At 42.5% G+C, this 123339-nt stretch overlaps 3 protein-coding genes across 11 annotated transcripts; 2 read left to right on the top strand and 1 right to left on the bottom strand.

Annotated features, from left to right (window-relative positions):
* The first annotated feature begins 3301 nt into the window (after positions 1–3301).
* Positions 3302–14422, top strand: wdr45 (WD repeat domain 45). Of its 2 annotated transcripts, XM_016996482.2 has the most exons (11): positions 3302–3482; positions 5781–5905; positions 8084–8158; positions 8260–8364; positions 8545–8650; positions 10687–10781; positions 10908–10987; positions 11738–11946; positions 13333–13434; positions 13515–13660; positions 13941–14422. In XM_016996482.2, exons 2-11 carry the CDS (start codon positions 5857–5859, stop codon positions 14048–14050), a joined length of 1077 nt encoding a protein of 358 aa, XP_016851971.1. In that variant the 5' UTR covers positions 3302–3482; positions 5781–5856; the 3' UTR covers positions 14051–14422. The 2 variants fall into 2 exon arrangements, with proteins under 2 accessions (XP_016851971.1, XP_016851972.1); XM_016996483.2 differs by lacking the exon at positions 5781–5905.
* Positions 14423–16402: 1980 nt separating this feature from the next.
* On the top strand, positions 16403–33060 carry praf2 (PRA1 domain family member 2). Its single transcript, XM_003225799.4, has 3 exons — positions 16403–16625; positions 25194–25411; positions 26656–33060. The coding sequence occupies exons 1-3, from the start codon at positions 16447–16449 to the stop codon at positions 26793–26795; spliced, it is 537 nt and encodes a 178-aa protein (XP_003225847.3). The 5' UTR covers positions 16403–16446; the 3' UTR covers positions 26796–33060.
* Positions 33061–36389: 3329 nt separating this feature from the next.
* Positions 36390–108681, bottom strand: ccdc120 (coiled-coil domain containing 120). Of its 8 annotated transcripts, XM_062971282.1 has the most exons (11): positions 107972–108447; positions 80285–80354; positions 52233–52376; positions 51096–51229; positions 49995–50108; positions 47230–47452; positions 46290–46346; positions 42596–42839; positions 41261–41365; positions 38337–39050; positions 36390–37847 (listed from the first exon to the last, which is right to left on the bottom strand). In XM_062971282.1, exons 3-11 carry the CDS (start codon positions 52279–52281, stop codon positions 37757–37759), a joined length of 1731 nt encoding a protein of 576 aa, XP_062827352.1. In that variant the 5' UTR covers positions 52282–52376; positions 80285–80354; positions 107972–108447; the 3' UTR covers positions 36390–37756. The 8 variants fall into 8 exon arrangements, with proteins under 8 accessions (XP_062827352.1, XP_062827351.1, XP_008116580.1 ...); XM_062971281.1 differs by lacking the exons at positions 80285–80354; positions 107972–108447 and adding an exon at positions 108550–108681; XM_008118373.3 differs by lacking the exon at positions 80285–80354 and having other exon boundaries at positions 107972–108446.
* Between the last annotated feature and the right edge of the window lie 14658 nt (positions 108682–123339).

Here is a 123339-nt window from a genome sequence, read left to right as displayed (position 1 = left end):
TGTTATGTTGAAATATGATGTGTGCTCTTTTTGGTTTCCAGGGAGAGTGAGGCCTTGATTCCTTTATTAACACAATGATATCCTGGCCCTCCATATCCATGGATTCAACCATTCATGGCTTGAAGATATTTTTAACTGATTATTTATCATGTCAGAAGTGAATTGCGGGTACAAGTTGCAATGTATCTGAAAACACAAAGTTAAAACAACTTGGCATTATACTAAATGTCCTTTGACCAGTAGCTGGCCACATGGAGTGCCTCTGGTGTTACTGTAAGAAGGTCCTCCATTGTGCATGTGGCAGGGCTCAGACTGCATTGTAATAGGTGGTTTGTGGTTTGCTCTTCACATTTGCATGTCATGGACTCCACTTTGTGGTCCCATTTCCTAAGGTTGGCTCTGCATCTCGTGGTGCCAGAGCTCAATCTATTCTGCGCCTTCCAAGTCTCCCAGTCTTCTGTGTGCCCAGGAGGGAGTCTCTCATCTGGCGTCAGCCACTGATTGAGCTTCCAGGTTTTAGCCTGCCACTTTTGGACTCTTGCTTGCTCCTGTAAGTATCTCGGTAGATCTTAGAAAGCTATTTCTTGATTTAAGGTGTTGATGTGCTAGCTGATACCACAACAGGGGATGGGCCGGAGATGTCACTGCCTTGGTCCTTTCATTGCTAGCTGCTACTTCCCGGCAGATGTCAGGCGGTGCAATACTGGCTAACACTCCAGTGGTGTGGGGTGTCGACATCCTGTGATGATGCGGCATTAAAAGCCACATCCACTCTTTTAACATGATGAGATGTATTCCACACTGGGCATGGATATTCGGCAGCAGAGTAGCAAAGCGCAAGGGCAGATGTCTTCCCTGTTTCTGGTTGTGATCCCCAGGTTGTGCCAATCAGCTTTCGTACAGTTTCTAACGCCCCCTTTTTGCTTGATAGTCAAGCAGTGCTTCTACATGAAACTGTTGGGAGAGGTCATCCAGAGTTTTGGAGTTCGGTGACATATCTACGCGGATGACACGCAACTCTACTACTCCTTTCCACCTACATCCAAGGAAACCCCTCGGATCCTGGACCAGTGTCTGGCCACTGTAATGGGTTGGATGCGGGCCAACAAGCTGAAGTTCAATCTTGATAAGACAGAGGTTCTCCAGGTCAGTCGTACGTCCGATCGGGGTATAGGGTGGCTACCTGTGCTTGACGGGGTCACACTCCCCTTGAAGGCGCAGGTCCACAGCTTGTGGGTCCTCCTGGATTAATCACTGTCAATTGATGCTCAGGTGTCGGCAGTGGCTAAAGCTAGTGTGCCAACTACGATCGTACCTCGAGAAGTCTGACTTGACCATGGTGGTCTAAGCTCTAGTTATCTCAAGGATGGACTACTGTAACACACTCTATGTGGGGCTGCCCTTGAAGATGGTCCGGAAACTGCAGTTGGTACAATGGTCGGCAGCTAGGTTACTAACCGGAGCTGCTTACAGGGAGCGGTCAACTCCCCTGTTCAAGCAGCTCCACTGGCTGCCGATAATTTTCCGGGCCCAATTCAAAGTAAAGGTTATCACCTATAAAGCTCTAAACGGTTCGGGACCTGCCTATCTCCATGACCATGTTGTCCCCTATGAACCCGCGCGATCTCGAAGATCCTCTGGGGAGGCCCTCCTCTCGCTTCCATCTTCCTCACAACTGCGTTTGGTGGGGATGAGAGAGGGCCTTCTCGGCCGTGGCCCCCCGACTCTGAAGCTCCCTGTATTTATTATGTCCTTTACATTTATGTGTTTTAAATGCAATTTTTTATTCTTGTATTGTTGTTTAAACTGACTGGTTTAAACTGTTATAATACTCTTGTTTCATATTGTATTACTGTTTTATCTTTTTATAGTGTAATTTGTATTATGTTGCTGTTTATTTTGTCTTTATGTTGTTCGGGCCTCTGCCCCATGTAAGCCACCCCGAGTCCCCTTGGGGAGATGATGGCAGGGTATAAATAAAGTTATTATTATTATTATTATTATTTATTGTATGACACAGCAAACAAGATAATATCACAAAATCACAAGTCAAACACTTATTTATTTATTTATTTGTTTGTTTGTTTCATTTCTACCCTGCCTTTCTCAACCTCGAAGGGGACTCAAGGCGGCTTACAAATCCAGCAAAAATTCAATGCCACACAGGTAAACAATAAAATACATCTGATCAAAATATAACCAATCTAAACATATAAGCAATAAAACACATAGGAGTTAAGGTACAATACTTACATTACCCAATGAATACATGTACCCAGGATTTGAGGGTTGAATTTGAAATTGTGTATAAGGGGTATCTTTCTTAATTCCAAAACTACTTATACTGCCTGGAAGACACATTACATATCGTGCCTGGAAGCTGGAAAGTATATTGGTTTGTTTCCTCATGTGGATGCTTTGGTGGGAGGAAAGGTCTGCTAACTGGCAAAAGCTATTTCCACACTCCAGGCATTTATGCAGATTCTCTGTGTGGGTTCTGTTATGCCAAGTGTCAAGGACTGTGTGATGTATTTTTGGATGATGCGCGCAGATCCCAGTAGAGTGGCCTTTTGCAGTTGGCAGATCATAATTTTGTCAATGTCTATTGTTTCCAAATGCCGGCTGAAATCTTTTGGCACAGCACCCAAATCACCACCGGGACCACCTGTTCTGGTTTCTGCCAGTCTTTGAAGTTCAATCTTGAGGTCCTGATAGCGGCTGAGTTTTTCCTGTTGTTTTTCGTCAATGCGACTGTCACCTGAGATGGTGGCATCAATGATCCAAACCTTTTCCACAACTGTGATGTCTGGTGTGTTGTGTCCCAGAACTTTGTCAGTCTGGATTCCGAAATCCCAGTATCTTTGCGTGCTCATTTTCCAATACTTTTGCAGGTTTGTGATATTATTATTATTGTTGTCAGTCAGGGCACGGTTCAGGGTAACTCCCAAGTATTTTGGTGTGCTGCAATGCTCCAGTGTGATTGCTTCCCAGGGAATCCTTTTTATCTGCTAAAGGCAAACCTTAATTTTGCCGTTGTATATAATGGATGCCTATTGACTTTGCCATTTTATATCATGGGATTTTCGTATCCACTGATTTCCTGGAACCAAACTCCGGCAAATATCAAAGGCCCACCTTTGATATTGTGTGTGGCTTTTCTTTCCCCTTCCTTTTAATATCCCGCTAGAGTCTCTGCTTCAGTGCCTGCCGGGGCCTTTCAGTGTCTTACGCGCTTAGTCTCTGCCAGTTTCCAAAACGGAAATTGCTGAAGAACGGCTTGGATGACGTCAGGATACAAAATGGCCGGCTTCCGTTCGTTTCTGGAAGCAAACAGACCCCACGCCAGTTTTTCCTTTTCCAGGGACTAAAATGGACGCCGAGGCGTCGGCTGCTCTCTACGTCACGTGACAGGGCAACACTCTGTGATCGGCTTGAGGAGGCTGGTGTTTACTTGTCGGAAAAAAGGATTTGAAGTCAGTAAGGTGAGCGCGAGAGGGAAGGAAGGGGAGGGCAGGCGGGGCGTAGAAAAGGAGCAGGCCCCAAAAGAAGAAAAGAAAGAAAATGGGGTGGGGTTGGGGGCTTTTTGGGTGTGGGCCTCAAGGAACAGATTTAAAGGGTCCCTGGTTTTGTATGGAAATTAAGTCGGAGTTGGAAAGGCAGAATGAGGCTGGAGACTTAAGGACAAGCTGGGGTTTGTGGCAGAGTAACATTCACGAAGGGAGGAAGGGTTTAGGGTTCAAGATCCTGAAGTTTCAAGATTAAATAATAATAATACTAATAATAATAATAAAGCAAGAAGATGGGAGGAAAGGCTTAGCGTTCAAGATCTTGAAATGTCAAGATTAAATACTACTATTAATAATAATAATAATAATAATAATAATAAGTACATACAAGAAGATGAGAGGAAGGACTCAGGGTTCAAGATCCTGAAGTGTCAAGATTAAATATTAATAATACTAATAAAGCAAGAAGATGGGAGGAAAGGCTTAGGGTTCAAGATCTTGAAATGTCAAGATGAAATACTACTATTACTACTACTACTACTACTAATAATAATAATAATAATAATAATAATAATAATAATAAGTACTACTAATAATAATAAGTACATACAAGAAGATGAGAGGAAGGGTTCAAGGTTCAAGATCCTGAAGTGGCAAGATTAAATATTAATAATGCTAATAATACAAGAAGATGGAAGGAAAAGCTTAGGATTCAAGACCCTGAAGTGTCAAGATTAAATACTACTACTACTAATAATAATAATAATAAGTACATACAAGAATACTAGTCCAACCCCCTGCTTCTTAGCAGGGGGTTGGACTAGATGGCCCATGTGGTCTCTTCCAACTCTACTATTCTATGATTCTATGAGATGAGAGGAAGGGCTCAGGGCTCATGATCCTGAAGTGTCAAGATTAAATACTGCTACTACCTCTACTACTACTAATAATAAATACATACAAGAAGATGAGAGGAAGGGCTCAGGGTTCACGATCCTGAAGTGTCAAGATTAAATAATAATAGTAATAGTGTCAAGATTAAATAATAATAGTAATAATAATAATAATAATACAAGAAAATGGGAGGAAAGGCTTAGGGTTCAAGATCCTGAAGTGTCAAGATTAAATACTACTACTGCTACTAATAATAATAATAATAATAATAAGTACATACAAGATGATGAGAGGAAAGGCTCAGGGTTCAAGATCCTGAAGTGTCAAGATTAAATAATAATACGATATCATGAAAAGAGAGGACTCATTTTTGTTTTGTTTTTTAAGTACAGTAGAAGACAATAGGAAAAGAGGCAGACCCCATTCCAGGTGATAGGCTCAACCAGGGAAGCCACAATCATCAGCCCTATCTACACTGCCATATAATGCAGTTTCCTAATGCATTTTGAGGAGCCCCCAGTGGCACAGCAGGTTAAACTGAGCTGCTGAACATGCTGACCAAAAGGTCGGTAGTTCGAATTTCTGGAGGGGGTGAGCTCCCGCTGTTGGCCCAGCTTCTGCCAATTTAGAAGTTCGAAAACATGCAAATGTGAATAGATCAATAGGTACTGTTCTGGTGGAAAGGTAACGGCGCTCCATGCAGTCATGCCGGCCACATGACTTTGGTGGTGTCTACGGACAACACCAGCTCTTCGGTGTAGAAATGGAGATGAGCACCAACCCTCAGAGTTGGACTCGACTAAACTTAATGTCAGGGGAAACCTTTACCTTTTTAATGCAGTTTGACTGCACTGAACTGCATTATATGAGGCTACACTGACATATAATGTAGTTCAATGCAGTTAAACTGCATTATGTGGGAGTGTAGATGAGGCCATCGTCTGCAAGACTTGAGCAGGGCTATTGACACAGGGTTAGACATCTCTCATTTATATGGTCACTGTGAATTAAAGTTGGCTTGACAGCAAATAATAAGAAGTAATAATTTAAAGATGTGAGGATGCTAAGACCCCCATCTATGCTGCCATATAAAATCCAGATTATTTGTTTTGATAATCTGGATCCAGTAAAAAAGTGGAGCATTTTGTAAGTGACCAACAGCGGAGCGAGAGAAAAGATAGCAAGCTCTTATTGGAAACAGATCTAGGCATGGATTGAATCTGAACGGATATGCAAAAAAGTTGGTATACAAAGACATTAGCCTTTCTGAGAATCTGGAACTGAACTGAAGAGCTGGCTTTGGATTGGTTGATTGGTTTTTCACTGTTGTCATTCCTAGTTAAGTTTGCCTTTTGGTTTCTTCTCTCCCTGACATGGTAGCCATCATCCTGAGAATCAAAAGTAGTCAACTCTTGTGCTCCTGCCCCAGTTGAGGGGTGCCCCACAGAGCTCCGTTATGGCTCAGCAACGTGGGGTAAACAGCCTGCGCTTCAATCAGGATCAGAGTGAGTGATCTGCTTCTATCCAATCTCCCAAGTATTCCCCAATGCTTTTTTTAGATTAAGCCTTGAGATCTTTAAGTTCTTCAAGAAGGGGAAAGATCAAGGCTTTTAAGTCTGCTTAAAAATAATATTTTTAATTTTAATAATATTTATAATTTTGCTAATATTAAAAGACTGTGTGTGCAATATTTGATGGCAGATTGGCCCGAGTATTGAAGTTATTCACTGTGAAAACTTGGAACGAAAACCTTTTCATGACCATGCTAAGTAGGGAATTTTGGAAGCTATAGTCCAGATTAAGTTTTGCAAACACTGCTTTTTGTCAATACAAATGTGGAGCTTGTTTCCAAAAGGAAACAAACCCATCTGAACAGATTTTACAGCTATACAAAACAACAACAACAACAACATGTTGAGGATCTGCATTATTATCTATATATATAAAAATGTAATGTGTGTTTTCCCCATGGAGTAAACAACAAAACCACTGAACCAAATCACACTAAATTTGGCCACAAAAGATATAGTCACCCAATCTACGTCTTTCAGTTAAAAAACCCTAGAAAAATAGTCCAAATTACAGAAGCTGAGGAAGAGCCATTCTCTCCCTGGCTCCGCTGGATAGGCCCCGCTGCCTTTGAATCCTTGAACTGGATTATATGGCAGTGTAGACTTAAGGCCATTCCACACAGCTATATAACCCAGAATGCCAAGGCACGTAATCCACAGTATCTGCTTTGAACTGGATTATCTTGAGCCCACACTGCCATATAATCCAGTTCAGTGTGGATTTTATACAGCTGGGTAGAAGGGGCCTCATATAACCCAATTAAAAGCAAATAATATAAGATTATAAATATAATAGATAATAATTACTGTTGTATAATAATACAGAACAATATAATCTCTGAAATCAGGACAGTAAATGAAGAGCAACACTCTGAAAACAGGGGAATTGGAAATTCCAGAAAGGAAACAATCAGGGCCAGCTAATATCTCCCAACAAAGGATTCCCCAGGGAGGAAGCAGCCAGGCTTGGAAGCTGCAAGGCCATTAAATGCTAATCAAGGTGACTAATTGCAGCATTCATACTTGCTGCACCGAGACTATACATTGCTATTCAAACTGGCCAACCAAAGATTCCACAAGGTAGAAAGCGGCCAGGCTTTCAAGCAGCAAGACTATTCAGTGCTATTCCACCTGGCCAACCAAGATTTCCTCTAAGTAGAAAACCCCCAGGCTTTGAAGCCACAAGGCTAGTCCATCCCATTCAACCTGGCCTAGCAAGGATGCCCTATGTTGAAAGCGGCCAGGCTTTTAAGCTGCAAGACTATTCAGTGCAATTCAAGCTGGCCAAACAAGGATTCCCCTACAAAGGAAGAAGCTGGGCTTCAAAGTGGCTCTTTTATTAAAGGTGCTACTCCAGCTCACCAAACAAGGATTCCTCTAGGTATAACCCAGCCAGGCATTGAAGCTGCAAGGCTATTCAGTGCAATTCAACCAGACTAACAAAGGATTAACCTGGGTAGAAGATGGCCAGGCTTTGAAGCAGCAATACTACTCTGTACTATTGAAGCTGACCAACCAAAGATTCCCCTAGGTAGCAAGCAGCCAGGCTTTGAAGTAGTGAGGTTATTCATTGCAATTCTAGCAGCCCAAAAAACAATTCCCCTACAATGCAAGTACCCAGCCTCCCAAGCAGCAACCCTATTCCATTGTATTCCAGCTCACCAAACAAGGATTCCCATAAGAAGAAAACAGCCAGGCTTTGAGGCTGCAAAGCTATTCACTGCTATTCCACCTGGCCAACAAAGCATTCCCATAAGCCACAGCAACACGTGGCCAGGCACAGCTAGTTTTTCTATAAAATGCAATTTTCCAAACCCTTTACCCAAATGATAGAACAATTTTGATCTTTACATAATATTCTACTCCTAGACACCAATGTGCTGCCACTTATAATTCTCTTTTCTTTTCTTGATTTCATATCTTTTGGAAACAAACTCCTCAAATATGTTCTGCAGCAATTCAGATACATACATTATTTTTTCATCTTATCTAAAACTGGGCCCTTACATTAATAGTAAATTGCTGAGCTTCATCCTGGCTCCAACAAAGCTCTGGAGTGCTCTGTTTTGGTATGTACTAAAAGGTGGACCCATTACCTCTTTCTCGCCACAGGTTGCTTCTGCTGTGCTATGGAGACTGGAGTTCGGATCTATAATGTGGAACCTCTGATGGAGAAGGGGCACCTTGGTAAGAAGCAGAAGAATTTTGGAAATGGAATTATGAAACATTATTGAGTTATCCTTCACCACAATGTATGCCCTAACTGTCTTCCTCTCTCTTTTTGTTAGACCATGAACAGGTGGGCAGTGTAGCACTGGTTGAAATGCTTCATCGGTCCAACCTTCTAGCCATTGTGGGTGGAGGTGGCAACCCCAAATTTTCAGAGATCTCAGGTGAATATCTCTAATAAAGAAATAGAGGGGGGCAATGGATTTAATAGGCTACAGAAAAAGAAACTTCCAATGTAATCCCAGCATTTTCCGCCTTCAGCTACATGATTGGTGTGTATAGAGGCAGATAAACAGGGAACGGCCATCTCTTCTTTAAAATGTATCTTAATGTTTCCATTGTAGTCTTGATCTGGGATGATGCTCGTGAAGGGAAGGAAGGCAAAGACAAACTAGTACTGGAATTCACCTTTACCAAGCCAGCGCTGGCTGTCCGCATGAGACATGATAAGTATGTATAAGATTCATCCAGTTTCACTTAATCGCAAAGACTGGGTTGAAGGGGGTATGATGAAAACATAGCATTCACAGTAACAGATGGTTTGGGATCTGTGTAACAGGGTTTTTTAATATCATCATCATCATCATCATTTAATTACTTATTAATCGCCCTCCATCCACGATGCTCTAGGCGATTTACAAGCTAAAATTGTAAAGAATAAAAATACATACATAAAAATATGAATAAAATTAACATAGATTAAAAGCTCTAGTAAAGAGCCAGGTCTTGAGTGCTAGGGTAAAAGGCCCTAACTCACGCATAATATCTATCTGTATTTGCTGTCCGTCAGATCTAGCAAAATGAAAATATCATTTGAATTGAATTCTTCAAGCAGTTTCAGATGGAATGCTTCAGAGCTAAATATCAAAGCAACTTGCATGTTTAGGTTGAGATTTTCTTGTATAGCATGACTAGGAAAGTGTTGGTAGTGTTAGTGTCACAGCAGTAGTAGTGGCAGAAGTAAAATCGCCATGGATGCAACAGCAACTGGGAGGAAAGCTGTAAAAGCCTCTCTAGCAGTTACTGAGCTGTTTAATAGCCAGCAAGGCAATTGTCTCTTCATGTGGCAATGCCTTTCACGCTCCCTTCTATCAGTTGTTGCTCTATAGTAAAGGTAAAGGTTTCCCTCTGACATTAAGTCCAGTCGTGTCCGACTCTGGGGGTTGGTGCTCATCTCAATTTCTAAGCCAAAGAGCCAGTGTTGTCCATAGACTCCTCCAAGGTCATGTGGCTGTCATGACTGCATGGAGTGCCATTGCCTTCCTGCTAGACCTATTGATCTACTCACATTTGCATGTTTTCGAACTGCTAGGTTGGCAGAAGCTAGGGCGAACAGCGGGAGCTCACCCCGCTCCTCGGATTCAAACCGTTGACCTTTCGGTCAGCAAGTTCAGCAGCTCAACCGTTTAACCCACTGTGCCACCGGGGGCTCCTGTACTCTTGCTACTCTGTACCCTTGCAAAAATTGCATCACAGTGGTGCAATGGACCATTATATTGCTGAAGTGCATCAAAAGGATTCCAGCCTGTGAACCCTCTATGCATTCAATGTATTTGTTGAAGGAAATGTCTAGAAGACGTTGACAGCATTGCCAACTTAATAATAATAAGCCAGGAATTTTAGTTTTGAAAATACTGATTTTTTTTCTTAATGAGATCCAATATTTTTGGAGGTTATATTCTTTTTTAAAGGGAATGAATAAGGAACAGTGCCCAACATTTAGGCCCAGTTCAAAGGACAGTGCTATACCTTCTGAACTTTGCTTAAGAGTAATGGAATCAAAAAATAAGAATAGCTGTTTTACAAATAGAATGGAACTAGTTAAACTACAGATGTTTTATCCCCTGTAGGCCATCTATCTCTGATTAAATTTTCATAATTGTAAAAGCTAGGAACTTGGTGCTCCTATTTGCATTGATTCCTATCCCACCTCTGATAGTGTTAAATGTTTTCTTTTGTCAAAGTAGAAACATAGCCAAATGCTTTAGATTTTGTGAAACATGTCTGACGTTATGTAAAACACATATGTCACCTCTTAGGTGTTACGGGATTATTCCTTTGGAAGTCACGGTAAAGTCATGCTGGAAAACCTAGCATTCATAGAGAGGATCCCTCTCTATGAATGTTCTAAGTCCTCTCACATGACTCTATTGTAACATGCAGTGGAAGTCATTCATTTAAATATGGTTCAATTTTATCCATGGTTTTCTGTTTCCATTGTAAGTTCAGAATGATATCCACTGTGGATATGGGGATTTTGTTGTATATCCAGTACTGGCAAAGACAGTTCTCCATTACTGAAGGAAAAGGAAGTAAAAATATAAAATATGTGTCTCCAAAACTAGCTATAATCATTCCAGAACCCTCAAGTAGATATATGTATGAGAGACAGGTAAACATCCACACAGAGAGAGTGTGTGTGTATGTTCAAATTAGGGTGAAGAGTCTCGCTGTATACTCTTATCTTTTTGTTGTTCTTCTTCCAGGATAATAATTGTTCTACGGAATCGAATTTATGTCTATTCTTTCCCTGACAATCCTACGAAGCTCTTTGAATTTGACACACGGGATAACCCCAAAGGTATGAGTTTTTACACTTAGCTGGCAAGCCCTTGATTCTCATCACTGTCCCAAAAGGATTACTTGCAAGAATGAGCCCAGCTCTAGTTACTCTATCTCTGGTATGTTTTCTCCTGCCCGACCTCAGGACTCTGTGATCTCTGTCCCAGCTTGGAGAAGCAGCTCCTGGTTTTCCCTGGACATAAATGTGGCAGCTTGCAACTAGTGGTGAGTAGGCTTGGGGAAAGGGGCAGTGTGTGGAGGAAGGCATAGAAGACCAAATAGGGGCCCCTTAGTTAGCTAGGGCTGGCTTATTGCTGTGTTTTAATATCTAGCCCTAGGATAGAGAATATGTGGCCCGCAAGGCCTTGGTGGATTCCAACCTCCACGAACTCATGCCTCATTCTGTGCTGGCTAGTGCTGCTGACAGCTGCAATCTCAGATCTGAAGAACCATGTATACATACACACACACATGCACATGCACCTGCCCCGATTTCATGATTTGGTTAAGATACATTTTTGTATTGCAGCTGAGCTGAGCAAACCATAGGTTGCTTCAAACCAGAATTACAAATCCGCTTCAGACCCTGTTTTCTCGTTTTAAATTGAATTTTACCATTGCCATTTTTAACAGAAGGATTGAGTAAAAATACGATAAATAAAAAAAATACATTGGCCTTACACTCAAACTTTGGCTTATTCCCACCCAAAAAACACGTGGGATGCACAGGGGATGGACGGACACCCAGATATGTGGCATGTTCTCAGATTTCATGAGCCATGAGAGGTGAGCACAGTGCGGCTCATCAAATGTTTTTGGACGATGGCTCCCATAAGGACTTGCCATCATAATAAATGGAAAGGGAACACTCAGAGTTGTTATTCAGCCACATGCGTAGCACCACACTTTGCCTGCCCCAGTTTCAGAAGAACAAGTTCGGAATTATGTGTTTGATTTTCTTTCCCCGCATCTTAGGACCTCTCCAGCACAAAGCCTGGGACTTCGTCTGCCCCGTTCACCATCAATGCCCATCAGAGTGAGATCGCCTGCATCTCTCTCAACCAGCAGGGCACTGTGGTGGCCTCTGCTTCCAAGAAAGGAACCCTCATCCGCCTCTTTGACACACAGACCAAGGAGAAGCTGGTGGAGCTCAGGAGAGGAACTGACCCAGCAACATTGTACTGGTAAGAATCCCCCCACTCAATTCTCACCCACAGACTGCCCCAAAATACACCATTTCATGTACTGGACAAGTACACTGTGCTGCCATCACTGCAACTCTGACTCCATCCCTCTATAGTGTTCCTGCTTATCCTTTATCTTGCCTCATAGTTCTTTGGAGCATGTCCAGGTTTAAGCACAGTAAGGAGCCAAGAGCACCACAATAGAACATTTGGATTTTTTCTTGGAAGAGCATAATCCTGAGTTGGAGACATTGTTTTGAAGTTCAGACATGAGGCTGCTGTTGTGCAGCTCAGAAATGTAGCTTAAGGGCATTGTAGAGGGGGGTAGTTCATGGCAACATCAAAACATAATTTGTTTTATCAGAAATGGGAGCAGCTAATTTTTTAATATATTTATTTATTACATTTCTATACCACCTTTCCTCCAATGAGCTCAAGGCAGGCTTCATCATTCCTTCAAACAACAATCCTGTCAGATAGGTCAGGCTGAGAGCATGAGAAACTGGCCCAAGGTCACCCTGTCAGTTTTGCGGCTCTATGAGGATGGAACCTGGATCTCCCAAGTACCAATCTCATATTCTAGCTCAGAGCTTTCCAAACATTCCATGTTGGTGTTACACTTTTTAGATATACATCATTTCATAACATGATAATTCAGTTTTAATCTCACACCAGAGACTAAACCAACGGAGATACAGTCACATACATAAATTCTAATTCTCATGAAAACCTTTCAGTTATATTTTTAAAATACATGATTTATTGTATATTTTACATAGACTCTGAGGTTTCTCATATTCATGTGACTCACCTACACACTGCAACCAGCACATGAACATGTTGCGACACACAGTTTGGAAAGCTCTGCTCTAGCTACTGGTTTTCAGATTGAGTGTTTTGAATCAGGTCTGATGTATAAGTCCCTTGAACCTTCTTTTTGGCTTCTGCAAAATCCAAATGCTGAATTGAAGGGGATTATGGTACATTCCCGTAGACTTCTTGTGTTTATGCATTTAGGAAAGGCCAACTCAGTTAATGAAATTGCTCCAGAAACACAAAAGTAGATCTACCTGGCAATGTCTTTTGTGTTATAGTCTCATGGAGCAATTGCTTACTACAGACCGTTGTTAGTCCTTGGCTATTGTGATTTGTCAAAGGGGATGAATGTTTTAAATTGTTTTTTTACAATCAGAAGAACTGCATTTGTTATAAATTATTATATCAGATATTTACCTGATGCACCAGGAGTGAGCTCTACATTGGTGGTATTTTTTCCTCCTCCTCCATCACCTGTCTTCTTCATGGCCATTTGACATTACATTAATGCTGTATTAATATTGGAGGAAAACCTTGAACTGTCATGTCCTCTTTCTCTTCTTCCCACAGCATTAACTTCAGCCATGATTCTTCCTTCCTCTGTGCTTCCAGTGACAAAGGAACCGTCCACATCTTTGCCCTAAAAGATACCCGTTTGAATCGTCGTTCCGCGTAGGTCTTGGGGTTGGCATGTTCAGGGGGGAAACATTGCTGCCTACACTGTTCTGACCCCACTCTTCCTTCTCTGGCAGGTTGGCACGAGTAGGAAAGGTTGGGCCCATGATAGGCCAGTATGTAGATTCTCAGTGGAGCCTGGCCAGCTTCACTGTGCCAGCTGAGTCTGCCTGCATCTGTGCATTTGGAAGGAATACTTCCAAGAACGTCAACTCGGTCATCGGTGAGTGGCAGTACTTATTTTGCCCAGTGTTGGCTACTAAGAAAGGTTACTATGATATGGGTGCAACCGTGCCCAGTACCACCTCTGAGATGAGGCTTGTCTCAGGGAATGAAATTGGCAAAATATTAAAGACCAACAAATTGCCAGTCGTTTTTAGTACAAAACTCTTTACTATCATTAGAGGTGCCCTTTGGATTTTTTGTTTGTTTTATTTGGCAACCTCAGAGTCTCTTGTTTTGAGTGTTGAGTCCATTTTTGTTTGCAATGTCTCCTCCTACAGCTATCTGTGTCGATGGTACTTTTCACAAATATGTCTTCACTCCAGACGGCAACTGCAACCGTGAAGCCTTTGACGTCTACCTGGATATATGTGATGACGATGACTTTTGAGTACAACTCAGCCCATTTTAGGCAGGCAGAGTGAACTTAAGGGCAATTTGGAAGTATTGTTTTGCCATGTTGAAAGCCTAGGTTGAGAAAGACAAACACACTTTTTGGGATTCTTGTGATGGATCGGAATGGAGAGCTGCCTTATTCATTATTTCTTGCCAGTAGGCATTGTGATTTGACCACTCCTTCCACCTGGGCAACCAGTTTCCATGGAGAGGGTGAAAAATCACAGAGAATTTGGGGAGTGAATGTCTCAAAACTCTGTTCAACCAAGAATCGGCCGTCCATGCCACCAGCTCCATCCAGAGCTTCCCACAATTGGAAAGGAGGAAGGAAAGGGGCAGAGCTACCATTAAAGTTCAAGTGCAAATACTTCTGATTTATTTTATTGACAGTTAGGCTTGCTAGTTCTTCCTTGTTGTAAGATTTGAGGGCTGGAAAGCTTGTTCCCTATAGGACTGGCAAATGCCCTTGATTATTAGGGATGTTTTCAATTTGAGGGATGAAAAGCTTTTCCTTATGTAGAGACTGAAGAGAATACCAAAAGAATTTCCTGCTTTTTTGAAGTATGGGCTGTTCATAAACACAGAAATGTATATAACATTTTAATTTATGAATACGAACAATATGTTACTTTTACAGAAAAACACAAAACGAAGTGAACTGAAATCAGATTTTTCATTTCCTATTTATGGAAGAACACAGACCTGTCCATAGTTGCTCCCTGACTGTCAGCCCTACGTATCATTGAATTTTGACTGTTTCTTATTTCTATTTTGAAAATTGGGCAGCAATGTTGGGAGTACATTATCTGTAAGGATACCAGTTATAAAAGGATGCTGCATCTCACTTAGTACTTGTGTAGACAACTTGTGGCTCTTCAGAAGTTGAACTGTGATTCTCATGTTTCCTACTTTGGTTATACTGACTAGGACTGATGGGAGTTGCAATTAATCAACATTCAGAGGGCCACAAGTTGCACATTCCAATTTAGCAAACAGGTGGCTGGGGGATTATGAGATTTGTAGTCAATACATCAGGAGATAACAAGATGAAGAAAATAAATTCTGTATAGTATGGGTCCCCGTGGGGGAGAAGAGGGGCATATAAAATAAAGAAAGAAATAACTCCTGTAAACTAGCATAAAAATATCCCACATTGAATTCCAAATTATAACCCCATGGTGATTTTTAATGGAAAATTTCAGAGGAATGTTTTAGATAAATTGCACCTTTTTGTGAAATGTTTTCAGTGAATTGATTGCCAAGGGGCACAGTTTTACCTGTCTCAGGTGTGACAGGTTTGTGATAGTAGGTATGTGAATACCTTAAAACATTTGTCAGTTCGAATGCTGTGTTCAAATTTCGTAGCAATCAGTGAAATAGTTTAGGAGATATGAGGTCCCCACAAATGGACATTAAATATATACAAGGAGCCCCGGTGGCAAAGTAAAGTGCTGAGCTGTTGAACTTGCAGACCGAAAGGTCCCAGGTTCAAACCTCGGGAGTGGCTTGAGCGCCCACTGTTAGCTCCAGCTTCTGCCAACCTAGCAGTTCGAAAACATGCAAATGTGAGTAGATCAATAGGTACTGCTCTGGCGGGAAGGTAATGGCGCTCCATGCAGACATGCCGGCCACATGACCTTGGAGGTGTCTAAGGATAATGCTGGCTCTCCAACTTAGAAATGGAGATGAGCACCAACCCCCAGAGTCTGACTCGACTGGACTTAACGTCAGGGGAAACCTTTCCTTTTTTTTACATACATACATACATGCTTTTTGTTATTACATTGGCCAAACATGAGCTACAAAGGATAAATGAATATATATCACGCCTTTTGTTATTACATTGGTTAAGAGTAGGTTACAAAGGAGAAATATATATATACACACACATTTACATCTTTTGTTATCACATTGGCTAAGATTAAGCTACAAAGGATACATGTAATAAATGAATATATACATATATATATATATAGAGAGAGAGAGTTGGCTAAGAGTGTAGACTACAAAGGATAAATGTAATAACTATGTGTGTGTATATATATATATATATAATCACATTGGCTAAGTGAGCTGCAAAGGATAAATGAAATAAATGAATATATTTGTGTTTGTGTGTGTATATATATCACTCTCTCTCTCTTTTGTTATCACATTGGCTAAGAGTAGGCTACAAAGGATAAACGCATGCCTTCCTAAACCACTACCACCATCATAAAGAGCACCCTCAACCTCCAGTAAGGCAGACAAGGGGAGGCACTGTGTGTCTTGGGTGGGACTCCATTTCCCGTCGTTCCCCGCGGCAGGGTCCGCTGCCTCTTCTGCTGCCGCTACTCCTGCTGCATGCTGGGAGTGGGAGTCCTGGGTGGGGTGGTGGGGCAGCAGAGAAAGATGTCCGAGGTGCGGCTGCCCCCGGTGCGGGCGCTGGAGGACTTCCTGCTGGGCTCCAGCCGCCTGGCCTTCCCGGACGTCCGCGATGGGCAGCGCTGGCACAACCGCGTGGTCAACAACCTCCTCTACTACCAGAGCAACTACTTACTGGCGCTGGGCGCAGGGCTGGCGCTGGGCGGGTGAGTGAGCGAGCGAGGCCAGGCCTAGTGCCACGGAGGCAGCGGAGGCGCGGCCCTGCTGCGTAGCCGACAGGCATCGTGCCCGTCTCACCTTGGAAGCTAAGCAGGGTCCGCCCCGGTTAGGGCTTGGGTGGGAGGCCGCCCATCAATACCACTTTCCATCAACCAGCGGATCCCAACCTTTGGACCTCTAGAGCAGGCCGGTACGCTGTTAGGAATTGTGGGAGTTGAAGTCCAAAACTCCTGGAGGGCCCAAGTTTGCCCATGCCTGCTCTAGATTGTTTGGACTCCATTTCCCAGGAGTCTCAGCTGATACAGCCGGTGCTCGGGAATTCTGGGAACTGAAGTGCAAAACCCTTATCATGGTGCTTTAAAATGATAGATCTGATTTGAACTCGCTGGTTGTCTGCCACTGGGAATGAATGGAACCCTTACCACTTGAAAAGGGTTTGGAAACACCCAGGATTTCGGGAATAGAAGGCATCTGGGGGAAATCCGAATCCCTTGACTGGGTTCACACCAAAGAAGTTATGTAAAGACTCATGGGGTGGTCCTCTTAACAAGTCCTGTGCCTCAGTTCCCATGATTCCCATGTGGCAGTTAAAAGGGCGTCACACTGCATTAATTCTACAGTGGAGATGCACTCCCTGTTTCCACCTTTGTTAAAACAGCTTCTCATCTTGAATAGGGTGGCCAACCGTGTTGTGTATTGGAGTATGACTCTGCGCATCAGGTTTCCAATCCCCTTCCAGACATGGGAAATCCACTGGGTGGCCATAGGCAGGTCACATACTCTCAGCCTCAGAGGAAGGGAAAGGCAAACCCCCTAGGAACTCTTGTGTAGAGAAAAAGCAGTATTTCATGGACAATGTGGACAATTTGAACAGAAAGGAGGAAACCATGAAAATGAACAAAATCTGACTATGGTAAAGATTTCCACTGACATTAAGTCTAGTTGTGTCTGACTCTGCAGGTTGGTGTTCATCATGTTTTCTAAGCCAAAGAGCCCACGTTGTCTCTAGACACCTCCAAGGTCATGTGGCCGGCATGACTGGATGGAGCACCATTACCGTCCCGCTGGGGCAGTATCTATTGATCTTACATTTGCATGTTTTTGAACTGCTAGATTGGTAGAAGCTTGGGCTAACAGTAAGAGCTCATCCTGCTCCCTGGATTCGAACTGCCAACTTTTCGGTCAAGACGTTCAGCAGCTCAGCAGTTTAACCCACTGCGCCACTGGGGGCTCCAAAATCTGGCTAACAGTATTTAAAAACTCTAAAATCAGGACAGTAAATAAATAGCAGCACTCAGAAAACAGGAGAATTCCAGGCAGGAAACAATCAGGGCCAGCTAACACCTCCCAACAAAGGATTCCCCCGGGCAGAAATCAGCCAAGCTTGGAAGCTGCAAGGCTTTTCAATGCTAATCAAGGTGATTGATTGCAAAATTCACAGTTGCCTCCAACAGACAAGAGTTCTTTCTCCCACCCTGGACCTGGATATAAATCTCCAATATCTCTCACAACCTCTGAGGATGCCTGCCATAGATGTGGGCGAAACGTCAGGAGAGGATGCTTCTGGAACATAGCCGTACAGCCCAGAAAATTCACAGCAATAATAATAATAATAATAATAATAATAATATTGATCTGGCCAAGGAAAACTCATGATAGGGTCACACTGAGGTCACCATAAGTCAGAAATGACTGAATGCACACAACAATAGGGTGGACTGAGATGGAAAAGAGGATAGGGGTTGTGTGTTCACTATAGAAGATGGGGTTTCAGACCGGGTTAGTGCTTGGATTTGGAGACCCCCCCCCCAAAGGACTAGCAGGTGCTGTAGGGCATTGCTTTGTAAATTGTGGGTCCCGACCCCAAACCTAGCTCAGTTGAAAGTCATTAAAAATTGGCAACAGTAAATGCCACCCTTTTACACAAATCTGTGAGCAACAGTGGACTCTGCAAAATAATGCTTCTGTTGTACTCTGCAAAAAAGGAAAGGAAATCTGTTTAGGAAGCCTTGAAAATGCTGATTTGTTATCAACAATGTTGATTTTTATACCTATTTTATGTACATATATACCTGGAGTCACCTAAACATTTCGTGAGCGGAAAGGGGTTCTGAGTTTAAGAGGTCCTTTTCATATGAAGACTACAGCAAACACCTCTTGAGTACTCCTTGTCTAAGAAAATCCTATTAAATTCACAAAGTTGGCATCAATTGCCAGGTGACTTTAAGGTTCTCACACAGATTGTCAAGCTGGAATGTACTCTTCTGCATGACTAGCCCTTTTTTTTAGCAGCCAGCAATCCTAAACTTGGCCGACCACAGATCAGAACATGATTTTTTGATTGCCGCTTTGCTGATAAGGAAAAGCATCACCCTGTCACATTTCTATGCCAAATGACTCATACAGATTTAGGAGCAGTCCCACTAAAGGTAGCAATTCAAATGGGCTAGATTCAGCTAGGATTAATCAGGTTTTTCAGGGCTCATTCCTGGAAGTATTATTTGGATGCCAAAGTTCAGCCTAAGGTCATTTCTAAGGTTTTCTATTTATTTATTCTCAGGCTGCTGTGAATTCTCAGCAGCATGTCAAGGCAAGCTTCTTAAGTGGGTGCTTGGCACACGATTGCATTTCCCTGTTGAGCGAAAATATATTTTTGGAGCCTTGTTAAAGATATAGAAAGCCATGCCACAGGAAGAAGACAGCAGACTTCAAATCCATTTGTCCCATGACATTTTGCTACCTGAATGCAATGGTAAATTTTAAAGAGCAGGTTATCACCGGGAGTCCAAAGTACAGTAGAGTCTTACTTATCCAACATAAACGGGCCGGCAGAATGTTGGATAAGTTAATATGTTGGGTAATAAGGAGAAATTAAGAAAAAGCTTATTAAACATCAAAATAGGTTATGATTTTACAAATTAAGCACCAAAACATTATGTTATACAACAGATTTGACAGAAAAAGTAGTTCATTACACATTAATGCTATGTAGTAATTACTGTATTTATGAATTTAGCACTAAAATATCATGATATATTGAAAACATTGACTACAAAAATGCGTTGGATGATCCAGAACGTTGGATAAGTGAGACTCTACTGTATAAGTGGATGTGTTGGTCCAAAATCATTTCTGGCTGTTCTCATTGCTGATGGGAGCAGTTTTCTTTCTAAACCATTTAAGCAGTTATAGCAGTGCTAAGGAAATTATTTATCTTTCAACTTATTATGAAGATTTGGTCTTAACACAGAGAGTACAGGGAAGTCTGGGGCTGGTGGAGGCACATGATGATGTAAGCCCCTGAATCCACTATACCAGGGGTGTCAAATTAATTTTTATTGAGAGCCATGCCAGTTCATGGTCTGTGGATGCAGATGGCCAACTATAATTATTTTACACTAGCTTGGGCAGTGCCTGGATTATTGGAAAGGGCCTTATTTTTTTTGGATGTTAGGTAATATCAGTTTGATCATATGTTACACTATGTCTTAGAAAAAAAATCTCAGACTTTCCTGTTTTCTATGAATGCTGCCATTAGAAAATACATAAGAGTGTGGGTGAACTACAATTCCCAAAAATCTTGGGTTAACCCCCCCCCCCCCCAAAAAAAAGCCCAGTATTCACAGTTGGCAATGTTTGGTCTGTGTGCTAAGTTTGGTCCAGATCTGATGTTGGCTGGGTTCAGTGCTCTCTGGATATAGGTGAGCTACAACTCCCATATTCCCAGAACAATCTTCTGGAAACACCTGCCAGTTTTCACAGTTGGCCATGTTGGGTCTGTGTGCCAAGTTTGGTCCAGATCCGTCATTGGTGGGGTTCAGAGGGCTCACAGAAGACAGGTGAACTATAACTCCCAAAGGTCAATTACCCCCAAAGTCCACCAGTGTTCCCAGTTGGCCATGTTGAATTTGTATACCAAGTTTGGTCCAGATCCGTCATCAGATGGGTTCAGTGTTCTCTGAATACTGGTGAACTATACCTCCTGGATGTCAAGATCAATCACCCCCAAACCCCACCAGTATGCAAAGTTGGCCATGTTGAGTCTGTGTGCCAAGTTAATTCAGGTCCATTGTTGGTGGGATTCAGAGTGCTCTTAGACTGCAGGTGAATTATACATTCCGGTCCCTACAACTCCTATAAATCATGGTGAATTGTCCCCAAACCTTTCCAATATGTTCAGTTGCTGATCAATTCCTCTGTTTGCTGTGTTCCATAGGAAAGGGTAGGAAAAGGGTTAAGGGAGATGCAGTGGGTGGGGTCATGCAAATGAAAAGAGAAAGGAACACTGGGATGTGCTTGCTGTAACCTGCAATGTCCTTGGAGAGAGTGACTTGGTGGCTCCTCAGCACTAGGAACTATAGCCTGTTTGTGGAAGCTGGAGGCTGTCTATGAATGGACATCCGTGCCACATATACAGATTTTCACTTTTATTATGTGTATAGATAGATAGTAGTTGATGCTTTTTAGTTTTTACTTAGTTTGGGTCCCTAGATGTTATAAATCACAACTTCCATAACCTTTGATTATTGGTCATGTGGACTGAGGATAACGGGAATTGCACTATACCTCAGTAGTTGAGCCAGAAAGGCAAACTATGCCTTTCTCCCTCCAATCAGGGATGCATATTTTCTTTTAGTGTAAAGGTTATGACCCTCTAGTCCAGGGGTCCCCAAACTTTTTAAACAGGGGGCCAGTTCACGATCCTTCAGACTGTTGGAGGGCCGGACTATAGTTGGCCACAGAGCCATAATAAATAAATAAATAATTTAAAAAGAGGGTTGGAAGAGACCATTTGGGCCATTGAGTCCAATCCCCTTCTGCTTTTGTTCACCAAAAGCACAAGCAAAGTACCCCTGACAGATGGCCACCCAGCCCCAATGTTAATAATAATAATAATAATAATAATAATAATAATAATAATAATAATAATAATAATAATAAAAAGAGGGTTGGAAGAGACCCCTTGGGCCTTTTAGTCCAATCCCCTTCTGCTTTTGTGCAACAAAAGCACAAGCAAAGCACCCCTGACAGATGGCCACCCAGCCTCAATGTTAATAATAATAATAATCACAATAAAGAGGGTTGGAAGAGACCCCTTGGGCCATTTAGTCCAACTCTCTTCTGCCTTTGTGCACCAAAAGGCACAAGCAAAGCACCCCTGACAGATGGCCACTCAGCCTCAATGTTAATAATAATAATAATAATAATAATAATAATAATAATAATAATAATAATAATGGTTGTAAGAGAAGAAGAGAACCCTTGGGTCATTTAGCCCAACCCTCTTGTGCTGTGGGGGCCGGATAAATGGCTTTGATGGGCCGCATCCGGCCCCCGGGCCTTAGTTTGGGGACCCCTGCTCTAGTCTTTCCCAAACTTCGTTCTTCTAAATGTTTTAGATTTCAGCTCCCAGAATCCCTGATCATTAAGCAAGGACTCCGGGAAGTTGAAGTCCAAAACACCTAGAGGACTAAAGTTTGGGAGTCACTGCTCTTGATGTTGTTTGATTGCAATTCTCAGCATTCATAGCCATTGATTGTGGTAGCTGGAGTGAGCTTTGGTCCAACAGTATTGAGAAAGGTGGGCTTTGTCCTACTGCTGTTGTCGCATCAGTGGAAGAAATCCTAAATGCACTTTTCTTTTTCTCTGGCAGGAGCAACAACAAGTTGACAGATAACGATTAGTTGCCTTTTCATTTTTTCCATCAAATGAATACATAGCTAGATATTTGCTTCCTTTTTCTGAAAAAAAAATCAGTAATAATAAATCGACTCCCCAATGCTTGAAGGAACTGCCTCATTCTGTTTAATAGGATCACCTGCCCTGAGTCATCCCTGAACTATGGGAAGTCACCATTTTGAATATATATCTCTGTTCAACCTCTATTAGCCTCACCACAAGCCACACTCACAAAGAACTCAGGGCTTCCAGATCACAATATGTGGCTACCCTGCGGAAATGCATTAGCAGTGACACTGTGCTTTTTAGAAATCAATAATGCCATGCTATGCCTCTTTGCTCGGAAGCAAATCCATCAGTGACGCAGCCTAGTAATTTTAGACTCCAGACATAATGGGAGGCCGTTTTAGAAGTCCATTACTTCACCGGGTTCAAATAGTATTGTGGATTGGAGGTGAACATTTTAGATGGCACGTCCTTCTGTATGTCACAAATTGAAAAGCAGGGCTTCTGTACCCAGGCAATATCAGAGTGTGGATTAAAAATGGCAAAAGTTATTAATGAGGGAAAACAGGAAAGATAAGAAAGACTGCTGCAGTTTGCTTTAGCTTAGTTTACTGGGAAGGGCAAGTCTGTCTCCTTTTTTATACTCTCCTCCTGTTCTAATGGAGGGTAAACAACTTTTGGACTTTGAACTCAGTTTGCAGCAATTGAGTCCTGCAATAAGTTCTGAAGTAAGTTCAGAACAAAGGGAAAAATGGGAGAAAAAATTGGGATGTTTTAAAAAGAGCTGGATAACAGGCATTTTACCAGGACTATCCCTTCCAAACTAGATCAGTTGGAAAGTATGAGATGGGAATGAATAGGTATTTGCTCACTTTAAAATGGGAGTCCTTGCCTGTACGCATGTTTATGGGAGTGAACCCACAGAACTCAGAGGGATTTACTTCTGATTTAATAGTATACTGCTGTCTACTCAGTGAAAATACTGGTCCATATATCTCTGAGTGACATGAACAGGAGCCTTTCCTATCCCTCCTTGCAGATAGGAAGCTGTCCTTCTGCCGAGTCAAATCTTTTGTCCACTTAGCCCCAGGGTACATCTACACTGGAGAATTAATGCAGTTTGACACCTCTTTCACTGCCATGACTCAGTTCTCTTGAATCCTGGGAGTTGTAGTTTGATGAGGCACCAACACTTCTAATAATTTGAGGATGGTCTTGTAAAGGAGATTAGGAATGATAGGGGTTGTAGTTCTGACTCCCAGTTGTCAGCATTGGATTAATCTGGAAGGGAGCTTTGGGTTGTTTGCTGATTCAGCAGCCAAACTTCAGGTGTGTTGGACTCTAACTCCCATCAGTCTAAGGCAGATAGTTAATAGAAAGGGATAATGGGAATTGGGAGCCAGGGAAATTGAGTGGTTTGAATATTGGACTCTGGAGACAAGGGTTCAGTTCCTTGCTCAGTCATGGGAATGACTGAGAATTCGAGTCATACATTCTCAGCCCCAGAAAACTTGGTAATCACTTCAGTATAGGCTTGGCATGAATTGGAAACAATTTGAAAGCACACAGCAACAACAATGGGAACTGCAGTACAACTTCTGGGGGACCAATTTTTTGATACCTTGCTTGTTATGAGAAGAAGGACTTGTATCCCTTGCAGGAACCTTTGCTCATTATGGAAAGGTGCAATAAAACGAGTCTGGTTTGATTAACCCACACAGTATTACTGTACCTCTGCAAGGAAAATAGTTCTCTCTGCTTCTATGATGTTGTACGTGCTTCCTTTGGTTGGCTGATTTTTTTTGGAACTGGAGATCTAATTTTAAATGACACAAAAATGTTATGTTGTGATACATTTTCACAGGAACAGATTACAAAGAATATAAGAAGGTGAAGCATATCTTTTTCTTGGATATTCTCCAAATGGAAAAGCTGCTCTTGCACAAACATCTGTGCTGCTTTTTGTCCAAAACTTTGCAGCCACTTTGCCCTCATAAAAGGCAATTGTATCTGAAAGTTTATTTCAGCTGTGTCAATTTAAAAAAAAAAAAGATACATGCCTGTTGTTAATTTTTTTAGCTCACCTGCTTCCCCATAGAGACTTAAGGTGACCAACAACAACATAATACAGTAGAGTCTCACTTATCCAACACTCGCTTATCCAATGCATTTTTGTAGTCAATGTTTTCAATACATCGTGATATTTTGGTGCTAAATTCATAAATACAGTAATTACTACATAGCATTACTGCGTATTGAGCTACTTTTTCTCTCAAATTTGTTGTATAACATGTTTTGTTGCTTAATTTGTAAAATCATAACCTAATTTGATGTTTAATAGGCTTTTCCTTAATCCCTCCTTATTATCCAACATATTCGCTTATCCAACGTTCTGCTGGCCCGTTTATGTTGGATAAGTGAGATTCTACTGTACATAATAGAATTTGAAAACAAAGAAAATGCACATACATATGGATGCAAATAATTAAATGCTTGTGTCATTAATACAAAAGTTCAAATACAATTAAAATTACATTTAAGAGCTAAATATCCCCCACCCCCACAATCCCACCAGTTAACTACTGCATCTTATTTGTTTGAGATTCGATAGGCATAATCTCCCTTATAAGACTTCTTTACTTGTCATTAAGTTTTGATACAAGGAAAAGCACCTCTTTGTATATTTCTTATTGTAGTCAGTGGGACAAGCTATGAAGATATTTCTGGGTTGTCTGAAATCTTTCTGTTTATATAGATGTGGTCTCTTCATATGATAGCTGATCTGTTTTGCTATAACAACAAAATATCGCATGCCTTCGGACAGGGCTGAAAATGGATTTGTTGTTTTCACCCTGCTCATCTCTTTGCAGGTATTTTTGCCCAGGTCTGACGTTGTTGAGTGGCACGCTTGTCACACTGATCTTCGTGGGTTTTGTTTGGGCGGCTGAGAACAAGGCTCCTGTTCGACGCTTCCGTAGGAATTACCCTGGCACTTGCTTCTTTGCCGTCCTTGGCTTGGCATACTTCCTGGTGTCTCTCTTGGAAGGCTCTGCCACCTTCTTGGTTTTCATCGCTCTGCCCATCATGCGTGAGTTTCTGAACGGTAGCAGGGTGGTTGGGAGTAGGAGGAGGGAGTGGCAATTGGTGGAACACCCTTTCCTCCAGTTTACATGGTGATTGCAGAGATTTTGCACACTTAGTAGTCAATTGTTCTTACAGATAAAGCCCCCAGGCCTAGAATGAAAGTAACATGATGAGCTCCATGGCTGGATGTTCATCTGTCTGGGGGTGTTTTGATTGTGTGCTCCTGCATGGTAGAGGGTTGGACTGGATGGCCCTTGTGGTCTCATCCAACTGCATGACTGTAGGATTATATGTTTTTTGACTGCAAATCTTACAGTATGGCCAATATCCAGAGCGTCTGAGGGTTGTACAGGCAGTCCCTAAGTTACAAATTTCCAATTTACAAATGACTCACAGTTAAGAATGGAGGAAAGGCAATAGGAAGTGAGAGAAATCTACCCCTAGAAAGGGAAAATCACCTCTAAAAGAGTTATCATGGGAAAAAATGTCTCAAAGAAAGCTTTTTCTTTGATCCTTGCTGCCACAACGAGCCAATTTTTTCAAAATCCAATTGTTAAAGTGAAGTGAAACAGGGGCACAGACAGCAAACCATAGACTTAAAAATGTACCTGTCCTTCTAAAGGTAAAGGTTTCCGCTGACATTAAGCCCAGTTGTAACTGACTCTGGGAGTTGGTGCTCATCTCCATTTCTAAGCCGAAGAGCCGGCGTTGTCCGTAAACACCTCCAAGGTCATGTGGCCGGCATGACTGCATGGAGCACCTGTCCTTGACTTACATACAAATTCAATTTAAGAATAAACCTACAGAACCTATCTTGTTCATAACTTGGGGACTGCCTGTAATCCAAAACCATTCTCACAACCCCTAACCTTGGTTAGGGCTTATGGGAGGTGTGATCTGAAGCCATTGGCAGGTGCCAGGTAGCTTATATCCCTGACTCTGGGGGAATATCTCTGCAGGAAAGGATTGGGGTGGAGATGGTTTTTACTTGGTTTCTGAAGAGCCATTCCAGGAAGCCTGTGGGATAATAAAGGCAAAATCTATCCCTGTTTATTTTCTGGAGAAGCAATCTGATCTCTCCTAGGGGAAATGCCTGCAGCGGTTTGGCTCCTCCAGGCCTGGTTATGAGAATATAAATTCTCCTGCAGGAAGGGAGATTGCTGGGGGAGAGGGATATAATGGCTTTCTATCTCCACGGCAGTCCGTAAACCTCAGCTTCTCTCTCTGCCCCTCCCACCCCCACTGCAGTGATCCTCATCCACGCTTCTCTGCGTCTCCGTAACCTCAAGAACAAGATAGAGAACAAAATGGAGAGCATCGGACTCAAGCGCACACCCATGGGGCTGCTCCTGGAAGCTCTTGGGCAGGAACAGGAAGCTGGATCTTAGACCATCACCGGGGTTGCATTACCTACCATCTCTTCCTTCCTTCCAATGGACTGGTGACTCTTTCCACCCCAGTTCCTTTGCTTTCCGATTTGCACAACTCTGTTGAAGAGCCTGGCTATGAGCTGATGCAAAAAGGCAGTATTCTCTGGACTTGCAACTGGTGGGACTCCCCAGTTCAAAGTAGTGATTGTTGAGGACCAATAGAGGTGTGAAGCTAACAGGGTTGACATCAAGTTCAGTATTTGTAACTGATAGTATGTTTTAATTCTTGGGACTGGTTTTCCTGATTGCACTTAGAGACGTGAGATAGAGTGAAGCATCAAGTAAGATGGATGAATTACAGGGCCATTTTTTTTTCTAAATCTTGACTGTAAATATTAGTTTGTTGTATGTTTAGATGTGGGATCAGAAAAAGCAGCAAACAGAATCATAGAGCAAAATCAACAGATGAAAGGGTGGCCTAGTACTAGTTGTCCAAGGAAGGTTGTCTTGTAGAATAGTACTTCCTAGCATTTCTATACCACTTTCCAGTGCTTTATATGCAGCATTGCTGTACTGCTTACAGAAACCTTATCATTAGATTGTGTCTTGACAACATATTGCAATGAAAGGCCTGAGGCTGACTGAGCGTCTTGACTCGGTTCAACCAACATAGTCGTGGTAGAGGTAAGATTTAAATGAGGGTTCCATTTTTTATCCAATACATTGTATTTACAGTGGGGGAAAGAAGTATTTAGTCAGATACCAATTTTACAAGTTCTCCCACTTAAAAAGAGGAGAGAGGCCTGTAATTGACATCATAGGTAGACCTCAACTATGAGAGACAACATAAGAAAACCCATCCAGAAAATCACATTGTCTGAATTTTCACAAATTTATTTGCAAATTATGGTGAAAAATAAGCATTTGGTCACCTACAAACAAGCAAGATTTCTGGGTCTTACAGACCTGTAATTTCTTCTTGAAGAGGCTCCTCTGTCCTCCACTCATTACCTGTAGTAATGGTACCTATTTGAACTTGTTATCAGTATAGAAGACACCGGTCCACAACCTCAAACAGTCACACTCCAAACTCCACTATGGTGAAGACCAAAGAGCTGTCCAAGGACACCAGAAACAAAATTGTAGCCTTGCACCAGACTGGGAAGACTGAATCTGCAGTAGGCAAGCAGCTTGGTGTGAAGAAATCAACTGAGGGAGAAATAATTAGAAAATGGAAGAGATTCAAGACCACTGATAATCTCCCTCAATCTGGGGCTCCACGCAAGATCGCACTCCGTGAGGTCAAAATGATCACAAGAACGGTGAGCAAAAATTCCTGAACCACACGGGGGACCTAGTGATGACCTGCAGAGAGCTGGGACTAATGTAACAAAGGCTACCATCAGTAACACACTACGCTGCCAGGGACTCAGATCCTGCAGTGCCAGACGTGTCCCCCTGCTTAAGCCAGTACATGTCTGGGCCTGACTGAAGTTTGCTAGAGAGCATTTGGATGATCCAGAAGAGTATTGGGAGAATGTCATATAGTCAGATGAAACCAAAGTAGAACTGTTTGGCAGAAACACAACTCGTTGTGTTTGGAGGAGAAAGAATGCTGAGTTGCATCCAAAGAACACCATTCCTACTGTGAAGCATGGCGGTGGCAGCATCATGCTTTGGGGCTGTTTCTCTGCAAAGGGACCAGGTTGACTGATCCGTACTCATGAAAAAATGAATGAGGCCATGTATTGTGAGATTTGGAGTGCAAACCTCCTTCCATCAGCAAGGGCACTGAAGATGAAACGTGGCTGGGTCTTTCAGCATGACAATGATCTCTAGCACACCGCCAGGACAATGAAGGAGTGGCTTCGTAAGAAGAATTTCAATGTCCTGGAGTGGCCTAGCCAGTCTCCAGATCTCAACCCTATAGAAAAACTTTGGAGGGTGTTGAAAGTCCGTGTTGCCCAGCAACAGCCCCAAAACATCACTGCTCTTGAGGAGATCTGCATGGAGGAATGGGCCAACATACCAGCAACAGTGTGTGCCAACCTTGTGAGGACTCACAGAAAATGTTTGACCTCTGTCATTGCCAGTAAAGGATATATAACAAAGTATTGAAATGAACTTTTGTTATTGACCAAATACTTATTTTCCACCATAATTTGCAAATAAATTTGTGAAAAATCAGACAGTGTGATTTTCTGGATGTTTTTTCTCATGTTGTCTCTTGTAGTTGAGGTCTATCTATGATGTCAATTACAGGCATCTCTCATCTTTTTAAGTGGGAGAACTTGTACAATTGGTACCTGACTAAATACTTCCCCCCCCACCACACCCCACTGTATTCTGTAATCTACAAAGCCCATGATGTCTCCTGATTTTATAGAGAGGCATGGAACAAAGTCAGAGCAAAGTGGATATGATATGAAGATGGCATTGCAGGGTAGAAAATGATTTCTGAGACTTAACTAAATCTTAGATTTTATGGGAAAGGCTAATTGTGCTGAGTTCAGGCAGTAGCCAACGTACATGGCAGATTGTACATTCCATTTCAGAAGAAGAAAACCCATCCCAGATAACCCATATTTTGTCATTACCCTTAGGGGACCATTCCAGATTCAAATCGGACAAAGTTTGAAATGTTAACTTTCACTCCATCAGCCATCGACAAACCAGTCTGGTGAGGCAACTAGTGGATACTATGTCAGAGAGATGGCAAAACCATTTGTGCTTTTAATCCAGGTTTTGAAAGAGGCCTCTAGGATGCCAAACTCTGTTCTTAATTAATTTCAGCACCTTGGATAGCTCCTTTAAACCTAGGCATAATCTTGACTAGATTGACCAACCCCTTGACATGGGAGGCCCTTGTGGGTCTGACCATATACAGAAAATCAGAAGACGGACCAAGTTTAGAATAGTGCATAGTGATAAGTAGCATAAGGAATGAGATGTTAGCTAAATCAGGAGTGGGGGATCCACTGAGGCCCCTTCTACACTGCCATATAATCCTGACTATCAAAGCAGATAATCCACATAATCTGCTTTGAACTGAATTATATGAGTCTACACTGCCATATAATCCAGTTCAAAGTAGATAATCTGGATTTTATATGGCAGTGTAGAAAGGGCCTCAGACATTTTTGATTTCAACTTCCAGAAGTTCCAGCCAGAAAGGTTAAGGGTAAGGAATGATGGGAGTTATCCAATTGTGTTAGGACCTTTTTTGCAATGAAGATGCTAGAAGCATTGCTAAGAAATACAATTGTCAAAGGAATTTAAATGTTAATGCCTGTCCAGTTTTATGTACTAGTTGTTTTTTAAAAAAGAAATATGTGGTTGACAAAGGACTTGAAAGCTTATTTCTAGCTTATTTTTAAATTGTGTTAGTGAAAAATAGTCCCCTTTGTACCCCTTGGTTTGTGAGGTGTAGGAGGCAAAATTGCATTTGTTCATGGTTGGCTTTACACAGGAACTATTAATTCCTGTGGTAAACCTTCCTTCTAAGAACCATAAATTCCAAGTCATTCTGGGTTTTCCTTCAGTCTCCTTCAGCCAATCTGATGAATGATTTGGCTACCAGTTGGATCCCAAAGCTTCACCATCAGATCCAAGGTTTGTCTGATGGTGGGGCTTCCCAGCCTTCTTTAACCTTGTGCTTCTCCTGATGGTTTGGCTCTCAGCTCACATTAACCCCAGGCACTGTGGCTCTGTATGTTATGATCGCAGGCAAGTGATTAATACATGGGAAAGATATATATGGTTCTATAAAATGTTCAACAAATTATTTCCCTTTATTATCTGTTGCCCTCCTGCCAGCCTGCCAGAAATGTTGTAGCAAATGTGACTCCCATTTCCTGCAATGCTGGCGAGCTAAGTCACTTGCAATAGCTTTAGGAATAGAGGTGAAGAAGAATGTTGGCTGAATCCCCCAAAATCTGGCTCAATAGAGGCGCCCTGGAAGCTGCGTTGACCATTTTCCTCTGGAGCAAACATGGGAGAAGGGGGAATTTGCTCTCTGAGTGACTTCAGAGGTCATTTCCCCTCATTTCAGTTTCATGTTTATGTTGCATCAGAGAAGGTGGCTCAGTATCATTTTCCTCCTAAGGTTACTGATCATGTAAGGAGGATTGCATATTGCAAGTCGTTTCTGATTGTGACAGAATCAGCCGTCTACAAAGACGTTGCCCAAGGAACACCCGGATGTGTTACGATCCTGCAGGGAGGCATCTCTCATGTCCCTCAGCAAGCAAGAGTCCAAAAGTGGCAGGCTAAAACTCAGAACCTCAATTAGTGGCTGATGCCGGATGAGAGACTACCTCCTGGGCACACACAAGACTGGGAGACTTGGAAGGCACTGAACAGACTGCACTCTGGACCACAAGATGCAGAGCCAATCTTAAGAAATGAATCTACAAAGTGGAGTCCAAGATATATGAGTGTGGAGAAGAGCAAACCAGTCTACCTATTACAACGCAGTCTGAGCCCTGCCACATGCACCATGGAGAACCTTACAGCAACACCAGAGGCACTCCAAGTGGCCAGATTCTGGTCAAAGGACATTTAGTATAATGCCAAGTTGTTTTAAAAATTTTGTATAAGGAGGGATAGGTTCTCCTTGCCTTCTACACCTTGAATTTTGATGGGCCCCCAATTCCGTTCTTCTTGCATTTTGACAGGAGGTATGTTGAAGAAGCAAGGACTTGGGTTTTATATAAGTGAGGACCAGGGCCGTAGTCAGAAAAAAATTTCGGAAGGGGTTTTGAAAATTTGGGGGGGGGGTTTGAACCCCTGACCCGCCCGCCCCCCCGGGTTCAGACCTGTCAATATCTGCTTGAGATAGTGCCTGGAGGGACTCTTAATGTTTTACGTCTCATAGACTTAGCATGGGGATTTGGTTAACCAGTTAAAATTCATGAGTAAACCAGGTTTTTTTTTTAACCCGAAAAATTTTGGGGGGGGGGGGGTTGAACCCCTAACCCCCCCCCCCTCGCTACTGGCCTGGTGAGGACTATGTAGGCCTCCAGATGTTGAGCTGCAATTGCTGTTAAACCTAACCCCCATAGGTCAGTTCCAACAACTGGTTCCTCGTTTCTGGCTCATCTGGAGAACCACTCTCATCCCAATTTAATAAAGCCATACAAGAGAACTTTCAGATTTGGAACCCCCATTTTTATGACAGCCATTATGCCATATACATTCTCTTCAAGATATACACACCATCTTTGATTTCCTTTTAAACTCCCCTTTGTTTGCAGCTCACCAAAAATCCATGGCACTGCTTCCTAGCAATTTGTTACAGTCTTGACTAGGTGACAAAATGATTCGTGACTGTGGACCTTTTATAGAACAGCTTTTCCAGCCTGAAACAAGTCTGTCTCAACTTCTGTGAAGGTGTCAATTATGTTTTATACACAGAAGCATTTTTTTCTACCATTGACGGCATTTCATACAATGCCTAACAAGGTGTGTGTCTCTTTAAAAAGCTGTTTTTCTTAAAATGTTTTCTCATTGCGTTATTAATGGGAAAGTGCAGTGTTTGAAAGTCTTGACTTTTTGTCACATACTTCCTTAGCCACTGGGTACAGTTGGTCTACTAGACATTGCTCGCTGTATCTCTCAAATGTGCCAACCTTGAGGGTTGACACCTGGGTTATATAGATGGATGTCGACTGAAAATCACTATACTTGGCACAATATGAAGGATTTTTTCTTTAATGGCAGGATGCCACCTGGTGCTGCATTCATCAACAGAGGAACGTGCATATATGATACCCAACCTTTCTGGTGGTAATCTAAAGGCACAAGTGCACCATTAAATACTTACGGCTGTCGTTTAAAATATATTTATCATAATTACTGGGACTTACTTCTAGCTAAACTTGGCATGGATGTGGGTGCTAAAATTTTGGAAATGTCTGCCAGTTCTTACATTCAAAATAACTTAAGAGTGATGTTTCAAATATGGCTGCTGTGGCTCTTCATAACATTAGATGCTATTACATTTCTGTGCACATTTTGTTGCATTATTCACCTACTTTCCTTTAGAAATATTAGATTGTCATCTGAAATTCCCCATGTAAAATTGATAAAGAGGCCTCAAAACAGCTGTATTTAGAAGTTTGGTTAGCCTGAATTTTCGCAATATAAGTTCCATTTGGATGTTAGACCATAACATGCACTGTGTCTTAAAAAATATTAGCTAAACCATATAACTTATTTCATCTATCTTTTTTACATTTCTACATATTTGTAAAAATAAAGTCTTATGTTCATTATCATAGTATTTTGGATATGCGTACATTTAAATGTCTGTTTGGCTACAGTGAGTTGTTTTTGCATGTCAGTAGAAATTTGATGATTCAATCATTTCCTTCAAATAACAGTTGACAATTCCAAGTGCATTAGCCAACTTGACTGCAGCCCAACCTTTGTCCTCCTAAGTATCCTGATGCCAACATGCTAGATTCAGGAGGGGCAGGACAGGCCAATATCTATGGTTTGCCTTGGCCCCTCCTTCTACTTTTTAAAAAATGGTGTCACAAGTGACTTGAGAACATACTTCAAGTTGCTTCTGGTGTGTGAGAACTGGCTGTCTACAGAGACATTGCCCAGGGGACACCCGGATGTGTTACCATCCTACTGGGAGGCTTCTCTCATGTCCCTGCAAGCTAGAGCTGACAGGCGGAAGTTCACCTCGTCTTGCAGATTCGAATGGGCAACCTTCAGGTCAGCAGTCCAGCTGGTTTAACCCATTGCATCACAGCACCTCCTCCTACTGCCAGCTCCTAATATCTTCTACTTGGGACAACCACCTCATTTTGTTCAATGGCAGGGCCAGCCACCCAAAAGGCACTAGTTCCCATCTGATCTTGGGTGCTAAGAGGGTTAACCATTGTTAGTACTGAGATGGGAGTCCATCAAGGAATCCCAGGGTACAGTAGGCTAGATTTCAAAGGAAGGAACTGGCAAAACACCTGTGTGTACATCCATTGGGGTTCCTGTAAGTCAACAAGCCACTTGAAGGCACACCCTCACATACAACCACTGCCAAACAGGGTGTGTGTGTGTGTGTGTGTGAACAGTATTCATGAAATGAACATACGTATTATCAACATTTTTCATCAATAACTCACCAAACTTAACAGCTGTTGTCATCCATCCCATAAAGGCTTACAAAATAAATAGGAAAGGGATAGAATGAAATATAACACAATGAAAAAACACAATAAAAAGCCTTGATGTCTTGGTTTTTAAGCTTGTTCCTTGTGTTATTTGAGGTCCTAATTCAGAAAAGTCCATTGGCTAGACCTCATAAGCTCTTAGTTTCTTAGATATGGTTATATAATAATAATACTTTATTTATATTCCGCCCTATCTCCCCAAGGGGACTTGGGGTAGATCACAGTACACATACCTGGCAAACATTCAATGCCATTTGGAAACAGGACAGAACAGATCAAGACAGTCAGAAGGAGGTATGTAGTCTTGAAGTCCAGTTTTTTGGTTCCTTGGAGGTTGAGGTTGCACTAAGATTCAGTCACAGGGGGTGCCGTTGCTCCATTCTTTATGATGAAGAGCCATCAGGACTTCCTCCTACCTTCCTCTCGGTCACCACATTTCTGGTGTTGTTAATACCTCCCCTGCAATTTGCGGTACCTAATTTTTCTACTTACAGCTTATAAGCTGTTTTCGAACTGCTTAGGTAAACAGTGAGCTGGGCTTGACGGTCGGGTGCTCACACTGTACTGGCTTTGAACTGGCCACCTTTTGTTTGATAGGTCTTATTACTGCTGATTTACCAGCTGTGCTATAGCCCAGCCCATGATGATTTTATGATTTATTATTTTCTATGGGCAAGCAGATGGAATAGTAGTATATGGCATATGTTCTGTTTCTCAAAAACTAGATTTAAAAGTTGCCATTTTTGGAATCAGTGGGTCCAATATACAGTAGAGTCGCACTTATCCAAGCTAAATGGGCCGGCAGAACCTTGGATAAGCAAATATCTTGGATAATAAGGAGGGATTAAGGAGAAGCCTATTAAACATCAAATTAGGTTATGATTTTACAAATTAAGCACCAAAACATCATGTTTAAAAACAAATTTGACAGAAAAAGCAGTTCAATACGCAGTAATGTTATGTTGTAATTACTGTATTTACGAATTTAGCACCAAAATATCACGATATATTGAAAACATTGACTACAAAAATGTGTTGGATAATCCAGAACGTTGGATAAGCGAGGCCTGGATAAGCAAGACTCTACTGTACTCAGAAATAAGTCTTAACATTTCAGGCACCAAAATGTTTGTTGGCTAGTGAATAATCAGCACTCGGGTCTCCACTGTCAGGTATTCTTGCCACAAAATATAGCGAACCTGAATTATCTTGGGTGCAGTTTTATATGGGACTAGCTGTGCCCGGCCACGCGTTGCTGTGGCAAAGTGGTGGTGGTATTGGTTAAAAATTGTGTAATTTTTATTTGACGTTATTTGTATTTTTTCATAACTTTTATTGTAAGTTATCTTTTTATTATATTTTATTATTTTCTTGTATTATTTTTAGTTATTTTCTGTTATAGTATTTTATTGTATTAATTTTTTAGTGTTTTAAATTATTTTGTAGTGTTTTTAATTATTTTTTATTGGGTTGCTAGGAGACCAAGTTGGAGGAGCTTAGCCTTCTAACTGGCTGCAATTGGATAAAAGCAATTATTCCTCTCTCTCTAATTAGGACTTTATTTTTCTTTTCTTTTTGTTGTATCAACCTAGAGCCGTGGATGAGGGGTTGTGTTGTCAAATTTCGAGGTTGGGGGGTCTGTAGTTTTGTTGTTTTGTGGGTCGCCGTGATGCCATCACTCTTTTAAATATATAGATGATGGTGAAGATTATGTGGGAATCAGTGAAAGGGAAAATTACATTTTTAATTCAACCTCTCTTCCAAGGAGTTCAAAGAGGCAAAGATGGGTCATACCCCTCCTCTTTCTACTACAGTAGAGTCTCACTTATTCAAGCCTCTGGATAATCCAAGCCATTTTTGTAGTCAATATATCGTGATATTTTGGTGATAAATTCGTAAATACAGTAATTACAACATAACATTACTGCATATTGAACTACTTTTTCTGTCAAATTTGTTGTTTAACATGATGTTTTGGTGCTTAATTTGTAAAATCATAACCTAATTTGATGTTTAATAGGCTTCTCCTTAATCCCTCCTTATTATCCAAGATATTTGCTTATCCAAGCTTCTGCCAGCCCGTTTAGCTTGGATAAGTGAGACTCTACTGTATATCCTCTCAACAACCCTGTGAGGTGGACTAGAATCCAGTGAGATAACGGGTGGAATCCAAAGATATTCTCCATTCACAGAACCAGGAGAGTTTTAGGGATGGAGGCATCCTTTTGTGGCAGGTTTGGATGGTAAGAGTATAGTGGTTTGGGACAGCACGAAATGCTGTGTGAGCAGGTGCCTGATGGTGAGGTTTTGGATTCTGCCTGACAGAGCGCCCCAAATCACCCAACAAGCTCCATGGCCGAGTGAACTCAGGTCTCTCCACTCCTAGTCGAGGGCTTTAACTACTGCATCATTCAGGTACCATGCAACAGCATCATCTTTACAATCTTTATTATAGAAACCTTATGTCATATGCACAGTGCTCCATTTTACATTCAGACCCATATACAATCTGTAGGTTAATGTATATTAAAAAGACACACGAGACAGTGACTCTGGTACGTCTCTTGTTCCTTCACATACACAGGGGAGAGGAAAAGGGCGGGCGGGCGGGGGGGGGGGGGGGGAAGACGTCTGGGCCATCTTTCTCTCCTCCAAGTATGCACTGGGCTTGATTTGCAGAACCAGAATTTAAACAAAGCGGACTAATCCTTGCTGGGCAATTGTGAGGGGAAGAAAAACTTACAGATTTTGGAATGTTTTCTTGTTACTTTAAAAGGAAAGACAGGGGGGTTTGGGCTTTCAAAAAAAGACAAACAAGGCAAGACTCAAGTGTGGAGGGAAATGATGCTAAAAAAGGATTTTCTAGATGTGCTACACTGAGATTGTACCAGTGGGTTTTTCATACCTGTGCATGAAGACGCCTGAAAGATACCTTGAGTACTGCTGTTAAAAATAACATGGATTCCCTGCAGCTATTGTCAAAGGACAGATGCTTAAGCTGGGAGTTCCCTACTGAAAAGCATCAAAGCCAATAACTTTGCGCCCAACGCTATGTAATTGTGACAAAAAGGCCAGGGCATATAAAAATTGCTAGCAGAATGGAGCCAAAGGACTTCCCTAAAACCTGAATAATTCCCAAGAGCTTATTTTCCTTATAACACAGTCATTCTTCTTTCAGCGGTAGGAAGGGGCAATAACATTTAAGGGGAAAACTCATTGTTTATTGTTGGTGGTAACAAGAGATGTGTAGAATATATTCTCTCCCACTTTTTTAATAAAGTTTTTTACAGGACTGATGTCTATTAGCAAGATGACAGGTCTGTGCTATTTCACATTTCACAACACACACACACACATCGTTCCAATGATACATTCCAGAGGCTTGGGTTTAAAATGCCACACCTTAAACCCACAGCACCAGGGTGAGAGAGAAAAATTGCACCACTCCCCAGCAGTCACCAAGAAGGCGCAATCCACAGGAGCCAAACCCTTTTGTTGGGGTACGGTCAACACGTGTCCCACAAATCACAACTGGGAAAACATTAAATATGTGTAGGAAGACCTGGGGATGCATTCCTGCCCCCCAATTGTGTGGTCGAGTGTGACATTCCACAAGATGCCCACAAACTCCATTTCCCTCACATCTGTGCAGGCATTCACATACAGACAACACCCTGCCAGCAGGGAGTACCCACCCCCCTGAACATGGTGTATAACGCACACAAAAAGAGGCACCAGCGAGGAAAAAAATTAAAAAAGGAAATAAAACTCCATTTCCCCTTGGGGGAAAAGCGAGGGTCAGACCAAAGTCCCCGGGGCGGGGTGCTCTGTGGAGTCCAAGCTGTAGGGGCCAGCAGAGTCATCCATGTAAAGCAGCTCCCCAAAAGGTCTAAAGAAGGCATAGCAGAGCAAGAAAAGGGGTGGGGGGGGGGGGAGGGAGGGAAAGAAAGAAGGGAGAAAAGAATTAGAGAAAGAGGCCGAAAAGAAAAAGGCAGTAGCTCAAGATTGCTCCCTTGCCAGGATACCTGGTTCCCTTTCACCTCCCAGAAGTCTCAAAACCACCTCAACCCCCCCTCTCAGCCCACTGTCCACAACATTAGATCTATAACAAATATGTCAAAGAAGGCAAGCACATGAAATTGTGTCCCCCTCCCCAGTGTAACAATGCCCTTTTTAAAGTGGAAAAAGGAGGGAACAAAGATGTTCAATCAGTTTAAAATGTGATAGAGAACATCAGAAGGAAATGCTTCAGAAAGAATGGGAATGTAACATGAGAGAGAGAGAGAGAGAAGGTGGAAACAGAATAGAGATGTCATCAGGGAAGTGGAGGGAAGGCTGATGGGGTTATCGGGGCAAAGGGTAGAACTGTGCCCCATACCTGCCATAGAGTGGCTGCCCAGCATAGCTCACAGAGTGGGGTAGCCCTCCTGGCCCACTGTAGTAGCCCATCTCGGGGTTGGAAGGCGACGGCTCGTAGTAGCTACGCAGTTGTTGGTGTGCAGACTGAGGAGCCCCCCGCCTCTCTGGTGCCCCTCGCTGACCGATGCCAGCATTACGCAAATACCAATCCCTGAGCCCCTCCAGAGCCAGGGCTTTGTGGAAGTTACGTTGAGGGGGCAACGCCGGGGGCGCATAACCAACTTCTCGAGATTGGGGGGGCAAGAGTGGGCCGCAGGACTTGGTGCGAGCAGCCGGCCGGGCTCGGCGCTGGATTGGGCTGTTGGGATAGGCCTCCCACTCTGTCTGGGGAAGCCCATCCCTGCGGGAGAGATGCTCACCGCCACCCGTACTGCTGGCCCCCCAGCATCTGCGCTCAACGTAGTAATCCACAAGGAGGTCATTGTATGGGGGGCGAGGGTTCCGGCCCGAGATAGAAGGCGTCAGGGCCTCAGCACTTTTAAAAGGGGGCCCTGCAGGCAACAGAGGGTCCTCCGAAGGGGCCCGTTCAATCAAGGCCTCCGAGCTATTGCTACGACGCGTCCGGGCAGCAAAGAGAGAGGCTCGGTCACCGCTGGTATCACGGCTGGGGGGGCCGAGTTGGGAATCGTGGCTGCCGGACCACTGGCGAGGATGGAGAGCGGGAGCTTCGGACCTGTAGAAGGCAGAGAACGAGAATTAAAACCATCTCCAAAACAGTGTGCTATCAAAGGAGAAGTGTTACTATGTGCCTTAAGAAATCAATGTATTAAAAAGTATAACCTACATGGTCACTTGCCTAGTGAAAATCTGCATTCACGTTCTGAAATGATCTAGCCTTTCTCTTGTTTCTCAAGCTTAAAAATAATACTTATTCTGGATTCCAGCTTTCAGAATCCTGAATCCAGTATGGCCAATTCTGCTCTTGGCAAAGGGTAGCTCTGATGCAAGACTGCAACTGGAACAATTCAGGATTACCCACATCGTAAGAAGGTAGCTCATTCTCTCTGTGAGTCACTAAAGGACCAGTCTTATTATCAAGCAGAGTGAGGCATCTGCCTCAGGCAAGAAGTTATGGGTGCTGCAAAAACAGAATGAAGTTGTTCCATTCTTTAATTTATTATAATGGGGTTTTCTGTCTCATGTACCAAATTTATTTAGCTGGCTATAGGCACTTATGCTCCTTGATGTAGGTGAATAGGGAACACCATTTGCTGCTCTGCTACAAGCCACAAAATTGCATGGGAAATCCCAGAGCCATTGCTCAAGGCAGATTTCCTTCCAATCAGGAAACACATCCAGAACAAAAAGTTCACAGAAAAAATACTCCTTTCTTTTGTTGTAACAATAAAGCGCATTGCTTATTTAAAATACTCTATATCTGTGCTTCAGCTATCCGAAATTTGCAAAACAGACTGGCAGAGGAAGAAAAGCATAGTGTGCTTTTAACCCACAGTTTACAGGATACTCATACCTTCTCTCAGGCCGTAACTATTTCTTTCAAACAATTCTTTGGATTCCCTGACCACACACAGACTCAATATTGACTTGAAGGCCTATGGCTGATTTTATTTTACAATATTTGTTATCCAAGTTTATTGTTTAGAAAGTATCCGATATCACTAAATGCTGTATAACAGTTTAAAATACGAAAAGCAAAAATGTAAACAGGTCAGTAATTAAGTGTATTAAGAACACAAGATGACGGAGAATGGAAACTGGAGAGAAAATGAAGATGGTTTGAGAATCATGTCTTACTTTCAGACTGACCAAGTGGTCTGTCTCATTCAAAATCATGTACAGACAGTTTCCAAATTACAAACATCTGACTTACATAGGACTCTTAGTTAAGAACGGGGTGAGACAACAGGAAGTGAGATAAATCTGCCCTTGGAAGAGTTATTATGGGAAAAAGTTGTCTCCACTGAAGCTTTATCATCAATCCTTGTTTCCACAACAAGCCAAATTTTTCAAAACCCAATTCACACAGGGACAGAAAGTGAGGGGAAATCTACACAGGGTCACAGACAGCAAAAAAGTCACATGAGTGTTAACCCTTACCTATGCTATCCAAAACTATATGTGTTTATGTATGTATGTGGGTATATATGTGTGTGTAAGTATGTGTGTGTAAGTATGTGTGTGTATATATGTGTGTGTGTGTGTGTGTGTGTATGTATATGTGTATGTGTGTGTATGCATATATAATGTAAGTCAGAACAGGTACATTTTAAAGTGTAACTCCAGACATACAGTATACAGGCAGTCCCCAAGTTATGAAGAAGATAAGTTCTGTAGGTTTGTTCTCAAGTTAAATTTGTATGTAAGTCATAACAAGTACATGTATAACTGTAGCTCCAGATACATACACACAAATTCAACTTAAGAGCAAACCTACAGAACCTATCTTCTCTCTAACTTGAGGACTGCCTGTACAGAGTTTTAGTTTAATAAAAAGAAACTATTGCCTTTCCTCATTGGTAAACATACTTTGGCCTAATAAAGGTATTAAACCGGTGGATCTCAATCTGTGGGTCCCCAGATGTTTTGGTCTTCAAGTCCCAGAAATCCTAACAGCTGGTAAACTGGCTGGGATTTCTGGGAGTTGTAGGCCAAAACACCTGGGGACCCATAGGTTGAGAACCACTGCATTAAACTGATAATGGTATTAACACTAATATAATTTGTTTCTCTGATAGTCCACCTTTAGTTTCTGTAAATGTGAACAAATGCTTCTTCCTCACAGATTTCACAAACATGTCCCACCCTTGTCCCATCCCTCAGCAAAATCCAGATACAAGAATCATAGAATCCTACTCTGCCGCCAATCCGATTTCACACCTACTGTGTGGCTGAAGCACAGTATACACCAGAATGCGGTCCTACCTGAACTGGTGGCTTCCACTGCAAGCGTTTCTTGCTAGCACAGGAGTGGCTGGAACGCTCCTGCCCTCAAAGCTGGACACGCTCCGTGGAAGGGTACGGCTTGGGCTGCAGGACAGGCAATAAAGTATTTTAAAACAAAACTGCTGAAAGTAGTTCCAGGTTTGTAACAGAAAAGAACTCTTCTTCATGTGTGCATATGAGCATGCATGAAAACAACATACCTATGTTACTTGTGAGGAAGTTCCATGAACCCAATGGGACTCCCTTTCAAGACAACATGAGCTGCAAGAACTGAGGTGTACATGTTAAGAAGATCACCTATACCTGTACGGAATCCAGAAGAGATCAGCTCAAAATTATTTGATGCCCAAGGCAAAGGAGAGCTCCACCCTAGTTCAATGTATGGAGCAAATTTAATTTTATTTTGCCCTTAAGGCAGAAGGTGGGTTGAGGGATAGAGGGCAACTCCTTCCTCCAAGAGATAGAAATGCCTGGTAGAGGCAGATCCAGGAAGAAATGATGGTGAAAATATGGGCCATATGCACCAGCCAAACTGCTTTTTGATGCTTCCAACAGGGTCCTAGAATAAGATGATTTCCTCACTAAAAAATCCCCCCCTGCCCCCCCCCCCCACTCATTCCCTTGTCCCTTAGCAGACTGCACCAAATCTTCCAAAATAAAACAAAAAGGAAACACAGCCTGTAACTCCTTTTGCACCCAGGCCCTGCTGGGATCAAGGAAAGCATTCTGAGAAAAGTCAGCACCCATGCACCCAACTTTCTCTTTTAGCTCACTTCCGAAAATATAAAAAAGCTTTTTGAAAAAGGACACTGTGGGACAACAGGAGACAGTGGGAAACCAATTACAGTGTGTGTACTGCATCATTCCCACTCTTGCCCTTATAAAGGGCAATTTGATCATGCCCTCCCCCCCCCCCCCCCAAACTGTTTTCAGGCACAGAGGGCTCGTTGGTAAACCAGGAAGTGAAGCAGAATTCAGCCTTGTGTTTATTTCCTGGTTAAATAATAGTTCATTCTTCTGGCCTCAAAAGCAGTTCTCCTTGTACAATTCTTTTAGTTTTAAAAAAATTAAAAAGGGTTTAATAGAGAAAAGACAATTTCTGATGGAGGTTGTTCTTATCTAATCCACTACCTTTCTCATACTAGTTTTTTATGCATATGTTTTCAGCATAAGCAAGGCATTTTGCTGCATGATTTGTAAAAAAGGCATGTATCCATAACAGGTTTAAGTTAAGAAACAGACAATCCCAAAAGGCAAGGTCCTTTGGGCTCTCTCCCCCTCTGTCACCTCCAGCCCTAACATCTCTCTATTTACCTTGTAGGGCTGGCAACAGAGTTCCGACGGTCTTTAGCCTCACTGTACAGATCTGGCTGAAAAAGCCGCCATCCCGGTCGCCGGTCGGGGCTGCTGGAGATGGCACGGAGGTGATCTCGGGCCTTGGGGGGTGAAGGGCGGTCAGAGAAAGGCCCCTGGTGATTGGAGACCTTGGCGGGATGGAAGCTGTGGGGGTCATCTGAGGACAGAGCACAATGGACAGGATAGAAGCATCCACAAACCCCTACCTCGGCGAAAAAACAAAAACAAACACAGAATAAAAATAGGTAGCCCAATTGTTCTTGAAAACTAGAGACTCAATTCCTTCCATTGACACCATGGGTATGAAATCATCAGACGTTATTGGAATTCAATTCCCATCAACCCTAGCGGACATAAACAGTAGTCTTGTGCATTTGTATGGAATCACTATCTGTTTTGTTTTCATTCGTTTCGCCCCATTTTCGTTTTTGTTTGCCACTTTACAAAACAGGGTGCCTATCCAAATGGGAGTTTTGTCCCGCATCCGAAAGAACAAAAATGTTCAGACCATTGGTGGCAATGGGAAGGCTTCCAAGGCTTGCCCTCCCCTCAGTTTATGGGCTAGAGGAGTGAAAATCGCCATACATGGAGTGAATATCGACCCCTTTTAGCCCACCAACTTTTAAAAAGTTTTCTAAACAGAGAAAGTAGCAGCCCAACAATTTTTCCTTTGAAAAATATTTGTTTGTTTGTTTTGTTTTTTTTAAAAAAACCAATATTACCCAGGGGGAGAAAAAAGGGGGGGGGGTAACAAAGAATTAAGAATAAAAGATTTAAAAATATTACAGTACAGCAAATAGAAGTTAAGAGATCCCCTTCTTTCCCCACCTCCAAAGCCCCTCGTGTGCTGCCCAGCCAAACTCACTCACCCTCACCCCTTCAAAAATCCTAGCCCCCTTCCCTACAAAGAAAGTATAAAAAATAGAACCCAAACAGCCAAGCTTAGGGAAAAAATAAAATACAAACAAATCTCTTTTCCCTGGCAGCAAGGCAAGGAAGGAAGGCAAGGCAAGAGGCAAAAAGGCAGCAAGCAAGCACACTAGCAGGGAGACTGAGTGAGCTGAGCAAGCAGCAGCAAGCCAGGCAGCCAGCATCAACAAAGGACACACACCCGCAATGGGCACTTTGGGGGCAGTCACCCCATTAAATACTCTGGCAACATCAGTTTCCTTGGCCTCTGATTGGTCAAAAACCCCAATCACCACCTCCTCCTCCTCCTCATATGGAAGAACTCCCTGGGCCACGTGAAGAAAGCCACGCAGCCCGAAAACCAAAGAAACAAACCATGCAACTTTCTTTTTTGTTTCACCTTTTGTTTAATCCAAAAAAGGGCTGTTTTGTTTCGCACCATCCAAATTTGTTTTCGCACCCAAAACAAATACCCGAATGAAACAAATGGATCAAATACTGTGCACATCTCTACAGGTGGCCATAGATCATAGGAACTATAGTTGAATTTTCTGGAGGGCAACACTTTCCCCAGCTCTGCATTAGACACATAATTTCAATTTCAATAAATTGTTCCTAGATTGTATATGTTTGAGATAGCAATCTTCTCAAGCCTCCTCTATTTAATGTTTTGTCTGTTTTTAATGTGTCATTTGATTTTCTGAAGTGTATGTCTTCTTTGGTTTGCAGTTTCCTTAGCTCTGTATACTTAATGTAGTGGGAGAGGCTGCAGACCATGTGACTGGTTCAGAGACTGTTTAGAATGTTCAGTTTTAAAAGGATGGCAGTTAGAAGTCAGTTGAGGCTTGAGTCTGTTAGAGTGCAGAAGCCAATGTTAGAAGCTAGAAATCAGTTGAGGCTTGTGTTTCTTTGGAAGTGGACTGTTATTAAGAAGCAATATACTTTTAAAGAGACTGTTAAAGACCACAAGTTAAAGATACTGAGACGTTTTAAAGCTTAACCTGACAAGAAATGTACCTGTATAAATACATGAAGTTACACAAACATGTTATTTTAAAGAAGCCTACTTGAATCTTTGTCTGTTGAAAGCATCAAATAGAAACAAGATATTTATGTGCCCAGTAATCTTCCATTACCCAATAAACTAAAGGAACACCTCTGAATCTCTGCTACCCAATAGTTTATGCTCCTAATAGGTCACAATCTATATTAGGTTGTGATCCTAACAGGTCCATCATCCCAGCAGTATATACAGTATACAGGCAATTCCCGAGTTATGAATATCCATCATCCCAGCAGTATATACAGTATACAGGTCCATCATCCCAGTAGTATATACAGTATACAGGCAATTCCGAGTTATGAATATCCAACTTACAAACAACTCATAGTTAAGAACGGGCCTTTTCCCTCCATTCCTGCCATGAAATCTTAGTGCTGAGCCAAAACATGCCTGTTTCTCTCCACCTTACTTTCCTTTTTCTTCCTATCAACTCTCCAAACCCCTTTCCCCATTTTTTCCTACCCATATCTCTCCAAACCCCTTTCGCCTTTTCTTTCTACCCATATCTCTCCAAACCCCTTTCCCCTTTTCTTCCTATTGATCTCTCCAAACTCCTGTTTCTTCCACTTTAAATCTGGTTGCTGCTTTCTGCAGAATTCTGGGATTTGTAGTTTAGTGAAGCCCAGGACCTCTCTGGATGAGCAGTTTAGAGGCTCCTCTCTAAACTTGGAGAGTTTTGGTGTTTTTTTCTGATCACACAGAAACTATAATGTGCACCTTCTTTTGGCCAAATTACAATGTGCACTTTAAGCTGGACCTGTTCCATTTAACAAAGAAATTCAACTTAAGAATTAACTAACAGACCCTATCTTGTTTGTAACTTGGGAACTGCCTGTATATACCTGCCTTTTTCTAGGGCTTTGGGCTCTTTCTCCATTCCAAGGAGACTTCCTTATGATGTTTTGTGCCAACTGTATTGCACTTCTTTAAAATTCATATTGGGAAAAGATGCAAGCAACAAGAAAAAATGTTTTCTGTATCTAAAATTGCTTTTGAGGACGTCCAAATTGTTCTTGGTTTGCTGTCCAGGTTTGCTTCATAAAGACTCAAAACTTTCTCACCACCGCACTTTCCCCACTTTGACCCATATATTGCATTGTTCCTGATTTCCAGAGCTAAGCCCTGGTTCCAAAGTTCATTTTTAACTCTTTGCAGATTCTTTTTCAATACTACATCCTATATGCATCTCAAATAATGAGCTGAAATATCACATTGCCAGTTCACATCTTTACATGACCACACTGGATAAGACACATCATAGTCAGAGCATGTAAAATATTTTTTCCACATCATCTCTTTGTACACATCAACAAGAGCTAACAACTTCTAGGTAATTTTAGCCTTCAACATTTATTTGACATTAAGCCTGTTGCCACTTAAATCTTTAGATAAAGCATGGGGCAATTGTTTGGCTGTTCTATTAGGGTTTGAATCCTTGCTCAGACATAGAAATCTACCACACAACTTTGAGCTAGTCTCTCAACCTCAGAAGATGGTAAAAACAAAACCCCGCCGAATAAATCTTGCCCAGAAAAAATACGATAGGCCCATCTTAGGGTCATGATAAATTGAAAATGCCATTAAATAACACAAAAACATCACTCACTTTATATCTCTCATCACAATTTTTCCCTCCTTGATCTAGGTAAGAGATCCAGGGATCCTGTAGAACAGACTTACCATTTTCATGGCTGGCTGATTCTGAGAGGGAGCTGCTCTCGGAATGAAAAGCCTCTTCTATTTTGGGGACAGAGAAACAATGGATAAAAGGGGGATGGATAAGAAGCCTGGATGGGAGGATTAGCCACATAATACACCAAAAGGAAAGGGGTTAGGGCATTGTGCCATTTACTCAGTGTGTACTGAACAAATAACTGTTAGCACCCAGAGACTGGAAAAGTTGCTATTTGACAGTATTATATTCAAAACAGGCTTCAATTCCCCGGGCAGTATAGTGTGGTTCATTTTGGGAGGGGATTCTAGGAACTGCAGTGCTGGATGAGAGACTTTAATACAAGCTTTACAATTCCGACAAAAGGAAAAGATTCACAGCAATCACTAATGCCAACACCTTGTCATTAATATACTTTAGGATCAGAGAATATACTATTCTCTGCTGTAGCCTCCTCTCTGAAAGGCAGAGCCCTCTGCTCCACAAGGCAAGGGAGCAGCTTTAAAGGTTGGATGGAAGAGAGATCCCACTCTTCCTATAGTTCCTCAAGGTTTCTCTTCAGATCGTATAAATCTTTCGCCTTTTACTATAGTTCCTCAAGGGATGACCTTCCATTTACAGAATCTCATCTCTGGGGCTAACAAACTATCTAGTACAGTGGTTCCCAACCTCTGAGATCCCAGGTGTTTTGGCCTACAACTCCCAGAAATCCCAGCCAGTTTCCCAGCTGTTAGGATTTCTGGGAGTTGAAGGCCAAAACATCTGAGGACCCATAGGTTGAGAACCACTGATCTAGTATCATGCATGAACAATCCAAAGGAATAGGGAAAGAGTGCAAGGACCAACTTGGTGTTTGGAGAATAAGGAATTGGGGTTGTTGAAAACAACTCAGAAGATAAAGCGAGGAGGAAGGGAAAAGTTATAAGGATGGCTGGCCCCCTAACTCACCGTGGCTGATCCTCTGAAGTGGCCCTTTGCCTAGCCGCATCCGGCACTCTGCCACCTGAGCCTCGAGCTCCCGAAGCCGCTGGGCAGCATCCGCCTGGACCTGCCTCCGGCGGCGACGCTGGTCAGCCGTTAACTCAGGGGCAACAGCGAGGCGTCGGGCTGCTTCAGCCACTTGTTGCTGCAGAGCCAGCTCTCGGGTCAGCTCCTCCAGCGAAGGTGCTTCCTAGAGGACCGGAGAAGGTGCCTTGGTTTTAAATGGCCATGTGTCAGGCGTGCTTTGAATGCAATTTTCCTACTTCTTGGCAAGGGGTTGGACTGGATGGCCCACATCTCTTCCAACTCTATGATTCTAATGCTTCATTCCATATACAGTAGCCAATAGGATTATTATTTATTTACTGTATTTCTATCACACTCTTCTCACCCCAAAGGGAACTCAGAGCAGCTTACAGTTTGGCCACTTCAGTGCCACATTACAAATATACAGTGTATAAATATCATGCAGTACAAATCAAAGCACATTTAACATAAAATACAAGACAAAAATCACACAAAGCATAATAACGTCCAGAAATAAGATACAGAGTCTCGCTTATCCAACGTAAATGGGCCGGCAGAATGTTAGATAAGCGAATATGTTGGATAATAAGGAGAGATTAAGGAAAAGTCTATTGAACATCAAATTAGGTTATGATTTTACAAATTAAGCACCAAAACATCATGTTATACAACAAATTTGACAGAAAAAGTAGTTCAGTACGCAGTAATGCTATGTAGTAATTACTGTATTTACGAATTTAGCACCAAAATATCATGGTATTGAAAACACTGACTACAAAAATGCGTTGGATAATCTAGAACATTGGATAAGCGAGTGTTGGATAAGTGAGATTCTACTGTAAATAAATATTAAGCATTAAAAAAAACATTTTAAATCAACTGCAATTCTTATGGAGATTCATCAATTAAATAGTATATTTTGCTAAGCTCAGCCATCAGGGATAACACGAGCCAGAGAGAAATTTTAGAGACGTCTCTATGAAGTAAATGAAAAAATAAAAATAAAATAAAATCTGAAAACAAAACAAAAACAAAAGTCCCCACTAAAGCCCTGGAGGAATAGAGTCGAAAGTTGAGTGTTGGCAGAGAAGTCAGCAGCCTCAATTCAAGTCAAGCCCAGTTTCAGTGCTAACTTGGTGGTCAAAAGAGGGCTGGTTCGTAGAATTCCCCGGTACTGTTGTCCTATAAGGCATCAGTGACTTGAAGTAACTTTGGGCTATAGTTAACTAGCGGCGAAATCACAGCATGGTGGTGGGAAATGGCAGCAATGGTAGGGCAACTCTGCTGCACCAACTTCTCCAAGTCAATGCTGGGCAGTGGGAGGGAAGGCCAAGTGGAACGCAGCTCAGGGAAGCCGCCAATCAGGTCGCAGAACTCATTGCTCTTGCCAGTGGTGGAATCTGAGTGAGACTATAGGCGCCCCATTGGAATCAGGCCTTCAGTAGAACACTAGTCAGCCAGGCAGCTGATGGAAAAGGCTGTCCCGGAACAGTTAAAGATGTCGGGAGTCTCTCAGTGGCTGTTGGAGAGTGCCTGGTTGGTAGACTGGCTCAGCTCCTGAATCTTATTTTAATACTGGCAAGGGAAAGGCGATCTTTTCTGACATTTGAGAGCCACTTAGAGCAGCGGCTCTCAAACCATTTAGATTAAACCCTTCAGAAGACCTTTTTTACTAAGCTCTAGGAGCCCACAAAGTTCTTCTTTCTTTTAACTGCTCCTATTGCCTGAGTGTATTTGTATAATGTAGCACGCTTGGAAATAAAGAGAAAGTATAGGAAAATGTTGGATACAGCCACAAACCTTTATTTAGTATAGGAAAATATTGGATTCAAACATAAGATGATGAATAAAATGGTTTCATTTGTTTAGTTGAAATCGTTTTGAAATTGCCCAACAACTGAATGTGAAGATCTGTGGCAGCATTCAACATACTCCTATATTACTTACTGGTGTAAGTGTAATCTGAAAAACCTGATTTGCATCAATAGGAGTACACAAAGGGGAGCATTGCTTGGATAGCCTTTCCAGCTATTGACAGGTATACGTCTATTAGGTAAAGGTTTCCTACGACATTAAGGCTAGTTGTATCTGACTCTGGGGGTTGGTGCTCATCTCTATTTCTAAGCCGAAGAGCTGGCATTGTCCATAGACACCTCCAAGGTCATGTGGCCGGCATGACTGCATGGAACACCGTTACCTTCCCGCCAGAGTGGTACCTATTGATCTACTCACATTTGCATGTTTTCGAACTGCTAGGTTGGCAGAAGCTAGGGCTAACAGTGGGAGCTCACAGAATTCTAACTGCCAACCTTTCGGTCAGCAAGTTCAGCAGATCGGCAGTTTAACCCGCTGTTCCATCAGGGGTCCCTGTCTATTAGTCCTACTCAAAAGCCATTCAGTAGCACAGATTCAAATGTCATTTTGAAAGCAAAGGTACACTGACTTTCAATATGATAATCATACTCTGGCACAGACCCTTAAAGGAGATTTTAAAAAGATTGTTTGCTAAACCCTACAATGTTTTTGTGGAATCTTAGAATTCCATGAAACACAGTCTGGGAACTGCTGCCATATTTAGAGCAGGCCTGGTACTATACAGACAGTCCAAAAGCAGAAATGAGCAGTGGCGTCTTGATCCATGGGTTCTGGAATGCCACTCTCCTATGTGCACACACACACACACACACACACAGCCTGCAACTTACTTCATTCTTCAGGGCATTGGGGACTCGGTAGGCGAGCCCTGGCCTCCTCCGCACAGGCTGGAGCCTTTCACCTGGTTCTAGTGGATACTCCGGAGGCAACTTTCCCGTCAGTTCCTGGAAAAGAACAAGAAGAGCATTTTTTCAGTGTGGTCGAAGAGAAGAGCCCAGAGTTTAAATATACAGTAAAAAGAAATGGGGAGGCTGGAGTTTACGCTATTAATACTCAACATTAATTTATACACTTACAAGAAAAGCTGAACTTTATCACTTAGGCCCCTTCTACACTGCCATATAAAATCCAGATTTGATGCTTTAAACTGGATTATATGGCAGTGTAGACTCATATAATCCAGTTCAAAGCAGATAATGTGGATTATCTGCTTTGATAACCTGGATTATATGGCAGTTTAGAAGGGGTCTTAAAGCTTATCATGTTTTAAAGATTGGTTTGTATCGTGCCCAGTTTGAGTTGTTGGTACAAAGCCCTTTAAAACTCTGCTTTAGAGTTGGGCAAATGCCAGGCTTACAGGAGCCTTGATTCATAACAGAATGTCAGCAATCCATAATTCAGTCATGACTGAATCATACTGGACTAGAATGAGAAGAAAGTTTGTGTTTTTGATTTAGATGGAAGGATTTGGGGGCAGAGATGGTACGGGACTTATTTCTCTCTCTCTCTCTCTCTCTCTCTCTCTCTCTCTCTCTCTCTCTCTCTATATATATATATATATATATATATATATATATATATATATATATTCCTTTGTTGTATTTATGAAATTTTAATATATATTTTTAAAGAATCATACTCTGCTGATATCATTGTAACTGCTGGTGCAAGTGTTACTCTTAGAAATGTGTACATATGTTTTATTCTGATGATCATAATGCTGAACTACTATCCCAACATCTCTTGGGAAATGGCAGCACTTGCAAGAGCTGATGGGAGCTGTAGCCCAACAGCATCTGGAGAGCCACACTTCCCATCTCTCTGGCTTAGGCAGAGATAAAGTAGTAGTACTTCTGCTCCCTGGGCCCAGCCCAGCTGCCATCTTGTTCTCACCCAGCTCCTTATAGCATCCTTTTCCATCAATTACTCACAGCTTCCTGGAGGCAAACCCGACGCAACTCCTTCAGACGCAGGCTGAGCACCTGCTGAAGGGCCCGCTGTTTCTCCAGGAGTTCTTGCACCCGCTCTAACCGAATTCGGGGGCAGAAATCCCGCTGCAAGGCCTCTGTGAGGGGATACAAGAAAGCAGAGCAGAAGATGACGGATTAGGGGACTTCTGAGAGAAAGTAAGCCTTTTACCGAACAGAGAGGTATGAGGAGGGTGGAAAATGCTAGTCGGATGAAAAGAAGAATACAGCTATCCTTCCACATTTGTCATTTTGACTTTTGCCGATTTGATTATTCATGGATTTGGATTTAAATGTTCTCACTAGGTTGAAGTTTTCAAAACTGTGTGTCACAACAGACTGATTGTTGGTTGCAGTGTAGAGGTGTCGCGCAAGCGTAACGAAAAATGACAAAAATCTTGGAAATGTATGTTATTATCCTAAAATGTAAATGAAAGGATTTCATGAGATATGTTATGCCCCCATATATGCCGTTATTACAATTTATGTATGTGTCTGTATCTTTTGTAAGGGGTTGGTTTAATCTCTAGTTTGCTAGTAAAACTGAATTACTGGGTTGTGAAATGGCGCCTGTCTAAAAAGTGTGTTATCAACATGAAATGTTTGGAAAGCTTTGTTCTAGATCTTGGAGGACAATTCTCTGCCAATGAAAGGTGACCACAGAGTAATGCTGGAATATCTAGAAACTCCTAGAAAAGTATTATCTCACTTTTTAAAAAAGCAATGTCTTTATTCGCAGCTTTTCACTTTCACGTGGGTCCTGTGCCCCTAATAACAAAAAAATGGACTGCTGGCTGTAGGAAGATATGAGGAAGACAAGAGCAGTCCAAATCATTCTGCTGTCCAAAGCAAAGGGCAACCGATGGTACTTCTCCACCCGCAACTGTATCTCCAGGGTTGGTAGCTGAATCTTTATTTCAGCAGTGGTGATTAGGCAACGTCTTTTATTATGAGGGCCATAGGTTAAGTGAGAAGGCACAGTGCAAGCTACGTGGCATGAGTAAGGCTGTACGTTCCATGCCACTCAGTTCTCCCACCCACGGAATCTGCCTCACTTTGCCCATCACTAGAACTGGCCTTGGCTGGCAGGAAGGAAGTTACCTGAAGAACTATAGCTGGATGAGCTGATCAGCTGCCCTTTCACCTCCATGTCTGGGAAAGGCGGGTCGGGGTCCTGCTTCCAAGCGCAATTACTTGAGTCCAAGGGCCATCGGGGAGTCCCAGATGGAAGGCCTCACTTGGTTACTGTCAGAGAGAGACAAGAGGAGAGTCAGAAAAGTATGTGCGTGCCCAGGTGAGATTGTGTGTGCGCTTGTGCAGATACAGGCAGGTGAGTCATCAACAGAGGGCATGATTCAAAGGAGAAGAGATATTTCCTGAACGTAGCACAGGGCGCACAATGCCACCGGCAGAAATAAAAAGGAAGGAGCGAGCCAAAAAGACTCAGTACAGCAAAGAGAGCTAATGTGCCAAGAAAGGTCGCTGGGTGGGTTGCCAATCAAAGAGTGCTCACTGGGGGTAAGGTGAAATAAATCCACTCAAGGTCAAAAAAGAAGGGGAAAGCTCTCTGCTCCTCTGGATAATTTTTTCTGTTTACCACCATCCTTTAACATAACTTCCATCCTTCCTCACCATTAGTTATACTGGCTGGGACTGCTAGATCTGCAATTCAACACTGGTTGTGCACATGCTTCCTGTCCCTAAGCTAGAGTTTCATCTATCCAAGAGGACTCCATTTTCTTACTATGGCTCCATTTTGATTCCAAAGGTTGGCCTCTGATTATTTCAGCTCATGTGAACTGATTTTTCGATGCTCCTCCAAACTGCAAAGTCAAAGGCCACAATAGTGCCAGGGAAAACAATCCTGTAGAGCACCACTTCCTTCACACACTTTATAGCTCTTATATCAGCTTTAACAATCCCAGTGTCCTCCAAGGGCATTGTCCCAATGGGAATCTTCCCAACCACCATAGCTATAGATGATGGGAACTGTAATCATACACACTTGTAAGGCTGTATTAGAAATTCCTGGCAAAGAGGACTCAACAGTATGGGGTTTGAGAACTTGGAGTGGTACCAGTTCCTCCATGAATGGCATGCAAAGGCTGCTCCCCACAGCTATTATTTATTTATTTATTTATTAAACTTGTATACCGCTACTCCCAGTTTGGCTCGGAGCGGTTTACAGAAATAGATTAAAACAATACACTTAGCTTTAAAATAACAATAAAAACAACAATAAAAACAACAATAAAAACAGACATAGCCCTGCGTTTTTCACCCATTATAGTTGGAAGAGAACTCAAGGGCCATCCAGCCTAACGCCTTTCTGCCATGCAAGAACACACAGTCAAAGCACTTTCAACAAATGGCCATCCATCTCCTATTTGACTTCTAGAGAAGAAGACCATACCATACGTTGAAGCAGCATATGGATGGATTTGTTCCCAGTGCCAGTCCTAATTTCTGCCCTAGACACTGTCCCAATGGAGTCTATTTGGTTCTTTCTATGGACCTGAAAGGGCAGCAATACCACCAGTGGAACCACCTGACAGAGAGTGCCCTGAGGGCAGCAAGGAGCAGCATGGGGGCCCATCCCACCTCTGAGCTTCTGCAGTGCAAAGGGCTGAAACTGCAGCAGCATCACTTTAACAGCAACACCCAAGTCTCTCCTTAACTTTCACCAGACCCAGCTTCTGCAATCTCAGTGCCTATGCACCTCCTGAGTAGACCAGTTGAGAAATAGAACTGCAAATGGTACATCCCTTTCTCTGTTTAGTTACAGTTAACCATGCCCACCCAAGTTGAAGTGCACTGAACCAAAATCCAGACAACTTAAGGCCCATCTCACAAGCGCTCCTCTCTCTGCCTGACAACAAATACATTGTTGTAGATGTGTGTCTTCAAATCATTTTTAAATTATGGCATCTCTAAAAGTGAAACTGTTTTCAGACTAGGTTTGCCTCGCCTTTCTCCAAGGCTGAGAGTGTGTGACCTACCCAAGTTTCCATGACTGAGTCGCGATATGAAGCCTAGTCTCCATGGTTGGAGTTCAATGCTCAAACCACTACAGAACAGCAAAGCAATTTATTTGGCCCCCTGGGAGTTTCGATAAGTACAGCAGCCTCCTAAACCTCACATCTGTGCCGGTTCAATATGGAGGCCAATGAAGCCCCCGCTTGGGGCGCAGGTCCCCAGGGGCGCCATTGAGCGCCCCCCCCCCCCCCCCCCCGCGGGGACCACTGGCTCCGTCGACGGCTAATGCGATAGGCCTCAGTTGAAGCCTTCCATGTTCGGCAGCGGCAGGCATGGCTTTTTCTTCCCTTCTCTCTCCTCTCTCCCCCCCCCCCCCCCTCTCTCTCTCTCTCTCTCCAAACTCTGAGGCCTGGATCCGCCCTCCTGGGCCTTCTCCCGGCCTCCGAGGCCTGGATCCACCCAACGGGGCCTTCTCCCGGCCTCCAGGCCCTTCGCTCGCCCTCAGGGGCCTGTGGCAGGCATCCTCAGAGGTTTTGAGGTCTGTTGGAAGCTAAGTAAGTGGGGTTTATATATCTGTAGAAGGTCCAGAGTGGGAGAAAGAAGTTGGATGGCCATCTATAGGGAATTGTATCTCCTTGCCTGGGAGTCTGCTTATCTACTTATCTGGTGCTTTTTTAAAGCAGAGGCTGGATGGCCATCTATTGGGAGGATTCTAATTGTATCTCCTTGCCTGGGAGTATTCTTATCTGTTTATCTGGTGCTTTTTTAAAGCAGAGGCTGGATGGCCATCTATTGGGAGGGTTCTAATTGTATCTCCTTGCCTGGGAGTATGCTTATCTGCTTATCTGGTGCTTTTTTTAAAGCAGAGGCTGGATGGCCATCTATTGGGAGGGGTCTAATTGTATCTCCTTGCCTGGGAGTCTGCTTATCTGCTTATCTGGTGCTTTTTTTAAAGCAGAGGCTGGATGGCCATCTATTGGGAGGGTTCTAATTGTATCTCCTTGCCTGGGAGTATGCTTATCTGCTTATCTGGTGCTTTTTTTAAAGCAGAGGCTGGATGGCCATCTATTGGGAGGGGTCTAATTGTATCTCCTTGCCTGGGAGTATGCTTATCTGTTTATCTGGTGCTTTTTTTTAAAGCAGAGGCTGGATGGCCATCTATTGGGAGGGGTCTAATTGTATCTCCTTGCCTGGGAGTATGCTTATCTGCTTATCTGGTGCTTTTTTTAAAGCAGAGGCTGGATGGCCATCTATTGGGAGGGTTCTAATTGTATCTCCTTGCCTGGGAGTATGCTTATCTGCTTATCTGGTGCTTTTTTTAAAGCAGAGGCTGGATGGCCATCTATTGGGAGGGGTCTAATTGTATCTCCTTGCCTGGGAGTATGCTTATCTGCTTATCTGGTGCTTTTTTAAAGCAGAGGCTGGATGGCCATCTATTGGGAGGATTCTAATTGTATCTCCTTGCCTGGGAGTATTCTTATCTGTTTATCTGGTGCTTTTTTAAAGCAGAGGCTGGATGGCCATCTATTGGGAGGGTTCTAATTGTATCTCCTTGCCTGGGAGTATGCTTATCTGCTTATCTGGTGCTTTTTTTAAAGCAGAGGCTGGATGGCCATCTATTGGGAGGGGTCTAATTGTATCTCCTTGCCTGGGAGTCTGCTTATCTGCTTATCTGGTGCTTTTTTTAAAGCAGAGGCTGGATGGCCATCTATTGGGAGGGGTCTAATTGTATCTCCTTGCCTGGGAGTCTGTTTATCTGCTTATCTGGTGCTTTTTTTAAAGCAGAGGCTGGATGGCCATCTATTGGGAGGGTTCTAATTGTATCTCCTTGCCTGGGAGTCTGTTTATCTGCTTATCTGGTGCTTTTTTAAAGCAGAGGCTGGATGGCCATCTATTGGGAGGGTTCTAATTGTATCTCCTTGCCTGGGAGTCTGCTTATCTGCTTATCTGGTGCTTTTTTTTTTAAAGCAGAGGCTGGATGGCCATCTATTGGGAGGGTTCTAATTGTATCTCCTTGCCTGGGAGTCTGCTTATCTGCTTATCTGGTGCTTTTTTTAAAGCAGAGGCTGGATGGCCATCTATTGGGAGGGGTCTAATTGTATCTCCTTGCCTGAGAGTCTGCTTATCTGCTTATCTGGTGCTTTTTTTAAAGCAGAGGCTGGATGGCCATCTATTGGGAGGGTTCTAATTGTATCTCCTTGCCTGGGAGTCTGTTTATCTGCTTATCTGGTGCTTTTTTTAAAGCAGAGGCTGGATGGCCATCTATTGGGAGGGTTCTAATTGTATCTCCTTGCCTGGGAGTCTGCTTATCTGCTTATCTGGTGCTATTTTAAAGCAGAGGCTGGATGGCCATCTATTGGGAGGGTTCTAATTGTATCTCCTTGCCTGGGAGTCTCCTTATTTGCTCATCTGGTGTTTTTTTAAAGCAGAGGCTGGATGGCCATCTATTGGGAGGGTTCTAATTGTATCTCCTTGCCTGGGAGTCTCCTTATTTGCTCATCTGGTGTTTTTTTAAAGCAGAGGCTGGATGGCCATCTATTGGGAGGGTTCTAATTGTATCTCCTTGCCTGGGAGTCTGAGGAAATTTCCTTCCCTGGTGCTTTTTTAAAGCAGAGGCTGGATGGCCATCTATTGGGAGGATTCTAATTGTATCTCCTTGCCTGGGAGTATTCTTATCTGTTTATCTGGTGCTTTTTTAAAGCAGAGGCTGGATGGCCATCTATTGGGAGGGGTCTAATTGTATCTCCTTGCCTGGGAGTCTGCTTATCTGCTTATCTGGTGCTTTTTTAAAGCAGAGGCTGGATGGCCATCTATTGGGAGGGTTCTAATTGTATCTCCTTGCTTGGGAATCTGGGGAAGTTTGCTTATCTGGTGTTTTTTTAAAGCAGAGGCTGGATGGCCATCTGTCGGGAGGGTTTTAATTGTATCTCCTTGCCTGGGAGTCTGCTTATCTGCCTATCTGGTGCTTTTTTAAAGCAGAGGCTGGATAGTCATCTGTTAGGACAGGTCCTTTTTTCTCTCTCAAGTCTCTCCTCTTTTTTTCTTTCAAGTCATCCTGCATAAAGGTAACTATCATGTCTCCAGTGGGTTAGTGAAATGATGTCCTTTTGGATTGAAAAAATATTTTCAAGCTATTGATGGTTGAATATGTGGGTACAGAGTTGGTTCAGATAACTTCATATAGCTTTATCAAACCACTTCTTCTTCTTCTTTTAAAATATTTATTCAGGTTTTACATATATATGATAAAAGAAACATGGCAATGCCAAAAGACAAAAGAAAAAGAGAAAAAATAAAAAGGGGGAAAATGTAAAAATAAAATAAAATCAAAAAATAAAGTTCCCTACTTCTGGTCTGTAGGATTCAGGAAGAAAGGCAAGTGGGGTTTATTTATCTGTGGAATAATGTCCAGGGTGGGAGAAAGAGTTCTTGTCTGTTTGAGGCAAGTGTGAATGTAGCAATACAGTAGAGTCTCACTTATCCAACATAAACAGGCCGGCAGAAGCTTGGATAAGCGAATATCTTGGATAATAAGGAGGGATTAAGGAAAAGCCTATTAAAAATCAATTTAGGTTATGATTTTACAAATTAAGCACCAAAACATCATGTTATACAACAAATTTGACAGAAAAAAGTAGTTCAATACGCAGTAATGCTATGTAGTAATTACTGTATTTACGAATTTAGCACCAAAATATCACGATATATTGAAAACATTGACTACAAAAATGTGTTGGATAATCCAGAACGTTGGATAAGTGAGACTCTGCTATACTTTTATTTTTGAGCTATTCGGTTTTTTTGGGGGGTGGCAAAATTCGGGGGGGGGATGGCAAAATTCGGGAGGGGGCACCAAAATTCTGTTCGCTTACACTTGAAAATTATCTAGGGCCGGCTCTGCCTCACATGTACATCATTTTGGAAGCATTCACACACACTCGGCCTCAGAGAAAGGCAGAGGCAAACCTAATCTGAAAACAGCTTCACTTTTAGAGATGCCATGGTTCAAAAATGATTTGAAGACACACATCAACAACAATGTATTTGTTGTCAAGCAGGGAGAGGAGTACTTGTGAGAAGGGCCTTAAGTTGTCTGGATTTTGGTTCAGTGCACTTTTTGGCCATTTTAGGAACAGACCAGAACAGCTTTTCCCAACTTCCCAGGTTCAGGATGCAGTTTCCAACCTTTCCAACCACTAACAATGATGGCTGGTGTTTATAGAAATTATACTTCAGATATTCTTGAAGGAAATAGGCTTTGGAAGGCTCTATTAGCACACAAAGAGACACTGTCCACCCAGCTCCCATCCTTTAGTAATCATGGGGATACTGCCTCTTGGATATTAGATTTTTGTCCTCTTTTCAACTTCCTTCTAATTGACTAAATAAGCCTCTTAATGTACGGTTTTTCCTACTACCAAGCTTTCACAGCAGTGTTCTCTTTAAAAAATAAGCATTTGCATGCATTACGTTAATTGATATGATTATGTCGACTAACATAATTTAAGGTTTCCTTGACAGACACCCACCCTAGTTATTATGAGAGAACCCAAACTGAAGGCAATCTAGTTGTCCTCTGAAGATGCCAGCCACAGATGCAGAAAATGCTGCTAGAACACGGAAACCGCTCAACACTCCAGTGATTCTGGCTGTGAAAACCTTCGACAATACAATCTAGTTGTATTCTACTTGCCATACTTGCACAACTGCTTTTCTTTCCTACCTGTGGCTGGCTCAAAGGCCAAAAGGCTCACTCCCAGCTGTGCCCCCATTCTCTTTGTCCCTTCCTTCCCTGGGCCAGCGAGCCAGACTGCAGACATGCACACAGTGGGAAGTCCGGGGGCAGCAAGACAGCTGGCTGCTAGCAAAATTTCTGGGCTCAGGCCAAATCCCACAGCTGCTTCCCCGTGAGACCAGATCAAGACAAGCCCAGCTGGGACTCCAGGGAACAACACAGCTAGGAAAACTTCCCTCCGTTATGTAACTAATCCAACCATGGCAGAGCCCAGCACAGCTCTCGGCATGAATCAGCCCCGAAAACAACATCCGTGTCAGGTAGAACAGCCTCGGGAAGCCGCTTCCCTCACATGTTCTCCGGATTGTGGTCTGGCCGGTCCTGCCTTTGTACCAAAGGTTCATCCAGCTTTCCCGGTGACATAAACACACATTCTTCCCCAACATACACATGGTACAGGATATAGCAAAATGTGAATTGAGACAGCTGAAATTCTGTCTCCGAGTCTCTCAAACACAATAAAGTCAAATGCAGATTTGCATTCTCTCTCAAACACATACACACGATGCAGCAAAATTACAACTTGGGCACATCAAATTGCTTCCTTCCTTTCTTCCCTCCTCCCTTCTTTCCTTTCTCTCTGTTTCTCTCTCTTACCCGCCTGCCTGCTTTCCCCCTCTCAAGGTGCAGCCTAGGGGTCAAACTCCCAAACCTGACTCTCTCACACACAAGATCGACAAATGCGAATTCACATTATCTCTCATATGCTCACTCACGTACACATGTTGTTGCAAAAAAGAAAACCAGACATATAATATTCTTTCTTTTTTACCTTTCTGCCTTCCTCCTCCACTCACCCACAGTGTAGATAAATATGAATTCAGAGCCAAACCGGTTTTTCACTCACACACAAAATAATCGAATGTGCAATCAAATACCTTATATTTCCTCTTTCCTCCTGTCTCTCGTTCTCTCTCACAGGAACATACACCCCACTGCTGTGTATGTGTGAGCCTATCAATCCCACCATGCCGAACAAGATGGGAGTGGAAGGAGAAAGGGTAAGAACAGACTGCCCTGGCCACATTTTTCCTGGCCGGTGCCCCCACCCCACCCTCGGCTCCTGAAACCACAGCGGCCAATTCCTTTCCCATGACTCTTTAGTGTCAACACCTTCCTCGCTGCTGCCGTTCCCAGCCGCCGCTGCTGGCTGCCTCTCTTCGAGAGGAGTGGATAAGTAAGGTGACTTTTTGAGGAAAGGCAGAAGACAGAACAAGAAGCCTTCCGTTAAAAAACAAAACAACAACAAACCTCGCCTAGGAAACCAAAGTGGAACAGAGCACTGGCAAGACTCAAACTGACTGAGCCAATTACCACCCATCTCATTACTTTGTAGAAATTACTATCCTGCTTAAAATGGGTAGGGATGGAAGGGGATAGGTTGGGGATTCAAGGCGCAACCTTGCCATGATCCAGAATTTGGGATAGGAACTCTTTAGCCCAGGGGTCCTCAAACTTTTTAAGCCGAGGGCCGGTTCACGGTCCCTCGGGACTGTTGGGGAGCCAGACTATAGTTTTAAAAAAACACGAACAAATTCCTATGCACACTGCACAGATCTTATTGGTACTGCAATAAATCATAAAAGAACAGTACTATAGTTAAAACAAAGAACAATTCTAACCAACATAAACTTAGCACTATTTCAATGGGAAGTATGGGCCGGTGTTTGGCTGATGAGATAGTCAAGTTAATTAGGACTGCTGTTGTTGTATGCCTTCAAGCTGTTTCAGACTCGATCTAAAATTCAGGGGATGGGTATATGACTTTGGAGGGCCACATCCAGCCTGCGGGCCTTAGTTTGGGGACGGCTGCTTTAGCCAGACAGGGAAGGAATACAAAGTGAGAATAAGCCCCATAGTCAATCCACCTACAGGGTTTTATCTTCTTTTTATTAGCAAAGGACTTTGAGAGAGCTGTTGAAGTAAGGCAAGGGTGGGAAACTGCGCTCTGAGAAATGTGAATCTATTTAGTGGAGGGGCAGGGGCAGGGGTGGTTAACACATGACAACACTGAGCAAGGCTAAAGTGGAAGACCCTAATCTTTTTTTTTTCTTCTCCCTTTAATCTACCATCTTTTTCTTTTCTTCCTGTCTCCGCAAACACCTTCTCACTTCCTCTCCAGGGAGGCAGACTCTGGGAAAATCCTCAGAGAGATCTGAACAGAGCCTTTGAACTTAGGGTGCATTTGAACATGCAGTTTGATTAACAGTGTGGCTCACTGCTACGGAATCACGAAAGCTGTAGTTTTACAAAGTCTTTAGCTTTCTCTGCCAAACAGTGCTGGTGTCTCGCCAAGCTACAATTCCCTTGATTTCACAGCACTGAGCCATGGCAGTTAAAGTGGTGTCAAAATGCATTAAATCTGCAGTGTATATGTACTCTTAGACTCAAGGCCACAGGCATCCCACCCTTATGCTGCCAAGTGAAAATGGCAGTACTTTGAGCTTCTAAAAAATAATAGAAGGAACTAGTCTTAAAACATCAAAACATTTGGCTTCTATGTCAGAGCACACAAAATGCAATTGGGTGATTGTCGGCTACCAGCCATGCTACAAGGAACTGAGGAGGCGTTTTATATTTTAAAAGAGTTTTTCTCACTCTGTTGACTATATATAGGAATTTGTACCCAACATACCTTGTATTATTGTCCCATAAAATGCCAGGTTGCTGTATCAGGCCTGAACAGAACCATTTTTACTTTATTCCAATCCTAAACTAATATGTGACTCATGAACTAAGACTTTGGCGTGGAGGAATCTCATTTTGCATTGGTATATGGCTTTAAATTGTTATTTTTTAAAAGGTTTTATATGTTTTACACTGCTTTGAATTGTCTCGATCTGCTTGGCTTCCTGGCAGCTTATACAGAGCTACACACTAATATTTACATAAATATTATTCTCATTATTACATATATTCTGCTAATATATGAAACCAAATTGGAACTTTTGTTGTTAGTGTGTGCATTCAAGTGGTATATAACCTATGACAACCCTAAGGTGACTCTATGACTGGGTTGTCTTAGCAAGATTTGTTCAGAAGTATTTGCCTTTGCCTTAGTCTGAGGGTAACTATGGGTTTTTGTGGCTGGGATTTCAGCCCAGAGCTCCAGAAACTATTACACCCCACTACACCACACAGGCTCTCATTACAACATGTTAATTATTGCAGAAACACTTTAAAGATAAATACTGGGAGAAAACGGTCAGAATACGTGTTGAGTTGGAGCTAGCATGATACAGTGTTTGAGCGCTGCACAACTCTGGAGACCTGCTTGGCCATGAAACCCACTGGTTTGTTTGTTTTTTCCATGTCAGGAGCAACTTGAGAAACTGCAAATCGCTTCTGGTGTGAGATAATTGGCCCTCTGCAAGGATGCTGCCCAGGTGACGCCCAGATGTTTTGATGTTTTTACCACCTTTGTGGGAGGCTTCTCTCTTATCCCTGCATGGGGAGCTGGAGCTGACAGGGGGAGCTCATCCACAGTCTTCCCAGGTTGGATTCGAACTGGCAACCTTCACATCAGCAACCTAACCTTCAAGTCAGCAGTCCTACCGGCACAGGGGTTTAACCCACTGCGCTATTGGGGACCCACTGGGTGACAATGGTTAGGTCACACATTCTCAACCTTAGAACAAGGCAATGGTCAGCCTCTTTTGGAAAAAAATTATCAAAACCTTGTGATAGATTCACCTTAAGGTCATCATAAGTCAGAAATGACTTGAAGCCACTCAACAACTACAAATGTGTTGAGCAAAGCTTAAAAGAGAAGCAGAAGGAGAAAGAGGAAAAAGTGGCTAGAGTGACAGAGACAGTGTTTTAGGATTGCAAAGTTCAACAGGTGGAGCCTTTCCCCGGAAATCCTTGCGCCACCTGGGTAACGTCATCTTGGCTGGCGGCCTAAGGCAAAGGTTCACCTAATCCCAGACGAAAGTCAGATCGGGCAGGACAAAACACATCCTCCTAGAGTCAGCAACATAGCAATTTCCTGCAAAGCTCTCCACCCACCCAACTCGCCTCTGTCCTGCCTTTGCAACCACAAATTTCTAGACTCGGAATCATCTTTCCAAGAAGAACTCATAGTCCAGGAACTGGATTTCATGTGAGCTCGGTTCCAGATCCCATTCTCAAGCTCCAGGGCCTCCCCTAAAAGTAAGGAGCAGAATAAAAATAATGCCTCTGAGCATGTACAGATGTACTGCCAGGGAAACAGACTCAGTTAGATTTGGTTTCTTTTCCAAGTCCATGTATCAAACCTAGGTGGTTCCAATTCTTTAACCCAGTTCAGGTGTCTAAAGAATTTTCCCCTTTGACATTTTGATGTGGTAAATGTTAAAAAACAATGGTCCCTGAATTCAGGAGAACAGGGACAGATTATAATTTGGGACTCTCCAGACCAGAGCTTTCCTAACTGTGTATCACGAAAGATTAGTGTGACTGTGTGTTGCACAAATGTAACCAATCTATGTGAAATAAGCAATAAATCATATTTTGAAAAAAATATATCAGTGAAAGGTTTTTGTGAGATATCTTGTGTTCCCGTACATTTCATTATTACGATTTATGCATGTGCTCGTATCTCCAGTTTGCTAGTATTGCTAGTATCCATATTGCTGGAAACTGCCCTGAGTCCTTTCAAGGAAATAGGGCGGTCTACAAATAAAGGAGCTTTTTTGCTAGTAAAACTGAATTACTATGCCACAAAGTGATGAACATCTAAAAAGCGTGTCAACATGAAATGTCTGGAAAGCTCTGTTCCAGACAGATGCTGGATCGCAAATCCTAGCAATCTCATCTGCAATGCCAATGGTGAGTTGAACTACAAACGACAAAATCTTGGGGGCACAAATTGCCTATCTCCTGAGTAAATAGAGGTCATGTCCCTCTTTAAGCCATGAACTCATTGACAGGGCCCAGAATAATAGGATTTTTCTTGCTTTTGGATTCCTCATTTGTAAAGCGGGAAGACGTCCTCTACGATTTCACAGAGCTTTAAGAGGGAATTGCAGAACCATGTATCTTTCACACCAAAATTTCCTTAACAGGCCTGTTGTTTGTGGGAATTCAAAACACTTGTGACTCCTTTATCAACATAAAGTGTGTGGTCAGGGATGATGAGAACTGTAGTCCATCACTGGTGTGTGACATCTCCGCTTGGGAACAACCCTATGACAGTGGTCTCATTATTTCTTATGTTGCAGGTGGATGGAAGAGGAACAAAGTGGAGAGAACTGGGGTTGGCTGTGGTGTGGCCAAAAGATTCAAAGGAAAGCGTTGGATTCATAGCCCAGTCTCTCCACCTGCTAAATTACAACAAATATATATATAGAGAGAGCTTTGCCCGACCACACATTGCTGTGGCTTATGGGAATCATTTGCTGGCCAGGTGGAATAGCCTTGCAACCACAAAGCCTGGCCGTTTTCTGGAGTAGCTAGGGTAGCACCCTTAATCAACGAGCCGCTTTGAAACCTGGCTACTTCCTTTGTAGGGGAAATATATTTTGGATGAATATTTTGGATAACTATGCCTTTTGTGGCCAAATTTGGTGTGATTTGGTTCAGTGGTTTTGTTGTTTACTCCATAGTAAAATGAACATTACATTTTTATATATATAGAAGATTGAAGTCGGCTTGGTGTGGATGTTTGAGTCTCGAACTATGTCTCTAAAGCATTGGACTACAACTCTAGCCCACAGGGTTCAAATCCCTATGGAAACGCTCTGGATGATTTTTGGGGCAAGTCACACACTCCTAGCTTCAGAAAAATTGGCAATATTATCTCCTTAGGGTCACTATAAAGCAGAAATAAACTCACAAACACCACAAAAGCCAAGGCTCACAAACACCACAAATGCTTTAATATACAAAATTGATGTAGTGAAAGCGTGAAATGCTTGTAGCACCAGCCCTACACTGGTAGCACCAGCCCTACACTGGTCAAGCATTTAGATTTCCAGTCTGAATGTACTGTATATTGAAAGTAATCCCCCTCCAATCTCTCTCGCTGTTTCACACACCCCCATACTCTATCTCTCTGTTACACACACATATTATTTCTATTCTCTCTTATAATATGAATGAATATATAAAGTAATCCTCCTCCAATCTCTCTCGTTGCTTCACACACTGATACTATATCTTCCTGTTACATACACACATAAAAGTAAAAGTAAAGGTTTTCCCCTGACATTAGGTCTAGTTGTGTCCAATTCTGGGGGGTGGTGCTCATCTCCATTTCTAAGCTAAAGAGCCGGTGTTGTCCATAGGCAGCTCCTAGGCTATGTAGCCGGCATGACTGTATGGAGCGCCGTTACCTTCCTGCCGGAGCAGTACCTATTAATCTACTCACATCTGCATGTTTTCGAAGTGCTAGGTTGGTAGAAGCTGGGGCTAACAGCCGGAGCTCACCCCGCTCACCGGATTCAAACTGCTGACCTTCCGATCAGCAAGTTCAGTAGCTCAGTGGTTTAACCCGCTCCACACATACACACATAGTCTGCTACAAAACAGAGGGTAAAACATTTGACTGGCTCTTCACCAGACTCCCAGCAGATGAGGAGTCTTATCTTCTTTGATTTGATTTCTTCCCCTATTTTACAAGAATGGAAAAGTGTGCCAAGCCACCTTGCAAGTAAAGCCAAGGCCCATTTGGGGTGTGGTGAAGGAAGCCTTAATTCTGTAACACAACGACTGAGGAAATGTGAGGGTGCACCTACACTCTTAAATTGATGCTGTTTGATACCACATTAATTGCTATGGTTCAGTGTTATGGAATCCTGGGATTTGTAGTTTGGTGAGGCAGAAAAGACCGGGGGAAACTACATTTCTTATGATTCCATAAGATTGGGCCATGGGGGTTAAAGTAATGTCAATCTGCATTGATAGCGTAAAGGACGCACTCTAAGCCACTTTTTCTCTTGAGAAACCCGACTTGCTCCTACTCTCAACTGAATGTCTCTCTCTGAATTTTTTTAATTTTCCTTGCAAGTACATATTTAGGAAGAACGGTCTCCAGAGTTTTGTTTATGCAACCTTCGCCCACAAAACCTGGGTGTGGGAAAACCAGCTATGCAGAGAAGGGGACTGACCTTGCTGTGCCCTGCATCCACACACTTTGGAGAGTGACTCTGGATTCAAGTCTTGTAGTGAGACCTATGAGGGCATCTACACTGTAGAATTAAAGCAGTTTGATATCACTAACTGCCATGGTTCAATGCTCTGGAATCAAAGGGCCCTTCCAGACAGACTTTATATGCCAGGATCTGACTCCAGGGGCCCTTCCACACAGCCCTATAACCCAGAATATCAAGGCAGAAAATCCCACATTATCTGAGTGTGGATTCAGATAACCCAGTTCAAAGCAGATATTGTGGGATTTTCTGCCTTGATATTCTGGGATATAGGGCTGTGTGGAAGGGCCCCTGGAGTCAGATCCTGTCATATAAGGCCTGTCTGGAAGGGCCCAAAGTTTTCTTGGGAAGGGCCCAGGTTTTATGCTTTAAACTGGATTATAAGAGTCCGTACTGACAGATAATCTGGGATAAACAGAAAACCTGTGATCAGATCCTGGGATATTGGGCCTTTCTGGAAGAGCCCAAAGGTAGTTTGGTAAGTCTCCAGCACTTTTTGGGTTGAGGGAACCAAAGACTTTATAAAACTACAGCTCAAATGATGATGATAATAATAATAATAATAAATATTATTTATTATTACATAATAATAACCCAGGTCCCAGGTTCAAGCCCCGGGAGGGGCGGGAGCGGTCGCTGTTAGCTCCAGCTCCTGCCAACCTAGCAGTTCGAAAACATGCCAATGTGAGTAGATCAATAGGTACTGCTCCGGCGGGAAGGTAACGGTGCTCCATGCAGTCATGCCGGCCACATGACCTTGGAGGTGTCTACGGACAGCGCCGGCTCTTCGGCTTAGAAATGGAGATGAGCACCACACCCCAGAATCAGACATGACTGGACTTAATGTCACGGGAAAACCTTACCTTTACTTTAATAATAATAATAATTTAGTACCTACCTCTCCTTATGGCTCAAGGTGGGGCACAATATAGGGCCCTTCCACACAGCCATATAACCCAGATTATCAAGGCAGAAAATCCCACAATATCGGCTTTGAACTGGGTTATCTCAGTCTACAATGCCATATATCCCAGTTCAAAGCAGAAAATGTGGGGTTTCATTCAGCTGTGTGGAAGGGACTATAGTTAAAATACATCTATAAAATCGCATTATTAGTTAAAACATACCCTATGGTTCCACAGCATTGAGCCCTGGCAGTCCAAGTGGTGTCAAACTGCATTAATCTACAGTGTAGAATAGATGAACCCAGAGTCTCAGCTCCTTCACCTTCCCTCTTAAGCAAACAAAGTGTAGCTGGAATACCAGGAAACAAAGCACAGAGGCAAAGAGAGAGAGAGGAAGGAAGGAAGAAAAGTTACTCTGGGAAGCAGGAAGGCAGGGAGAGCATTCCCGTAAGGAGTTCTTATACACATAAATAATAATAGTAATCGTCATTATCATCCTGCTATTAGTGGTCCCATAAAGCAGCAGCTTGAAAGACATTTCCTCCAGTTTTGGGGGGTGCAAGATCCCCCCATGCGACCGCCCACGGACTCGAGTGGGGTTCCCACGCGCCAAGGAAAGCCAAACTCACCCCTGCCTTTGCTGAGACCAGCTCACAGCCCGGGATCAAACTGGAGTACAGTAGTTGCGAAGGCGGCGTCGATCCAACCTCCAGAGCAACAATCGAAAGAGAAAAAAAACCAGGGGGTGGAAGGGGAGGGGCCGCACCTTTTAACCCTCGCCTGGCCACCAAAGGAAGGGGGTTTAGGGAGAGAGGCTTGGATGGGTGTCACAGATCTACACTGTAGAATGAATGGAACTGCCATGGCTCAATGCTATGGAATAATAGGACTTACAGTTTGGCACGCTCAAGACCTTGTAAAATCACAACTCCAGGATTCTACAGCATTCAGCCATGGACATTAAAGTGGGGACAAACTGCATTCATTCTCCAGTATTGATGCACCCTGAGTACAATCAACTTTATTGTTTGTGGCATCACCAGTTCTGAGTCTAAAGGCCCAGGCTGTGGCACAGGCGGGAGAGCAAGCCAGCTGCAATTAGCTGCAATGAATCACTCTGACCAGGAGGTCATGAGTTCGAGGCCCGCTCGGAGCCTATGTTTATCTTGTCTTTGTTCTATGTTAAAAGGCATTGACTGTTTGCCTATATGTGTAATGTGATCCGCCCTGAGTCCCCTTTGGGGTGAGAAGGGCGGAATATAAATGCTGTAAATAAATAAATAAATAAATAAAGGGAGGAATATCATCACCTCTGAATTTTGGCAGCAAATTACTGATATTTTGCAGAAATAGTAAACTGAGAGAACAAACCAACAGGCAGGGAGTGTGAGGCGCCTAGATTTATTGCATGTGTATAGAATCATAGAATAATAGAGTTGGAAGCAACCACATGGATCATCAAGTCCTACCCCCTGCCATGCTAGGAAAAGCACAACCAAGGCACTCCTGACAGATGCCCATAACAACAACAACAACAACAACAATAAAGTTCCTTGACAAAATTGAAGGAAAAGCTGATAAGGAGAAGACCTGGCTCTGGCTCACAAATGGGACCCTGAAGAAGGAGACAGAAGGCCTGATCCTTGCAGCCCAGGAGCAAGCCATCAGAACAAACGCAATTAAGGCCAAGATCGAAAAATCAGCTGATGACCCAAAATGCAGACTGTGCAAGGAAACCGACGAAACCATTGCTCATATCCTCAGCTGCTGTAAGAAAATCGCACAGACAGACTACAAACAGGCACAATCATGTGGCCCAAATGATCCATTGGAACTTATGCCTCAAGTATCACCTCCCAGTAGTAAAGAACTGGTGGGATCACAAACCTGCAAAAAGTATTGGAAAATGAGCACGCAAAGATACTGTGGGACTTCCGAATCCAGATCATTGATGTTGCCATCCCAGGTGACAGTCACATTGACGAAAAACAACAGGAAATACTCAGCCATTATCAGGACCTCAAGATTGAACTTCAAAGACTCTGGCAGAAACCAGTGCAGGTGGTCGGCACATTGGGTGCCGTGCCAAAAGATTTCAGCAGGCATTTGGAAACAATAGACATTGACAAAATTACGATCTGCCAACTGCAAAGGGCCACCCTACTGGGATCTGCACACATCATCCGAAAATACATCACACAGTCCTAGACACTTGGGAAGTGTTCGACTTGTGGTTCTGTGATACGAAATCCAGCATATCTATCTTGTTTGCTGTGTCATAATAAAATAATAATAATAATAAAACTTTATTTATATACCGCTCCATCTCCTTGAGAGGACTCAGGGCAGTTTCCAACATGAACATAAAAAACATTCAATTGTAAAAAAAACTCTATACAATAAAGTTAAATATAGTAAACATAATAACATCATAAGACAGAACCAAAACAATTCTATTTAAAACAGACATAAAATTACAAATCTAAACCAATATACTCCATTAAGGATTCAAATACCAGTAAACAGGACTTCAAGGTAGATATGGTCAATTATAAGGGATAGGTAAAACTTGTGCATCAGAGTATCATAGGGCCAGGGAGTGGATAAAGTGCAGAGCCTCTGTTTAAAAGTTTCCAAGGAAGGAGTTTCCACCACACTCCGAGGCAGAGAGTTCCACTGCTGAACAGCTAGTACGGTCATGAAGTTCTTCCTGTTCAGGTAGAATCTCTTTTCCTGTAGTTTGAACCCATTGCTGTGAGTCCTTGTTTCAAGGACAGCTGAAAACAAGCTTGCTCCCTTTTCCTTATGACACCCTTTCATATATTTATACATAGCTGTCATGTCTCCTTTCAACCTTCTCTTTTGCAGGCTAAACATACCCAGTTCTTTAAGACACTCTTCATAGTCTCCAGACCTTTGATCATTTTAGTCGCCCTCCTCTGGACGCATTCCAGCTTGCCAATCTCTTTTGAACTGTGGTGCCCAGAATTGGACACAGTGTTATTTCAAGTGAGGTCTGACCAAAGGAGAATAGAGGAGCCCAATGATTTCCCTTGATCTAGACACATCCTTTTGATGCAGCTCAAAACCCCATTGGCCTTTTTAATTGCTGCATCACACTGTTGGCTCATGTTCAACTTGTTGCCCACGAAGACTCCAAGATCTTTCTCACAGGGACTGTTGTCAAGCCAGGCGTCACCCATTCTGTATCTGTGCATTTCATTTTTTCTGCCTACGTGGAGTATCTTACATTTCTCCTTGTTGAAATGAATTTGGTAAGTTTTGGCCAATCTGTTAAGGTCATTTTGAATTCTAATCCTGTCCTCTGGAGTATTGGCTATCCCTCCTAATTTGGTATCATCTGCAAACTTGATAAGCACGCCCTCTAAACCTTCATCCAAGTCATTAATAAAGAAGTTGAACAGAGCTGGGCCCAGGACTGAACCCTGTGGCACTCCATTGTGTTTAGTAGGGTTGCATGGGACTGTAGTGGTTAGAATAGTTGTTCTGGATTGAGTTTATTAGTTATTTTAGTTTAGTGTTTTATAAGGGGGATATTGTTCTATTGTTTTGTGTAATTTCTTTTTCTGTATATGTCTTTGTTGGATTGTCGGATTGTAATTTGTATTTCTGTATATGTCTTTGTTGGATTGTCGGATTGTAATTTGTATTTCTGTATATGTCTTTGTTGGATTGTAGATTTGTTTCTTTGAAAAAAATAACACTATAAAACAAAATTTGGGGGGTGGGGTCCTGTTACTGGTTTGAAAGTGTTATTTCCTGTTTAATTGTGCGGGACTTACTTTGAAAGTAGTTGTTATACTCATCGTGTTACATTAAAAAAGAAGGATCCGCAGCCAAAACTGAATTGAGCATGGTTGAAGGGGCATCATCAGGCCCACCAGTCAGAGAAGGGGTCCCCATGTGTCCTGTTGTCCTTTGCTGGGATTCCTCATGAACTGTCCAACTCAAGAGAGACTGATCTCCCCTTTTCAGAGGGAACAAAATGTGTTGGCATATGGTGGACAAAGAGCCACTGGATGCATAAGCAAGCAACTTTCTGTGTTACCACACCCGTGTGAACAAAAGCCACCCATGAAGCTGCCACCCATGAAGCCACGAGATCTTCCGCATTACAAACACACAATTCTGAATGTAAATCCAAGCCTGTACACATGGTACCCTTGTACTACCAGGTGGGCAATGCCAGAATACAAAGATGCACACGTGCAGTTATATTCCAACCCAAATTGAAAATGGTTTAGCTAGATAACCTACATCACTAAACAGTGGGTCCCAAATGAGGTCCCCTTAGCTCAATATTGGGGTCTTGAAAAATGTGACTACAGCAAAAGTTGTCTGAGCGCTTACCCATTTACACAACTCTGGTCACAACAACATACAGTGTTCACAGTGAATTCTGCAGAAATCACTTCAGCTGTATTTCAAAAAAAGGAAAATCAGGCTGTTTAGCAAGCCTTGCCAATGCTGATTTGTTGTCAGTGTATGTTTGATTTTAATACCTATTTTATACAGATATGTAACTTGGAGTCACGTAATAATTTCTCTAATAAAAACAGATCATGAGTGGAAAAAGTTTTAAGAAGCCCCGACCTACATGAAGTTCACATATTGGCTTTTACCTATGGTTCTATGTAGAGATGATCCTACAACAGTTAAACTCAGAACAGAAGGGAAGGTAAACAGACGGTAGAATTCTGGACTGTACCACATGAATATATGGGGTGTTTTCTTCTTTTTGTATAAAAAATATACCACCCGATGGGAGAGGGTCCTTTCTGGAGCCAGAGAAGTTGGCTGAACCATATCAGGATGCAAGAAATCAATCTCTTGCATTACAAAAATGCAGAAGAAAAAGGAGGAACGTTTCCAGTCTTGACATTGTGTGCTTATTTACTGTGTCACTTGCAAGATAATCTTTCCTCCATTTGAATACTGGGACACATTAAAAAGCCTTTCCCAGATACTATGTGGTTTTAACGCCTCCTTGTGACGCAGAGATAGCCCAGGCCCCATAGAAAGAAGGACATAAAAAACATATTGAGAGTTATGTGAAACCACAAATCCCTTTGCGAACCCCAGTTATCCGGGTCACATCTAGAATCGGAGTTGTACTCCAAAAAGATACAACACTGCAGAATTGGAAAACCACCAGGTCCCTTGATGTGGATTGAGAAGTGAACAAAAGACTTATTATGCCTCACAGATCACGTACGAACAGTCTACAATAAAAAAATATATAGCAAAGGAGTATAGATTTCAGTTTCTGACTGAAGTTTGGAGGTTTCTGTGCCAACTGAAAACGGATTCCCTCCCCTTCACATTAGTATTTCCCCTTTTTTTCTTGTTCTATGTTTAATTTTGCTCTCTTTTCAAAATACATTATGAAAAAGTCTTATCTTCCCACAGCTAAGTGACAGGCTTAAATTGCTGAAGAAGATGATTAATACACGTATGAATAACATGAAAGGAGGCATGAATGAAAACTTATTATTTCATGCCACGAGTTACCATGGCTGAGTAGGGATTCAAATCCTGGTCTGTCAGAGCCATAGTCAAACATCATGATGGTACCTGGCTCAGTTTTATGTCCCGGAGCACCATTTGTGACAATATATTGTGTGATTTTCTTTAAGTAAGGTAGGCATGTTTCCTGAAGCAAACAAACAAAACACAACCAAAGAATCCTGTGGCATCTTGAAGGCTGGCACATTCATTCTAGCATACAAACATAAGCAGGAATCCTGGAGCCCCTTTGAGACAGAACAAGAATTTTCTAGCATAAGCTTTTCCTGGACTCCAGTCCACCTAATCAGATGTATGTCATTATAGTATCCTTTTGACATTAAAGCCCATTTACTTAATGCTGTAGCAATAAATATTATACAGGATGACTCTCCCTTATAGTCTACCAGACCATTTATGTTGGATAAGTGAGACTCTACTGTACTTTGATTTTTTTTTTTGGATTTTGAAAATCATGCATCTATGTACACAAGATTATGAGTTTCATATGCACTCTATTCACATAGCCTGAAGGTTATTTTATACACAATATTTTTGTGCATGAAACCAAGGCATGACCATTTAAAGCCGTTTCAAATAGGTATTGAAGAAACTGGTTTTGCTGTGCAGGGGGGAAATCGTGGAGCCAATTTGAGATGATTACACAAACCACAGAGCACTGATGTGCATTAAGGGCTTTCTTACATGCACTTTTGTAGGGCTTTGTTGTTTAGCCCCTGCAGTTTGAAACCTTCTTTGAAGTGCATTAAATGGTAAGTATAGATGGGACCCAAGTCTGTGTACTCTGAATTACCTCAAAGTAAAGGTCCTACTATCTCATTCCCCCACGTAGACAGTTATGGGAGTTTTCTGGATTTCAGAAATCCTATAAGGAGTGCTCAACCTGTAATACAATAAATTCATTATTATTATTATTATTATTATTATTATTATTATTATTTTATTATGACACAGCAAACAAGATAAATATGCTAGATTTCATATCGCAAAATCACAAGTCGAACACTTCGCAAGTGTCTAGAACTGTGTGATGTATTTTCGGATGATGCGCGCAGATCCCAGCAGGGTGGTCTTTTGCAGTTGGCAGATCGTGATTTTGTCAATGTCTATTGTTTCCAAATGCCGGCTGAGATCTTTTGGCACGGCAACCAGTGTGCCGATCACCACTGGGACCACCTGCACTGGTTTCTGCCAGAGTCTTTGAAGTTCAATCTTGAGGTCCTGATAGCAGCTGAGTTTTTCCTGTTGTTTTCGTCAATGCGACCGTCACCTGGGATGGCAACATCAATGATCCAAACCTTTTTCTTTTCCACAACTGTGATGTCTGGTGTGTTGTGTTCCAGAACTTTGTCAGTCTGGATTCGGAAGTCCCACAGTATCTTTGCGTACTCATTTTCCAATACTTTTGCAGATTTGTGAACCCACCAGTTCTTTGCTGCTGGGAGGTGGTACTTGAGGCATAAGTTCCAATGAATCATTTGGGCCACATAGTTGTGCCTCTGTTTGTAGTCTGTCTGTGCGATTTTCTTACAGCAGCTGAGGATATGATCAATGGGTTTATTATTATTATTATTATTATTAATAATAATAATAATAATAATAATAATAATATGGCCCTTGAGTGCTTTAGCTAGAGGTCAGTTGTGACCAGTAGTGCAGAGTTCGAAGAGGAACGAATGGAGGGCGAAAGGGAGAAATGTGCCAAGAGGAGGGTGGTCAAGTCAACCCTGACTGGAACCGCTTTTCATCTGGAAAGAACATGTGGGTCAAGAACAGGGCTCACAGTCACCTACATATCCACTGCCAGGGCACTATCCCTGGAAGACAATCATACTCGGACAATGAGGGATCGCCTAACAAGCAATAATAACAGCCTTGATGGTGCTGCATGTCTTTTTATTATGTCATGGCACAGACCTTTGTCCTAACATTCTGAAAAACTTTACAAAACTCGAGCCCACATGGAAAATGTGAATGAGGTTTCAAGATGTGCATAGTTGCCTGCATGTTTTCACAGCTCCTAGAATTTATGTGCAAATGTGCAAGGACACACCACAAAGGCAATTAGTCTGAGGATCCCCCCCCCTTTTTTTTTTTTTTTGCTTTCTCAGGGGCTCTCTAGCAGGGCAGGGGCTAATCCATTTCTGCCTCAACACAAGCTCCCTGACAGCACCCCTTTGACCCAAGGGAATGGTATGGCCCAGCTTCAAGGCACTGCTGTTTGTCTTAGGCTCTGATGAGATCAGATGCCGCACATTCCTGGCTCTTTGCCCTGCAGGTAGGAACAAGGGGAGCACAAGAGTTGAAGAGAACCAGTCCCACAGAATTCCAGAGAGACTGTCCTTATGCTTTTCCTTCAGCCCCATCTAGTGGCTATCTTTCTAAGAAGAAACAATGAACATCCATCGTCGTCGTCTCACTTGTTCAGTCGTTTTCGACTCTTCGTGACCTCATGGACCAATCCACACCAGAGCTCCCTGTCAGCCGTTGCCGCCCACAGTTCCTTCAAGGTCAAGCCAGTCACTTCAAGAATACCGTCCATCCATCTTGCCCTTGGTCAGCCTCTCTTCCCTTTTCCTTCAATTTTCCCCAGCACCATAATCTTTTCCAAGCTTTCCTGTCTCCTCATGATGTGGCCAAAATACTTCAGCTTTGCCTCTAATATCCTTCCCTCCAGTGAGCAGCCGGGCATTATTTCCTGGAGGATGGACTGGTTGGATCTTCTTGCGGTCCAAGTCACTCTCAGGATTTTCCTCCAGCACCAGAGTTCAAAAGCGTCTCTCTTCCTTCGCTCAGTCTTCCTTATGGTCCAGCTCTCGCAACCATAGGTTACTATGGGGAATACCATTGCTTTGACTATGCGGACCTTTGTTGCCAGTGTGATGTCTGTGCTTTTCAGTATTTTATCGAGGTTAGCCATTGCTCTCCTCCCAAGAAGTAAACGTATTCTGATTTCCTGGCTGCAGTCTGCATCTGCAGTGATCTTTGCACCTAAAAATATAAAGTCTGTCACTGCCTCCACATTTTTTCTGTCTATTTGCCAGTTGTCAATCGGTCTGGTTGCCATGATCTTGGTTTTCTTGATGTTTAACTGCAGCCCGGCTTTTGCACTTTCTTCTTTCACCTTGGTGATAAGGCTCCTCAGCTCTTCCTCACTTTCGGCCATCAGAGTGGTATCATCTGCATACCTAAGGTTATTAATGTTTCTTCCAGAAATTTTAACTCCGGCCTTGGATTCCTCAAGCCCCGCACGTCGCATGATGTGTTCTGCGTACAAGTTGAATAGGTAGGGCGATAGTATACAGCCCTGCCGTACTCCTTTCCCAATCTTGAACCAGTCTGTTGTTCCGTGGTCTGTTCTTACTGTGGCTACTTGGTCATTATACAGATTTCTCAGGAGATAGACAAGGTGACTTGGTATCTCCATACCACCAAGCACATGCCACAGTTTGTTATGGTCCACAGTCGAAGGCTTTAGAATAGTCAATAAAGCAGAAGTAGATGTTTTTCTGAAACTCCCTGGCTTCCTCCATTATCCAGCGGATATTGGCAATTTGGTCTCTGGTTCCTCCGCCTTTTCTAAACCCAGCTTGGACATCTGGCAGCTCTCGCTCCATGTATTGCTGAAGTCTGCCTTGCAGGGCCATATAGATGTTGCTAAGCCAAAAGAAGAGGCAGTAAACTTCAGGCTCTTCCTCTTAAGCTCCCCCAAGTACAGTCAGCCCTCTCTAACCACAGGTCTGCATCCCTTGATTCAACCAACTATGGCTCAATTTTTTGTTTTGTTTTTTTTTAAAAAAAAAAAATCCAAAAAGCAACCCTTGATTTTACGACATCATTGTGAATATTCATAGTTTTTGGTATCTACAGAGGGTCCTGGAATCAAACTTCAGTGCCCACTGTATTCCCTCTGAGGATATTTTGACACGTGGCTTGGAAACCTAATTTTTCAAGGTAATTTATCCAACCACCTCTTGCTTCACCACTTGCTATTAATATTTACTTAGCAAATTGCTATGTTAGTCATTATGTTGATCATTTTTCATTATCTTTAAAAAGCAAACACATTTTAGGACAGATGAGAGAATGGCAAGCAATTTGGAAACTTCTCCAAATAATGACTCTGAAAATTCCTCCAAAAAATGAACTCTAAAAATAACTCGAGAAGAATAGCTGTTGCGTCCCAAAACATCTATTCCAAAGTTTAGGATTATTTTTTAAATATAACTTCATTAACAAGTGACTCCATTGCATCCCATGTTCATTTTTTATTTTTAATAGATTTGTTCTAATAGTATGGAGAGTTAAATTTAATGTCATTTTGATAGGACAGTTTAGTATGTTTGTGCTTTTCAACTGTTTTTGTTTTATTTTTTGTAAGCCACGTGGAGCCCAGCATTGGGTAAAAGAGTGAGATATAAATGAATAAATTACATATAATAATATTATTAACAACAACTAGTACTACTTCTAACTTGTTACTAATCTGCCACAAAACAGGAGCATTTTTGTTGAGTTCCAGGGTCAGAGAAGCAGATGGCGAAAACAGAAGAATGGCCTGCCCCATTGTGTATAACATTTACACAAATTGTCAGCCACTGCCAAAGGGGACAGAGAGTTTCATATATGCTGACGATCGTGCCATCCCCGCTCAAGCAGAGAGCTTTGAAATGGTTGAACGGAAGCTTTCCGAAGCTCTATGTGCTTTTACTGGCTATTACAGGGGAAACCAGCTGATCCCTAATCCATCTAAAATGCAGACATGAGCTTTTCATTTTAAGAACAGGCAAGCATCTTGAGCCTGAGGATAACCTGGGAAGAAATCCCACTGGAGCATTGCAGCACACCAAAATACTTGGGAGTTGCCCTGGACCGTGCTCTGGCTTACAAGAAGCACTGTTTGACTATCAAGTAAAAAGTGGGTGCTAGAAATAATATCATACAAAAGTGTACTGGCACAACCTAGGGATTACAACCAAACATACTGAAGACATCTGCCCTTGCGCTTTGCTACTCTGACGCATGCCCAGTGACAAATACATGTCACCATATTAATACAGTGGATGTGGCTCTTAATGAGATATGCTGCATTATCACAGGATGCCTGTGCCCTACACCTTTGGAGAAATTATACTGTTTAGCCAGTATTGCACCACCTGTCATCTGTTTAGCCTGTATTGAAAGGACCAAAACATTGACATCTCCATCCCATCCTCTGTTTGGATATCAGCCAGTAAGTCTATGCTTCAAATCAAGAAATAGCTTCCTAAGATCTACAGAGATACTTCCCAAGAACACCTCAGCAAGCGAGAGTACAAAAGTGGCAGGTTAAAACCCAGAACCTCAATCAGTGGCTGATGACTGATGAGAGACTCCCTCCTGGGCACACAGAAAACTGGGCGACTTGGAAGGCGCTGAACAGACTGCGCTTTGGCACCACGAGATGCAGAGCCAACCTTACGAAATGGGGCCACAAAGTGGAGTCTACGAAATACGAGTGTGGAGAAGAGCAAACCACAGACCACCTCTTACAATGCAGTCTGAGCCCTGCCACATGCACCATGGAGGACCTTCTTACAGCAACACCAAAGGTACTCCAAGTGGCCAGATTCTGGTCAAATGAAATTTGATATAATGCCTAGTTTTCAACTTTGTTTATGGTTTTTCTATATATTATAACTGTATTCTCAATTCACTTCTGACATGATAAATAAAAAAAAACTTGTTACTGCCAATCCTGACATTGGCAGGATTGGCCAGAGCTACTACAAAGGACCCTTTCCCAAAGATTGTGGTACCCAGAACATAGTGCCACCCTGGCTCAAACTGAATAGCAAGGCCAGAAAAAAAACAAGTATCTCTCCTGGTGGCAATAATAACACAGCAAACATAAATAGATAAAGCCAGAAAAAAACACAATAATCTCTCCTGGTGGCAATAATAACACAGCAAACATAAATTAAATAGATAACCATTAACTCTTAATGACAACCAGAGTCAGCTGCTTGCTTTATCCTGTTTAATGGGAGGAACCATTGACCTCTTCTCATACGTTGACTGGTCAGTACATGTAACAATTCAATAGGAGTCATGTACAGGGACCCAAGATATAACAACCCAAGTTCAAATTCCTCCTTGGATTTGAACCTCAATGGGAAATATTTGGGCTAATCACATTTCTATCATCTTTCTAAGCCTAATCTACCTCACATGGTTGTTGTGAGCAAACAAATGGGAGACAGTAAAGCACAAATGTCATCTTTGGAGGAAAAGTGGGTTCAAATATGAATTATGGGCCATTCCAGCTGGACTACAACTCCCCCTGGTTGCTTTACAATCCATTTAATGTTAAGAACAGGAGTCTTAATTCTTGTGTATCCTTTTCCATCCCCCTTCCCTTCAGAGTTGTGTTTCCTTAGGCCAGCGTTTCTCAAACTGTGTTCCACAGAACTCCAGGGTTCCACAACAGCATCATAGGGGTTCCGCGTAAAAGCTTTGAAATCTTTGAAAAAAAATCATGCCAGAGTATGAAGGTCTTATTAGCATTCAATATATCTCTGCATTAAAAGTGAAAATTGAATCTCTTTATTTCCAAACATGCAGTCATGCCGGCCACATGACCTTGGAGGTGTCTACGGACAACGCCGGCTCTTCAGCTTAGAAATGGAGATGAGCACCAACCCCCAGAGTCGGTCACGACTGGACTTAACGTCAGGGGAAAACTTTTACCTCACCTATTTCTAAACATACTACATTATACAAAACATTACGGGCAACAGAAGCAGATGAAAGAAAGAAGGACCCTGTGAGTTCACAACAGAGACAGACTTAGGTTTCCATGAGAAAATCAAGGAAAGGGTTGGGGTTCAGCAGGGGGAAAAATCTCCTAAAGAGTTTCATGACTGGGTTGTTGTGTGTTTTCTTGGGCTGTATGGCCATGTTCCTGAAGCATTCTCTCCTGACATTTCACCCACATCTATGACAGGCATCCTCAGAGGTTGTGAGGTATATTGGAAGAAAACGAAGTAGGGAAGGTTTATATATCTGTGAAGGGTGGGAGAAAGAACTCTTGTCTGTTGGAGGCCAGTGTGAATGTTGTAATTAATCACCTTGATTAGCATTAATGGCCTTGCCAGATTCATATCCTGGCTTCTTCCTGCCTGGGGGAATCTTTTGTTCAGAGGTGTTAGCTGCCCCTGACCAAAAATGTTTCATGACCAAAAATGTTTGGAAACAGCTGTTTTAAGTTATCAACCTGAAGGCAGCGATTGTCTTGTTTTTATCGATCTGTAAATTGCTTTGGGAGGTTTTCCAGCTGCAGAATGAATAATGACTGCTTTAAATAAAAGAATTAATAAATATATGTTGTTTGGCAGGACCAGGGGCTATCATTCTGCTCAGTTCCATACTGCTCCTTCCACCTTCTCAGAGGTCATCAAACTTTCAGTCTGACGTTAATTAATAATAAACACTCAATTATTACATATTTCTACAGCATGAGTCAAGGATGCAAATTGCTTCCTAAGCATCATTTAGGGCTGAGGCCCAAGTGAAAATACACTTTTATTGATTGATTATATGAGTGTTATAGTCAATTAATTCCAACCTTATACTTAACATAATGCCAGGTAGCCAGACAAAAGCATGGGCTGGTAATGCAAAGATGCATCTCCGCTGTTCCACTAGCCCACTGCATTTCTATGATGAGGGGGAGGAAGAGGATTTATGTGTCCTCTATGGCCAATATAGAAACAGAGTTGACAGGAGGAGGAGCATTAATACATCATAATGATTACTAACCCAGTATGGAGCTAGTATCCTGTGCTTCCATGTTTCTAGCAGCAGGCTTGTAAATCCTCCATGAACTGAACTGTATATAGGGAATAAGAAACAACAGTGCTGAAGTAAGAAACCTCCTTGCTTTTTTATGTTGCAACAGCTTTTGTAAGAGCAATTCCCTCTTAAAATTTAAGATACAACAGAATTTAAAATGCAACCAAAAACCTACGTATTTCTTCCAGCAAGGTCTATCTAGTCAATCTTTAAACATGAATTTTAAATTTACATTCTGTTACTGTTGTATTTTAATCTTTGTTTCATGTATTATAATATGTGTCTTTTATAGAAATATGTTTTACTATATGCATTTTATTGAATATATTTTATTATGATGTATTTTAACTGTGTTGTGCCCTGCCTCGAATTGTGAGGAGAGTTACAAATAAATTATGATGATGATGATGGTTATAATTAGAAAGCAGGGCCTCATAACTTGCCACTACTGTTCTTAAATCTATAGCTATAGCTATAATAAAAGTCAGTGTTTGTATCTGGGAATGTGGGTATGTGTGCATGTGTGTGTGTGTGTATGTATGTATGTATGTGGCAGCTTTCTGATTGGCTCCCATTTCCACAAGCCACAGTGATTCCCACAAATGACAGATCTGGACCAAACTTGACACACATAACCCCCATGACCCACTTTATCTCCTGGTACAGTTTGGGGGGGGGGGGGTATGGCCCATGGATAATGGGATTTGCAGTACTTCCCATCACTTCAGCTCCCACAGACCACTACAATCCCCAGGACCAAGCTTGACACACAGAACCCCCATGATCCACTTTACATTCTGGTGCTATTGGAGGAGGATGTACCACAGATGATGGGATTTGCAGTACCTTCACTCACTTCAAGTGATCACTGAGACCCCCACAAATAACAGGCCTGGACCAAACTTGGCACACAGAACCAATGTGTCCCACTTTATGTCTGGGTGCAAGTTTGGGGGTGGATGGACCATGGATGATGAGATTTGTAGTACCTTCACCTGATTCGCCTCCCAGACCACTGAACTGGACCAAACTTTGCACACACAACCCCCATAACCCACTTTACATCCTGGTGCGATTTGGGAGAGGACTGACCACGGATGATGGGATTTGCAGTGCCTTCACTCACTTCCAGAGATCACTGTGACCTCCACGAATGATGGGCCTGTACCAAACTTGGCACACAGACCAAATATGGCCCACTTTATGTCCTGGTGCGGTGTGGGGGAGGATGGGCATGGATGATGGGATTTGCAGTACCTTCACTAGATTTAGCTCTAACAGGCCATTACATCCCCCACAACCGATGGACATGGACCAAACTTGGGCTGCAGACTCCCCATAACCCACTTTACATCCTGCTGATGTTTGGAGGAGGATGGACCACAGATGATGGCATCCGCAGTACTTTCACCTACTTTGGATCCAAATTCAAACAACCACTGAGAGCTCTACAGGCCAATTGATACTCCACCACAGACACTGGAGGAGCTGCGGGACCGGGAACCAACCTGGAAACAGCATATTATTTGAGAACACAGAAATGCTGGATCACTCCAAAACCACAATGTCAGACTACACAGAGAAGCCACTGAAATGCATGAGCATGTGGACGATTTCAACAAAGGAGGAAACCGTGAAAATGAACAAAACCTGGCTATCAGTATTAAAAAAAACTCTAAAATCAGAGCAGTAAATAAAGAACAACACTGAAAAAGGAGAATTCCAGACAGCAAACAATCAGGGCCAGCTAACACCTCCCAGCAAAGGATTCCCCCAGGTAGAAAGCAGCCAGGCTTTGAAGCTGCAAGACTATCAATGCTAATCATGGTGGCCAAATGCAATAATCACACATCTTCAACAGACAAGAGTTCTTTCTCCCACCCTGAACATTCCACAAATATATAAACCCCACTTGCCTAGTTTCCAACAAACCTCACAACCTCTGAGGATTCCTGCCATAGATGTAGGCGAAATGTTAGGAGAGAATGCTTCTGGAATCACAACAACTTAGTGATTCCGGCCATGAAAGCCTTCAACATGAATATAATATACTTTTAAAAAAAACTGTATGCTCAACCAACCTGCGGGAAACCTTTTAGTAAACTGAGGTTTCTTTCTAAGTGAATTAAAAGCTGATATAAGCAAGGATTTAAGCATCTCATCCCTAATTATGACAGCAGCCTTGTAAGAGTAGGTCAGGGATGTTGCCTCCTCCAGTTTTAGAAGGAACTGCTGGAGCTGAGGGAATAGTGTCTTTCCTAATGCCTTCTATTAAATTCATGCCTGAGGTGGAATCTGAAACAAGGATGTCCCTGTTCACAATCACTTCACTTTTAAGAGACACATAACAGGTGTTCTTTTTCTTTCCAAATGCAGTTGCTACACAGATCTCTTTTCTCTGCAAAGCCTTCCCTGCAGAGACAATTCTGACAAGATAGATCAGCAAATGGGGCCCATGCAAGCCAAGAGGCACAGCACACAAAAACCAAACATGCTATTTGGGTGAATGACACAGGGAAAGCTGTAAGTATCTCTCCTGCTTTCTGGCTGTATGAATACAACAATACATCTAATTACATAGCATAAAAGGCAGTCTTTCTTAACGATCTAGAAGGCATGTTTCCAGTTAATCCCCTGCTGTCCCACTTTTCTCACATGTTTATGAAATGTCCCAGTTTCTCTCTTCTCTGTTTGTTGTCTACGGCTGCAACCTCTCCTAACTTTTCTATAAGGCAAAGGTAAAAGTTTTCCCCTGATGTTAAGTCTAGTCATGTCTGACTCTAGGGGTTGGTGCCCATCTCCATTTCTAAGCCGAAGAGCCGGAGTTGTCAATAGACACCTCCAAAGCCATGTGGCCGGCATGACTGCACAGAGCACCGTTACCTTTTCTGTACTTTCTCATTAATAACTTCTCCCACCCTGACCATCTTATGATGTTGCTTGGCCACTTATTTTTAATCTTTGAGATGTTGGAAGGTGTGGGAGTTTGCTGCAGTTCATTGCACCCCAAACCTGCCTGAGATGGCTGCCAAAGTCATAAGGCTGGGAATGTAGATGGGTGAAGGGATGCTATGATGGTGAAGTCCCTGATAATTCACCAAAGTTGTCAAAGTGAAGCTATAGAGCGGTCTTAATTGAACCTGGGCATTGGAGCCAAGGGACACACAACTGTCAGGAAGGATGGCCTTGCAGGTCAAGCAAAGTCTCATAGCAATTCCTGGACAGTAAAGCAATGGCCTGAGAATCAGTGGATAGAGGGACAACTATGATTTCTTCCATATTGGTAGGTGCTCTTTGGTTTTTATCCAGTTTGGGTCCCAAAATGTTACTGAATGACAAAGGGGTCAAAAGAGAAGTAAGCTAAGGCCCCTTCTACACTGCCATATAAAATCCAAATTATCTGCTTTGAACTTGATTATATGGCAGCGTAGACTAATATAGTAAGGTAAAGGTTTTCCCCTGACATTAAATCTAGTTGTGTCCGACTCTGGGGGTTGGTGCTCATCTCCATTTCTAAGCCAAAGAGCCGGCGTTGTCTGTAGACACCTCCAAGGTTATGTGGCCAGCATGACTGCATGGAGCGCCGTTATTTTCCCGCCGGAGCAGTACCTATTGATCTACTCACATATGCATGATTTTGAAATGCTAGGTTGGCAGAAGTTGGAGCTGACAGTGGGAGCTCACTCCAGTTCCTGGATTCAAACTGCCGACTTTTCAGTCAGCAAGTACAGCAGCTCAGCGATTTTGCCCGCTGCGCCACCAGGGGCTCATAGACTAATATAATCCAGTTCAAAGCAGATAATGTAGATTATCTGATTTAGTCATCTGGATTGTATGGCAGTGTAGAAGGAACCTAAGAGAATTGGAGAGCACAAAAGATGAGAGGCTGCAGAAATGCCTAACAGAGAAGGAGAACTAGAAAAAAAATAAGCATAAGGAGAAGTATAAAACTTCAAAGACTGACATACAGTAGAGTCTCACTTCTCCAACATAAATGGGCCAGCAGAACGTTGGATAAGCGAATATATTTGATAATAAGGAGAGATTAAGGAGAAGCCTATTAAACACCAAATTAGGTTATGATTTTACAAATTAACCACCAAAACATCATGTTATACAACAAATTTGACAGAGAAAGTAGTTCAATAGGCAGTAATGCTACGTAGTAATTACTGTATTTACAAATTTAGCACCAAAATATCACGATGTATTGAAAACATTGACTTCAAAAATGTGTTGGATAATCCAGAACATTGGATAAGCAAATGTTGGATAAGTGAGACTCTACTGTATTGCTTTTTAGTGCTCAGGCAGGTATTTGGTTGTCAGCCTCTCATCATTAGTATGTGATGCCAAACTTGAATCCTGACTCAAAACCCATGCTATAATGCAGTAAGGTGAAAAAAGTCAGTGTTCCAAGATTAATCTATTAACCTGAGGAATGACACTATCTCCCAGGCTATCTTTTCCTCTCTGAGCAAAGTGGCAGTCCTTTCAAAGTACATATGCGTATGCCTTCAAGTCATTTGTCCACTTATGGCAACCCCATGAAATTCAAGAGTGTTTTATTTTGGCAAGGAATATTCAGAGTGGTTTTGCCAGTTCCCTCTTAGTAGCAAAATAGAAAATGTATTTATCAGCCACGATGTTTTGCTGTGAGCTATCCCTGTTGTCGCACTAAGTATCTGGGGGCTGGTCTTGAACAGGCAGTTAAGAGCCATTGGTCTTACAAAAGACCAGAAAACCAATAAAAGTTATCTTTAGATATGGATCAACACAGCGCCTGAATTTTTAGACCCTCCTTGGAGATGTTGTGGGGAGTTTCAGAGGACGTCAACAGCACTTCAATAGCCATTAATAAATAGCTAATTAATTACCTTGATCTCTACAGTACAGATTTCAAACCTCTCCCTCCTCTCACTCTCTGATCATGCATTCTAAGATGATGAAGAAAGAATTGCAGAATGAAAAAAAAATCATTTCCATTTGGGAGTGGTGAGCATATAAAAATGGAAAGGGTTGGTGCTTCTCTAAAGAGGAAACAGAAGAAACAAAGCACCATTGTCTGTGGGTTTAATGAAATCCGTTTAATGGAATATACATGATTCTTCTCTCCCTGCAAAGTTATGCATCATCCTAAGGGTGGTTCTGGATATGGAGCACCAGGGAGATATTAGATAGGAAAACATCTGTGATTCTTGCTGCATTGCACATTCCACATGCCATCGCACTGCCTATTTTGCAGGGCTGTAGTAGAATTTAGTTGCAAGCCATCCAGGCACTCCCACAGGTTACTCCCCAATCCGGAGGAAAAGAACACATCTTTCAGCTTGGTTTAGAGAGAAAGAGAGAGCCCAAACAGCAGGTTTCTTGCTGTCTCTGAAAGACATCCCTCTGGTTATCTTTCAAGGCTGCAAAATAACGCCTTTTTAAATAATGGGTGTTAGATGCTTTCAGTGTTGAAAAAACAGCTTCTGATTTACACAGAACTCTCTCTTAGGCAGGATGGTAACAAAGCAATCCTATATTTTAAATACGTCATGAGAGGCGAGTGAAAATATACTGCCGCTATGTCTGTGGGAAGGCCACTGTACACTAACATGCTGAGGCAAAACAGAAAAGAACGCACAACTCAGAATGTGCGAAGACAGAATTAGAAGCAAAAGGTAACAGGGCTGGGGAAAGACATTTTGCTAACTGAGGAAGACAAAAAAACCCAACAATGATGGCCTTCCCTCATGACCAAGTCAAAGGTCCCATCTAAACTTCCATACAAGACAGTTTGAAACTATTCTGTAGACTCATACAATGCAGTCATTTTGCTAATCATTTTATTCAGTTCCTTAATCCACAAAATAATTGTATGTCTTCTGAGTTGTTTTATTGGTGTGACTAAAGTCATTCCTGTGACATAATGAAAAATCAAAATGTGTAGTCCATGCACTGCCTTGCCAGAGAAAGAAGATATGTGTGCCATGCAGGTGAACAATAAAGAACAAGTGGTTTATTTTTCTTAAACCCAGAACAACATATGTACAATGTGCTCAGTTGCACCAACTCACATAATGTCCTTTCATGAGAGGTTTAAAATAGTCTTTTCTTTGTCCATGTGGATAAATTCCTTCCAGCAGCTCATGAACCAAGAGCTCATTTCAAACCCAGTGTCTCTCTCTCTCCGCTTCTTTCTTCCAACTGTTACTGCGCCTGCTTAGCTCAAGCCTGGACAAAATTGCAACAGTATCAAAAACTCCCAGTCTTAACAGCTCTCCAGACATGGCTCAACCAATCAGCTTCATGCATCTTATTTTGCAGTTGACACACACACATTAACTGATTTCTTACATATCATAACAATTCCCAACTTCTGATGACCCTACGGGGGACCCATCATGGGGTTTTCTTGGAAAGATTTGTTCAGAAGGGATTTGTCTTTGCTTTCCTCTGAGTGGTTTTCCATGGTAGAGCAAGGATTCTCACCAGAATCTTCCAGAGTTCTAGTCAAACATTCAAACCACTACATTATCAATCTTTAACCAAAAAATCTGTCTGTACTTTTATGTGTTGCTCTTCACAAAGATTGCTGGCTTAAAAAACCCTCAATAATACTACTATCAGAAAGCAGAACATCCTTTCTATCACCTTTTAGCTTTGAGAAGGGAAAGACAAAGGCTGTCCCCTGAGATAAGATTGGACTACATCTCCCATCAGTCCAACAACATATACAGAGCTACATGCTTTTTATAATTGTTGTTTATTTGTTAAGTCATTTCTGACTCTTCATGACCTCATGGACCACCCCGGCCAGAGTTCCCTGTCCACCATGGCCACCCCCAGCTCCTTCAAGGTCAAGCTTTTTATAACGGTGGGGGAAAAAAATCAGTTATCTGGTTGACAGGTCGACAATTCTCATCATACCCCATTATGTTGCCTAAAACTGATAAGAGATCCAACCCAATCACATCTGTATGATCCACACAGGAGCCCCGTGGCGAAGTGTGTTAAAGCACTGAGCTGCTGAATTTGCAGACCGAAAGGTCGCAGGTTCAAATCCCGGGAGAGGCGTGAGCACCCGCTGTTAGCTCCAGCTTCTGCCAACCTAGCAGTTGGAAAACATGCCAATTGAGTAGATCAATAGATACTGCTCCGGCGGGAAGGTAACAGCGCGCCATGCAGTCATGCCGGCCACATGACCTTGGAGGTGTCTACGGACAACGCCGGCTCTTCAGCTTAGAAATGGAGATGAGCACCAACCCCCAGAGCCAGACATGACTGGACTTAGAGTCAGGTGTTCTTCCCATGCATCAAAGGAACTACTAACTGCATAGGGAACCTGGTGAAGAAACACAACCTACAAACTATCTACAGACCCACTAAGAAAATCCAGCAAATGCTACATTCATCTAAGGCAAAGAGGGATCCCCTCACCTCTGCAGGTCAACTGTATACCAACTGTATAGCTGTGGGCAAGTCTACATAGGGGTCAACAAACGCAGCAGCATTGCCCAAACACGAATCAAGGAACATTAAAGGCACTGCAGATTAACTCAACCAGAGAAGTCAGCCATAGCAGAGCACTTGATGACATTAACACTTGCCTCAAACAGACAAGAGTTCTTTCTCCCACCCTGAGCATTCCACAGATATATAAACCTCACTTGCCTAGTTGCCAAAAGACCTCACAACCTCTGAGGATGCCTGCCATAGATGTGGGCGAAACGTCAGGAGAGAATGGTTCTGGAACATGGTCATACAGCCCGGAAAACTCACAGTGAGCAACAACTAAAAATGTTTCAACAAGTGTGACTGCATCTGGTTATAAATCATCCTTAAACCCAGTGGTTCTCAACCTGGGGTCCCCAAATGTTTTTGGTCTTCAACTCCCAGAAATCCTATCAGCTGGTAAACTGGTTGGGATTTCTGGGAGTTGCAGGCCGAAAACATCTGGGGACCCCAGGTTGGGAACTACTGCACCCTGACTGGACATTGCAAAAAAGGACTGACTTTACATCCTGACAGGTTGCAATTAAGATGTATATCCAGTTACATCGGAGTAAGACCTGTTTAGCACAACTCTGTAATGTGTACTGTATGATGAGTTACTGATCCAACGTGGACTCAAGTCCTGGTATTGTCAACCTTTGCACCATGCCTAAAGTAACCTTTTGAAATATAGTTCAGTGCAAATAATACTGTGTTCTTTTCTGCCCTGTGCACCATAACATTATGCATCCCAGACTGAATTCCTTCTCTGCATGTCTATTACCACATGTGCTCTGTTCACCAGAGTTAAAGGGATGACAAATGTATAGCCTTGCACATGTTGCTGGACTGCAACACCCATCAGGTCAAGGTAACATAGCTGATGATGGAGGGGTAATAAGTGTCTAAATCCAACCCTGTCTATAGAGGCACAGTGTCTGCATCCTTGTCTCTGCTACCGAAAGGGAGGAGGCTGAGGCCACAGAAGGAAATCAAGGAGAAGGAACAATGAAAGTGCCTGTTCATCAAAGGACACAGCAAGGGGCTGATATTATCAAGGAGACAGAGAAGATTGGCTGCTTAGTCATGCCAAGCCTGCAGGACAGGCAGGTGCAGAAAATACCCATTAACTCACAATGATCCTGTGCTTGAATTACAAAAATATTAATAGTCTCTTGCCTTCAGAGTCAGAGCTTGTTAGCAGGAGCAAGAAGCAGGAGCCTCCTAAGCTTACATCTCACTTTGAGTTTCAGAAGCATCACGCTTTTTAAATGCATAGGATTTCCCTGGTAAAAACAAATTACCAACTTGTGAAAATGAAGCAATGACCATACGAGATGACAACTGGTAGAACTTCAATGAAAAGGTACAGACATTGTCACAGCTATAAGATATGGATAAGAATCAAATATGGATCCTTAATAATAGAACAAGCATTGCATGATCTCTGTAGCAGATAGAAAAACACAGGAGATAAACCTTATGCTCCCTTTTCACTTTTATCTGACTCAACACGAAAAAATAAGACAAAACACAACATAAACAGAATCTCAGCATTTTCACTAATTGCCACCCTAGAGGTCTCTAACATTACTAAAAGTGTTTTCTTTTATTAGGGTATAAGAGTATCTCAGCAGTTGAAAGCTGGATAGTAAAGAAGGTTGGCAGGAAAAGACTCAGCTCGTCTGAACTGTATTGCTAGAGAAGGGTTCTACAGATACCACAGCCAGCCAGAAAGGGAGCTACCGTATTTTACCTGTGTGCACATTTATCTTGTTTATTCTTGTTGATCATAGGTTTGAAAGAAGCAAATTGCAACATCAGAGACTTTTGTCCCAAGGCTCCCAATACCATGGTTTTTGTCATATAATCACCGCCCTTCCAGATTTGCAGATTTCAGCTTTGCAGAACTGTTTACACTTACAGGTAGTCCCCAAGTTATGAACAAGGAATGTTCTGCAGATTTGTTCTTAAGTTAAGTTTGTATGCAAGCTGGAACAGGTACATATTTATGTGCAACTCCACACACACACACAAATATACACACACACGGTTGGATAGCATAGGAAAGGGTTAACACCCCTGTGACATTTGTTTTCCTGTCTTTGCCCCTGTTCAGAAGATTTCACCTCACTTTCTGTCCCTGTGAGAATTGGATTTTGAAAAATTGTTGTGGAAGCAACGATTGGTGAGAAAACTTCAACAGAGATACCCATTTCTCCTAACTCTTTCGGGAGTGGATTTCCCTTCTGAAGGGTAGATTTCTCTTACTTCCTGTTCTTTCACCCCTGAACTTAACTATGAGTTGTTTGCAAGTCGGATGTTTGTAACACAGAGTGTGGCTGTCTTTGGGGATTTCATTAATATGGCCTCTGCAGGACTCTAGGTTTTCCAATGTGACTCTGTGGTCAACTTCTACTAGATAAGTGGTTCTCAGCCTGAGTCCCCAGGTGTTTTGGCCTAAAACTCCCAGAAATCCCAGCCAGTTTACCAACTGTTAGGACAGTGGTTCTCAACTTGTGAGTCCTCAGATGTTTTGGCCTTCAACTCCCAAAAATCCTAACAGCTGGTAAACTGGCTGGAATTTCTGGGAATTATAGTCCAAAACACCTGGGGACCCACAGGTTGAGAACCACTGTGATAGGATTTCTGGGAGTTAAAGGCCAAAACATCTGGGGACCCACAGGTTGAGAACCACTGTACTAGAGAGTGACCACAAAGGTCTGTTGAAGGAATTAAAAGATTCAGTGCAGATACTGTGTACTGTGAAACAAACCAATAAATGGGTCCTAGAGCATATCAAGCCTGAACTCTTCCTAGAAAATAAGATGCCTAAACCAAAATCATCTCACTTTGAACATATCATGAGAAGACATGACTCCTTAAAAAGACTATAATGCTGGAAATTGTATAAGGCTGTAGAAAAAGAGGAAGAATACACTACTAGTAGAGATAGACTCACTTAATGACAACCACAGCCATGCGTCTTCAAGACCTAAGCAAAACTGGATTGTAGATGAGAGGGTGACTTGGAAGTATCTCATTCATGGGGTCTGCTTAAGTCAAAATCATCATCATCAACAACAACAACAACAACAACAACAACAACAACAACAACAACATCAAGACCTGAGCAGGATTGGATTGTAGATGAGAGGGTGACTTGAAAGTCTCTCATTCATGGGGTCTGCTGAAGTCAAAATCATCATCAACAACAACAACATCAAGACCTAAGCAGCACTGGATTGTAGCTGAGAGGGTGACTTGGAAGTATCTCATTCATGGGGTCTGCTTAAGTCAAAATAATCATCATCAACAACATCAAGACCTAAGCAGGACTGGATTGTAGATGAGAGGGTGATTTGGAAGTCTCTCATTCTTGGGGTCTGCTTAAGTCAAAATCATCATCAACAACAATAACATCAAGACCCGAGCAGGATTGGATTGTAGATGAGAGGGTGACTTGGAAGTCTCTCATTCTTGGGGTCTGCTTAAGTCAAACACATCATCATCAACAACAACATCAAAGAATAAACAGATTTTCAAGTCGCACAGGTCTCTTCCAGCACAACACTTGAGCCCCAACTAATTCAAAATCTGGCTTTGCCTTGCTGTTAATATCAGCTGAACCAAGCCCTGCAAAAATAGTGTGACCATGTAAGCTTTATGTCTTTTAACACAGAATCATAAAACAGAACCTCAATACATAGCCACAGAACACTACTTTTTCTTATTTATCTGGTGAGTAAAAAGGAGCAAATGGAAGATTTTTTTTTAAGGCAAAGATGGGTGGGGGGTGGAAAACCTCTGTGAAACCAGCTTTTCCTGGCTAATTCTCTTCCTAGTACATTGCAGTTTTTGGAGCTTCCTGCTACAGGAAATTCTCTTAGCTGGCTGCAGGCAAAGAAACAAAAGGATGGCAAATCCTCCCACACAGCATTCTTCCTTCTTGGTCAGTAATGGGAACACTGGTATTCCCTAACTTTCTGGATTCATGAAGCAGTAAAGTACCCAGAGAGAGCACCAATATACAAGTCAATCCTCTCCTGGCCTCACAGGTGACTGCATAAACCGTAAGCCAAACCCAAACCCAAAGCAGGCTGTGTCCCCCTTCTTGGATATGCATCCCTGGGGGTCTTCCAGGGTGCATCCACAACAGTGGTCCCCAAAATGTTGTCTTCCAGGTGTTTGGACTTCAACTCCGAGAATCTCTGATCACTGACTAGCTAAAGCTCTGGAAGTTGAAGTTCTAAAGACCTGGAAGACTAGAATCTGGGGATCACTGACTTACCCTGTAGAATTAATGCGGTTTGACACCACTTTAACCACCATGTCTCAATGCTGTGGAATTCTTCGATTTACAGTACTGTGAGGCACCATCAATTACTCTTTGACAGAGGGAGCTATAGATCTTGTAAAACCACAACTGCCAGGATTCCATAACATTGAACCATGGCCATTCAAGTATCAAACTGCATGAATACTACAGTGTAGATCAAACATGAGCAAAGTACCGGCTGTTAGGAATTGTGGGAATTGAAGTCCAAAACACCTGGAGGACCAAAGTTTGCCCATATCTGGTATAGATGCACCCCCAGTAGTAATAGGAGGGTGATTGTAGCCATCTATTCATGCAACTGTGATTCACATCGCCATGGCCCAGCAGAAACAATTGTGATGGGACTGGCAGTCCAACAACTTCTGTAGGGACATGTCACTGGGCCTGAGCCTCTGGCTATAGCAATCCCTGTCTCACTAAGAGATACTGGAACAATGCATTTCTCAGTCTCAGGCTCCATCTACATTGCTATATAATCCAATTTGAACTGCATTATAATGGTCAGTGTAGAGTCATATAATGTAGATTGAATCGCAGTGAACTGAATTATATGAGTCTACATTGCCATATAATTCAGTTCAATGCAGTTAGAATAATAGAATCCTAGAGTTGGAAGAAACCTCGTGGACTATCCAGTCCAACCCCCTGCCAAGAAGTAGGAAAATTGCATTCAAAGCACCCCTGGCAGATGGTCATCCAGCCTCTATTTAAAAACCTCCAAAGTTAATCTGCATTCTGAAACTGCATTCTATGGCAGTGTAGATGGGACCTCAGTCACTTCCCAAGAAAGATGCTGAGGATGAAGGGAGGGAGGGAATATGGACACAGCCTTGAGTTCACTGAAGAGGAAGAGAAAAATACATTATTCTTAACATCCCTAATCTGTGAGCAGACCCATTAGGCGAGGAATTATTATATAAACATCTGTCTCTGTCCCAGAAGCAGCTGCCACTCAGCAGCTTTGAATGCGAGCCTTCAAATTATTTCCAACTTACAGTCACCCTAAAGCAACCCTATTGCCCACCACCTCCTTTTCTACAACAATTCTTAAACAGAGTAAGAAGGAAGACTGAGAAATGGTAGGGCAGAAGATTGTACAATTACTCCTGCAATAAAAAAATATGCTGGCACTTTTATCCTGTGAGTCCAAACCCCCGTACATCACTACCACTCCGAATGCTGGATATTCTGTTTGAGAATAGCAACAATAACAACATAACAATTCTGCTCTTTTGAGTACATACTGTAAATGCTACTAGCAGTCTTCTTGTATCTAATGCTTACCCGTTGATCAAGCCAGCAACAATCGCCTTTTGAGTCAAACTTCGCTTTACGGAATTGTCAGTCCATTGACACCCATCTAAAGATGGCACTACTATGTGGGTTCCCCCAGGCTTTCCTGCCACTGTGAGAAAGAAATGATCGTAACACTGAACTACATCCTGTGATCTGCCCCTCAGTCCTGAACTAATCCCCTTTGCAAATTGACCATCGGATGCCAGTGGCTTGCCTACATATCTTCAGCTATTCAAGTCTTGTGTCAACAAACATAATCAGGAAGTCTTTGTAGAAATGCAAATATAGCTGCAGATAATTAATTGGAAGGTCTGCAAGGTTACACTTCCTTGTAAGCAGGAAATGTAGTTAATTAAGACTTGTGTTTCATCCCTGTCCAAAGACATGTGTCCACCATGGAAAAGGAATTAGCAGCAGAGACAAATCTTCTATGGGTGCATTTAACCGGACTAATCTGACTTAAGTATTGCTAAATTTCACAGAACAATTTATAATAAAGTACTCTGAGCATCTTATAATACATATGTGCTTATTAGTTATATTTCCCCCATAAATTTTCCTGCCTATGTCCAAGTTATGCCCAAAAACATTTCCAAATTGTATATACAATTATGCCAGTATAATTTGACCAGGTACATGGGATCAAAGTGATGAGAGTACTATATTTTAAAATGTTCACTAGGGGTGTGTGTATACATTGTAGAATTAATGCAGTTTAATATCACTTTAAGTGCCATGCAGCTATATTCCAAACCTCCATTAATGTTATTTGTACTGTTGAGGCTAAAGGGTGAGATTGGTTTTTCCTGCCATTTTAGGCAAGATGGCTAATGATCAGACAAGCCGCAGTCTCAACAGAGATGTTTCATTTCTAGAATCCCCTCCTTAGAAAGGCTCACCTGATGCTGACCTTGCTAGCTTTTTTGATGCCAGGCAAATTCTTTCTTTTCTTTTTGTCTCCCAAGCTTTTAAAGCTCTGAGTTTATAAACTGTTTTAATCTCCTGATTGCTGATTATCACTGTGATTATTCATGCTTGCTGTTATCTTGATTTCACTGTTATTTTAATGAGCTGGAAACTGTCCTGAGAGCCGTTCAGTGAAACACTACCAAATATAAGACAGAAAGAAAAAAAAGTAATGCTTAATGTGTTGTTGAAGGCTTTCATGACCGGAATCACAGGGTTGTTGTGTGTTTTCCAGGCTGTGTGGCCATGTTCCAGAAGAATTCTCTCCTGACGTTTTGCCCACAACTATGGCAGTCATCCTCAGAGGTTGTGAGGTATATTGGAAAAACCAAGCAAGGAAGGTTTATATATCTGTGGAAGGTCCAGGATGGGAGAAAGAACTCTTGTCTGTTGGACGCCAGTGTGAATTAATCACCTTGATTAGCATTAATGGCCTTGCCAGTTTCTTCCTGCCTGGGGGAATCTTTTGTTTGGAAGTGTTATCTGTCGCTGATTGATTCATGTCTGGAATTCCTCTGTTTTCAGAGTGTTGTTCTTTACTTACTGTTCTGATTTTAGAGTTTTTTTAAATAATGGTAGCCAGATTTTGTTCATTTTCATGGTTTCCTCCTTTCTGTTGAAATTGTCCACATGTTTGTGGATTTCAGTGGCTTCTCTGTGTAGTCTGACATTTTATTTATTTATTTATTTATTTATTTATTTTTCAAACTTATATGCCGCCACTCCCCTAGGGCTCAGAGTGGCTTACAAGAACCGGCTAAAATCAACAATTTAAAAAACATCTTAAAAACATCTTAAAAGCATCCTAAAAGCACCTTTTAAAACATGATGACATGACATGATAGTTGTCAGAGTGGTCCAGCATTTCTGTATTCTCAAATAATATTCTCTGTTCAGGTTAGTTCATCAGGTGCTCTGCTATGGCTGACTTCGCTGGTTGAATCAGCCTCTGGTGGCTTAGGGGATATAAGCCTTGTGACTTGAGGGTTGGGTTGCTGACCTGAAAGCTGCCAGGTTCGAATCCCACCCGGGGAGAGCGCAGATGAGCTCTCTCTATCAGCTCCAGCTCCTGCGGGGACATGAGAGAAGCCTCCCACAAGGATGGTAAAACATCAAAAATATCCGGGCATCCCCTGGGCAAAGTCCTTGCAGACGGCCAATTCTCTCACTCCAGAAGCAACTCAGGTTGCTCCTGACATGGAAAAAAAAGTCTGCAGTGCCTTTCATGTTCCTTGATTCGTGTGTGGGCAATGCTGCTGCGTTTGGTGGTCTCTATGTAGACTTGTCCACGGCTGCATGTTACACAGTAGACTCCTGCAGAGGTGAGAGGATCCCTCTTGTCCTTCGCTGAACATTTGCTGGATTTTCTTAGTGGATGTGTAGATAGTTTGTAGGATGTGTTTCTTCATCAGCTTCCCTATGCAGTCAGTGGTTCCCTTGATGTATGGTAAGAACACTTTTCCTCTGGGTGGATCTTTGTCTTGACTCTCATGGCTTGTTCTTGGCCTTCCAGCTCTTCTGATGTCTGTGGTGGAGTATCCATTGGCCTGGAGAGCCCAGTTTAGGTAGCTTAGTTCACCTTGGAGGAGGTGTGGTTCGCAGATTATTTGTGCATGGTCTGTCAGGGCTTTGATTGTGCTTCTTTTTTTACTTGGGTGATGGTTGGAGTTTTTATGAAGGTATCTATCTCTGTGTGTAGGTTTTCTGGAAACTGTATGGCTCAGTTGTTGATTGGGCTTGGGGATGACTAGAACATCCAGAAATTTCCTTTGTTTTTTTTTTCCATGGTGAATTGGATATTTGGGTGGATGCTGTTGAGGTGGTCCAGGAACCTGTTGAGTTCTTCTCCATGGCTCCAAATAGTGTGTCATCCACATATCTGAACCATATAGTAGGCTTTTTGGACATGCTTATTGGACATGGGTCCTGTGGAAAGATGACAGATGGAAAGAACCACCTACCCCGATGCAAGAAGAATGGCTTTATAGACATTTGCGAATAAGCTGAGATGGACAAACTAATGATGCTGATCAAGGAGAAATCCTTGACTAATTTTAAGAAAAACTGGGACTTATTTATCAAATTTTTACCACAAAGATAGGGATAAAATATAACCAAAAGTTTTCTAATTGAGAAGATTGTTATTAAACTTTTTTTATCATGTCAGAAGTGACTTGAGAACTGCAAGTCGCTTATGGCGTGAGAGAATTGGCCATCTACAAAAATGTTGCCCATGGGACGCCCAGATATGTTAGCTGGGAGGCCTCTCTCATGTCCCCGCAAGCTAGCGCTGACAGACAGGAGCTCATTCCGTCTCACGGTCAGCAATCCAACCTTCAGGTCAGCAACCCAACCTTCAAGTCAGCAGTTCAGCCAGCACAAGGATTTAACCCACTGTGCCACTGCAGCTCCTTAAAAGTAAAAGAGTGAATATATAGTGATATTCAAAGGAAGCAGAAAGTAAGAAGTAAAAAAAATCAACAGGCAACAAGTGTGAGGCTTGTAGATTAATTCTAATAGTTTTATGTTTAGAATACTTTTACTTTTAATAATATGGGTTTGTTTATGTTATGGTGATTGTCTTAGATATAGTTGTGCTCATTCTTATAGTTTACTTTTCTCTGTCACAAAAAATGGGTTTTTGGGGAATTATTTTTGTTTTCTTTGATTTTTTTCTTTCTGTATTTCTGTATCTCTGAATAAAAATCAATGAAAAAAGGGGCATCGGTCCTATTGAAATGCTAAAAAGACATTGCATTTAATGCTTGCAGTTTTGTTAGAATAAAATATACATGTATGTGATAATTTCACGTAATTAGTCATGATATTAAAAAAGTACTATTGGATCAGAGGTTGAAAGTCAGGATATTGTAATGGTTTGAGCATTTGATATAAGTCTAGAGACCAGGGTTCAAATCCCTACTTGACCATAGCCAGCCTCAGATGAAGACAATAGCAAAACTTTTCTGAACAAATCTTCTTAGAATTTTTTTTTCTTAGAAACAATTTGAAGGCACACAAGAATGACACCAACAACAATAACTAGACTATATCACCCACATATCTATCCTTTTTACAACAACAACAACAACAACAACAACAACAACAACACCATAAATGTCTCATCAGGATATCTTCACCATACCTTTGTTATGGAGATGTTGTATCTGATGTTGGGATTACCATATTAGATCCATCTCAACTAGTAGATACAGTTAATAACTATATCTAAATTTATTAATGGTCATAATCAAATTAACTCCATTACAATAAGGCCTAGAAACTTGTTGGGTGGTAATAGATTGTGTTATTTTAATTTTATTTACGGTATTTATTTATTTATTTATTTATTTACAGTATTTATACCCTGCCCTTCTCACCCCAAAGGTGACTCAGAGCAGCTTACAGAACATACATATGGCAAGCATTCAATGCCTTTATACAATTAACAAGAACAGACAATACACTAAGAGAGGTAAAGGCATTTTCCATCTTATTTCCTGCATCTTGGAAGCTGTGATAGACTCAGGCCATGGGAGGGTGGTGCTGTTGCTCCATCCGCTGAGGAGCTTTTTGTCATTCTTAGACATCCTCCCGATCCTCCTGGTTGATGTGCTTAAGGGTACCTCTTATTACCTCCCCGCTAAAAGCAGTATCTATTTATCTATTCGCATTTCTGCTTTCAATTTGCTAGGTGGGCAGGTGAGCTGGGGCTGACGGCGGGTACTCACCCCGACCTGGGCTCGTATGGGCGACCTTTCGATCAGCAGGATTTTCTGCAGAGCAGTGGTTTAGCCCGCTGAGCTAAGCCCACCCCTTGATCCCCCCCCCCCCCCGAAACTTCAGAAGAAAATGCTATTAGAACATGGCCATACAGCCTGGAAACCACACAATTCTCCAGTGATCCTGACTGTGAAAGCCTCTGATAATAATTTTCCATCAGTTCTACCATGCCTGGTCAAAGATGAGGTATGACAGGAGCTGTAGTTCATCAAAATACAGAGAAACATATTTTGGATCCTCTGAAGATGCCAGCCACAGATGCAGGTGAAACGTCAGGAGAAAATGCTGCTAGAACACGGCCATAAAGCCCGGAAACCACACAACACTCCAGTGATTCCGACCATGAAAGCCTTTGATAATACATAGAGAAACATAGTTTGGCTAACTTGCACACTACCAGGTTCGCTGATCTACTATTGGCTACAAATGCTTAGCTAGCAGTGGGGTAAGAAGGAAGAAAGGAAAACAATGAAAAACTATAGGGCTGGCCAAGGGTTGCAAGACTACCTGAGTCATAGGCTGCAAGACCTCAAGGGTAAAGCCTATCAGGTGCAGGCTGCCAAGCTTGACCACAAAATTGATTTTTTCAAAAATTATTATTATTGATAAAGAGATCTGGAGCCTTTCCTTTTAACTGATCTGTAGCACAGGATTATTGCCCTTGTGGGAATATATGTGTTATGCCTGTGTTGGTATTTGCCCATTAGTAATTCTTTCCCACAGGAAGGGGGAAGACGCGGAGATTGAAAGGCAATGCTAAAAAAAGGGGATGACTTAAACTTCTGTCTAGGGAAGAAAGGCTGAGGCAGGGTCTAGTGCAGTGGTTCTCAACCTGGGATCTCTAGATGTTTTGGTCTTCGACTCCCGGAAATCCTAACAGCTGGTAAACTGGCTGGGATTTCTGGGAGTTGTGAGCCAAAAACATCTGGGGAACCCAAGTGGAGAACCACCGATCTAGTGGAAAATAAACCCCAATAAAACCCTGTCCTCCAGTGTTTATCACCAGTTAGGGAGCTGCCCTTTAGCACTGATTTAATAAGAGTACTAATCAAGCACACCAAACAGGAGAGGAAGAAACCTGGTTTTCTTCAGAAAATCTCAGGCTGTTCCTTAGTGGGCTCCTGAGAGAGTGGGGGGGAAAGTATTTTTCATAGTGCTACTAAGAGAGGAATGGGGATTAGATGGTTAAGTGGTTTCTTGGGTTCCTGATCATCCATCTGCCTCCCACTCATTCCCTTTCCATTGAAGTTGGGATTAGAAAGTTTACGGGAGAAGAAGCCATCACCTGACTTCAAATCGGCTTAGGAAGGAGAAACCAGTGAGCGAGTCTATAAGAATAATTTGCCTTGCTCCTTCCAAGTAATACCCTTTCCCTTTCCCTCACTAGTCAAGGGAGCCCCTCCAATGTTCATGGCTGATGTGTCTGGAAGGATTAACTCTTTAAATCTGTTCATACGCTGTCACACACGCAACACGGAGCAGAAGCCCGAGGAAGGGGGAACCTCGTTCCCATTCTTAGCCAGCATCAGTGAGATGGAGCAAGATACCTGGTTCTCAGACACACCTTGTTTTCAAACCCAGAAGACACTGTAAAAGAGAAAGAAGAGAGAGGGAACGTGGATTCTGGCCACAGGCATCCAGTGCACAAGAAAAGTCAGGTGTAGGATGCACACCCAAAGCAAATGTCATCTTGAAAATGGAGCCTTCCAATTTTTGGCTTCTGTGACACTGACACACTTACCAGATGTGGGGGATACAAAGTTATCACTGTGTGATATTCACCATAGAACAGGCATGGGCAAACTAAGGCCCAGGGGCCGGATGCGGCCCCCAAGGCACCTAACTCAGGCCCTCCTCATTTATCCTGTGCACTTGGCATAAGGACACGGTGGCCTGCAGCAGCTAAGAGCCATGTGGAGCACTCTCAGCCACTGTGTGTCTTACCCTTCTCCCGGTGCAAGCGGCTCATCCTTATGCTGGGAGGACTGCTCCAGGAAGGCACATGGCGGCAGAGAGCCCTCCAGAGCACTCTCAGCCACCACCTGTATCAACTTCCTCCTGGCATAATGCCAAGAGGACAGCCTGAGGATCAAGGAGGAGGATCAGGGCAATTACTATGTGTCACACCTTCCTCCCAACATAAGAATGGGGCAAACAGCCCCATCCTTCTGCTGTGAGGACAAACTAAAGATGATCCAGGCCCTGTCCTGCCCCCTCCTGGCCCCACCCTCTCCCGAGCTCTACCCCTTGTCGGCCCAACCCATCTACCGTGCGAATGGCCCCACTCCCTCCTAGTCCGGCCCTTCTGGCTGGGTCCTCAATATGGCCCCAAGGCAAAAAAGTTTGCCCATGCCTGCCATAGAGTCATAGATAGAAGAGACCCCAAGGGCCATCCAATCCAACCCCTTTTGCCATGCAGAAACATACAATCAAAGCAACCCTGACGGATGGCTATCCAGCCTCTACTTTGAAACCTCCAGAAGAAGAGACTCCACCACACATCAAGGAAGCAGCATAACCCGCTGCTGAACAGTTCTTACCATCAGGAAGTTCTTCCTAATGCTTAGGTGGATTCCTTTTTCCTGCGATTTGAAACCAGTGCTTCATGTCATAGTCTCAGAAGCAGCAGAAGGAAACTTGCCCCACTTCTCAATGTGACATCCTTTCAAATATTTAAACATGGCAATCATGTCTCCTCTCAACCTTCTCTTCTGCAGGCTAAACATACCGAGATCTTTATGCCGATCCTCATAGATCTCCAGACTTTTAATCATTTTAGTTGCCTGCTTCTAGACAATTTTCAGCTTGTCGACATCCCTCTTGAATTGTGGTGACCAGACACAGTACTCCAGATGAGATCAGATCAAAGCAGAATAAAGTGGGACTATGAGTCCCTTCGATCTCGACACCATACTACTTTTGATGCAGCCTAGAATCCCATCCAGTCCCCGACCCAAGGCTGGTCTAAGATATTTTTCTGTCTGATATGAAAAAGCAGCAACACTCCCCCTTCCACATCACTCTCCACACACACACCACTTGGTCTGTGCACAGGAAACAACTGAACTAGGTCTGATTTCACTTGAGTTTTGGCAATAGCTCTGCACTACCTGAGGCAAACAGCTTATTGTAGGTGCCTAGGATTTAGGGTAGGCAGACCTCAGTGCCTGGCTGTGATTCCTCATTTTTCAAGAGTCATCTCCAGATGGAAGACAAGGGAACAAATTCTCCAGCTTTGGGCAGCTTTATGGTAATTTCCATCTAGCCTGAAACAGGCTATTATTAGACCAATTCTGAAAAAGGTATCCCTTGATTCCTCGATTCTATCAAACTATCAACCAATTTCAAACCTCCCATTTCTAGGCAAGGTTCTGGAGCGAGTGGTTGCCTCTCAACACCAGGGATTCTTGGATGCCGCCGATTATCTTGAGCCATTCCAGTCTGGCTTCAGGCCTGGTCATGGCACTGAGACGGCTTTGGTCGCCTTGGTGGATGACCTCCGCAGAGAACTGGACAGGGGGAGTGTGTCCCTGCTACTTCTCTTGGATATCTCAGCGGCTTTTGATACCTTCAACCATGGTATCCTTCTGGGACGGCTTTCCAGGATGGCCTTCAGGGTACTGCTTTACAGTGGCTCCAGTCCTTCCTAGAGGGCTGTTCCCAGTTGGTGAAGCTGGGGGACACCTGCTCGGATCCCTGGCCATTGACCTGTGGGGTCCCGCAAGGTTCTATTCTGTCCCTCATGCTTTTTAATATCTACATGAAACCGCTGGGAGAAGTCATCCTGAGTTTTGGAGTTTGGTGCCATCTCTATGCAGATGACACTCAACTCTACTACTCCTTTCCACCTACTTCCAAGAAAGCCCCTCGGATCCTAGACCAGTGTCTGGCCCCTGTAATGGGCTGGATGAGGGCCAAGCTGAGGCTTAGTCCTGATAAGACAGAGGTCCTCCAGGTCAGTCGTTCAGCCAATCGGGGTATAGTGCTTGACAGGGGCACCTGTGCTTGACGGGGTCACACTGCCCCTGAAGGCGCAAGTCTGCAGTTTGGGGGTCCTCCTGGATTAATCGCTGTCACTTGATTCCCAGGTGTCGGTGGTGGCCGGGGGGGCTTTGCACAACTAAAGCTAGTGCGCCAACTGCAACCGTACCTCGAGAAGTCTGACTTGACCATGGTGGTCCACGCTCTAGTTACCTCAAGGATGGACTACTGTAACACACTCTACGTGGGGCTGCCCTTGAAGATGGCCCGGAAATTGCAGTTGATATAACGGTCGGCAGCTAGGTTATTAACTGGAGCTGCTTACAGGGAGCAGTCAACCCCCCTGTTCAAGCAGCTTCACTGGCTGCTGATTACATTCCGGAACCAATTCAAGGTGCAAGTTATTACCTATAAAGCTCTAAACGGTTTGGGACCTGCCTATCTTCATGACCGCGTCATCCCCTATGAACCCGCACGATCTCTGAGATCCTTCGGGGAGGCCCTCCTCTTGCTTCCATCTTCCTCACAACTACGTTTGGTGGGGACGAGAGAGAGGGCCTTCTTGGCCGTGGCCCCTCGACTCTGGAACTCCCTCCCCAAGGAGATTAGGTTGGCTCCCTCTCTATCCTCCTCCAGGAAACAACTGAAGACTTGGATGTTTTGGCTGGCCTTTGGTGAGACAGTCATTAGCTAATCAGCCCCAGATGGTTTAATAATCTATCTTGTATTTATTATGTCCTTACCATTTATGTGTGAAAACTCAATTTTTTATCTTCGTATTGCTATTTTCGTATTGCTGGTTTTTAACTGTTATAATATTCTTGTTTTATATTGTATTGTTGTTTTTTTATCTTTTATATTGTGATAATAATAACTAGAAGAAAGTAGCTAATCATCATCATCATCATCATCATAAAAACCAGTAAAAATCGTCGATGTTGCAATCCCAGGCGACAGCAGAATTGATGAGAAGCAACTAGAAAAGCTGACACAATATGAGGATTTCAAGATTATACTGGAAGGATTCTGGAACAACCAGTAAAGGTTGTCCCAGTGGTGATCGGCACACTGGGTGCAGTGCCTAAAGACCTTGACCAACACTTGAAAACACTCGTGCTGACAAAATTACCAGCTGCCAGCTGCGAAAGGCCACCCTACTCGGATTTGAACGCATTATTCGCTGATATACCACATAGTGGTTCTCAACCTGGGGTCCCCAGATGTTTTTGGCCTTCAACTCCCAGAAATCCTAACAGCTGGTAAACTGGCTGGGATTTCTGGGAGTTGTAGGCAAAAAACATCCGGGGACCCCAGGTTGAGAACCATTGTCCTAGACACTTGGGAAGTGTCTGACGTATGATCCAATACAACAGCCAGCATAGTGATCTTGTTAGCTGCGTGTTTACTAATAATCTTGCTGTGTATCAAATAATAATGATGATAATAAAATTTTATTTATATTCCACCCTCTCACCCTGAGGAAACTCAGATTAAATATTCCTCATCCTATCTCTGCTCAGAAAAAAAGAATAATCCCCTCATTTCATCTTGATCTTACTTAAAATGTAGATTTTATTTTCTAAACAAGAAAATGTTTTCTCTGTTCATATTGCTATATGTTCAAATGACAAACTATGATCAACTGTGGTTGGTACTGAATGTATAATGCTTACAACGACTATTAGGGGCTATGTTTCAAGGTTTGACTTCAGATGATCCTGAATTAGTGGCATACACAGCTCTATCTCCCAACATAGGCTAACAACTGGACAGTTCATGAGGAACATATTGCTACTACAGTAGAGTCTCACTTATTCAACAATCTGGATTATTCAACACATTTTTGTAGTCAATGTTTTCAATACATCGTGATATTTTGGTGCTAAATTCATAAATACAGTGATTACTACATAGCATTACTGTGTATTGAACTACTTTTTCTGTCAAATTTGTTGTATAACATGATGTTTTGGCAATTTGTAAAATCATAACCTAATTTGATGTTTAATAGGCTTTTCTTTAATCCCTCCTTATTATCCAACATATTCGCTTATCCAACATTCTGCCAGCCCGTTTATGTTGGATAAGTGAGACTCTACTGTAACTTTAAATATTTGCTGCCTGAGATACTCTGCCTAATGGTAAGGCTGGCCCTTCTTTTCATCTGTCCGATTTCCTACTTGGCATAAACATTCAGAAGTACATTCATAACACATCCTAGATGCATCCCAAACTTTCTTCCCAAAGTAAACACTATCAGTTGGAAGGCAAAAACTAAGTGCTTTCTTTTCCCCTCACTTCCAAGGAGGAAGCAGATAGTTCTACAAGGCTTGGGGGAACCCAACTGTTTTGAAATCATTTGGAACATCAGTGCTAAAATCAATTCAATACCGCTGATGTTCAGAAACCCAGGACTGGGATATATCGCTATTCTAAAAAGAGATACACTCTTGTTGGAAACAATCCAGGCTTCTTCTGGCCCTCTCTTGACTTAAACACGGACTCCTGGCCACTGACTCTGTAATTTATTTTATCACATCTTCTTAGTTTCCAACTGGCTTGGTCCAACGGAAAGGGGAAGCCAAATAAAAACAATGAAGAATCCAGCAGCACCTCGAAGACGGATATAGTTATTATAACATCTTGTGGACCTACTTCAACAGATGGAAGGCTTAAGTTGTGAAAACAACATGTCTTTAGTCTTGACGGTGCCATGAGATGCCTTGTTGTTTCTGATTGAACAGAATAAGATGGGCTCTCCTCTAGCTTGTACCTCCCAGTTCCTCAAAAATCTCATCCATTTTTCGACTGGTTAACAGGGTGGGAGAGAGGAGTGGGTGGGATCCACCACCAGCCCCGTAAATTAAACTAGGTCAGCCTGCCGCAGAGCTGCTCCCAGTCTCCCTGCGCTAGGTCAGCTCCTGCTTCATCATGAGAGATAGATACTCAGAAGTTTGATCTTCCAGCAGCTATGGGCAATCATCATTTTGGCCCACTGTCACTTCCAAATCTGAAAATATAAGTTTTCCACCAGGGCCTTTGCCCCGCAGCTGGGTAAGCTTCCCCTTTAATTCTGCTTTCTGCCCTGTTTCCCACATTCAATATTTAATCGGTCCCTGTGGCTAAGTCACAATGTGATACGAAAGGGAGTATCTATGTGGGGAGGGAGAGGAGGGGAGAACCACTTGGTGCCTCCACAGGGCACAGGTTTGGGCTGAGTATCAAGGTTAGTTCCCACGTTTGGGGAAAAATATACTTTCAAATAAAATTGAGCCTTCATACCTGCTTTGCCAAATTGTTATTTTTGTGGTTGTTATTATTATTAACTTTATTTCTATCCCACCTTTCTCCCCACAGAGTGTTCAAGGTGCTCACAATAATATTTATTTTATTTATTTTATTTATTTATATCCTGCCCTTCTCACCCCGAAGGGGACTCAGGACAGCTCACAACAAAAGCACAATTTGATGCCTTGAACACATATCAACATATACTTTAAAGTCACGTCATTAAAACAATTGCTTAAAATCACACTGCCCGAAAACATATATCAGGAGCCATTCCAATTGTTCATTATTGCATAGCCCAAATAATTTAAAACAAGGAAATACAAAAATAATGTTTAAGCAATTATAGATATAGATACAATTAAAATTACATGTAAAGCTCACAAGTCCTTCCAAAATCCCACCGATAACCTCCCCAGCAGCAGTGTTCCACAACGTCCCCATCTCTGATGCTGTCCCCATCTCTGGGATAAGAATTGTTGTTTATTTGAAAGGTTTGTTTCTGGTGTGATGGTGACGAAGAGATGTTTATGCAAAGATCCTCCACCAGGGATGTAAATAACTCCTTACACAAGTGCTGTGTATGCCAGGGAGGTATTAGCCCAAACCAAGTCAGAACTGTTTCCAGAGGAGGGCGACTAAAATGATCAAGTGTCTGTAGGACAAGCCCTATGAGGTGCAGCTTAAACAGCAGGACATGTTTAGCTTGCAGAAGATAAGGGTGAGAAGTGACAAGATGATGACCATGTATAAATACATGAGGGGGAGCCATAGGGAGGAGGGAGCAAGCTTGTTTTCTGCTGCCCTGGAGACTAGGATGCAGAACAATGGCTTCCTGAACATTAGGAAGAACTTCCTCACTGTGAGAGCTGTTCAGCAGTGGAACTCTCTGCCACAGAGTGTGGTGCAGGCTCCTTCTTTGGAGGCTTTTAAGCAGAGGCTGGATGGCCATCTGTCGGGGTTGTTTGAATGTGATTTTCCTGCTTTTTGGCAGGGGGGTTGGACTGGATGGCCCATGGGGTCTCTTCCAACTCCATGATTCTATTATTGTTTCCCAGGAGGATGGAGGAGGAGGAAAGGTTACAGCATATCCACACAGGGATCACTCAAATGTCACCTTGACTCCAAGGGGGAAATAGTTCTTCTTTCTGTGACACCTTGCTCCACATTGCAGCTGAGAATGCACCCGTTGTTTAACCCAATTTATTGTGGGGAGTGGTCTGGAAAGGCCTCTGTGCCTTGTGCATGCAAATGTTTTGGACACAACTCCACAGAGGCAGGAAAGGGGGCAAAGCGTTTCTAGGGTTTTCCTGCAACCTGCTGTCATCTCCCATCCCTATGCTTTGCAATGGGGTTGTTGCTCGCACAACACGGCGGTGGCCCACGGGACAAAGCGACGGTCACAGATCCTACTACACCCTGCCATGGCTCATTTATCATCCGTAAAATAGGAGCAAAGCTGAGAGCAAACCACAGTCTTGCGTGCAGGGGAAGAGACGCACAGAGCTGAATAAAATCCCACATTATCTGCTTTGAACTGGAATATATGGCAGTGTGGACTCAGATAACCCAGGTCAAAGCAGATATGGTGGGATTTTCTGCCTTGATATTCCGAGGGCCCTTCCATACAGCCTTATATCCCAGAATATCAAGGCAGAAAATCCCACAATATCTGCTTTGAACTGGAATGAATATATGGAAGTGTGGACTCAGATAACCCAGGTCAAAGCAGATATGGTGGGATTTTCTGCCTTGATATTCGGAGGGCCCTTCCATACAGCCCTATATCCCAGAATATCATGGCAGAAAATCCCACAATATCTGCTTTGAACTGGAATGAATATATGGAAGTGTGGACTCAGATAACCCAGGTCAAAGCAGATATGGTGGGATTTTCTGCCTTGATATTCGGAGGGCCCTTCCATACAGCCCTATATCCCAGAATATCTGCTTTGAACTGGAATGAATATATGGCAGTGTGGACTCAAATAACCCAGGTCAAAGCAGATATGGTGGGATTTTCTGCCTTGATATTAGGAGGGCCCTTCCATACAGCCCTATATCCCAGAATATCATGGCAGAAAATCCCACAATATCTGCTTTGAACTGGGTTATCTGAGTCCACACTCAGATAATGTGGGATTTTCTGCCTCGATATTCTGGGATATATGGCTGTGTGGAAGGCCCAGAGACACAAATGGGTGGTCTTCCATGAGAATCAGGGCAAGGATGGGCTTACAACCTTAAATCAGCCCCCCTCCCCCCAGCAAGGAGATACACAAAGCCAGCACATTCCAACACACATGATCCCAATGCTGCCTGCCCCCTTTGTGTAGTTGGCCTCTCCTCCTCCAATATAGGACCACTCTCCTCCCTTCCCTAATGCCCCCCATCCTTTTAGAAAGCCATAGAGGGATGCCTTTCCCTCTCCTCCCCACTCACACCCCATATAAACTTTTAGGGTGCCTCAATTGGGTGCCTCCAAAAGAGACCTACATGCGCTCTCCCTGCCCAAATCTTACCATTTTCTCCCCCCGGAGACAACAATGCTGCTTCCTTCTTGGAGGATGATCCGAATCGAGGCTTTTTCCTCTGTGCAGACGAGCCAGATCTGCTCTGGGGGAGGCGGGCATGGGCTGGGGTCTTCTCTTTTCAGCATCCAGCCCATCTCCAGCTATGTGCCTGCTTCGACCCCATTTCTAGGAGGGTTTTTGGGGGGATTTCCCGGCCTTTGGGAAAGGCAAAAAAAAAAAGGGGGACCCCGGTGGGGAGAGGGCTGTTTATTGTTTGTTTACCTCCTCTCCTGTTTACCCCCGATGGGTCATCTTCCCCGCCTACACGTCTCCCGCGTTTACATACACACGCAAAAAATAAAACAGGGGCTGGCCATAGCGTAGTGTGAGTGTGAATGTCTGTGTGTGTGTGTGTGCGTCTCTTCTCTTTCTCGCTTTCTTCACTCGCTGCCTCTTTTAACCCTTGCGGCCCTGGATGGGAGGATTTTTAAAAAGGGGGATCCACAGGAATAGCATGCCCTCCCCCGATCCTCACGTTCCTGGGGGGCACAGGAAACTCAGTCCTCCTCCAGCATGTTCCTCCTTACCTGCAAGACGCCGCCGCCTTCCATTGGGCTTTGATCTGAAGGAGAAGAAAAGGCAGGCTGGGGCTGGCCAAGCAGGGGACAACAACACAGCACACGCTCAGAGGCACTCTCGTCCTTGGTGGGCGTTAGGAACAAGCGACGTGATCTGGACAATAGATAAGGTGTCCCACAAATATAGGCAGATATAGAAGGCATATTTCTATCTATCTATCTATCTATACACACGCACACACTCCTTTAACATCTTATACAAGGGGTCCTTGGTATAGCCAGAGTTTTTATTCCAGGATCCCCATGGATACAAAAATGCTGGATGCAATTACAGTAGAGTCTCACTTATCCAAGCCTCGCTTATCCAAGCTTCTGGATTATTTATTTATTTATTTATTAAGCTTGTATATCGCTACTCCCAGTTTGGCTCGGAGCGGTTTACAGAAATAGATTAAAACAATTCACTTAGCTTTAAAATAACAATAAAAACAACAATAAAAGCAACAATAAAAACAGACATAGCCCCGAGTTTTTCACCCATCGAAAGCTTGTCGGAAGAGCAAGGTTTTGCAGGCTTTCCGAAAGGCAAGTAGGTCTCGGACGGTTCGAGTTTCAACTGGCAAGGCATTCCATAATTGAGGGGCTACAATTGAGAAGGCTCTCTGCCTAGTAGAAGACAAATGATAAGTCCGTATGTTAGGGTCTTCGGACCGAAGTAATCTCTGGGGTTGGTAGGGGGATAAGCGGGCCCTCAGGTACGCCGGCCCCAGACCATGAGAGGCCTTGAAAGTTAGTACCAGTATCTTGAAAGTAATCCGGTACTCAATCGGTAGCCAGTGCAGCTGTTGTAGAATTGGGGTGATACGCCACCTTGCCGGCACCCCGGCGAGAAGACGAGCCACCGCGTTTTGCACCAGCTTCAGTTTCCGGATCACTGACAGAGGAAGGCCAATGTAGAGGGTGTTACAGTAGTCGAGCCTCGAGATGACCGTTGCCTGGATCACCATCGCCAGGTCGTTCCTAGATAGGTAGGGAGCCAGTCGCCTAGCCTGACGTAGGTGGAAAAACGCAGATCTGCTCACAGCAGAGACCTGGGCCTCCATTGTGAGCAGAGGGTCCAATAAGACACCAAGACTTTTTACAGAAGATGACGGACATAGTGTCTCACCATCCAGGGCAGGCAGCTGGATCTCCCTCCCACCCGGACGGCCCAGCCAAAGGATCTCCGTCTTCGCTGGATTCACCCTCAACCTGCTGGCACGCAACCATCCAGTAACGGCCTCAAGGCACTGATGGAAACTATCGGGTACGGAGTCCGGCCGACCCTCCATCCTCAGAATGAGTCGAGTGTCCATTATCAGTATCTAAGCCATTTTTGTAGTCAATGTTTTCAATATATCGTGATATTTTGGTGCTAAATTCGTAAATACAGTAGAGTCTCACTTATTCAAGCTAAACGGGCCGGCAGAAGCTTGGATAAGTAAATATCTTGGATAATAAGGAGGGATTAAGGAAACGCCTATTAAACATCAAATTAGGTTATGATTTTACAAATTAAGCACCAAAACATCATGTTATCCAACAAATTCGACAGAAAAAGTAGTTCAATACGCAGTAATATTATGTTGTAATTACTGTATTTACGAATTTAGCACCAAAATATCACGATATATTGAAAACATTGACTACAGAAATGGCTTGGATAATCCAGAGGCTTGGATAAGCGAGACTTGGATAAGTGAGACTCTACTGTATCTATCAGAGCCGGCCCTGGGTATTTTTCAAGTGTAGGCAAACAGAATTTTGGCACCCCTCCCCCCAAACCAATCACTGAAAAATAAAAGCATTGGATAAGCGAAAATGTTGGATAATAAGGAGGGATTAAGGAAAAGCCTATTAAACATCAAATTACATTAAGATTTTACAAATTAAGCACCAAAACATCATGTTTTACAACAAATCAACAGAAAAAGCAGTTCAATACATGGTAATGTTATGTAGGAATTACTATATTTGCGAATTTAGCACCAAACATTGAACAGGGATATAGGGCAGTGTGGATTTAGATAACCCAGATAGCACCTGGTATTAAAAAACGCTCTAAAATCAGGACAATAAATAAAGAACAACACTCTGAAAACAGGAGAAATCCAGACAGTAAACAATCAGGGACAGCTAACACCTCCCAAAAAAGATTCTCCCAGGCAAGAAGAAAGCAGGCCTTGAAGCCACAGGGCCATTAAATGCTAATCAAGGTGATTAATTAGAGTTCTTTCTCCCACCCTGGACCTTCTACAGATATATAAACCCCACTTACCTCACAATCTCTAAAGGCCCCAAAGGCGGGCCCAGCACGGGCACCGGGAGATCCAACGCGGGCACTCCGGCAAGCGCTGGGCCGCCCGGTGAGTGCTGGGCTGTCCGGTGCTCGCTGGAGCGCTGGGCGGAAGGGGAAGGCCTCACTAGGAAGGCGTTTGGCGATTTCTCTGCTCTGCAAAATCCCGAACGCCTTCCTGGCAACCCAAAGTGGCGACCTCAGCTCCTTCCTTGCGGAGGGAGGCACGGCGGCGGAGGCAGGCCTCAGGAGACAGGAGTTGCCTCGATGGCGCCCCCGACAAGATGGCGCCACAGGCAACTGCCTAGTTGGCCTGGTGGTTGAACAGCCTCTGCTATCTATCTATCTATTTATCTATCTATCTATTTATACACACGCACACACTCCTTTAACATCTTATACAAGGGGTCCTTGGTATAGCCAGGGTTTTTATTCCAGGATCCCCATGGATACAAAAATGCTGGATGCAATTATATACAATACTAGCTTGGGGACCCGGCAGTGCCCGGGTTATTAGAAGAAGGCATTGTTTGTTTTGGGATGTTAATGTCGCACCTCAGGTTAGCTTCACCTTGCTAAAGACACCAGGCTGAACACAGAACGTAGTCTTTTGTAGTTTATTAGGAAATAAGGAAAAATAGTTCATAAAAGGTAAAAGTCCAGTTCCAAAATATAGTTACAAATATATAGTTACAAAACAAGGCTGTAATCATCAAATCCATAGAAGCATAGGCATGAAACAAGGTCCTTTCAAAGGAAGCCAAAGTCCCAGCAACGAGAATATATCCAGGCTACAAGGTAATACAGGAACGCAGACTTGATACAGGAAAGCAGACTTGGTTCTTGACTCAAGCTAAGAAGTTGCTTTTGACAAAGATCTCTCTTTCAGCAGACTATCTTAATAGCATGACATGAAGGCATTTCTTTGCCCTTTGGCCTCTACTGTGTGTGTGTGTGTGTGTGTGTGTGTGTGTGTATATAAAATATGTGTGTGTATCTCTCTCTCTCTCTATATATATATATATACAGTAGAGTCTCACTTATCCAACACTCGCTTATCCAACGTTCTGGATTATCCAACGCATTTTTGTAGTCAATGTTTTCAATATATTGTGATATTTTGGTGCTAAATTCATAAATACAGTAATTACTACATAGCATTACTGCATATTGAACTACTTTTTCTGCCAAATTTGTTGTCTAACATGACGTTTTGGTGCTTCATTTGTAAAATCATAACCTAATTTGATATTTAATAGGCTTTTCCTTAATGCCTCCTTATTATCCAACATATTCGCTTATCCAACATTCTGCCGGCCCGTTTATGTTGGATAAGTGAGACTCTACTGTATATATATAATTTCAGGGTATGGATGGTAGATTCTGTGGATACAGAATATGTGGGTATGGAGGGCCAACTGTGATGCTGGAATTTATTTACTGTAATCTTTTTACTATTCACCTCAAAAATGTATGCATCCTTAAGAGAATTGAAGATCCCAATAGTCGTGGAGAAAGTGTCACAAAATGACAAAGAGACACTAAAGTGAGGTTTGCAACTCGACAATGCAAGCAAAGCATTACTGTGCAGGGATAATAATTTGAGTACCTGACATGAAATTGTGCTTAAAAGGGAATTTGTAATGCTGATTCAGTCATTAATATCACATTTATTCTTCAACATACATTTTGTTACTTAGCCATCAAGTAATCACCATAGCTACTATTCGCTGTTTTAATGTAAATATTTTTGGGGATATTTAGCGCATGTATAGAGCAATACATTTCAAAGCTGGCTTAAGACATTTTGCTGCATGAGAAGGACTCATCTCAGAATGCACAGCACTCAAATCGGGACTCTAGTTTGTCTCTGGAGCAGAAAATGTGACCTATACCTCTCTCTGACTGTGGCAGTGAAAATACAACAATCCCAAAATTGATAGCTGGAAATGTGGCGACACCGAAGGTCTGCCATCTAAAACAGCCAACTCTAAGTCTGGTGGCGTGGTTAGCTCTGATTCCTAGTCATTTTTCTACTACAGTCTCACTGAGTTTGCCACATCAGTGTGCGTTTCTAGTATCATCTATAGATCTGAAGCCTAGCTGCTTTCAGGATGGGCATGCCACTTTCTCATTATCATCATTTTTAAATCTCTCCATAGGAGGAAAGACAATTATGGGGTTGTAAGAAATGCAGTATTGTGTTGAATGTTAGGCCAGGACTCTGGGGACTAGGGCTCAAATCTCCGCTCAGCCATAGAAACTCAATATATGGCATTAGGCAAGTTACACTCTCTCAGCCCCAGAGGAGGGCAAGGTCAAGCCACACCAAGCGTGTCTTGCCAAGAAAATCCTGTGATATGTTCACCTTAAGGCCACCATAAATTTGAAGGCATCTAACAATTAATGAGCAGATAAATTTTCAGATCACCATCCCACTGTCATCACCATCCCATGTATGTGTTGCATCTGTGAGAGTGGAATATTTATACATCTAGTCAGTTCCCGCTGAGTTGCTGAACTTGCTGATCGAAAGGTCAGTTGTTAGAATCCGGGGAGCGGGGCAGAGAGTTTCATCTATGCTGACGATCGTGCCCTCACCACTCAAGCAGGGAGCTTTGAAACTGTTTGTTCTGCTTTTCTCCACCTCTGGTGAACATTGCTTAGGTCCAGCTGTGGCTCACTATACCACACTGCATGCAGGAAAGAAAGGCATCGGGATGCTGGATTAGGTTAGCTGGGAACTCTCAAATCCTCCTGATATGTGGAAGAAAATTTCCCACTAGTGTTCAAAACAGGAAGCTTTTTTTTTTGGTTGAATTCCAGGGCCAAAAAAGCAGATGGCAAAAACAGAAGAATGTAAGGAGCTATATAAAACACAATAATGATTCAAAACATAAGTAGTACACAATATGTATATTAGAGCATCATATACATATTACATTCACAGAATCAATGCTCAGTCCTATGGTATATAACCCAAAAGTATCTAACTCAGTATTATAAATCAAACAAAATGTTATAAATCTCTGCAGTCCTAAAAGGATTAGATTGGCTTAAAGGCAAACCGATTCAGAGTCTCTGCAGTTCTGAAAGGATTCCTCAGGACTCCACATGTTTTGGATCAATAGTAAAGCCAAGGAGACAGAGTCAATGCTGATGAAGATCCTGAGTAGCTGGTTATTGATTGGAGTAGGTGGTAATATATCCGTTCACACCGTTTACAACTGGTTCCCGGGTTTTATCCCAGTTTTGGTAACCTTTCTTCTGGTAAGCGGCAAATGTTTTATTATTTCTTTATTGATGGCTCTGCATCAGGTATTATTAATGTAAATAAAAATAAAAGGAAATTTGTCTAATGTTGTGCTCTTTATAAGATATAATTCATAAATTATATAGACCTTGTGAAAATAGACATGTCAAAGCACCCCAAGGTATGCAGTATTCTAAGTTACAAACAAGGAATTACTTTTTTTCAGATATAGTAGTATTTAGTTTTATACTACTAGCTACACAGACATCAAAACTAATCTCCTCAGAAGGGAAGCCTTCTGGATTCACAAACTGAGGACCATTACCCCTCATGGTCTAAATGACAAATTGGACCTCACCTGCTTCCTGTAATCAGGTATTTAAATCACTAGGGGACCATGAATGGCTGATCGCACCACAAAATCCACAGCAGCATATTGATACTGCAAACATGTGAGTAGATATGTTTACTACTATATCATGCTTGCTCCATCAGTGTTTAACATTTAAAAAAATTGTCAGCCATTGCCAGAAGGGGCAGAGAGTTTCATCTATGCTGACGATCGTGCCATCACCACTCAAGCAGGGAGCTTTGAAATGGTTGAATGGAAGCTTTCAGAAGCTCTCTTACTGCCTATTACAGGGAAAACCAGCTGATCCCTAATCCGTCTAAAATGCAGACGTGTACTTTTCACTTTAAGAACAGATAAGCATCTCGAGCTCTGAGGATTACCTGGGAAGGGATCCCACTGGAACATTGCAGCACACCAAAATACTTGGGAGTTACCCTGGACCGTGCCCTGACTTACAAGAAGCACTGGTTGACTATCAAGCAAAAAGTGGGCGCTAGAAATAACATTGTACGAATACGCATGCCCAAAATCGAATACATCTCATCACGTTAAAACATATCTCTTAATGAGATATGCCACATTATCACAGGATGTCTACACCCCACACCACTGGAGAAATTATACATCACTTGACATCTGCCAGGAAGTAGCAGCCAACAATGAAAGGACCAAGGCATCGACATCTCCAGCCCATTCTCTGTTTGGGTATCAGCCAGCACGCCAATGCCTTAAATCAAGAAATAGTTTTATAAGATCTACAGGGATACTCACAGGAACACCTCTGCAAACAAGAGTCCAAAAGTGGCAGGCTAAAACCCGGAACCTCAATCAGTGGCACACGCTGGATGAGAGACTCCCCCCGGGCACACAGAAGACTGGGTGACTTGGAAGGTGCTGAACAGACTGCGCTCTGGCACCACGAGATGCAGAGCCAACCTTAAGAAATGGGGCCACAAAGTGGAGTCCACAACATGCGAGTGTGGAGAAGAGCAAATCACAGACCACCTACTACAATGCGGTCTGAGCCCTTCCACATGCACAATGAAGGACCTTACAGCAACACCAGAGGCACTCCAAGTGGCCAGCTTCTGGTCAAAGGACATTTAGCATAATGCCAAGTTTTAAAAAAACTTTGTGTTTTCAAATACATTACAACTTGTACCCTCGATCTGCTTCTGACACGATAAATTAAAAAATTCATTTAGGAAACCACTAATTCCTCAATGCTGCATTAGATATCTGGAATAAAAAAGAACAGTGGAAGGAAGCCAAGGCTGGGTAGGGGGGAAAAATCAGATAATAATTCTGCATTTCCAGCCAATGGTCCACACAGCTTTGTTTCCCAGACATATGCACGAAACACACACAACAGTCTGTTCCTCCTCCTCGTCTGTCAGTTTCCGGCTCCCAGAGACCATCCGCGAGAGCTGCCAAATCCTGTCCCCCTCTTTTCCATTTGTGATATTTTTAGGCCAATAGTGAAAATGCAATAAGAGGCCCAACATCTGCAAAACACTCCATCATTACTTCCCCGCCTGATGAGATTGTTGATGGTGGGAGAACAGGAATTGGTCGCCTGTAAAGAACAGGTTGTGGGGACAGCACCACTTTCTGGACTGTCTGGAAACTGCAAGAAGAGATTGAAATTTGGGCTCCTTCCGCACAGATGTGTAAAATCCACATTGAACTGGATTATATGGCAGTGTGGACTCAGATAATCCAGTTCAAAGCAGATATTGTGGGTTATCTGCTTTGATATTCTGGTTTATATGGCTGTGTGGAAAGACTCCCAGAGCCCCATACTGGAGAGAAGCTAATGGAAAGTGCTATTTATGTCAAGTGTACATTAAGATGCTTTTTGTTTTTTAAAAAAGGATTTCAATTATGTTTATGTTGAAAAGGTGATACAAGTTTAAATTCTAATACAGTTTACCTAGGGCCTTTCACAATACAGTTGGCCCAAGATTCATGGCTTGAAAATATTTCAGATTCCACCCACCACCACCCAAAAATGGATTTTGCCATTTTACTATTTTGAATATGGATACAATGTGATATAATAGGATTTTTTTAAAATAGTGGGGCACCATTGTATATACCAGGATTTGAGCATCCATGAATTTGGGTATCCACAGGGAGTCTTGGAACCAAAACACAGTGGATGCCAAAGTCCAATATATGTTTCTAGATTGCTGTGAGTTTTCAGGCTGTATGGCTATGTTCCAGTAACATTCTCTCCTGACGTTTTGCTTGCACCTGTGTTGATCGTGAGGCAAATGGGGTGTATATATATCTGTGAAATGTTTAGAGTGGGAGAAAGAACCCTTGTTTGTTTGAAGCAAATGTGAATGTTGTAATTAGCAAGCTTGATTAGTATTGAGTAGTCTTGCAGCTGCAACTGGTAAACAGATTTTGTTCATTTTCCTGGTTTCCTCCTTTCTGTTGAAATTGTCCACATGCTTGTGGATTTCAATGGCTTCTCTGTGTAGTTTGACATGATGGTTGTCAAAGTGGTCCAGCTTTCCTGTGTTCTCAAGTAATATTATGTGTCCAGATTGGTTCATCAAGTGCTCTGCTATAGTTGACTTCTCTGGTCGAATTAGTCTGCAGTGCCTTTTGTGTTCTTTGATTTGTGTTTGGGCAATGCTGCATTTGGTGGTCCCTATGGGTTTGTAATTGTGTGGCCAGAAATTTTTGCCAAATCATATATAGGAGATCCAGTGGTGCTCATGATGGGTCTGAGTGAAGCAGAGTCCTTATGGGTTTTTTGGAGTCCATAAAGCCTAGGCAGGAAGGCATCTGATTTGCATAGTTGTTGGTGTATGTTATGCTCCTAGAGTTCACTGTATGCTTATAGTGCTATGACTCCACTTTAACTGCACCTGTACTACCCTGTGGATGCCTTAAATTTGCAAGTTGTAGAGGGGCACTTGAAATTTTCAGCCATGAAACCATCATGCATCATTAAAGTACAAATCCCAGAATCAGATAGGATACTGCAGTGACTGGAATTATAGCATTTTAGCTATACAAATAAAACATTTACTGATAACAAATCAGCATTGGCAGGGCTTGCTAAACAGGCTGTTTTTTTTTAATGGAGTACAGCAGAAGCATCTTCTACAGTCTACTGTAAACACTGCACAACAGATTCATGTAAATTTCCAGAATAGTCAGTAGGTGACATTCAGAAACCTTTTACTATTGCCAGTTTTGGGGCCCCAACATTTTGCTAAAGAAACTGCATTTGGAATTTATTTTTTATTTCGTGTCAAAAGCATTGCATAATAAATAAGTTTAGGTAAAGGTAAAGGTTTCCCCTGACATTAAGTCCAGTCGTGACCGACTCTGGGGGTTGGTGCTCATCTCCATTTCTAAGCCGAAGAGCTGGCATTGTCCATAGACATCTCCAGGTCATGTGGCCAGCATGACTGCATGGAGTGCCGTTACCTTCCCGCCTGAGCGGTACCTATTGATCTACTCACATTTGCATGTTTTCAAACTGCTAGGTTGGTAGGAGCTGGGGCTAACAGCGGGCACTCATTCCGCTCCCAGGATTTGAACCTGGGACCTTTTGGTCTGCAAGTTCAGCAGCTCAGCGCTTTAACGCACTTCGCCACCGGGCCCCCCTCCTTGTATGTACTTATTATTATTAGTAGCAGTAGTATTTAATCTTGACACTTCAGGGTCTTGAATCCTGAAGTAATAAGCTTAGGTTTGATGACAGGTCCTAATCGATTTAATAGCATCCTCTCATAGACTTTATATAGATGACATAAGAGGGAGATTGGTCAGTAGTTCCTGGCATTGGAGGCACCTTTACCAGGTTTTAAAATGGCAATGATCTTAGTTTTCCTCCATGCTCTGGGAATCTGTTTGTGTGCCAAGCATTGATTGTAGAATTTCAAAATCAAGACCTCAAATGGGATTCCATAAGAAAAAACTGAGATAACGAAAAAACTGGTGACAGTAAAAGGTTTCTGAATGTCACCTAGTGGCTGTTTTGGATATTTACACAAATGTAAAGGGACTGGGCTCTGCAAAAAATGCTTCAGCTGTATGTCATAAAAAGAAGAACCAGCCTGTTGAGTAAGCCTTGCAAATGTTGGTTTCTTATCAGTAAATGTTTGGTTTTTATATCTATTTTATAAACCTCTATACTTGAGGTCACTTAAAAAATTCTAAAGGCAGAAAGGGGTATAGAATGGAAAAGGTATAAGAAGCACTGCTCTAAATTACATTGCTTTGTTTGGAAAAACATGCTTTACACTGTGATTTATTTTTATACATGAAAAATGTAAGTAACATCATTAAAATTTATCCATGGTTTCAGATCTCTGTATTACGGATTGATGATGATAAATGGAAGCTCTTACATGTGCCTGCAATCCAGAGTCACTTGCAGAACAATAACATGCCTCTCAAGTTTCAGAACAAAAATACAGGAACTTTACTAATTCCAAGAGATTAAAAAAAGTAGTATTTACAATGGTCCCTCTGATCGCTTACAGAAGTCCACAGTCATAAACAGTCTTTTCTTAGTCCATAAATCTGCTTCAGAGAAGAATACAGTCCTGCTTCTTCACTCTCTTTTCTCAGCAGAAATATTCTCAAAATAGCAAGGCCTCTCTCTCAGTACACTGCTCTCTTCCCCAGCAGTACTCAGCACTGAAAAACTTGTCCAAACTGGTTCTGCAGCAGCAGAACAGAAACAGTATCAAATCAATCCCCAGGTCTTTGCAGGCTCAGCTAATAGGCTTCATGCACTTCATTTTCCAGTTAACACACACAGCACAGTGCCTTTGCAAACCATGACACTCTTTACATGTTGCAGCCTGAATTGAAAAACAAGACAGTCAGAGCAGGCCTCCAATAAGCCAGGGCAGGTCTATTATTCAATAACCCTTCCAGAATCCATCAGCCACTATGGTATGCAGCTTGTGAAATTTAGGGAGTTGTAGTCCAAAATAGTAACTTTTCTAAACTGTACTGAGCCATTAGGCCATCAGGCAGTAGATTATGTGTGTCCAAACAGGGAATAACTACAATACGTTGTTATTACAGTCAGCCTTCCATATTTGCTAGCGTCAGAGGTGCAGGACCACCTCAAAATAGAAAAATACAACATTTTAAAAAATTATTTTTCCTGAGAGAATACAGTAGAGTCTCACTTATCCAAGCTAAACGGGCCGGCAGCAGCTTGGATAAGCGAATATGTTGGATAATAAGGAGGCAATAAGGAAAAGCCTATTAAACATCAAATTAGGTCATGATTTTACAAATTAAGCACCAAAACTTCATGTTATACAACAAAATTGACAGAAAAAGTAGTTCAATGCGCAGTAATGTTATGTTGTAATTACTGTATTTACGAATTTAGCACCAAAATATCACGATATATTGAAAATATTGACTACAAAAATGGCTTGGATTATCCAGAGGCTTGGATAAGTGAGGCTTGGATTAGTGAGACTCTACTGTACCTCTCTGGGAATCCTGATGTCTTCCAATGCAACTTTATAGGCCCCTTCCACACAGCTGTATAAAATCCATATTGAACTGGAATATATGGCAGTGTAGACTATCGGTTGCCGCAGCTTCTTCAAGGTCAAGCCTGTCACTTCAAGAGAACCATCCATCCATCTTGCCCTTGCCCTTGCCCTCTTCCTTTTTTCCTTCCTATTTCCCCTGCATCATTCTCTTCCCCAAGCTTTCCTACCTTCTCATTATGTGGCCAAAATACTTCATCTTTGCCTCTAATATCCTTCCCACCAGTGAGCAGCTGGGCATTATTTCCTGGAGTATGGACTGGTTGGATCTTCTTGCGGTCCAAGGCACTCTCAGAATTTTCCTCCAACACCACAGTTCAAACACCACTATCTTCCTTCTCTCAGCCTTCTTTATAGTCCAGCTCTCACATCCATAAGTTATGGTGGGGAATAATGTTGCTTTAACTATGCAGACCTTTGTTGCCAGTGTGATGTCTGTACTCTTCACTATTTTCTTGAGATTGGCCATTGCTCTCCAACCAAGAACTGCAACCCAGCTTTTGCACTTTCTTCTTTCACCTTGGTGATAAGGCTCGTCGTCTCCTCACTTTCAGTCATCAAAGTAGTATAATCTGCATATCTGAGGTTGTTAATGTTTCTTCCAGCAATTTTAACTCCAGCCTTGGATTCATCAAGTACCGCATATTGCATGATGTGTTCTGCGTACAAGTTGAATAGGAAAGGTGAAAGGATACAGCCCTGCCATATTCCTTTCCCAATGTTGAACCAGTCTGTTGTTCCGTGCTCTGTTCTTACTGTGGCTACTTGGTCGTTATACAGATTCCTCAGGAGACAGACAAGGTGACTTGGTATCCTCATACCACCAAGAACTCGCCACAATTTATTATGATCCACACAGTCCAAGGCTTTAGATAAGTCAATAAAACAGAAATAGATATTTTTCTGAAACTCCCTGGCTTCCTCCATTATCCAGCGGATATTGGCAATTTGGTCTCTCGTTCCTCTGCCTTTTCTAAACTCAGCTTGGACATCTGGCAACTCTCGCTCCATGTATTGCTGGAGTCTGCCTTACAGGATCTTGAGCATTACCTTACTGGCATGTGAAATAAGTGCCACTGTATGAAAGTTTGATCATTCTTTCGCATTTCTCTTTTTTGGTATGGGGATATAAATTGCTTTTTTCCTGTCTGATGGCATATGTTGTCCATATTTGCTGGCATATGGCATGGATCACCTTGACAGCATCATCTTTCAAAATTTTTAACAGCTGAGATCCCGTCATCTCCTGCTATCTTGTTATTAGCAATGCTTCTTAAGGCCCATTCAACCTCACTCCTCACAATGTCTGGTTCTAATTCACTCACCACACCGTCAAAGCTGTCCTCGATATTATTATCTTTCCTACACAGGTCTTCTGTATAGTCTCGCCACCTTCTCTTGATCTCTTCAGCTTCTGTTATGTCCTTGCCATCTTTGTTTTTCATCATGCTCATTTTTGCCTGAAATTTACCTCTAGTTGCGGTCCAAGAGTCCCACGTTATCTGTTTTGAACTGGGTTATTACTTACCGTATATACTCGAAGATAAGCCGAGTTTTTCAGCCCTTATTTATGATCTGAAAAAGTCTCCCCTGGCTTATATTCGGGTCAAGGTGAAGCCAGCAGTTGAGCCTGGAGGCCACAGTATGTTTTCTTTTCCAAAACCTCCCTCCTCTGCCTCTCCTCCCAGACTGGTTATCTTATATTTTTTTGAGAGAGAGACAGAGAAGAAGCTAATGTTTTCAAAAGCGAAAGGAGAGTGTGAGAGAAACCCTTGTAAGCCAGATTGCATGGGCAGAAGGAGAAGAAAAAAAATATTCTTGCAAATTTGCACAATTCATTGCTATTATTATTATTATTATTATTATTATTATTACTACTACTACTACTTCTGCTACTACTACTACTATTGCAAGAACATTTGAGTCCAAAGGGAGGGAAGGAGGGAAAAGAGAGCAACAGAAGGCGTGTATTTCTTTTTATTCCTAAGGAAACAAAAATGAGGTGGGCTTTTTTGGGAGGGTGAGAGAAGTTTTAAAGGGCCTTTTCTGGCTACTTTTAGAGTTTGAAAAAGGGAGAAAGAAAAGAGGTGGGAAAGGGCAGGAGAAAAGAGGACAACTCTTAGGGGGGCTTTGCTTGCATTTCTTCCTTGGGTAAATGCATGCCCCAAAGCTTCTAAATATTTATATAGATGTTCCCCCTACAAATACATTAATATATGATTTTTCCCCTCATATGTTTACAGGTCTTTGCAAATCCTATGTAAATATAGATAACTAGAGATTTCCATGTACCTGTATATCTGTTCCTATATGTATACATTAATTTTATATATGAATTTTATATGACTTTTACCCTCACATGTTTGCAAGTGCAGAGGGAAAAAGCGCGTGCACACACACACAGATGTCTAGATAGATATAAACATTGATAAATCGGGCTTGGAAATATTGCAGGAGGAAAATGCACATAGAGAGAGGATTTGCAAAGGTTTCAGGGGGAAATACACATGTGAAATTAGTATATATAATTATAGATCTATATCTAGCTCTGCATTGTTTATGTAGGCATTATATGTTTGCCTGTTACTATGTTGGAAGCTGGCCTGAGTCCCCAGGGGAGAGAGATAGGGCAGGGTACAAATGAAGCTGTTGTTGTCGATGATGATTATTATTATAAAGTTATTGTTGCTTTTCCACTTATAGAGTTAGTTTACTGTTTTTCTTTGAAATACAGTAAATATTCAAAACATTTAACCCACTGATGCCTCAATTAAAGTAATTAAAGTAATTTTATTTTTGAAATTTACCAGTAGCTGCTGCATTTCCCACCCTCGGCTTATACTCAAGTCAAAACGTTTTCCCAGTTTTTTCTGGTAAAATTAGGTGCCTCGGCTTATATTCGGGTCGGCTTATACTCGAGTATATACGGTACTTAGGTGATCCCTCATAATTCGAGGATGATTGTATTCCATCTTGGGGATAATCGAATATGTTGGATAATAAGGAGGGATTAAGGAAAAGCCTATTAAACATCAAATTAGGTTATGATTTTACAAATTAAGCACCAAAACATCATGTTATACAACAAATTTGACAGAAAAAGTAGTTCAATACGCAGTAATGCTATGTAGTAATTACTGTATTTATGAATTTAGCACCAAAATATCACGATGTATTGAAAACATTGACTACAAAAATGCATTGGATAATCCAGAACGTTGGATAAGCGAGTGTTGGATAAGTGAGACTCTACTGTATGGCTATATGGTCATATTATCTGGGTTATATGGCAGCGTGGACTCAGATTATC

The sequence above is a fragment of the Anolis carolinensis genome, chromosome 2 (genome assembly GCF_035594765.1).
Source record: "Anolis carolinensis isolate JA03-04 chromosome 2, rAnoCar3.1.pri, whole genome shotgun sequence".
Lineage (NCBI taxonomy): Eukaryota > Metazoa > Chordata > Lepidosauria > Squamata > Dactyloidae > Anolis > Anolis carolinensis.
This window is presented reverse-complemented; position numbering and strand designations above follow the sequence as displayed.

Excerpts from the sequence above, each read along its gene's own strand:
- wdr45 (XM_016996482.2), top strand. The coding sequence starts at position 5,857 with ATGGCTCAGCAACGTGGGGTAAACAGCCTGCGCTTCAATCAGGATCAG. Across the intron at positions 8,651-10,686 it reads GTCCGCATGAGACATGATAA|GATAATAATTGTTCTACGGA; the intron begins GTATGTATAAGA and ends TTCTTCTTCCAG. Across the intron at positions 11,947-13,332 it reads GACCCAGCAACATTGTACTG|CATTAACTTCAGCCATGATT; the intron begins GTAAGAATCCCC and ends TTCTTCCCACAG.
- praf2 (XM_003225799.4), top strand. The coding sequence starts at position 16,447 with ATGTCCGAGGTGCGGCTGCCCCCGGTGCGGGCGCTGGAGGACTTCCTG. Across the intron at positions 16,626-25,193 it reads GCAGGGCTGGCGCTGGGCGG|GTATTTTTGCCCAGGTCTGA; the intron begins GTGAGTGAGCGA and ends ATCTCTTTGCAG. Across the intron at positions 25,412-26,655 it reads CATCGCTCTGCCCATCATGC|TGATCCTCATCCACGCTTCT; the intron begins GTGAGTTTCTGA and ends CCCCCACTGCAG.
- ccdc120 (XM_062971281.1), bottom strand. The coding sequence starts at position 52,281 with ATGGAGGTGAAAGGGCAGCTGATCAGCTCATCCAGCTATAGTTCTTCA. Across the intron at positions 47,453-49,994 it reads CCAATGCCCTGAAGAATGAA|GAAGCACCTTCGCTGGAGGA; the intron begins GTAAGTTGCAGG and ends CCGGTCCTCTAG. Across the intron at positions 39,051-41,260 it reads AGTGGAAGCCACCAGTTCAG|GTCCGAAGCTCCCGCTCTCC; the intron begins GTAGGACCGCAT and ends TGCCTTCTACAG.